The sequence below is a fragment of the Drosophila gunungcola genome, assembly GCF_025200985.1.
Source record: "Drosophila gunungcola strain Sukarami chromosome 3L unlocalized genomic scaffold, Dgunungcola_SK_2 000002F, whole genome shotgun sequence".
NCBI lineage: Eukaryota > Metazoa > Arthropoda > Insecta > Diptera > Drosophilidae > Drosophila > Drosophila gunungcola.
Genome location: NW_026453178.1, coordinates 6,344,941 through 6,468,688, shown reverse-complemented (window position 1 = coordinate 6,468,688; position 123,748 = coordinate 6,344,941). Strand labels below are relative to the sequence as shown.

General features: G+C 37.7%; 12 protein-coding genes across 23 annotated transcripts; 7 read left to right on the top strand and 5 right to left on the bottom strand.

Moving 5' to 3' along the window:
* Positions 1 to 10,781: 10,781 nt before the first annotated feature.
* Positions 10,782 to 24,084, top strand: LOC128257251 (adenosine deaminase 2-A). Of its 2 annotated transcripts, none has more exons than XM_052988196.1 (4): positions 10,782 to 10,925; positions 21,480 to 22,425; positions 22,859 to 23,041; positions 23,105 to 24,084. In XM_052988196.1, the coding sequence occupies exons 2-4, from the start codon at positions 21,583 to 21,585 to the stop codon at positions 23,729 to 23,731; spliced, it is 1,653 nt and encodes a 550-aa protein (XP_052844156.1). In that variant the 5' UTR covers positions 10,782 to 10,925; positions 21,480 to 21,582; the 3' UTR covers positions 23,732 to 24,084. The 2 variants fall into 2 exon arrangements, with proteins under 2 accessions (XP_052844156.1, XP_052844155.1); XM_052988195.1 differs by having other exon boundaries at positions 10,843 to 10,925; positions 21,476 to 22,425.
* LOC128257249 (uncharacterized) lies at positions 12,155 to 15,361 on the bottom strand. Of its 7 annotated transcripts, none has more exons than XM_052988190.1 (12): positions 15,063 to 15,356; positions 14,709 to 14,993; positions 14,626 to 14,646; positions 14,122 to 14,439; positions 13,924 to 14,061; positions 13,815 to 13,868; positions 13,718 to 13,753; positions 13,544 to 13,654; positions 13,180 to 13,386; positions 13,055 to 13,127; positions 12,567 to 12,997; positions 12,155 to 12,459 (listed from the first exon to the last, which is right to left on the bottom strand). In XM_052988190.1, exons 2-12 carry the CDS (start codon positions 14,961 to 14,963, stop codon positions 12,355 to 12,357), a joined length of 1,749 nt encoding a protein of 582 aa, XP_052844150.1. In that variant the 5' UTR covers positions 14,964 to 14,993; positions 15,063 to 15,356; the 3' UTR covers positions 12,155 to 12,354. The 7 variants fall into 7 exon arrangements, with proteins under 7 accessions (XP_052844150.1, XP_052844151.1, XP_052844147.1 ...); XM_052988191.1 differs by having other exon boundaries at positions 14,122 to 14,436; XM_052988187.1 differs by having other exon boundaries at positions 12,156 to 12,459; positions 14,122 to 14,571; positions 14,709 to 14,996.
* On the bottom strand, positions 15,464 to 17,123 carry LOC128257252 (uncharacterized). Its single transcript, XM_052988197.1, has one exon. The coding sequence runs from the start codon at positions 17,052 to 17,054 to the stop codon at positions 15,663 to 15,665; it is 1,392 nt and encodes a 463-aa protein (XP_052844157.1). The 5' UTR covers positions 17,055 to 17,123; the 3' UTR covers positions 15,464 to 15,662.
* On the top strand, positions 18,159 to 20,778 carry LOC128257250 (adenosine deaminase 2). Its single transcript, XM_052988194.1, has 3 exons — positions 18,159 to 19,227; positions 19,822 to 20,004; positions 20,068 to 20,778. Exons 1-3 carry the CDS (start codon positions 18,331 to 18,333, stop codon positions 20,662 to 20,664), a joined length of 1,677 nt encoding a protein of 558 aa, XP_052844154.1. The 5' UTR covers positions 18,159 to 18,330; the 3' UTR covers positions 20,665 to 20,778.
* Positions 24,085 to 25,287: 1,203 nt separating the features above from the next.
* Positions 25,288 to 27,639, top strand: LOC128257122 (adenosine deaminase 2). Its single transcript, XM_052987956.1, has 2 exons — positions 25,288 to 26,591; positions 27,008 to 27,639. Exons 1-2 carry the CDS (start codon positions 25,632 to 25,634, stop codon positions 27,605 to 27,607), a joined length of 1,560 nt encoding a protein of 519 aa, XP_052843916.1. The 5' UTR covers positions 25,288 to 25,631; the 3' UTR covers positions 27,608 to 27,639.
* A 25-nt stretch (positions 27,640 to 27,664) lies between these two features.
* Positions 27,665 to 86,927, bottom strand: LOC128257119 (CCN family member 2). Of its 2 annotated transcripts, XM_052987953.1 has the most exons (10): positions 86,480 to 86,927; positions 64,544 to 64,632; positions 59,062 to 59,157; positions 58,939 to 58,960; positions 51,804 to 51,883; positions 50,412 to 50,556; positions 43,215 to 43,504; positions 42,461 to 42,613; positions 41,008 to 41,283; positions 27,665 to 28,775 (listed from the first exon to the last, which is right to left on the bottom strand). In XM_052987953.1, the coding sequence occupies exons 3-10, from the start codon at positions 59,152 to 59,154 to the stop codon at positions 28,413 to 28,415; spliced, it is 1,422 nt and encodes a 473-aa protein (XP_052843913.1). In that variant the 5' UTR covers positions 59,155 to 59,157; positions 64,544 to 64,632; positions 86,480 to 86,927; the 3' UTR covers positions 27,665 to 28,412. The 2 variants fall into 2 exon arrangements, with proteins under 2 accessions (XP_052843913.1, XP_052843914.1); XM_052987954.1 differs by lacking the exon at positions 27,665 to 28,775 and having other exon boundaries at positions 41,101 to 41,277; positions 42,457 to 42,613.
* On the top strand, positions 32,646 to 34,395 carry LOC128257118 (spermine oxidase). The gene has a single exon (XM_052987952.1). It carries the CDS (start codon positions 32,779 to 32,781, stop codon positions 34,219 to 34,221), a length of 1,443 nt encoding a protein of 480 aa, XP_052843912.1. The 5' UTR covers positions 32,646 to 32,778; the 3' UTR covers positions 34,222 to 34,395.
* LOC128257117 (spermine oxidase) lies at positions 37,354 to 39,307 on the bottom strand. The gene has a single exon (XM_052987951.1). The coding sequence runs from the start codon at positions 39,038 to 39,040 to the stop codon at positions 37,580 to 37,582; it is 1,461 nt and encodes a 486-aa protein (XP_052843911.1). The 5' UTR covers positions 39,041 to 39,307; the 3' UTR covers positions 37,354 to 37,579.
* LOC128257116 (phospholipid-transporting ATPase ABCA3) lies at positions 43,773 to 49,128 on the top strand. The gene is given in 4 exon segments (XM_052987950.1): positions 43,773 to 44,511; positions 44,513 to 47,461; positions 47,463 to 48,977; positions 49,046 to 49,128. Coding segments are annotated over 3 exon segments (5,145 nt in total). The 5' UTR covers positions 43,773 to 43,827; the 3' UTR covers positions 48,975 to 48,977; positions 49,046 to 49,128.
* LOC128257120 (uncharacterized) lies at positions 54,245 to 55,039 on the top strand. The gene is made up of 3 exons (XM_052987955.1): positions 54,245 to 54,508; positions 54,559 to 54,732; positions 54,791 to 55,039. Exons 1-3 carry the CDS (start codon positions 54,251 to 54,253, stop codon positions 54,962 to 54,964), a joined length of 606 nt encoding a protein of 201 aa, XP_052843915.1. The 5' UTR covers positions 54,245 to 54,250; the 3' UTR covers positions 54,965 to 55,039.
* A 7,324-nt stretch (positions 86,928 to 94,251) lies between the features above and the next one.
* Positions 94,252 to 107,736, bottom strand: LOC128258002 (uncharacterized). Of its 4 annotated transcripts, none has more exons than XM_052989384.1 (4): positions 107,644 to 107,728; positions 104,913 to 105,094; positions 100,387 to 100,556; positions 94,253 to 94,801 (listed from the first exon to the last, which is right to left on the bottom strand). In XM_052989384.1, exons 2-4 carry the CDS (start codon positions 105,091 to 105,093, stop codon positions 94,595 to 94,597), a joined length of 558 nt encoding a protein of 185 aa, XP_052845344.1. In that variant the 5' UTR covers position 105,094; positions 107,644 to 107,728; the 3' UTR covers positions 94,253 to 94,594. The 4 variants fall into 4 exon arrangements, with proteins under 4 accessions (XP_052845345.1, XP_052845344.1, XP_052845342.1 ...); XM_052989382.1 differs by having other exon boundaries at positions 94,254 to 94,801; positions 104,913 to 105,099; positions 107,644 to 107,736; XM_052989386.1 differs by having other exon boundaries at positions 94,676 to 94,814; positions 104,913 to 105,099; positions 107,644 to 107,736.
* A 2,581-nt stretch (positions 107,737 to 110,317) lies between these two features.
* Positions 110,318 to 120,027, top strand: LOC128257990 (hormone receptor 4). The gene is made up of 2 exons (XM_052989366.1): positions 110,318 to 111,491; positions 115,198 to 120,027. The coding sequence occupies exon 2, from the start codon at positions 115,217 to 115,219 to the stop codon at positions 117,632 to 117,634; it is 2,418 nt and encodes an 805-aa protein (XP_052845326.1). The 5' UTR covers positions 110,318 to 111,491; positions 115,198 to 115,216; the 3' UTR covers positions 117,635 to 120,027.
* Positions 120,028 to 123,748: the final 3,721 nt, after the last annotated feature.

Below are 123,748 nucleotides of genomic sequence, written 5' to 3'. Positions count from 1 at the left end.
GCAAAACTTTCCCCTCTAACACACATGTGTCTTTGCTTACAGTCCAATGAATTTCCATGAGACGTTCAAAGTTCAAAAAGCTGATTATTTGCGCAACTTTCTTTGGGGCAAGCCACTATATAAAATGTTAAGTTGCGATTCTTATGAATAATAAATGTTAACATGTGTATTTTAGTCATTTTAATTTTGTTAGATAAAAGTGAGTTTATTTTTAAGAACAAATATAACTCTTACATTTATGAGACCACATGTCTAACAATGAACACATATTAAATGGTGTTTCTACAAAAGCTAAGCCACGTTTAAATGTATAAACACAAATATAAATAAACCTTTATTTATTCCCCATCGTTTCGCCGACTGTCTAATTAAAACGAGTCACGTACAGTGGAAATTAAAAGCGAACAACAATTTTGCTGACCACAAGAGTTCAGGGGTTGGCCTCTGTGTGTAGCCCATGGAAATGGGTGGTTTTTCAGCCCCATCCCCTTTTTAAGCTTGCTCTCATTCAATTTCATTTCACGCAGCTGTGGCTCGATCACCAATCAAAGTGGAATTGACTAGAAAATTGTAATTAAATGGCAAAAATTTGCATAATAATTATTGTCGCCAGTGAGATGACAACACTGATGTTACCACTTTAGTGACGAATCAAAGGAACAACTCAGTTCGTTTGTAACTTGACATGTGGCGGTTGCCCACAAGGATAATGAGGTGGATCTGCTGCCACTTGCGAAACTATCGGGCCAGACATGATGTAATTACCACTCAGTTTCGGATTTAAATTTCATTCTTGTCTAACCACCTGGCTTACAATCTTACACGGACAAAAATAATTATAAATAAAGTTATGTGCGATACAATGACTTTTAAATTGTTAATAAGTAAAACAAAACATTGCTGACCAGATTTAAATATTTTTAAGAATTTATAAATTTTTTTTATAAACAAGAGTTTACATAGCAGCAAACGTATTTATATTTATTTATTCTTTTCAAATTTATATTAAAATCCGTTCGCCAAAAAAAAGATAAATAATCATATTTTCATTAAATGATTACAGTAGCACCGAATTTTAAGCAAACATAATTGTCTTATATAATATAATAGAAGCATTAAAATATTTGACAAGTAATTTTCATTAAAATCCATTTCTATATAAATTAAAACTAACTTTATATTAATTTTTCCCCGTGCTAGCCATATAATGAGTTGTTCATTTTGGTCGTCGGCAAGGCAAAGTAACTGCCAAAAGTCACCACTTTCCAGGTTGCGTGTCTGTTTTGGCCTGCTCCGGTTGGCTTTTGACTGGTTTGGTTTGGCAACCACAGAGTGCCACAGTTTTGGCAGGAAACCGCACCAACACGTGCCCAAACAACGAAGGCAATGGCATGAGAAATGGCAGCAATCTGGCAAGTCCTTCGGCCTTATGCTTGTTGGCAAACCGAGCTCCTTTGTCTATTTCGATTTGGTTAATTATATATCAGTGGACAGTATTGCGTTTGGGTAACATATTTCGGTAATGATCTAAGGTTTGGGTGGTGTTGCTCTTGGTTGCTTGATTAAAGTTTGTTCACTTCACATTCACGTGAAGCAATAAAGGTTTTTGTTAAGGGGTTGGGGGGTTTTTAATTTAAGGACCTCAGCTAGTGTTAATTTGTCGCAAAGGTAGGCTTACCAATTCGATTCATGAAAAATTAATAAAACCCTTTAGATAAATAACTTAACAAAACAACACCAAACAAAATACTGAAAAAAAGTCTTAAAATGGATTTTCAAAATTAAATATCCATCCTTAAATAAAGCCATATAAACATGTCGTTTACTTACACAGCTTTGAAAGTATAAAATACTTATGTACAAACAAATATAAGTAGTCAGTTTTCTCAAAAGACGACTTATAATGCTTTCACCATTCCCCATCGCTTGGCTGTAAGTTTTCGAATAAAACGGTATAACACTGCAAAAACAGACAACAACACTGAGCAAGCCAGCTGCACGGTGAAAACTTTCACTTTGCCAAGCTGTCGATATAGATGTAGATTCTTTTTGTCCTGAAGTCAGCCCGAAAGTGGGCGAAACTTGTTAAATAAGACTTCTAAATTCATTTGCTCCATACGCAACTTAACACCGAGAAAAACCCAAAGCGGCATCAAAACTTTTTGGCCCGCAATAAAGTGCAGGACGATGAAAGAAAAACAAAAATGACAGCACCAAAGCTATATACCCAATAGAATTATCTGATAAAAAACAAAATGATATATATTTTTAATTAAAAGTATTCCTTAATTTTACACTTCAAAATTTAAATTAAAAATTATAGAAAAATAACAAAAAGATGGTAAGAAAGTCGTTCGACTTCCTCGTTAGGGTCTTAAAATGAGCGAAACACAATAAACAACTTCATCAAATGCTTGTGGCTGCAATTCCCCGCTGTTGTAGCTTGTGCAAATATTTTCGGCTATCCCGAAAGTGCAAAGAAAATAGAGGAGTCTGAAAAACTTTGCGCTGGTCGGCAGCTTAAATAAATAGAGTGGGTGGAAAAAGGGGACGGAAGGCCAAAGGCATCACAATGGTCGTCGCCGCCGCTTGGCCACCTAAAAAAATGCAACACTTTCTCAAGTTCCCCTCCCTTCCACCCTCACTTCATTCGTGATCCCTTACAAGTTTTGTTTCTTGTGCATTTTCATTAAACAGTGTTGTTCGCCATTGTTGCCGACGCTGTACTTTGCATATTTTAACTGCTTATGGCTCGTTCTGACACGCCTTCGTCATACAGTTCTGTGCAAATGGAAAGGGGCGGTGGGTTGGCGGTGATGTTACCCAGAACATTGTAATAAAAAACAAACTTTCTTTTCGCTGGCAAAAACTACTTTCTTCTGGCTTATTATCATGTTGCGGCTGCTTATCATTTGTTTATTGTTTTACTAAGGTAAACAGGGGGATATTCGGGGAAAGGTAGCAAAGTTTTTCGAGAAAATTGTCTTAGCCCCTAACTTTTATAAAATTTTTATCGAATAAGTATTTTTGACATAAATGTTTTGGACATCTAAAAACAAACCATATTTTAAATCATTAAATCCATTTATTTTATAAAGTAGTATTATGTTGACAACAAATTGTTCAAAAAGTTTATCTGCAATAAGTTAATCCTATCAGTTTCTCTAAATTTAGTTAGATGATAAGTATTTTTTAATGTTGTCTGTATTCAAAAATTTGTACTGCTTTTTGTCTTTAGAACAGCTATTAAACATTTGTTCAATGACGTATCGTTTTATTTTGTTTTGAGTAAGCGATATTTTATTATTTTAACCTAAACTAGTTTCCTCAGTGTAATTGCACTTAAATTGTGAATCACATTGAAGCTGTCATTGCGAATTCAGCAGCGAGCAGGAACACGAAATATTCCAAGATTTAGTTGCGCCAAGGACAATCTGGCGGAGCAAGTGCATTTGTTCGCGATGTAATTTGTTTCATTGCCAATTGTCTTGCCTTGTCGTGTCCCGTCTCCCGACTGGCTTTTTATGACCCTTGCCAACGGCGGGCTTTATGGCCCAGACGCGACCACGCCCCAAAAAGTCGGCTAGCACCAGCTGCAAATGCGGCCAAGTCCGACTGTCTGCCACTGGACTCTTGACGGCTGTCGAGGGGTTTCCTAACTTAATTTGCAACACTGCGATGGCAGGACTTTTAGGTGTGGCCGGCAGTGAGGTAAACACTTTGTTGCCGGCTTTCCACTGTTCTCATCTGGCTTAATTGGCTTATGATGTCAATGCCCCCCTTCCTTAGCTCGGTGTCTGGGCTCCCCGGCCATTGAAATAATTATTACAAATAACTATTCAGCGCGTTCAAGTGTTGCACAATTAAGTGTCATTAGCGAAAAATGCAGACACACTGTTAAGTACGTATATTTAGACTAATCCCAGTGCCCGAGGGACTTTCGGAGCTCGCTGTTTGCTGTTTGCTGTGGGCATTTAATTAGCATCAAATTACTTTCATTCACACTCCAATGCGTGCGGGCATATGTTGCACCTTTTATTCCCGCCCTCAGCTTTATTTCCCCATTCTCTGGCCTGGAGGGGAAATGAATTTGCGGAGCTCATTTATGGTTAATTAATCCATGCGATTACATGGGAGTGTAGTCGTTGAAAAGGAGCTGGCTTAATTGAAGATATTCCCGACATATCGGATTATTAACACTTCTTTGAGTCGCCAAATAAAAAATAACTTTATTTAACTTTATATTTAACATGTAAAAGGGTCAATGCTACAATGCTTTTATATACTTATAGATAAAATAAAGCTTTCAATATTGTTTGTTTTATTTCTTAAACTAATACAATATTTAACAAAATTATAAAATGTAAAAAAACATTATTAATTTTGAAAATTTACGCTGAATTATATATGAGTACTTCGACTTAGTGTAGCATGATTTTATTTAGAAATGAATTTATACATGAACAGCTAATTAGATGGATGCCAAAAACCACTTAGTTGCCTTTAATTTTAAAAAAGAAAAAAATACAGAAACATTGACGTGTTGCATTTGAAGTGAAATAATTTAGCATTTCAACGTTGCGAATGCGCAACATTTAAGCAGCGCAAAACAAATTAAATTAAAGGAAACTAACTGCAGCACATGTCAAACCACCAAACTTATGCCGAACGCGAAAAAGGGCTGACGATATAACACGAGGGGAGCCCTGCTTTTAATTAACGACGTACGAAACTAAATTGAAAAATTTGATTAAAAAGTTGCTCACGCTGCGGCAGCGACGGCAAGAAAGTGGATTTTCAAGTACGAATGCGGGTTGCATTTCCAAAAGGGTGTGCCAAATGGTGGGTTCGTTTGTAGGGCCAACGAAATTCTAGTTAGTTTGGCTCTACAAATGTTTTAACATCATTTTATTTGCAAAAAGCAAAAACTGCTCCACGCACTTCAGCGTGCTTCTGTGTGTGTGGCGGGATGTGTGTATGTGGGTGAGCGGAAATGGGGGCGGTTGGGCGTGGCTGGCATTAACACTTGTAGTGTCAGTGTCGCATGTCGCTGCCCGCGAAGCTGTTAAACTAAATAAACGCTGTCTGGGTCCTTGCCTCAGCTCACTCACGAGTGTGTGTGTGTGTGTTTGTGTGTGTGAGTGTTACGTACTTCCGGTTCGTTGCATCCACCAACACTCGGGCACACCTGCTTTGCATGCATTCTATTTCTGATACAACCATGTTTATGTGAGTGCAGTGGTAAATTGTGGCAAGGTGCAGTAAGCACGCAATTAGAAGTTGCTCAGTTCACATTTTTATATTCCTCCATGGTATTTTACATTTCTTGCACTCAGCCAAGAACCAAATGTTGCAATCAAGGCTTATCTATAAGTTTGCTTTGAAAAATAGGCTTAAACCTAAGTTCTCATTAACAAGAAGGAAAGCAAACTTCGGCAAGCCGAAGTTCATATACCCTTGCAGCTATTGCATTAATTAAATACTTTTGAAAACATTTAAATTATGATTTACTTGAGTATGTGCTAAAAAAAAACATTGAAACTATGATTATTTGCAGCTCAATTATTAGATAGTTATTTTATATATTTTTATTATTTCTATGGGAGCTATATGCTATAGACGTCCGATTTTGATAAAATTTATACCATAATTCTGAAATAATTAAACATTGCTATATGTCGAAGAACTAAACAAAAAATTAAAAAACAGAAAAGTTATAATTTTATTCATTTATTTTTCCTATTGTTCCTATGGGAGCTATATGCTATAGTCGTCCGATTTTGATGAAATTGAAACCGTAATTCTGAAATATTAAACCATTACTATATCTCGAAGAACTAAACAAAAAATTAAAAAACAGCAAAGTTATAATTTTTTTTCATTTATTTTTCCGATTGTTCCTATGGGAGCTATATGCTATAGTCGTCCGATTTTGATGAAATTTAAACCGTAAATCGGAAATATTTTACCATTACTATATGTCGAAGAACTAAACAAAAAATTAAAAAACAGCAAAGTTATAATTTTTTTTCATTTATTTTTCCGATTGTTCCTATGGGAGCTATATGCTATAGTCGTCCGATCCGGCTCGTTCCGACTTATATACTACCTGCAATAGAAAGACAACTTTTGGGAAAGTTTCATGCAGATAGCTTTAAAACTGAGAGACTAGTTTGCATATAAACGGACGGACAGACGGACAGACGGACAGACGGACATGGCTAGATCGACTCTCCTAGTGATGCTGATCAAGAATATATATACTTTATAGGGTCGGAAACGTCTCCTTCACTGCGTTGCAAACTTCTGACTGAAATTATAATACCCTCTGCAAGGGTATAAAAAGAAATGGAAATATTAATATTTATATAATAAAATATTTTTAGTTTTAATTTCATTTTAACTAGGGCTTAAAGCAAATCTTATTTATGATTTTATTGACCTACAATTCCAGGTTGGGCATCAATTCTTGTTAAATTTAAAGGTAAGCAAAACCATCAATACACATATGGTATTCTTTTGGTAAGTACAATCTTTACAATATTACTATGGTTTAATGACAAATACAGATTTATAGTTTTAAATAGACGGATACAGATTTAAACATTATATGGCCACTTTAAAGTAAACTCAGCTCTGTAAGACACAAATCAATCTGAAATTGATGGGTTTCGACTCGGCAGGAGTGGGGAAATTCGAGCCTTGCTTAGCATACTTATTGGGGCATTTTGCGGTGATGCATTTGCGTCAGTGGCACTCACTTCGTAGCATACACAGTTATATGCACACACACCCAACCGCGGCCATTTGCATCTGCGTGGATGTATTAAACATGAGGCAAATGAAAAGCGGAAGTGCCAACCAGGCGGCGAGCGATTTTCGCGGTCCCTTTGGGCGATGCCAGAAGTCAGTGCGGAAAATGAAGGAAAACTCCGCACGGCACCGCCATTTGTGGATGCATTTTACCACCCTTCCGCATTTATTACGCATGCAAAGAATGCACCAAGGAGCGTGTTTCCGGCGCCGAGGGGAAACGGGGGACTATTGCGGGCGGGATCTCCGGCGACTGTTTGAAATTCATGACTTGTTTAGTGCACATGCCGCATAATGTTGCATACATTTTGGGCAGTCGGCGGCGGTGCCGCGGGTATATTGCAGCTGCCACTATTTGCTATTTTTACCCCTGTTATTACCGCTTCTGGTGATGGTGTTGTTGGTATTGTTTCCAAATGAGGAGTACCAAACATACCAATTATATATGAAAGCTGCAGCGCATAACTATAAAGTGATTTTACAGTTGAGAATAGAGATTAAAAGAATGGAAAACCAAGAATATTTTAAAATTCAGTACCTACTTGGTTTATTTTTATATCTTTCGAAAATTTTTTAAAAATATTTTATTTTATCACAAGCGAGAATTTTAAAAAATCTAACTTATAAATTCGCAATGCTTTTATTAAACATGTTCGTTAAAATTTAAAATTGACAATGTTGTTATTTGTTTAAATTTTAACGAACATGTTTTTACATAAACTTTTTAACGCGTAATAATCCTTAATAACTTGAGGAGTTTGATATAAAAGGAACAAAATTTAAATGAATACAAAAATATTATGTTATTTTGTATTATTGAAAAAAATAATATTGAATGCAAGAGCATATGCAACTTTTTGTTGACCTTATTTTAAACTTATTTATTTAAGCTATGAATTTTGTTTTGTTTATCATTTTTTAAGTTAGAGCCAATAGGATATGTTTTAATGACTCGCACTGCTAGCAGTACATTTAAGCCAACATAAGTACCACTGTATTTGGGTAATATTTATGCATTCGCACATAAATGCCAGGCATGTGTGTGTGTAAGATGTGCATTCATGGCTTCTACTTGTTTTGCATGCTAATTGCCTTTGACGTTGAGTAAAAGAGATAGAATTGCAAACAGAAACAAAAAGGAAGCACATGCGCCTGCTTCCGTCGTAAATTGGTTGCCTACACTTGATTATGTGCGAAAATAGTTCACAGTGCTCCTTGATAAATCTGTTTAGGTTTTTTAATTTTTCAATAAGCTGCCAAAATTGATTTCAAAACCAAATACCTAGAGTAAATAGTTCAATTCTCCTTCTCTATTATATTTATATTTAAACAATTTCTTTGATTTCTGTTTGTTTGCAAATAAATCAAAAATATTGAACGTTCAAAGCCAGTGTCAAAATTGCTTTTAAAATGATTTTTCTGCTGCGCACGAAAGTATGCAACTTTGATCTGGTAATGTTTTCTGCGAAACGAAATATTTACTTCGGTGTTGAAGCAGTTGAGAGCATCTGGTTGAATAATTTACTGCAGACAGTGTGCGTTTTTCCATCATGTGACTCAAACTACCATGACCCACTACTTCCCAATCCCATCCTGGGCTAATGGCGCTCTGCATATTTCATCATATTAAGTGCCAAAACATCGCATAATCAACAGCCATGATCCCTGTGCCCTATTGTAGGTCTATTTGTGTATGGGAAGGAAGCACTCTCAGTTTAACTGAATTAAGCCCCCCCTTACAATACAGTCAAATCTACTACCGCAAAATGTTGCAAACTGAAATTTTACCATTGCTTTTCCATCGATATTCCCGCTTTTCCTCGCCTCATTTGCCACCCATCGAGTGCACTAATTATACAGCTAAACAATTTCGTATTTCGGGGGCTTTTGTTTATGCGACTAAGCGAACTTTGCATCTGCTCTGCATGGAGAACTGAATTCCTTTAATTGGATGCGTAAACATTTGCTAAACTGCCTAAGTCAAAAAGCAGAGGTTTTAGCGGGGATAAATTAAAGTTATTAATTATTAAAATCTTTTTATTTGTTTCAACATTATTTTATTTAACTAAATACTTATCACATTATAGTTAAGTTTCCAAGCTATCGCATAAAATCCTGAAAAAGAGAGTTGCTACCGAACACTTTTTTGTTCCTTAAATTTTTTTTTAAATATTTGTTCTGTACAAGCTAAGGCTAGTGAAAGTAAAAATTAAATGGGAAAAATATCCGCAGATTAATCCACAAAATGTTTGAGTAATTAATGATTTTAGTCATCAAATCGCAATCACCAACTCGTTCTATGACTTCATTGCAAAAATTATCAAAATGCTTAGTTACTGTTTTATACAAAAAATAATAACAGTATATTTCATTAGAAAACAAAGATAAACAATTGTTTACAATTTTTGAAAAATGCTTGCTTATTAAAGTGGTTTCAGCTGTGATGAACAATTTCCGTTTGATTTTTAAATTTTTCAAAACAAAAGTAATTAATCATAAAGTACAAGTAATCATAAGTCTACTATTGGTACAACGAGCGGGGGATGGTAAGCCCTCGAGATTAGCACATGCCATCAATTCATTTAAGTCCGTATAATCCATGCCTCACAAACACTCCCGGTCATAACCATAAAGGCATTCATACATTAGCTCAGACAGTGCCCAGCTATCCTCGAAAATACTGGCTTGCCCTTTGAAATTTGCATGGGATGCAGCTATGAATTTATTTATGACTCTCATTCTGCAGATGCTTGTGCTTGTGTGTGCCTCACCATTGTGTTTCTCAGTTTTGTAATCCTTTTGGAATTTTATTTACACACATTTAAACATTTGCTTAGCCATAACCAAAAATAGCTGATTTAAAAATATAATCTTCGCCCGGCTCGGCAATGTGCAACACTTTTATAGTGAAACCATTAATTTGAAAATCAGGCAAATCAAATTTTATTATAAACAAATTAATGTGATGCATTGCAATTTAAAGGGATTCATGAATGCATTATTAACCTTAAAAACAGATACCTTAGATCAGGAATTTGATTACGCTTTATCAATAAACAAATGTTAATATAATGTCTAAAAACCACAGCCTTGAAGAGGCACGGTCTTATTAACTTTTATACCCATGATATTGGACTTATTAGTTTGCACTCGTTGGAATTTTTTAAATTTATTCTCTCTCAACCATGGCAACAGATCTCTAAAATTTTATTGATTTTCGCAATATTTGTGTGCAGATTTGTGTTCTTCCCCCAGAAGCCATAATTTTTTGTGGATGCTGGCTGCTTTTTGTGTGGTCCAAATTTTTTATTTCTTTTTCGCTCATTTCTCAAACGAATGCGTTTTGTTTATAAAACAAAAATAAGTTGCATATATAAGTACATTACCATTTGTTTAAATTGTCTGATCAAAAACAGAATAAATAATAGGTACAAAAATCGCAAATTCAATTGCTCGAAATATTTTGAGAGCAGTGTGGAGTGGTAATTTCAGTTATTTTTGAATTGCAAAACAAAAACGTTTTTCATCATAAAAATAGTAATATTTTAATAAATTACAAAACTGATTAACAAGCTTCAGTTTTAGTTTTAAAAAATAGATGTAAAAAATAAATAAACACGTTTGATGCTCCGATTTAGAAAAGTGTAGGGCTATGACTTTTCCACTGCATATTTATTATTGTCTGATGGTGCTTACAAATATGTCAACAGTTAATGCGTTTGGAAAACATTAGAAGCGACTCTCGTTGGTCATTATCTGGCCGGTCTCTTGATTTTTAAGAGAGAACCGTAGAGTCAAGTGACCGGTTAGGGAGCAATATCTAAAGTTTTACGCTTTTTGCTTTCGCTGCCATTTCTTTTCTTTTCGTTTATTTTCTGTTCATACTGATAAAATGTAAGAAAGAAAACGGAGGGCTGTTTACGCAGCGTGCGATTGATTGAAATTCGACGTCGGCGTCGACGTTGCCGTCGCAATAGTGCTATAATGATCATCGGAGGGAGGGTTCTCCGGTTCGAGTTCGGGATCGTTGGGATCAGTCTTTGGGACGCGCGTTTGCAGTAAAGATCGCGGCAAGGAATTTTTCGAAAACGTTTTTCGTGCCTCTGTTTGTGGTAAAGTTTCTTTTAATCTGTTGAACAGTGATATTAATATTTTTCATTCCACTAAAAGTGTGCTATGAACTGGAAAATACAATATAAAACTGCCTATTAAGTACAGCCTAAAACAAATTGATAAAACGCATTAAATAAAATTTATTTGAATATAAAAAAAAGGTTAAAAACGAAAATATGAAAGTAAAAGTCCAATAACATTTATGCAAGCTCAGCGAAATTAATCTATGAATATTCCCCATGCTAAGCCGTTTTAAATCAACAAAACCTCCAAACGAGCTGGCCATTTATTATGCAGCTTATTAAATTTAAATCTCTTTGTTGTGTTTGCTTATTGGTGTAAAAATCAGCCTGCTGAATGGAAATCGGAGAGATATAGAAAAAGAGCGTGGAGGAAGTCTTTGTGTGGTTGTGACCAAACAGCTGACTTTTTATTTTCGACTCATTTTGTGTTTTTTTGACTTCTGCTCTCTTAAAGGCATTCATTTGGATCTCTTTAGAACTTTTTATGTGCGGGAGAGAGTCATATCAAGCGAATATAATGAATTCAGAATGTTATGCTCCGAGAACCCGCAGACTTTGGTCTTTATAGTTGTCTTGGTTGATTCAATCGTTTAATGTTTTTTGGCTGCATCTCCTGCTACAACTGTTTAATGTAAAAACAATAACATATTGTGTTTCGATTTATATGTCCAGATTATTTTATCATTTACAATTATTCTTTTATAATTATATTAATATATATAGCATTCCTTTCAAACTTTTATATACTGTAATCTTACCATTCTTTTTTATTTGTTAGTTATATATTATATGTTGTTCCCCAGTGTTTTTTGACTGAACTTCAAAATGTATAAGATTGTTTATAAATTTTTTTTTTAATGTCTTTTTCATTGCAAAGTATTTTTTTGTGTAAATATTTATGGTTATGATTGAAAAATTCATAAGACTTTACGTAATTTTTAACTTAGCATTCGATCCATTACTAGGTGTAATTAAAACATTTTAGTAGGGTCCGACGAAACGCTCAAGAGATCCATAAAGATTATGTGTATATATTAGTAGATTGCTCATTTCGAAGTCATTCATAAGTCTGGTTAATTGCTTAACAATTTTTTTCTTATCGGTCAGAAATATTAATCCCCTTACAAGTAGGTTGTACTAACTGGAAATACTTTGTTATATAACATTCACTTCCTCAGCCAAGTACATAGATTAATAGATTGGACTGGTACTTTTTTAATTTTATTGCAGTGATATTTGAGATTTGTTAACTGAAACTACTGAACAGAACTACAGAAACATATGAACAATGCTTGCACTTTTTTCCACAAATCAAAAGGCAATCATTTATTAATAATACATTTATTGGAAAATGTTATTCGAAATCTTTTTTTTACTATCAGAAGCCACAGTAAATTTGTGAAAATTAACGATAAGCTGGTGTTGTGGTCGCCGTGTAGGAATTGATTTTAATTTTTTCATCAAAGAGATTACTTTCAAAACTATTGATATGAGCATCAAAGGCAGAGTCCTGCAGAAAGGAAAAACATATTTGGAATTAAAAAAAATTAATGGAATGAAAAATTCTTAAACAAAGAAATGTGATAGTGGTTAGTAAAGAAATAGTAATTTACTTACTGCTCCCAAATTGGTACTGCGAAATTCGGTCTCGGCTTTTAAAAAGGCGGCCACACCCTCATTAACTTCGGATTTGTTTTTGTTACGAAAGTGTTGGTCAATGTCCTCGCTCATTATTGGGCGGGCACGCCATAACTTTCTATCTCTGGACTGTTGTTTTAATTCCCTTTCACGCTCCTCAACCTGAGCCCTTTCTTTCCGGATCTCCTTACGTTCGTAGTCGATTCGCAACTTAATGGCTTCTATCATAGTGATGGGATCCACCGGAAGTGGTTTGGACGGAATCGGTCCTGCAAAAGCGATCTCCCTAGCGTATTGGTTGAAATTCTCGCGCCCATTCAGACTATCTTGTATAATGCCCGGACAGAAGCGATCCTTTACCAAGGTCTCATGAAACTCATCCTGAATACGCTCGGCTAGACGGTCTTCAGCTTTTTTGGGAAGTTCACCTTACTGTTAATATTTAATCAAATAGAATATCAACTTACGTGTTCTAATGGGCACTCGCATAGATCGGCTTCCCAATGATGTATTTTGATTGGTTTTATCCAAAGAAGTTTGCTGCCAAAACAGATATTTGTTTAAACGAAGGATTCGCCACTTATAAACTTACATTCAAGCACGATCTCTCTGACATCATTCGAGACATGTCCATAAACGTATGATTCCTTGAGGCAGCAGTATTTTCTCGACATACGTCCATACTTCTTTCACAGAGCGTTGATCTTTGATTACAGCAGCTAGATATTTTGCTTTGACCCATAGTCTCTTGACAACGTGATGTCCGATTCATAGAGCCATCACGATAAGCTTCCTGAGACTAGTCAAAAAGAGGATTAAGTGATTTCAAACCAACCTTTATGTTTATAGAAAATGTTTATAAAAGAAAATTAGGTATAATTGGTATAGAAAAACGGAATAAAATTACAAATGTTAATTATTACAAAAACAATTTTTTTGGGAGACCTTTCACTTACTTTTTGACATTGATTTTGACTAAGATTCTGATTCGGTTGTCGACATAATCTAGCATTTTTTAGAGTCTCAGGCGGCAGCATATAACTTGTATTATTAATTTCGGTTTCGTACTGTTTATTTTAGAAAAAAGATTTTTAAAAAATTATATAAAATTTTGCACAATACTAACTAACCTGCATTTGTCGCCCCTGAATTGGCGGTGATTCACATTGTTGTAAATATTATTAAAGCAACGACTTAACTATTAAGTGGTTAAATATGACAGCTTACCTGCGTTTGTCTTCGGAGCGTTTCCGGAGTTTGATCGCACGTTGATCGTGACAACTTTTTTTAAATATATAAATAGATATATTAAATTATATAACAAAACATAACTTACTCTTTGGGGCTTGCAGCCTGAGCTGGAAACCTGACAATTAGAAATCCGTTGATGCCGCGGAGCTTGCATTTGGCAATTTGCTACCGATCGCTGGTGACAGTCACTATGGCTTATCATTGTGCTATTAAGATCTGGTTCCTTTTTAATTGTTGGGAATATCTTATGAAAGCTTAAGGTTATCGTATGAAAGCCACTTACAAATACAATCGCTTCCTCACTTTCCAAAAAAGATTTATTGGACTGCAAAACTTGCTGCTGCGCCTGCTGCTGCTGATGAATTTTTTGCAACAGCATTTGACGTCTTTGAAACTCGCCGTAGTTCATGCCAACTTCAGAGGTATCGTCATAATCGCAAGAAGTGTTATTTCTTGAACTGAAATCCATTACATATCTCTCTGGATAAGGATTTCCGCCTGTTACATTCAAGTCACACTTTGTGGTATCAGATTTATTCGATTTATTAATTGCAGTTGGTCTAGGTGCGCTTTGGGATCGAGTAATATTACGTTGGAACTGCTGGGATGGGGCGATTTGAGATTGAAATTGATATAATGAATCAAGTGGGTTTATCTGCTGTGGCAAAGTCTGATCGTTGGCACTCATTAGAGGTAGGGTATTATTGGGGCACTCCGGCAAATTGCAACATTGCTTAAATTTTGAGATGTACAAATTAAGTGATAAGCACTTAACAATCATACTTACATAGTCGTCGACTTTGTGAATCTATGAATTGATTTTGTAATTTATAAAGCATTAGGATAATATTCTTATATATATATATTTACCACTTTTTCTGTCACTGATGACCCATTCTGTCTGCTGCCACTAAGTATGGGTCGATATTGGGGCATTGAGAACCTATTGATTGTGGGGCAAGGATCGTAGCTGTCCTCGCTACTGGGACAAGTCCTCGGCAAGGCGGCTCTGCAGGGATCTACGGTTGTAGCTGCTGCGTTTAGATTCTGCTGATATCCCAAACAGCGACTGAAGGCCAAAAATAGCTCATCGGGCAGCAGAACAGAATTTCTAACGATGTCCATTCATGGACAGAAAAACATTTATCACAGGCACTTCTTAGATATATCAACCATTCTTGTTTCAAACATTGTCAGAAGAATCTCCAAGCGATTTATACTTACATTAAGAGTTCAGATTTTATGATGTCTGGTACCGTGGATGACAAAATGATTTTTACTTTTTAGAATGAATGTCGGTGTGTGTCAGTATAAAATAAAAATAGTATAATTATTTTGGAGTTGGTTCTGAACTTGTGCAAAATCCTAGTTGCATGAACCTTTTCAAACAGTAATTTACATGGTATTTAAAGTAGAGTTTTTCTGTGATTTTTGACCATTTTGTATTAGAATGTATGCTGCATACACTTATAGACTCAAAACTCGATGCCTGCTTATTGTTTATATTTCCAATATTTGTGAGTTATTTATTTTAAATAAACTATTGGATAGCCATACTTGCACTTATTAGAAATTTCATTTAAATTTATTGTGAACAAGTAAAATACAAATCTATAGAGACGGTTTTGACTTGAATTAAAATATATTTATTTCATTAATTTTCTTATCAAACTTTCTAGTTTCTTAGCCAAAATAAAACAATATTGCTATGCTAAATGTAAATCCCCATTTTCCAGCCCCTGTAGACAATATTCACTTAATTTGCTATTATACGCCCATTATAGTCAGCAATCGGATCGGATGCACCATCCATTATCCTGCGGACTAATTCCTCATCGCTGTCATCTCTCCGGTGTTCGCTTCCGTTTGTTCATTAGGCAAATGCAGCAATTTCAGCTCGACAAACGCCAAATCGTTTGTCTCAGCCGAATCCGCATCCGCATCCGCATCCGTATCCGCATTTGTATTCGTATTTGTCAGTGGGGCCACATCAGCACATCCGCCGGCCCACTTCAAGTGGGCGTCTAGCTGTGCGAGGAATGTGGGCGTGGCATGTGCGTTACGCGTGAAATCCAATTCCCGCAAACTGGACGCCTGGGCGGCAAGGAATCGGAGGAGGGAGCGTACCGCCTGCGGTCGCTGCGGCAACCACTTAACGCTCCCATCCGCCACATCAAAGTGCACCGTCAGCTGCGAGTGCCAGGCGAAGTATTGCAACCGGAATATATCCTCGGCGCCTCTGACGACTGGCATCCTGTCATCCAGTCGACACTGCAGCCGGAGTCCCACAATGCGACAGTTGCGTTGTCCGCGAATTTGCTGCAGGCACGCGGACAAGGTTCCTGTGGCACTACCATTTGCTTTGCCATAATCCAGGTGGCCGTGCCCCGAATTTTGGCACAGAAAAGCCGTCAATTGGCGAAGTCGAGGCAATTGGAAGATCTCAGTGACACTGGCGTTTACCATGCAGGCTGGTAGTTTCAGTGTTTCCAGGTTACTGGGATACTGGGACTTCAATTGTTTGCACTTGCAGTTGCAGCGTAGCTCAAATGTCCTGAGGTTTTGTAGGTTTTTGAACAGCACGTCCAGATCAAAGGGTGTTAAGTCCTCGACCTTTCCCAGGCTCAGGTCCACCAAGTTGGAGCTCAGGTTGGGCAGGTTTTGTATCACAAAACTATTGCTTTTGGTGAACGTTAGTTTTTCTAAGTGGTTGAGGCCTGATCGATGGCCTTTGAGCCACTTCCGGCAACCTTCGCCGGTGCCTGGCAGATTAATCAAGGCTCTTGTTCGCCGGCCCAAATGATCCAATAACTGAGCCTGCTCATCGGGTTCCAGTAGCTTTAATTGATACTCCCGGCGAAAATCAAACTGCTTAGCATATCGGCTGCTCCACAGTCGGTGTACCAGATTGCATAGTCGCTCCTGCTGCAGTTCCATTAATCTCAGTTGGTCCCCCAGCGCAAGATGTTCGCAAATCATCAGCAGACAGTCATCGTTCAGTTCCATTAGCCCCAAAACACGAGGTGGCACTATACGGCCTATGGCTATGGCCGTCCTGAATCGCATCCCAATCGATCTGCTGCCGCCGAGCAAGTTCGACGGACTGAACAGGAAGCGCGTGGCATGTGCCCGCCCGTTTTCTGAGCTATATATGTCTGAGCTATACTGTCTGAACCCCCGTTGCGGCTGAATCAGTGTCGCCTTCGGCGGTTGCATGCAATCGCAGCTGGCAGTGCGTGCAACGCATATGTCCCCGATTGTACAGATCTCGTGGCACAGTGGGTCGAGAGTAGCGAAAAGTGCTCAAAAATAAATATATTATTGAACAAATAAAATTTATAAATACCAATTTGTATATATCTTGTTCTTATATATCGTCATCCCTTAAAGATTTTTTTTTACATTTATCCCCAATACTTTTATTTAAATAAAGAACACAAATTTTAAATGTATATAAATTTTACTTAACAACATATTATTATTTTTTAGAAAAGTTTTTTTTTTTAGTATAAACAAATTGTTTCAGTTGTTTAATCTTCTTAAGTTAATAAAAATCTATAATAATGAATGAAATATTTATCGAAAATATTAGTTTTTGCATTTGTTTTTATATACTGCAGAAAAAATTTTTATGAAAAACAGGGCAAACATTTTGTAGACTATTTTTTGTTTTCGGTTTTTTCTTCAGTCTAATACAAAAATGTATTATAAATAAATAAGAGAAGTAGTCAAACATCCTGAGACCATTAGCCAACTGTACGCACCACCCCCTTTGCTAAGTACTGGTGGTGGTCGATAAGTGCAACCCCTGACAAACTGTCCGCTGGTAAAGAGAGTTCCCAAAGCGGTTCAGGGTGCGGGCGTTCTTGTTTTCCACACTCTCTCCGAGATTGTGCATTATCGCTGGATGAGCGAGTGGGATGGCAAAGAACATGAGATATATGTGAAGACTTCGGCAGCGGGAAAGAGAGTTGGGCTATTTTTGTACATCCCCCACTATAACTCGAACATATGGCCAAGGCCAAGGGGGCGATATGGTATAAAAGTTGGTGGGAGGTGGGGAGGCCAAGTTTCAAGTGGCACAGAATAATAGAAACCTGGATGGAAACAAATCACGATTGTTATTTAATTCGATAATACTTCTGTCGTAAACAAAGAGCTGTCGTGACTGGCCACTGATAGAACGATATTGTTACCCTTTGCACCTATAATAATATATTATTAAAGTTGAAGTGATTTAATCTTGAACGTCAATGTTTTTAAGCATACTGCAATGTAGAAAGATTTTATAGCTTTTTGAGAAATGGCACCTAGAATTATTATAGTGTTTTCCTTGACTCATGAGTCAGTTTTAAAAATAAACTGGATTTTAATTGGGTCTGGAATTCAAAAACAATGTTAGGCAATTTGGGGGACTCAAATTTAAACGAATAAATTGATTTGGACTACAAAATTCTTGGGTAATGTTAAGCGCTGTTTACTAAACCGAACCATGGAAAACTTGCGGTCGCAGGATGAGCAAACGACGAGGACCTCTCCTCCGCTTGCAATGAGGGTCATCCACCTGGACCTCAACGAGGAGGAGAGTCGCCGTCACATGGCTGCCAGTAAATATGGTGGCATCTGCTTCCACGTGGGCATAGCGGCCATGCTCTGTTTGCTGGTAGTTGTGCTGTTTTGTTCGGCGCCCATTGGTGAAAGTGATTCTTTTCGTTCGTCCGAGGAGCGGTATGCCCGGCAACGGCAGGCTTATTTAAATAAGGAGCGACGTCAGCGTATGGGCGGCGAAATCGTCTTAAGTCCGTTGGAGGAGGAAGCCAGTAGTCGGCTGATGGCCATCAAGCAAGTGGATGAAGAAGTGCATCACTTATGGCGGAACTTCCACTCCCAACCGCCACCGCTTCTCAGCCATCTCAACATCAGCGATACGAATCTCTATGCGGCGCTGAAGAGCATGCCAAAAGGTGGACTCCTCCACGTCCACGATTCGGGTATGCTGCGCACGGACATCCTGATCGATCTGACATACCGCGATAATCTGTGGGTCTGTGTAAACTTGGATCAGGACTTCGAGGACTTTCGCTTCTCCAGAAATTTTCCCCACATTCCGCCTACGCAGGATTACCAATGCAATTGGATGCTGATGAGCAACTTCTACGAGTTCGAGACGCTTGACGTTTTCAAGGACAGAATGCGGAAAAGTTTTACTGTCCGGCCGGAAGGTTACGAAAGTTCCGCTGAGATGGCAAGGCATTTGAGACGCCAACAGCGCCTCATCTACGGATTGATCGCATTTCGGCCAATCTGGAGCGATTTCATATTCAGCATGCTGCACGATTTCTACACCGATGGGGTGCAATATGTGGAGTTGCGTTCCTCATTGCCAATCGTGAGTGGGGATAGGGTTTTCAATTTTAATATTAACACTTTAGACTGAAGTGGCTGATTTTTCTTATTACCATTTTTACTTCTTTCTTTTCCTGCATTCTATTTATATTTAAAAGCTTACCTGTTGAGAATTCCAATAATAAATATCTGAATAACTCTAAACGTTTTTGTTTATAAGCCATTTCAGGTTTACTCTAAAAAAGGAGCAAACATTAAATAAAAATGTTGAATTCTTTAATGTTCTTGATAAATGTAGTGATTTTTGCTAATATCATTTCGTAGCTATGCAATTAAAAATTGTAATGGCACATATTTCATTCAAGAAAATGCTGTCAATGATTTTCTTAAATATATGGAAGGCCTTTCTAAAAAGCATTACATATATTCTTAAATGTACAGCACGTAACCAAGAAATTAAACAACAAATAATTTTTATGTTTAAAAAAGCTTTCTGAAAAAACTAAGGTGTTTTTGTTAATTTATAATTATTAATTCAAAATAATTCTGTGAAACATCTTCGATTTCTATACTGATTCTATAATATATATATAATATTCCCTTTTAAATATCCGCGTTAACCCTGCCCTTTAACTAGATGTACGATCTGGATGGCAAAAACTCCACAATTTTGGAGACGGCAGAGGCCATTGTTTCGGTTTCAAATATTTTCAAGGATTCTTACAAAGATTTCTACGGAGTGAAGCTGATCTATACTCCTTCCAGGGACCTTAATGACAGTCGCATGGACGATTATTTAGCCAATGCGCGTCTGCTAAAGGTAGCTGGGAATAAAATCATTTATTTCCTCAATGAAACCTGACCTAATCTTCTTCCCTGATAGTTGCATTATCCCAATTTCTTTGCTGGCTTTGATCTGAATACCTTTGGTGACGAGTGCAATTTACCGCTTTTGGGCCAGGTCACTCAACTTCTGAGGATCAACAAGGATATTGACTTCTATTTCCATGCGGGAGAGTCGCAATGTCCGAACAGCTTAAGACCGGATGCGAATCTTTTGGATGCCCTTTTGCTGGGCAGCAAACGGATAGGAAACTCCGTGAATCTGCCCTTCCATCCGGAGATTATGAAAGGAATGCAAAGCCTTAAAGTGGCCGTGGAGATCTGTCCGCTGTCCAATCATTATCTCCAGTACTTGAATGATTTCCGGCAACATCCGGTGGCTTATTTGATTGCCGCCGGCTTTCCCATTGTGATTGGCTCAGATTATCCGTACTTTTGGAATTCCGCCCCTCTGACCGACGACTTCTATATGGCCTTCGTGGGCTTGGTCAGTGGGTGGGGCAATCTGCGCCTCCTCAAGCAGTTCGCCATGAACTCGTTTTTGTATAGTTCCCTCAGCGAAACGGAGAGGAATGTGGCCGTAACCAAGTGGCGATGCAACTGGAACCGGTGGGTCAGCAAACTTCGTGAACATTAGTAGGGATTCAGATGCCAATAAGTAATGATTGTCTAGAAGAGTTTATAAATTTGTAGTTTTTTTGGGTATAGCAAAAAATAAATGGACCTTAACGGGGGTAAAAAGAGAAATGTTGTTAAGATAATGGTCAAACAAAACCTAAACAAAAAATGATTTTCCAATTTTAGTGGTTGTAAAATACAATGGAATAAAATATAATAAATTTGTGTTTACCTCTGTAAACATGTCTAATTATTTAAATATATTTAGGCGGTCGTAGTCCTAAGTGTTTGATTAAACTATTAAAACCAAAAGAGGCAAGCAATTTTGGGAGAATAAAATAAAAACAATTTTTTTTACTCTGCAGAAGCTTTTAACAGACTTTTGCGAGAAGCTTACAATATATTATTGTCAAAAGATTTAAGTAAAACTCTTGGTAATTAGAATTTGTGATTGATTTAACAATTTACACATTTTCTCTAAGAATTTTTCAACGCATTTCTAAATTTAATTTTTAGTTTTTATTTTGAAGTTTCTGTTTGTTTTTTGTTACCTTATTTAATTCTTTAACTGAACTAGAGACCGCTTTCCGGCTTATCGAGTGTTCCCATAAAATGGCCAACATCGCGGCACTCGAGGGTCGGGGATAAGGCCATGGCAAGGGTTAGGCAATCTAATCTCTGGCTACTCGTAAATCAAGATGCCAGATTGCCCGATGGGCGGCGATTAGCTGAATGGCGGGTTGCCACCCGCACGCGCAATTATCGCCTCGAGATCCGTTGGAACGCGTTTTAAATCAAAGATAATGGCGAACCCCACCAAATCGTTTCAGATAGGGTGCGCCATCGAAACCAAAATCGAAACTCCTCAATCGCCGCAGACGTCAGTCGCAGAGCGGACCTTCAAGCGATCGCACCCTAACGGAATCTACCGCTCATCATGCTGCCCGTCGTCATCCGCCGTAATCTAATCGCCGTGCTCGCAGTGGGCCTGTGCGTCTGTCTTTGTCCGGTGGAATCGCGTACTCGGCCAAAGAACCTGGTCGACAGAAAGCTGGTTACTCTGTACGGCAGTACGCCCCACGTGGAGGCCCTCCTGGGTCCCGGACGTCCCACCCCGGATACCTACAAGACCTTGAGGAGCGCCTTCTTCCGGTACGAGGAGTCCCGCTCCCTGGGCTATGATTTGGAGCTGACCGAACGGGAGACCAAGGCCAATGAGACCATCATGAAGGCCAAGTTGAACGAGTACGAAGAGGGTCTGGTCACCCCCCATCTGTTCAAGCCCGCTCAGCATATATTCGATGTGCTGGACGGCATCCGCAACACTGATCTCTTCAAGCTCCTGAGGAAAATGCCCAAGGGTGCCGTGCTCCATGCCCACGACACGGCTCTTTGCAGCACCCAGGCCATCATCAAGCTGACCTACTACGATAATCTGTGGTCCTGCCAGCAGGACAGTGATCTTGGTTCCACCGCCCTGAGGTTTGCGAAGGATAAGCCACAGGCCCTAGAAGATTGCGACTGGAGTCTGCTCTCCGAGGTGCGATCGAAGTACGGAGCCCAAAAGGTCGATGAGTATCTGGCCGAAAGACTCACCCTGTATCCCACCAAGAAGTTCGAGGACAACAACGCCGCCTGGTCCACTTTCATGACCATATTCAATCTCCTCGACGGTCTTTTGATGTACGCCCCAGTCTGGGCGGATTATTACTACAGTGCGCTGGAGGAGTTCTACGAGGATGGAGTACTGTACTTGGAGTTCCGTTCCGTGGTTCCAACGGTAAGTGCCTTTTAAATTGGTTTGGAAGTTTCAATATGAGAAGATTATTACAAACATGTTAAAAATTTGTATTTTAATATTTTCGGAATTGGTTTAAATATTTGAACATGGAATTAAAATGTAAAAAAATCTTTAATACAAAAAGTGTTAAAGTATTTTGGTGACACTGCTGAAAAACTTTTAAGCATAAGACTTTTTGAATAAAAATACACCGTACATTAAAGTTAAAACACTGATTGCTTAATAGAACAAATCATTGAAATTTGCTTTTCTACCAAATAAATCTAGTCAGTAAGTTTTATGCACATCATTATTATAACTGCTATATATTGAATATTTTTTTTTTTATTTTACTAAAATGAATCTTATATAAATTTTATAAATACCGTTTCTTTCTAAAACGACACGTAACTTATATTCCTGTTTATTCCAGCTTTACGACTTGGATGGTACCCAGTTCACTCCCATGGATACAGTGCGTATATATGTGGAAACTTTGGAAAAGTTCAAGGAGGCTCATCCCGATTTTATTGGTTCCCGAATGATCTACGCACCCATACGGAACACAAATTCGGAGGGAGTAACTGCCTATATCGAAACGCTGAAAGAGATCAAGGTGAACTTAATGTGCATTAACCTAAAATAGTTATCTTAAAATATTTTATTTTCCTTTTGACAGGACAAATACCCCGACTTTGTGGCTGGCTTTGATTTGGTGGGCCAAGAGGAGTTGGGACGCCCTTTGAGGGACTATATCGATGAGCTACTGTCCATACCCGAGGAAATTGACTTTTATTTCCACGCTGGAGAGACGAACTGGTTCGGGTCGACTGTGGATGAGAATCTGATCGATGCCATTTTGCTGGGCACGAAGCGTATTGGTCATGGGTTCGGACTGGTCAAACATCCGGTGGTTCTGGACATGCTGAAGAAATTGAACGTGGCCGTTGAGGTCAACCCGATTTCGAATCAGGTGCTCCAGCTGGTCACCGACTTCCGCAACCATCCGTGCTCGCACTTCTTTGCCGATGGCTATCCGGTAGTTATTTCCTCGGACGATCCGTCCTTCTGGAAGGCCACGCCCCTGACGCACGACTTCTACATTGCCTTTTTGGGAATTGCCTCGCAGCACTCGGATTTGCGACTGCTCAAGAAGTTGGCCCTGAACTCCATTCAGTACAGTTCGCTGACGGGAGATGCCCAGTTCGAGGCTCTGGAGAAGTGGCAGGTGAAGTGGGACCAGTTCATCGCCGACGTGAATGAGGAGGCCTCCAACCGGGGATCCCCCAGCCAGCATCTCGATTGACTAGCACGGGTGGTGGCAGCGCTTCTGGTCGCGTTCTCCCTGATGACCTCTGACCTGTGGCGCTAGTCGGACAAACCCCCTCCACTTGCTGCACCTGCTGCACCTCCACTACAACTCCATTTCCGGCATTGCATCCTCATCCGCATCCAGTCAGAGCCGTGTCCATGCCCACATCCTCGATATCTAACCCATTGTTTTAAGCTTCTTGTTATCGACTAGTCCTTAGTTAGACCTAGGCTAATACTTTCTGTTAACCCATGAGATTCTGTGCCGTGCCCCTGAAACGGTTAAAGGCTCAAAATCCGAAGAAAACGAAAGCAATAAAGAACCCGTTTTAGTCGTAGCCCAAATAAGAGTGCATGCAATTTATGTTCAAAGCTTAAAGCTCAAAGAAACCTGAACGTAATCGTAATGAGTTAGCCAGCCAAGCGGGTTCGAAACACTTAAGGATGCGTACGTGAAGTGAAAAATAATTATAGAAAAAGATCAAAAGATTAAATGGCATTTACCAGAAGTGTTAAGGGAAATATCACTTTAAAAGATGGTCTTGCGAAAATGGTGGTTATATATTATATAATTTGAAATAGAAAAATTATAATTATAGCTAAAGGTGACATAAAACCAGTTTTTATATCTTATAATAAAAAAATATATATATGTATATATCATATTATATATTATTATTATCAGAACTTGACCTTAGTCCACCACTCTAAGAATCTCCAGGAATCGAAACGGACTGCTCTTTCTCCTGCGTAACCCATATATACAGACACATATCAAACTCTTTTCCAACCCATAATCTTGAATTAGCAGTCACGTTGCCATCTCCATCGGAGGAGTGCACTCGAGGCTTTGCCCGCATAAATCTCTCATTGCCTTTGGCTGTGTCGAGTACGCAGAAAAGTGGATGCGAATTTTAATGAATATGCGCTATATGGTCGTTGGGGCCATGGCCATCCATAACCACCCATCACTCAGCCTCCTTTGAGCTGCGGATCGAGCCATCCGAGTGCTGCGAATGTTTCAATTTTACGTGCCACTGTTTAGTGCTGCGGCTGCCGGCACAGGATTCGATTTTGATTCGGCTAACGCCCGTAATGAGCTGGCGAAGTTTTATGGGCCGCTGGCGAATGCAGTTGGGTTGGTCCCACAAACATGTATGCCACCATAAAATTGATGGGCCTGTGTAATGCTGTGCGTATAAGGTACTCAGTGTTGCCCGCTCTTCCTAATCAACCAATTCTGTTTAGCTGGAAAAAAGCTAGATAAATGAAGAGAAAAACAAAACGTTTCAATATAACATAAGTTTTATAACACATTTCGTTTTGCAGATTTTAATGATTAATATTTTTATTTTTATAGTTCTCAATGGTATAAATATATATTGTTCACCCACAATCGCTTTTAGGCCTACTAAAATGTAACTTATTACTTGAAATTTGTGATTCCCTTAAAATTGAAGACCAAATAGGTAGTTTTGTCAATGAAATGGCTAAAATGACAGCACTATTGCTGTATCTACCGCCGCCCGTGGCAGCCTCATCAATTTGATGTCATGCACATTTAATGTGGTGTTGAGGGCGCGCGGATGCATAAAAAACCAAAGTCCGCGATCCAACGAGGCTCATAAATTACTAATAAAAGCCGCTTGTGTGTGTGCAGTTGACGGTGTGGCGGCTTTAGTGTGTTAAAGCGGAAATGCGTTGGCCGCCATTTTGTGCGTGCGATGTAGGGCTTGGGTGGATTGGCTATGACGATGACGATGGCGAAGCGCTAACAAATGTGCGGCCTATTGACACATTCGGCGTGACACATTTCGCAGGGTAAATAAATTGTGTAAATCCTAACCAAATTCTCCGTGAAACCCTTGGCCCAAAAGGAATGGTGAGCCAGGGGAATGCAGGGAAATACGATGGCTAACACCATTCGCAGAGCCTCGACCAAATGCGAAACGATTGGGTACTCCACGGCCTCGGTGATACGGTCTCTGAGGAAGCTCACTCCGACGGCCTTTAAGACACTGCGCCGGGCACTCGCCAAGTTGGAGCATCTGGGCACCATGGGACAGAAGCTTAGGCTCAGCGATCGGGAACAGGAGGCCAACAAGATCATAATGGCAGTCAAGAAGGAGGAGATCTCTAAGGGCATACTAGATCCCAGCCAGTTTACGCCTGGCCAGCACATTTTTAAGACCCTGACCGAGATCCGGAAGTCGCCGATCTTCAATCTGATCAAGCGGATGCCCAAGGGTGGGGTGCTCCATGCCCACGATACGGCGCTTTGCAGCACGGAGTATCTCATAGGTTTGACCTATCGCAAGAATCTTTGGATCTGCACGACGGAGGAGGGCTGCAAGGCCATTGCCTTTCGGTTCTCCAAAGAGAAACCCACCCAGAAGCCGATGGAGGAATGCAATTGGGAGCCCATGGCCGAGTTTCGGGATCGGCGGGGCGAAGAGAATGTGAACCGATACTTCAGACGCCGCTTTAGTATGTATCCTTTTTCTAAATTTATTTCGAATAATCAAGCCTGGGCACACTTCATGGGCATCTTCATTCTGCTGGACGGTTTGCTCTGCCACGCCCCCGTTTGGGCTGACTACTACTACAACGCCCTCAAGGAGTTCTCCGAGGACGGGGTGCAATATCTGGAGCTGCGATCGCTGCTTCCCCGACTCTACTGCATCGATGGCGACATGCTCACCATCCGGGATACGGTGGCCATTTATGAGTCCGAACTGGAACGCTTCAAGGCCGACCATCCAGATTTTATCGACTCCAAGCTGATCTATGCCCCGCTACGAGGTGTCGAGCCCAGTGTGGTCGAGCAATATGTTCAGACCGCTGTGGAACTTAATGTAAGACTGTTGATTATGAATTACAGATGAACTTTCAAAACTCAGATATTACTAATTTAAAGTATCCATAAAAATTGAAATATTATTTTAATGAATTTTTGGCCGCTGGTAGTGTTTGGCTCTATAACTGTTCCATATTTATAATCAACTATTTGATTAGTTTTAATGTTATAAGCGATTTTGCCATCTATACTTTAGCATATTTATATTCTTCTATTAATTTGAATGCAGTGTTAAAACAAAACCTTGAATGAAATATTTTTTGTGCCTTGCCATTCTTTGTAATAATTGGCACAAATATTAAATATACAAATTAAATTAAATAAAATAAATAAATTAAATAATAAAAACCTAGTTTTAATTATTGCGCAATATAATGAAAACTAAATTCCAAATTATTGTTTCCCCTTGTACAGAAAGAATTTCCAAACTTTATGGTGGGCTTCGATCTGGTGGGCCAGGAGGAGCTGGGACGACCGCTGAAAGATTTTGTGGAGCCGCTGCTCAAGATGCCCGAACACATAAACTTTTATTTTCACGCCGGTGAGACCAACTGGTTTGGATCGCCCATAGACGAGAATCTGGTGGACGCCATTCTGTTGGGCAGCAAGCGAATTGGCCATGGATTCGCTCTGACCAAGCATCCGATGGTAATGCGAATGGCCAAACTCCTGGACATCGCCATCGAGGTCTGCCCCGTGTCCAACCAGGTGCTCCAACTGGGCGTGGACTATCGTAACCATCCGGCGGCGCTCCTCCTGGCCGCCAATGTGCCTGTCGTCATATCCTCGGACGATCCATCCTTCTGGCGCTGTGCGCCGCTGTCGCACGACTTCTACTTCGCCTTCCTGGGCATTGCGCCGATGAAGGCGGACCTGCGGTTCCTCAAAAGCCTGGCCATCAACTCCATCCGGTACAGTGCCCTAGAAGGCGAGGAGAAGCGGTTGGGCTACGCCAAATGGGAGAAACTGTGGGATAAGTGGATCGACGACGTGGTGGAGAAGAAGGGTAGTTAGTATATGTGCCTGTACCTTCCAAATCAATAACACACAAGTACATATTATATTTTCGCATTTAATTTATTTGAATTTCGCCTGCACACTAATAACTCTGACGCTAGCTAAGAGTTGACTTACATCGATACAATTGATATGGGTGATGGCTAAGCTTCGCTCGTCACACGACCTAAATCAGAGAACTCGTTTCGGGATATTTTCGGGGGATATGTGTGGTTGGGGGTCTAACGAAACTATGGCCAGGATTACCCTGGCTTTGTCCATTTACATCCAGCTAAATTCTTCGTTCAAGCAGAGTTTTAGGCATACGTGTAGATCTGAATACATGTGAGTATATAGCACAGTTATAACTTGAATACACACGAATTTAGCATTTGCTTAAGCCTTTTACTTCTATGTCTTTAAAAATTACTATTACCATGTACGTTATTATTGGGCAGCATTCCATTCAAATGATTTTCTGAAAATTTCTCTTTCTCTTTTTCTTTTCCCTTTTCCCTTTTTTCTTGCGTTTTTGTGTATAGATGCTTGCAAAAATATTTGTAATATTCGGCCTGTGTTTGTGGTTTGCCCTTGGTTTAGTACTAACCCTATCGTGTTCACATAACTAAACTTACTGCCTCGATATGTTCAAATCCTAAGTATAACTTGCATCGCCTTTCCAATTTTCCTTTACAATCTTAACCATCCATGGGGCCTTAAGTATCGCTATGCTGTACAAATCTTAAACTCTACTCTTCTATACTTTTCTAAATCTCAGCTCTCGGCAGATCGAGTTTTACTTCAAGCGTGCGAATTGTGTACGCTATGTGAGTTGCTGCCAGTGCTGTTGATGTTGCTGCTGCTGCTGTTCATGTTGCTGGCGAAGTTTTTCGGCCTTCCAACTGGATTCGCCCACGCTCAGCGGATAGGGTATAATATCCGGCTGTTGTTCCGAGGACATGTTGTCCACATCGTTGTGGTCGATGTTGTTACTGTTGTCGGCCACATCCTCTTCGTTGTCCTTGTTGTTGCCGCCATTGTTGTTGGTCAGCTCATTTGGTTCGCCATTAATTTTGTGGTTCCGGCCTTGGTTATTGTTTTTGTTATTGTAATAACCATATTTATTTGTGTTAGACATATTGTCGTTGCTGTTGCTGCTCATGTTGCTGCTGACCGCGTTGCAATTCTGTGGGCGAGAAATTAAGGGAGAGTCAGAAAAAAACATGCAATTTTTGTATTAATTTGTGTAGTGAAAATACTTCGTTTTCATGAAAACCTAATTAAAATCTTGTCTCTTATTTTATTAAAAAACGTCGGTTGATTTGGGAATTATTTGACATGCAGCCAAAGCTGACACTATTAAAGTTTTTAAATACAACAAAAAGAAAGCAAACGTTTTTCAAAATTCGGTTTTTGTTTCAAAACTAAATTAATTGTTTTCGAACGATCAGGGATGGATGGTATAGGTTGCCAGCTGTCTCATTTTGGCAAAGTTACAACAAAAAGACTCTTCAGAAATAATTTTGTTTGAAAAATCGCCAGAAATCCCAAAAAACACATTAAAAACTTGGTTTTTGTGTTAAAACCCTGGGAAATAATGGTCAAAATGTGGAATGTCATACACCGTGGAATTCGTAATAAAATTTCCAATCGAATGGCATTCACAGCTAAATTTTTTTCAGAATTTCAAAAATCTGCAAAAAATTATGATGTACCCCCTTACAAAAATATCAGAAATTTGGACAAAAATACATTTATTAAAAAACGTTTTTCAAAATTCGGTTTTTGTGTCAAAACAAAATTAATTGTTTTCGAACGATCAGGGATGGATGGTATAGGTTGCCAGCTGTTCAAATAAGCAACTCCTTTGACTATGTGTCTTTTTTTGGCAAAGTTACAACAAAAAAACTCTTCAGAAATAATTTTGTTTGAAAAATCGCCAAAAATCACAAAAAAAACATTAAAAACTTTTTTTTTGTGCCAAAACCCTGGGAAATAATGGTCAAAATGTGGAATGTCATACACCTTTGAATTCGTAATAAAATTTCCAATCGAATGGCATTCACAGCTAAGTTTTTTTCAGATTTTCAAAGTTCTGCAAAAAATGATGATGTACCCCCTTACAAAAAAGTCAGAAATTTGGACATAAATAAATTTTTCAAAAAACGTTTTTTAAAATTCGGTTTTTGTGTCAAAACTAAATTAATTGTTTTCGAACGATCAGGGATGGATGGTATAGGTTGCCAGCTGTTCAAATAAGCAACTCCTTTGACTATGTGTCTTTTTTTGGCAAAGTTACAACAAAAAGACTCTTCAGAAATAATTTTGTTTGAAAAATCGCCAGAAATCCCAAAAAACACATTAAAACTTGGTTTTTGTGTTAAAACCCTGGGAAATAATGGTCAAAATGTGGAATGTCATACACCGTGGAATTCGTAATAAAATTTCCAATCGAATGGCATTCACAGCTAAATTTTTTTCAGAATTTCAAAAATCTGCAAAAAATTATGATGTACCCCCTTACAAAAATATCAGAAATTTGGACAAAAATACATTTATCAAAAACGTTTTTCAAAATTCGGTTTTGTGTCAAAACAAAATTAATTGTTTTCGAACGATCAGGGATGGATGGTGTAGGTTGCCAGCTGTTCAAATAAGCAACTCCTTTGACTATGTGTCTTTTTTTGGCAAAGTTACAACAAAAAAACTCTTCAGAAATAATTTTGTTTGAAAAATCGCCAAAAAATCCCAAAAAACACATTAAAACTTGGTTTTTGTGTTAAAACCCTGGGAAATAATGGTCAAAATGTGTAATGTCATACACCTTTGAATTCGTAATAAAATTTCCAATCGAATGGCATTCACAGCTAAGTTTTTTTCAGATTTTCAAAGTTCTGCAAAAAATGATGATGTACCCCCTTACAAAAAAGTCAGAAATTTGGACATAAATAAATTTTTCAAAAAACGTTTTTTAAAATTCGGTTTTTGTGTCAAAACTAAATTAATTGTTTTCGAACGATCAGGGATGGATGGTATAGGTTGCCAGCTGTTCAAATTAGCAACTCTTTTGACTATGTTTCTCATTTTGGCAAAGTTACAACAAAAAGACTCTTCAGAAATAATTTTGTTTGAAAAATCGCCAAAAATCCCAAAAAACACATTAAAAACTTGGTTTTTGTGTTAAAGCCCTGGGAAATAATGGTCAAAATGTGGAATGTCATACACCGTTGAATTCGTAATAAAATTTCCAATCAAATATCATTCACAGTTAAATTTTTTTCAGATTTTCAGATTTCTGCAAAAAATTATGATGTACCCCCTTACAAAAAAATCAGAAATTTGGACATAAATAAATTTTTCAAAAAACGTTTTTTAAAATTCGGTTTTTGTGTCAAAACTAAATTAATTGTTTTGGAACGATCAGGGATGGATGGTATAGGTTGCCAGCTGTTCAAATAAGCAACTCATTTGAATATGTGTCTTATTTTGGCAAAGTTACAACAAAAAGACTCTTCAGAAATAATTTTGTTTGAAAAATCGCCAAAAATCCCTAAAAACACATAAAATACTTGGTTTTTGTGCCAAAGCCGTGGGAAATAATGGTTAAAATGTGGAATGTCATACACCGTGGAATTCCTAATAAAATTTCCAATCAATGGCATTCACAGCTAAATTTTTTTCAGATTTTCAAATTTCTGAAAAATATGAGAAATTTGGACATAAAAAAGTTTTCAAAAAACGTTTTTTAAAATTCGGTTTTTGTGTCAAAACTAAATTAATTGTTTTGGAACGATCAGGGATGGATGGTGTAGGTTGCCAGCTGTTCAAATAAGCAACTCATTTGAATATGTGTCTTATTTTGGCAAAGTTACAACAAAAAGACTCTTCAGAAATTATTTTGTTTGAAAAATCCACAAAAATCCCAAAAAACACATAAAAACTTGGTTTTTGTGCCAAAACCGTGGGAAATAATGGTTAAAATGTGGAATGTCATACACCGTTGAATTCGTAATAAAATTCCAATCGAATGGCATTCACAGCTAAATTTTTTTTAGATTTTCAAATTTCTGCAAAAAATGATGATGTACCCCCTTACAACAAAGTCAGAAATTTGGACAAAATATTTTTGTTAAAAAACGTTTTTCAAAATTCGGTTTTTGTGTCAAAACTAAATTAATTGTTTTAAATCGATCGGGGACGGATGGTTTAGGTTGCTAGCTGTTCAAAAAAGCAACTCTTTTGACTTTGGGTCTTATTTTGGCAAAGTAAGAACAAAAAGAATCTACAGAAATTATTTTGTTTGAAAAATCGCCAAAAATCCCAAAAAACACATTACAACTAGGTTTTTGTGCCAAAACCATAGGAAATAATGGTCAAAATGTGGAATGTCATACACCGTTGAATTCGTAATAAAATTTCCAATCGCATTAATATAGCTTTAAAACTGGGAGACTAGCTTGCATAGAAACGGACATGGCTAGATCGACTCTCCTAGTGATGCTGATCAAGAATATATATACTTTATAGGGTCGGAGATGTCTCCTTCACTGCGTTGTAAACTTCTGACTGAAATTATAATACCCTCTGCAAGGGTATTATAAAAAGAGCAGGTACTTAAGTGTATGTTTTTGATTGCATTTTGTTTTATATTTAAAGATTTAAAATGTAGTTTTTAAATTTAAACTGTATTTTAAGAAATATTTCAGCCTACTTGTAAAATTTTTTTTACTGTATTGATAACATAATATCGCTATCATTTATAGAATATTTGTTTTGGTCGATTTATTCAAGTGGTCGCTGCATGTGGGACAGATAAGGTACCACAAGTACCGCAAAATGCACTTGAACTACTTGTAACTATTGCATTAAATACACAAGCAATCGTTTTCAAAGAAAATTTATAATAACTGCAACTACATTATATGTAAATATACACGCATAATATATGTTATAAATAAAGAATGATTAGCTGAAATTTGATAGCTTTTGGTAAATCTAAAAAGACAGGGAGCTCTGAAGGAAATATATAACAAAAAGTGTCAGTTTCAATAATGATAATAATAACCGCAAAAAGGCACGGACTAATTTGATAAGACATACAATGCAAAATTAACCTATATAAGGCTGAATTTAAAAGCACTGGGTCACAATTTGCATTTTTAAAAGCAAAGCAACCAAGTTCAAAGACCATGAGTGGCTGTACAGAAGAAATTACTTTTGCAAAAACCAAGGAGACCACGAGGATCGCGATCATCGGAGCTGGAGTCTCAGGAATTGCGACTGCCACTAGGTTGCTGGAGCAGGGATTTAAGAACATCACACTTTTCGAGTCGGAGGATCGCATCGGAGGACGCATTAACACGATCCCCTTTGCAAATAACGTTATCGATCTGGGAGCTCAATGGTGTCACGGGGAACAGGGAAACGTGGTCTTCGAGAAGGTTAAGGACCTGGATGTCCTTGATAGGTCAAATGACTATGGCTTTCACTTTGTGCGCTCCAACAAGGAAATCCTTTCCGATGATCAAGCCAAGGCTATTAAGAAATTTCTGCTGGAATATGAAATAACACCCGATTGTGAGGGATCCGTAGGCGATGACTTGAGCCAAAGCTATTGGAAGGAGGTGGACCAGCAGTTGGTTGCCAACGAAAAGACCATTGCCAAGGAGGCACTGGACTGCATGAAGAAGCACCTCTGCAGTGAGGAAGCCTGCGATCATCTGTACGAACTATCGCCTCGAAACTTCTCGAATTTTGACGCTAGCGACGGCGATCAGAATCTCAGTTGGCGACAAAAGGGCTACTGGAAGTTCTTGAGTCTTTTGCTGAACGCCAGCGAGGATCATCCCGGTGATCAGGGACTTTTAAAGGGACATGTGCACCTCAACAAGCGCATTACCGAGATTAATTGGGCAGGAGACGGTGAACTGACCCTACGCACATGGAACGGTCAGATAGTCTCGGTGGATCACGTCATCTGCACCGTCTCCCTGGGAGTTCTTAGGGCAAAGTACCAGAAGCTCTTCGTGCCAGCTCTTCCGGCTGCCAAAGTGAGGTCCATTGAGGGTCTCAGGCTGGGCACCGTCAACAAGTTCATCTTGGAGTTCGAGGAGCAGCCAATGCCGGAGCACATGAGAAGCTTCGCCTGCCTGTGGCTGGAGGCCGACCTCAAGGAGCTGCGAGGCGGCAAATACTTCTGGCTGGAGGGCATCGTTGGCTTCCATCGCGTGGCGAGTCAACCGCTTCTGATGGAGGGCTGGATCATCGGGGCCCATGCCCGGTATATGGAAACCCTGCGAGAGAAAAACGTTCTCGAAGGCCTGCAATGGTTCTTCAGAAAGTTCCTCACATTCAGCGTGCCCCATCCCAAACACTTTTTGCGCACTCAGTGGCACTCCAATCCGAACTTTCGGGGCAGCTATAGTTTCTACCCCACATATGCTGATGAACTGCGCACGGGACGTACGGATTTGGGTTCCCCATTGATGAATGTCTCTGGAAGACCCAGGATTCAGTTCGCCGGAGAGGCTACGAGCCGGAATCACTTCGCCACGGTACATGGAGCCACTGAGACCGGATGGCGCGAGGCCGATCGTCTCAATGAATTCTACAAGGGACGAGCCGAAAACTAAAATAATGACTATAAGGACTACACAATTCAAGCTCTACAAAAAATTCAGAGACAGAAAAAAAATCTCGAAACCTATTTTAAAATAGTTTGATTCTTTATAAGCCACAAATTTTTGGATGGCTAGACAATTTAGCCGCAATTTCCCAAAAGAAAAATAAGCTTGGTTCTTCGTTATTTTTTTTATGACTTACCAACTAATTTAAATAATTTAATAAATAAAGAACCAGCCAAAAATATTGGTTTTATTACTAATAATCGAATCGAATCTTAACATTTCAAATTTCTTTCATCTGAGGACAGTACAGAACTATAATTTTAAGGAATTTAATCTAGTCAATTGAAGTGTGTGTCATCATGCTTTCGCACGACGGAATCCCAACTAAACCCATTTAATCCCGACGCAAGTTAGTTAGTTGTACAATTAAGCCGAATGTACCACTCCCAGCTATGTCATGAGTGCCAGCTTCAACTGTCAGCCACTCACTATCCCCATCTCGATGAACGTTCGCAGTTCCCTCACCGTTGCCATTGCAATCAGCAAACACAGAGAAATACTTTGCCAGTCATAACAACCATTACCTGAGCTATAACACCAGTTCGACAAAGAACAGGAACAGGACGACTGCCCTGCCGGCTAGGCAAATGTGTGTCCTTTGGTCAAACAGAGACTTGTTTAACATTGCCACTCGAGGAGTCACGAGCACGTGGACGAACATGGATACACTTAACAAAAAAAACCACATATAATACAAGAAAATTGTCTTTAAAATCAACGAATAGATCCTTTAATTTATATTTAATTTTTGAATGGATTAACGACAGTTTATGTTCAGAAAACCCTTATTAGTATTCTGTCCTTAAATTCATTTTAATTATTAAAAACACAATAAGACTGTTTCACAAAGTAAACGTAATTTCGGTAATGCAATGGCAATTAAGTCTATATTTATTTCCATTTAATTTATTTTTTTAGTTCGACCATCTTAGCTCAAGGAATTCAGGTGCTTTATTATAAAAATAAACTTTATTTTCATCATAATATAATATAAATTCAAAACAATGTTAAAACTAAAAGATATTGTAGATTCGCAGAAGAAAATAAAGCCCATTCATAAAAAAATCCTTGCAAAAATTATTTTTTAGAGAGTATTCCTTTTTATTGTTCTCTTCATCTGTTAGAAAAACCACGTATCCGGCTGGCTAGACACCGAAGGCAACGGCACCAACGACTGAAGCTCCTGCAGCGCATTAACCGAGGGATCGGCACTGGGATTGGAACACGGAAGGGGGCAGGGCAGGTTCAGCGGAAAAGCTACAGCAGATGTGGCCAACTTGTTGTCGGGCTTGCCTTCTTTCGAAGTGGCATATGTAATTGGGAGGTGGCGAAAAAGGGGGACAGGGTGATAAACTAGGACCAGGATACGAGTACGACCACCAGGGCGACATGCAAACAAACAAACAAATGGAAACACACAAAGGCAGACAGAGTTTACACAGACAGAAAATCTATTGTCCTAAAATGCTTGGATTCTTAGATAATTACACTAAAAAGGCATTGAAAGGCTTCAAATGTTTTTAGCTAAAAGCAATCTGACAGGGGCGGACAAAGACAAACCGTTTTTGCACTACGAAAATAGAATTAGAAATAACTTTGTTCTGGCTTGTGCTACGGCTTGTTTATAAATGTATTAATGTAAAGCCCATATACATTATTTTAAAAATGGTGTCTTTTTTTAGAAAGCTATTTATTTTCCTACTGACCAATGTAAATATCCACTGTTAACAACCACTTTTAATATTTTTTAGGAAAGATTCTATAAAAATCTCTCAGAATTTGTTTTCATTAATCGTTTTTATCAACACTTTATTTTGGTACAAAGAACTCCGTTTGTCTTAGACTTCGTAAAAAATCAATCTTTCTGCTAAAAAATAAAGAATTATGTAAATCTCGCATTTAAAAACATTTTTCTTCCTGTTTAAAGAGATGTAATGGAAATGCGAGAAAGGATAAAGCAGAAGAGATACATGGAAGCAAGGATATTTTGAATGTTTTGGTCCCTGGCTTGGCATAAATTTGAATTTTCAACATGGGCAGCCAAAGTTCTTCTGCAGTTTCTGCCGGCCGGCAATTGCTGGGACATTTCGGCAGTGAAATCACATAGCCAGTGCCTGCTGCTCCTGATTTCGCTCCTGCTCCTGAATCCTGGCTCCTGTTGTCCTGTTGTGGTTTTTGTGGCCATCCATGGCTGGTTTTGTCTGGTTTCGATGGCCTTTGGGTTGTGTTCCTGCTGCACCAACTACTGGTATGTGCTAAACTGATTTCAGCTTTCCCTATTCCGCACGTAATCTGAACTTTTGCATGTGTGAGACCTCAGTGACCACGCCCTCTGGCCACCACCCCCACCCCCTCTTTTGAATCAAATGTTTGCAAATGTTCCGAAAAACAGGCGCAATTACAACGTTGTTTGCTGCTCGCTGCAAATGAGTTGGTCAACATGTTGGGCTTTTATTTAAGTTTTTTTTTACGAATGTGTTTGAGTTTTGTTTGCAACTGCAATACTTGAAATTTAAAGAACTGGCCTCAGATACCGAGTTTTTATGACTCGGTCAAGACACAGACAAACAAACGCATGGCGAAAAATTATTGGCTGTCTACGTTCAGACATTAAAATTGTCCATGAGCTGTGGAAAGGCAGTTAATAGATTTTCAAGCATGAAAAGAAGCTTACATCACATGCAATATTAGATTATTAGATTTGGCAGTCTACGTAGGTTTTGAGTTTTATGGCAAAGAACTGAATTGATAACTGAGTTTGGATATTGGCTTAAATAATTGTACTGCTAAAGAAATTTAGAAAATGTAGAATAAATGTTTGCAAATTCTGTTGTTAAGATAAAAATCTTATATCTAATCTGGCCAAGAACAGTAAATTGAATTCTAGCTAAAACATGGTTAACTATTGATTAGGCACTGGATTCCAAGAACACCTGCCAAAAGAAGTCAAAGTGCCGATAAGATATGTAAGTAAACTAAAAATAAACTTTAAAATCGGTTTGTTGTAATCCAAAAAAATTGCAGCAATAATAATAAAATAAATTTAGTTGTCTTGTATTGACCTGTATACATTTTATTAAATAAGTCTTGTACTTATTACTGTAAAATATTCTTTTGACACCAACAATAACATTTAAGAGATGCATACAAATATTTTCTTTTTCTATTTCTACCCATTTTAAAAGGCAAAAAACGGAGAACATAAATAAAGTAAATATATATTAAGTTTTCATGCCCCATTGGCTGTGGAAAATCTCGATTCCACGCTTTTGCAAACATTCCACCGGAGTCACGAGTGGTGAGCTCACAGCTGTGCAGTTCGCGACCGGTAATAGAGGTGCAATCGATCCGCCTCGCGCCAGCCCGTTTCCACGGCTCCATGGACCGTGGAGTAGAAGTGCTTGTGTGAGGACTCCCCGGCGAACTGGAGACGTGGCCTGCCGCCCACATCCTGGAGCGGCGCCTCCAAATCCCAGGCACCCGTCCGCAGGGCATCGGTGTAGGTGGATCGGAAGGTGTAGCTGCCCCGGAAGTTGGGATTGGCATGCCACTGGGTGCGCAGCATTCGCAGAGGCTGGGCCACCGCGAAGGGCAGGAATTTGCCGAAGAGCCACAGAAGACCCTCCAAGACCTTTTCCTCGGACAGTGTTTCCATGTGCCGGGCATGTGGGCCAATGATCCAGCCCTGCAGTATGCGTGGCTGCTTGGAGACTGGATAAAAGCCAAACACACTCTCCAGCCAAAAGAGTTCGGAGGCTCGCAGCTCCTCAAGATCCTTCTTCAGCCAGAGGCAACCAAAGCCAGGCCAATCATTGGGCAATGGTGGACTCTCGAATTCCAGGAAGAACTTGTCCACGGTGCCCAGTTTGAGACCCTCAATGGCTCTCACTTTGGCCGCTGGCAGGGCGGGCACAAAGAGTTTGGGATGCTGCTCCTTTAAAACTCCCAGCGAAACTGTACATATGACATGATCAGCGGTGATAATCTCACCATTCCAGCAGCGCAGTGTTAGCTCTTCCGTTCCTTCCCAATTAATTTCGGCAATCCGTTTGTTGAGCAGAACATGACCCTTAAGGATGCCCAGATCATCGGGTTGATCCTCCTGGGCTTTCATGAGAAGTCTCAAGAATCTCTTATAGCCCTTGTCCCGCCAATTGAGCAGCAGTTCACCCTCGCACAGCCAGTATTCCAGGTGACCCTTGCCGGAGACTTCGAACAGGTGATCGGCCGCCTCCACGGAGGCCTCGAACTTGTGGAACACCTCCAGGAACTCCTCGGCAATGGTGCGGTCGATGGGCGGCAGTTTGGCCAGCTCTTTCCAGTACTTCAAGTTGATGTAGTCACCCAGGGAGCCGTCGAAATTAAGCAGTTCTGTCTGCCTGTCTGGTATCGAGTTTTCAGCTATGGTTTTGAGTTGATCTGCTATGTCTTCGGGCAGAACTTCTCTGTTGGATCGCACGCACTTATAGGTTTCGTAGTGGGGTTCCGTAGCCTCTAGCAGATTCAGATCTTTGACCCGCTCGTAGACCACATTTCCCTTCTCACCGTGACACCACTGGGCACCCAGATCGACGACGTTGTCCGCAAAGGGAATCGTGTGCACACGCCCGCCGATACGATCTTCGGCCTCCAGGAGGAGAACATTTCGGAATCCCAGGTCCAGAAGACGAGTAGCTGCAGCTATTCCGGCGGATCCCGCTCCTACGATCACAATGCGAGCGGTTTGTTTGGTTTTACCCAGCAGACGCAAAGATGCGGCACTCATGGTGGGCAAATATGGGTATGTAGGTATACTTCTTACAACAACCGCACGTGTTTCAAGTTTGACGTTTGGCACGAAACTAAAACGCGTCTATTCACTTTCACTCACTCTCCCTGTATATTTTCTTTATTTTTGCCCGTTTCTTCCCTATCTCTGAGTATTTATGGTTCTCTGCGATAAGAGCCAACCCAGTGATAAGGCGGCTTTAATTGTTGCCCAGCCGAAATGGTGTTATGTCAATGCAATTAAACCGAGAATAAAGCAATTGACAGGCTTGCAATTCACAGTCAGCATTAAATATCAGTGGTTGAAGAGAGCGTAAGAGTAGAAAAAATACGCTTAGCTACTTATTAAGAGAGCCCTCTCTTTACTTTCGCTCTTTGCACACAGACCAAAATAGCATTTACTCTTAGCATTTCATGTTTTGAACATCACCATGAGACCATGATTTTGCATACTTGAATAAATTTTGTTTTAATAACTTACACAAAAAAAGGTGACTACTAAATTAAAATAAAACCAAACCAAACCTATAACTACAGGAGCTCCATATAAATAAAAAAAACAGTAGCTTTATTTACTTCAATTTATTAATTTATTTGCTTAATGTTGTGCCGGCTTGAGGGAAAAGGAACCAAGCCGAAAAAGTAAAAAAATGTTTAAAAATAAAAGGTCAAACAATAGATGTTATTAGTTTTAATATGTATTATTGACGTTATCTGTGTTAAAACTTTTAGTTTACAATTATTAAACTTAAATATAGCAATTTATTGGCTTGATCGCGAAAGACATTTTAGGACATCCAATTTCTATGGCTATAGTACCATTCTTCGGCAATTGACTATAGTCATCTACTGCAAAAAAAACCCATTCACCGCTTACAAAGGCAAAACAAAACAAAACAAAAGCCTCACTTTAGGCGCACAAACAATCGCACGCACACCCCCTCTCCCTTATGGCGTTTTAAACTTACCATCCAAAAGTATGCAACAAAATGTTTTCGTTCGGTTTGCCAGTGGCGCAGAGAGCGAGCTCCTTTGATGAATGTATTCATAAAAATCCAATCATTGCAATTGCGCAGCGCATACGGGCGGCGAAGGCAAAGGCATTCAAGATGAATTCGCCAAAATAATGGGAAAACACAACAGACAGCTGGGCGCAGCCACCCATCCACACCCACTACCATTTACAATTTACCCGCAGGGAATAGGGATTGTGAGCCCCCATCGTAACCAAGCAGTCAACAAAAAAATTGCAGCAATAATTTTTTTTCGGAAAACAAAAACACATTTGTGCATAGACTGGGAAAATAACCAGAGATGAATACAATTTATTGGCAGGCGAAGGCTATTTGATACCCATCCATGTTAAGTTTATTTAAGCGCAATAAAAACAAAAACACATTTTATTTTAATTCTTCAGCTTTTAAGGGTCTACTTCTTCTATTCTATTTCTATTTCTTCCTTCTTTTGGCTACTTCTATTTAATGATGTATTTGGTTTTTACAATTATCTTTTTACCAAGGTTAAAGCTCTCAATGAGCTGAGGTGCAATAATAAGCTAACTAATGATATTCTTAAGATAGAACTTGCAGACAATAATCCCCTGTTATAATTATTATTCAGGTCAATTGTTTTAACAAACTATTTTTATACCCAACTCAATAACCATCATGCCCACTCCAGAGTGTTTACGGGGTATTACCTAAAGTCAGGGCGTTTACAACAACAAAAGATGCGATTAAAATGACAAGTGAAAGCAATTTTCGTGCATCTGGTACGGCAAGTGTGGGGATACAAGATGGAAAAGGCAAAATGATTGTCGAGGTAAGGACACAACCCGAATGATTGCCTCAACTGGCATGCGAATACAGTTGGGCCAGTGTAATATGACGTCGTTTATGGGCCTGCTGCCGCAGGAACACCGAAACAAGACAAGAACAGCCCCAAACCCTGCCCCCAGGTACTCACATTCGTGCTGCATTCACATTTCAGTATCCATTCTACGGCAATGAATTTATTCTCGATTTGTATCTGATGTGATTGCAGGAATTCCTGATCAATTGGCTCCAAGGCGACCGTATCCCATAACTGTGCATTTTCCAGCAGTTCTTCCTCCTCATCGGCCCCATCATCATCATCATCATCATCATCCTGGGGCTCCTTCAGCTGCCTTTTTCTGCCCACTTTCCATCGCTGTACGTAGTTAATTGGATCGACAGCATTTAAAGGACACAACAGCTCAACCTGAAGCAAGAGAAAAAATGGCATAAAGGGAAAAAGAACCATTGTAAAAAGATAGAAGATGTAAGGAGTAAAAATCTCGGCTGAAAGGTTTTTACATTTCTTGGAATAATTTCAATTGGTTGGATGTGGATGGGAGAAGAGGCGTTAAATTGATTTTGACATCTGTGCAGGGTTTGACTTTTAATTTTGCTGCCATTTGGCATTGGCACTTGTTGTTGCAACTGGGCAAATTGACGTTTTAATGCAATTTGCTTTTTAATTAAAAGTAAAAGGCATCAGAAAGGCAAGAGCCAATAATCTAAATAAAAAGGCAACGTAGAACTGACTTCTGAGTATTACTGGCAGGGGTTATCCTGTCAATTAAATTTTCAGGTATCATCAAACAATTTTGTGAGATTGCTTTGGAATGCGCATAAATAAATATTAAAAAGCTAAATCGCGGCAAGCCGCATCAAAAATCCCAAAATAAATAAATAATGAAAAATACACATATAACAGAGGTATGCTAATGCCAACAAATTAAAATGATCAAAAATATTTCATGGCTTGAATGGATTTAAATGAGAGGAAACAAATTTTGAATTGTTACAAACAATCATTAGTTTCTTTTATGAACCAAATTTGTATTTGTAATAATTGTTGGACTTAAAAATGATTTCTTATTACTTCAATAATTTATTAAATGGATAGAATATTTATGAGGTTATTTTTGAATTGAGCTACATAGGTAAAACAAATTCACAAAATTGGGTTTTCATTTTAATTTTAAGAACCTTTTTTAAATTATTATTATTTTTTTATACAGGCTTATAACAAATTCAGAAAAGTTGACACTATCCAAAATTCCAGGGTATGGTTGGATTTAAGAACTATCACTATGACAAAAGGCAGTGAGTGTACTGTAATGATTGTTGATGGGATTGCTTTTAAATTGACGGCAATTTGATTGAAAAGAACAAATGGCGAAAAACAAGCTTGGATGCTGGGAATGCAAATTGCTGCAAACTGCAAAGGTGGAGCCAGACAGAAAAAGAAAGAAAAGTGAGAAACTCAATCCGCGTAAATTTGCATCTCCTCCTTACCCGCCAGGTGGTGGGACTTTAAGCTCAGCCCATCTTAGCCCAGTTGCCATTAGGCAGGTGCGGAATATATCCCGAGAATCGTCTTCCCCACTCACCTGTATCGTGGTGGACACCGCCGGGGCACAGCACTTGACCCCGCGATGGCATCTACCGCACAGTTTCGGTCGATACAGCTTCCGGGAAACGCACTCGCCAAGGCGAATCCTGGCAGGACCCAGGCGCTGGACGCTCCGGCACTCGTGGCCCTTCTACGGCGGAAAAACAGAAGTAAAAATATGCGAAAAGTAAAGTTATTAGTCAGGAGCCTTTAAATAGAAACAATGCAACAAAAAACCAGGGGGTATAGTATTTTCAAATTTTGTAATATATATTTTTTTCTTTAAATTGTTAGTTGGATTTTACTTTTAAATAAGAAAAACTTACAAACGTTTAAGGTACTTTAATAATTTTAAACTTTAATTCGGGGTGACACTAAATTTGTTTACCATTGAATAATCGAAGAATATGCCTAAAGGGTTTTAATATTATGGTTAAGCTTATTTAATTTTTTCATTTTTAATAACATTCAAATTTACTTAAGTTGTTTATGGAAAGGCAATTAAATCGATTTCTATTACCTTAACAAACTGGACTCATTATTGTTATACATTTGTTTCGATTCTAAATTAAATTGAACAGCTACAAAATGTATTACGCTTACGTTAACTTGTTTGGATCTGTAGGAAAACCGTTGCATGCTTGTTTAAAAATACTTAGACACGTTTTTCGTGCTCAAAACTCGGATTCACCAGTGTTGTTGGTAACATTCCCAAAATGGCAAAGGCATTTCGTCATTAAAAGGACACTCACTCGTATCCTGTGGGCAGGCTGCTCGTGCTCCTTGTGGTGATGATTGTGCTGATGGGAGTGGCTGTGGGCGTGATGCTGCTTCCGCTTGTGCGTCAACGGATGGCTCCTGCCCCGCTTATTGTCCTCGTGGTCGTCCTTGTCGCACCTGCGATTCTCGCAGAGCCGCAAATTGCTCAGTTGATGGCAGCCCGCGTGGGTGGTGGTGTGCCGCGAGGCGGTGCCAAGGCCGCAGCTTCGGCTGCAGGCGGTCCAATTGCCGCTTGTGGTGCTGTTGTGGCAGGTGGCGTAAACTGCAACGAGTGGAGGGGCAAAAGATTGCTAATTACTACGCTTATGATCGGTGGACTCATTAATCAATGCCCCAAAGGACAATAACGAAACATTCGTAGAGCCTTAGCACAAACATCGATCTTGGTTCGAGAACATGTTTAAGTAATGCATTTTGTTTTTTAAGGAAAAATTTTATTATAAATTTAATTTTATTTATCTCAAAAAGCTAAACTTCTTAAAACTTTTTAAAAACAACAAAACAATTAGAAACAACAAAAAAGTCCCACTCTCATTGAAATTCAAATCAAAGCGTTGCCAAACTTTTAAAAACAAAAATCTTAAAATGAAGCCAGAAAGAGAATCGTTTTCGAACACTGAAGTCTACTCCGTGGGAGATTGGCAAAAGTTCAAGCTACTGCTATGGAAGAATTGGACACTTCAGTGGAATCAGAAAATGCAAATTTTTTGTGTTATGCTTCTGCCAACGTTGTTTCTTTGTCTTATTGTCATTATGCGTTTAATAATAAGGCCCGAGGCTAAGCCGGAAATTCGATACCATCCTGAATCTACATCGGACTTATTGTTGTATATGAAGACGATTCCGCTCGGCAATAGGATAACGCACGAGAACGGAACGCTTAATATACCACGAAATTTCCTGTGCTTCACTCCGGATACACCGTTCAATACTGAGATTATGAATGCTACGGTGTTGCGCCTTAGACTTCTAGGGATTCGACCTTATGACACTGCATCGCACATGGAAAAGGATATGTTGATGCATAACTTTCTGGCCGGAGTGGAATTTGGAGAGCAGGCAGTGGCCATCAATGACAACGGATATCCGATTGAATTGAATTACACGATTCGTTTTCCCAGTGAACTGCGAACAATGGAAGGACCAGTTATTGAAACATGGACGACATCTAGATTATATCTACCCTATGACTCGACTGGACCGCGTAATAGAGAGATAAACGATGGCGGAGTTCCGGTTGGATATATTAGGGAGGGTTTTCTGCCAATTCCAACATGCCCTAACTATGTCCTGGTTGACCCTGGCATCGGGAATCACCGATGCAGATCTGCCGCATATAAATATTCAACGCTTTCCCTACAGAGCATTCAGCTATGATCAATTGTTGAGTGGCCTGCGTCAACTACTGCCCTTCGTGATCCTGCTGAGCTTCATCTATCCCTGCTCGACGGTGACCAAGTATGTGACGACCGAGAAGGAACTGCAACTTAAGGAAATAATGAAATTGATCGGCGTACACAACTGGCTCCATTGGATGGCCTGGTTCGTCAAGAGTTATGTAATGCTCATGGTGGTGGTGCTGCTCATCATGTTCCTGATGATGATCAAGTTCTACTTCTCCGTATCCGTACTTTCACATGCAAATGTGCTTCCTGTATTGGTATTTTTGCACACATATGTGATAGCTAGCATATGTTTTTGCTTTTTGCTGGCGGTAATGTTTTCAAAAGCCAGCACAGCATCTGCAGTGGCCTGCATTCTCTGGTTTATTACCTTTATACCCTATTCATTTGCCTACTACTATTACGACCGTCTTAACCTCTTCCACAAACTGCTCATCAGCATGGTGTTTACGAACTCGGCCTTGGGCTTTGGCCTCCATGTCATAATCATGTGGGAAGGAACTGGCGAGGGAGTCACTTGGCACAATATGTTTCAGCCCATCTCGGAGGACGATGATCTGACCCTGTTTTACGTGATCATGGCCATGACCTTCGGGGCAGGCGTATATTTCATTATTTGCCTCTATGTGGAACAGGTATTTCCTGGTGATTACGGTATACCTCGCAGGTGGGACTTCATCTTTCGCAGATCATTTTGGCTAGACCTTATGCCTTTTAGATTTGTTATAAAAAATGCAAAATTCGAAAGCACCGCTAGTGAATCGCCGAACAAAAAAAAAAGCTGTAGAACCAATAGGGTTGTGGGCGTTCAACTGTGCGACCTTCAGAAAACATATGGCAAACACCGAGCAGTCAAGGGTATAAACTTGAAAATGTATCGCAATGATATTACAGTCCTACTTGGCCACAATGGAGCTGGCAAGACCACAACCATCAACATGATAACGGGCATAATTAAGCCCACAAGCGGAACGGCCATAGTAAACGGCTATGATATTCGACATGATTTGGCAAAAGCGCGGCAATCATTGGGAATTTGCCCGCAAGTCAATATTCTGTTCAACAACATGAGTGTTCGCGATCATATTAAGTTCTTCAGTAAGCTGAAAGGAATACGTGGCTCCAAGGCGGTCGACAACGAGGTGGGTAAGTATGTGACCATGCTGGAGCTGCAGGACAAGTCTTTTGTGGCCGCTGAAAAGCTGTCTGGTGGCATGAAGCGCAAGTTGGCCCTTTGCTGTGCTCTGTGTGGAAATGCTCGGGTTGTACTGTGCGATGAGCCCAGTTCAGGCATCGATGCAGCCGGTCGCAGAAGTCTTTGGGATCTATTGCAAAGCGAAAAGAACGGACGGACTATTTTGCTAACCACTCACTACATGGATGAAGCTGATGTCTTGGGCGATCGCATAGCTGTCATAGCCAATGGCTTGCTGCAATGCCAAGGCACCTCCTTTTATTTGAAGAAAAAATTTGGCACTGGCTATCAATTGGTCTGCATGATGAAGAGTGGCTGCAATGTGGCCGCAGTCACCGAGTTGATAAATCGGCATGTGCCTAATTTAAAGTTGGAAAGGCAGTTGGGAACCGAACTAACATATCGCCTGTCTACCGATTACTCCAAGAACTTTGCGGCATTACTAAAGGATTTGGATGTGAATTGTGACAATTTGAAATTGGAGGGGTATGGCCTGAGTGGGGCCACGTTAGAAGATGTTTTCATTGAAGTCAACAGCGAAAGAAGAGTTCGTGGCGGAGAGGATGTGCCTCAGGCTGAGAAAAGTGTGGGCTTCAAGGACTTGGTGTTTGATACAAGAACGAGGGAAACACGAGCTTGGATCCGTTTTTGTATGTTTTGGCAGGCTCTGTTTTTGAAGAAATTTTATATCACCATAGGATATTACTGGCTCATGATAATTCAGATTTGTCTGCCCATAATTATTATGACCCTGACCATATTTAACTCGCGCGGTGGTAGGATCTACTACGAATTACCCTCCATGCCCGTATCCATTCTGCAGTACAAATACGTTTATGTAGTCTTGGATGATAATGCCACTGATCCAGCGTCGAGTTTAGCTGTGACTTACATGGATCACTTGAAGCAATTCGGTAATAGAGTAAAGCTGCTTAAAACAGGAGACTCAAGCTTTGAGGATTACATACTGAGTCGTGACATAAGTGAACACCGCCGAGTCGATTTCGATTATGTGGCCGGGCTAACCATCAGTAAGGATAACTTGACTGCGTGGTTGAATAACAAGCCCCTGCATACCGCACCATTGACGCTTAACTTACTGCATAATGCCTTGGCCATTAAATTGCTCGGCAAGGAAGCTTCTACATATGTAAGTAATTTTCCATTGCCGTATAGCGAGGATACCAGGACATTACGGCTGAATAAGGGTCAGCGTTTGGGTGCTGAAATAGCTATCAATTTAAGCTTGACCATGGCATTCGTAACATCCTTCTTTGCGATCCCCGTCATAAAAGAGCGAGAAACTCGAGCCAAACTCTTGCAATTCCTAAGTGGAGTGGATGTGTGTGCTTACTGGACGAGTCAAATGGTATGGGACTATTTCATATTTATCATATCCGTCTTTTCGTCTATATTTACGATTGCTGCGTTTCAAGAGCGTGGCTATTCAACACCTTTAGAACTTAGTCGGTTCTTTTATCTGCTGTTAATATTTGGATTAGCTGCCATTCCCCTGAGCTATGCTCTATCGGGGTTTTTCTCCAATGCTGCCACAGGTTTTACACGAATTTCCATTTTCAATACATTGGCAGGAAGTGGATTTTTTATGCTGGTCGTAGCAGCTTGATTTTGAGGCATTTCAGCTGCAGCATGTGGCATCGGCACTTGCCTGGTACTTTCGATTATTTCCACACTATAGTTTGGCCAGTGCCGCTCACCACATCCATATAGGATATAATATTCGAAGTGGCTGCAGTTTGAGAAGCATCACGAAATTGTCCGAAAAGGAACGTTGCCGCAATGTTCCCATATGCTGTAATATTCCAGGATATTTCGCATGGAAAAGCCCTGGTACTCTGCCAGATATCGTATATCTACTTGCTGTGGGATTAGCTTTATTTTTGCTACCAATTATGTATGATGCCAAGGTATTCGATGCAATAGGCGAAGCCTTAAGTAAGTTGTGCTCCGGAAGAAAGCGTTCGAGGGGAGGATCTTCAATCGAAAATGAGGACGTTGTTGCGGAACGATTGGTTGTTAGAGAAATGATAAATGCCCAACGAAAAGATATACCCCTTTTGGTTGATAATATTACCAAGCGCTATAAAGATAAGCTGGCTGTAAGGGGCATTTCGTTTCATGTCGCACATGCCGAATGTTTTGGCCTCCTGGGTGTGAATGGAGCTGGTAAAACTTCAACCTTTAAAATGCTAACTGGCGATCACAAGATTACCTCCGGAGAAGCCTACTTAGATGGCGACAACATATCCACTCATAAGATTCACGGAAAAATTGGTTATTGTCCGCAGTTTGATGCATTGTTCGATGATTTGACTGGCCGGCAAACGTTAAAAATGTATTGCCTATTAAAAGGTGTGCAACGTCGACATATTAATGCAATAACTTGGACGCTAGCAGTATCTTTTGGCTTCGAAAAGCACTTGGATAAGCGAACGAAACATTATAGTGGGGGTAACAAGCGAAAGTTGAGCACGGCCATTGCGGTGCTTGGAAATCCATCGGTTTTATATCTCGATGAGCCCACCAGTGGCATGGATCCCGGTGCTAGACGACAACTTTGGCAAGTAATAGGACTCATTCGTACTGCTGGAAAATCAATTGTCCTCACTTCACACAGTATGGATGAGTGCGAGGCGTTGTGCACCCGATTAGCCATAATGGTGGATGGCGAATTTAAATGCATAGGATCAGTGCAAAGTTTAAAAATCAAATACTCAAAGGGACTCATACTGAAAATAAAAATCAAGCATAAAAAGAAAAATTTTCAAAGAATATTGGAACGATCGTCTTCCTCAAGCCAAAATAATTCCTTCGCAGAAGCTGATCCTAAAAAACATTCTTTTTTAGGCACAGACAATTTATTACCAGATCGAGTTTTAAGGGTAAATAGATTTATATTGGAAGAGATTCCCCATTCCGAGTTCAAAGATGAATATAATGGCCTAGTAACATACTACATGCCACAATCGACAAATTTGGCTACAATTTTTCAGCTCCTTGAAAGTAACATGCAAAAATTGAATATTGAAGATTATTTAATTATGCAGACACGGTTGGAGGAAATATTCTTAGATTTTGCTTCAAAACGAGCTGGTTCTTGTAGTGATAACTAAAAAGTGAGTTTTTAACTTTTCATTTAGAAGTATTAATCATTAAAATGCGTTATTTTAAAATTTTTTTTCAGAAAATTTTTGTGTTGCTAGCTGAATAGTTTTGTTATTATTTCTGTATTCTGTTATTTTTTTCTTTAATTCTGTTATTTTAAATATATTAATATCCTTTCCATAAAATTTTTACAAGGCAATGTATGTCTGTATGTTTTGTGTATTATTTTTTGAAATTTTTGACTTTTTAGTTTCAGAAATTTGCTCATATTTTTATGGGTTTAATTATTGATTTCCGAAGACTCTTCAACATAAACACCCTGCACTAATTGCTGGCCAGGAATGTGTGCCTCACGTTTTATGTTCAAAGGGCTTTCCATTTAAGTCGCCAAAAGCTACACCCTGTAGCTGCTGGCAGAAACGCTTAATATCTTGTTTATTTATTGCATTCTGCGCGTTTAATTAACACTTAATCCTTGTGTAAGTAATTACGCTGCTGCTTCAGTATTTGCTTCTGCTCGTGGCCTCCAGTCTCGTGATGAAATAATTCATCTTCATAAATATGCGCTGCACTCTTTACTCGGTTTTGGGCGTAGGATGTGGGCATTCGGGGTGGGATGTGGGTTTTTGGGGGGCGCTTAAAAAGCATTAAGTTGCGCATCGGACACAGCACGGCACGCCCCTGAGCGCCATTAACTCAGAGCAGTGGGCGGGAGGTAGGGGAAGGAAGTGGTCACAAAGGGATGGCCACAGCCATAAACACACTTATAAAACAATAACAAGGCCATGGCAGTGGAAATGTGATTGCACTGAGAAAAAATTCATTTGGAAAATTTAAAATTGCTCTCATGTGAACTTATGTCGATTATTATTTTGAAAAAATCAAAACCTATAAAATAGGAATACAATGGCACTCTTTTTACCTAATTGAAAGACATTCAATTTTGGTACATTAAAACTGCATAAAATTTGACTATTAAAATCTTGAATTTCTTAAAATTTAAACAAAATTTTAACTCAGAACATTAGGCTTGCTAATTTTAAATCAGTTGGATTTAGAACTAAATACATTTTCTACTCTAAAAATTTATTAATGTTCTTAATCTCTAGAACCTCAATTTCTTTTCGTCAGATTCATACATTGACGTTAATAAATTCCGTTTATAAACGACACCCCGTAAATTATGTTTTCCCCAAAAATACAAACATGCATTTAACATGTCATTTAAAAACCGGCCCTTTGTAAAATAATCAAATCATCATTGTCAGGGCCCTGAAAGATCAATAGATTGGATTTCTGTATTTTTTTTTTTTTTTTGATATATCTGAATTATACTTTATTAAAAAATTCAAGCATTTACTGAGGTATTTTCACCTTCTTAAATTACATAAACAATTCTACGTTTTCTAAATACTTTTTTTTCTGAGTGCATATGGACGACTTACCATCAGCTGTTGGATTCTCACAGAGCCACATCTTGCAGCAGTGGCCAGGAACTTCGACAAGGCGCGGCGATCGGCAGGAAATCGTGTCGTCCGGCGCCGGGAGCTGTTCGTTGGGACACAGCGTCGAGCAGGCGTGACGGCCATTCTGCAATGCCACATTAAAATACATTAAATGTGGCCCATTGCTGATGCTGTTGGGTTGTTTATTTAGCTTTGGTCGGGCAGCCGAAAATAAAGTCATAATGTAAAGAAAATATTGGGCCAATCGCACGAGTATGGCCAAAACTTGGCAGGGTCCTCGACTCGGCCACGAACTTTTGCTTGGCATTCGTGTCTTTATGTTTGCCCTTGTATATGGAGAAATTAACATTTCGGTCGGGCCCTCACTGCTTTGTTTGTAATCCACTTTTCGCCTCTAAGCGGTCAGAGCCCAATGGGCTCCCATTCCCTGTCTTTGGCATCGTCACGAAATTGCATTGCATAAATTGCGAGTGCTTGTGTTTGTATTATGCCACATGATAAACTACCAGCGCAGCTGGAAAAAAGGCGCAAAAACCAAACTAGACATGGAAAAACTAGAAGCGATTGTATAGGTGGGGTCCAGCCATAAAGCAATGTCAAGGACTTAGTTTTTCTTTTGTTTGAACTTTAATCGTCGTAGTATTATCTGCAAGGATTCTGAGAAGCTGAAGAGCCGCTTAAAAATTCAACTCAAACTGGTACAAAAAACTAAAGATATTTTTAGAAACTATTTTTAGGTAATATGGAAAACAATATATAAAATAAAGTATTATCAGCTCAATATATATATGCATGTTATATTATTGATAATAATCATGAAAAAATATATAATTATATTTACTTATTTTTATTAAGATTGAAAAAGCTAAACTAATTTTTCATTTACATTTATAGCATCATTTAGATTGGATAATGTCTGTTAAACACTGTTTAAATCTCATTAGCGAAACAGAGTTGAAACCGTTATAACAGCTATTAAAAACTACTGTGAATTGTAATTCAAGCATTTGGCACTATATTTAAATTTTAATTAAAATCGCTACCCAGCAAAAGCAGTTCGCTTCTAAATGGTGCCAGTGCTGGCACTAATCCCACCCAAAACTCACAAGGCCAAAGCAAAGGCTGAAACAAAAAGCCAAAATAGCACAGGTTAAACAACAGCGTTGGCAACGAGAATCGTTTAACGAAACTGCAGTTGGCTTTTGGTCTGAATGCTTTTTGTGCCCCAATATCTGTATCTGTGTATATGCTATACTATATATATCTCTGGATGTCTGTGGCTTGTGGCCAACTCTTGTGCGAATGGCCCCCAGCAGTTGGCCACCGGCTGCGACCTGGGAACTGTGACTGTGACTGTGACTCGCGACTTACCTCGCAAACGCATTGAGTTTTACAATCCAATTTAAATGTGACTCCATGTGCGAATGTTGTGTTGCCAACGCTGCAATTGGCTGCAGGCGAATCCGAAGTGAAGACCATATCCCAATCCAGATGTTACGTTGGTTGCCATTGTTGTCACCACAAAAATAGTTGGAAAATAGAAAAAAAACGATTTAAATGAGCATAAGCATTAAGGGAATCGAATTGAATTGCACACATAAACTCTTTAAAGGTAATACGAACTTCAAATAATTCTTAGGCAATCAGTGCTTTGACTTGTTTATTCTACATTTCATTTCGCTTTGCTTTCATCTCACTGCTAATTTATGTCATCAAATGCGTAATACATGTCGTATGTGCAATTCCAATGAATGGGAGCCCAATTAATGTCAGTGCTGTTTGTTATAAATTTCGCTAGAATCGCATATTTACAGCGCAAACAATAGACCTGCTGCCAGGCCATCGGTTGCCTCCGTGTCTCATCAAAATTGATATTAGCAAACGCCGCTGCTTTATGGCATGCCATTAGCCCGCAAAAGTTTGTTTTTGCCCCATTCTTTGTTTAGCAGAGAGAAAAAATAATTCTTTGATAAATATGTAATTCAAAATTTAATTAAAACTTTAATCAGATCTTTTTAAGGATCTAATGTATTTGTGAGAAGTTTGTTTAAAAATTATTGTTGGCTCAACTAACAAATAAATCTTATTTTTAAAAAGTGCTATGAAATTCTTAAATGATATTATTGAATTTCAGAGTAAAAATGATTTATATTTTAAAAGTGTTTATTTGTTAAGATATATTTAAATAGCGTCAAATACAGAATATAAAATATAACTAGGAATTATTTTAGTAATTTTAATAAAATTTTTTTGATGGGGTTGTGACTGAAATTTTTTAAAATCTCTATTAAAAACAATTATTTAAAAGAATTTGCAAATATATTTTTCGGTGTCCTTTGGCTGTAACTGTTCAGACACGGCTGGCTCTTGTTTTGGCCTGGCCAAAAACTCGTATGTGTAACCGCCAATCACAATTACCAGGGCTTGTGGCGGGACATTTGCAATCGCACTGTGAAGGTGAACGGGGCGCATAGACAGTGCTCGTAGAGGCACCGACCGACAGAGGAGCTTAAGCCCACCCACCCCCTTGTGCTTTGTGTGCAAGGGGATCGGGTACGTGCCCTGTACTTTTCCACTTTGAATTGATTTCACTGGCGACGTGACTTTCACGGAAGGACGAGACGTGTGCGCGTGTGCCCTACCATCATTCATTTGGCATCAATGGTTAATGCGAAAATTGGCATTGCTAGCTGATTGTAATGAATATGGGCACGTTGTCGCATCTTTATGACATTAGCAATTTACGTATATTATTGAAAAGTTCCCAGCGAGCAACGGACAATACCGGAAGTATCTACGTGCATCGCACCCATTACTCCTGCTATATCGTGTCATTTTCCAAAGTGCAATCTGCTTAATGTGTTTCTCCGTTCCAACAAGAAGACGTCTACATTGAGCACCAACCCACACAAACACACACACACACACACTCGGTTGGGTTCAAAAACCTTGCACCCCTAGACGGTGATGTATTTGGAAATTCACCTGTGTGGGTGCTTCGTGTAAATGAGTTTGTCACAAGCAATCACTTTCCGACATTGTTGGCGATGTATACGAACAGCAAATACTCTGAGCTTCTTACTGAAAACCCTTGATGATCAAAGAGTCTCAGAAAATATAAAGGTTCATTTAAAAGCAATGGCAGCTGATTACAAAAACCTCAATATTTGTTTACTGGTTTGTTTTTAGTTGCTATCACATATTAATAAGTTCATAGGCTTGACTTTAATGGATGTTAAGTAGCTTAAAAATATTCCAATTTGCAAAATGTATTTATTTTTGTATTTATATTTTGATCGGAATCTCGAATTACCTTTTCAAATATATGTTAGATTTGGAACCTTTTTGCCTATAGATAAATGTATACCACCCAAAACCTTTTTTTTGCAGTAGCAAAAACGTTTATAACAGCCAATGTTCTTTTACACGATTACACTGGCTTACCAATTTTAACAGTCAAAATCAATTCTTGGCAATAGCAATTGCTAAAAAAAATTTATAAAGGCAGACTGATATTCTGATACTTATTCTGATATATTCTATTATAAACTTTATAAAATAGTAACATGCAAAAAATGTCCAACTGCACAGAGAAACCAAGGCATGGAAGATTTTGCCGATTTAAATTTGTAAGCATGTGTTATTTAATCAACATAGCCATCTTTGCTAACGTTTAACATCATTAAAAGTGATCAATATCTCTAACATTACAAAATCGCGATTAAACAAATTATACAGGAAATGTTGATTATATAAAAAAAAACGTATATAAATGAGCCATCAAAAAATTCTAGCACTCATTCGGAAAAAATTGTAAAATGGAACTCTACAAGTTCTTGCTATGGCAAACACTTATCCTGCTTAAAATTGTGCATCCATCATTTGAAATTAACTACGAGTATGTTTTCTTAGACGAAAATGTGTTTAATAGTTGTCCAGATCCACCGCCAGGATTTTCAGACGTGCATAAACTGTTCGATTTATCGGAACTGAACTCTGAAATAAAACCAGATGGGCTTCACATTAGCGGAAATATAAGCACTGTGTGGGATGTACAGCCAACGGATCGCATTGAGGTAACTTGGCATAACAAATGGAATAATGCATTTAATTAATTTACTTTAAGGGGCGACTTAGTGTCTTACACTTGGATCGTGGATCTTGGCAACCGACCATTCTAAATATTTGGTGCTACGATTTCTGCAAAATTTTTAACGATCAGAAACAAGTTTGGTATAATAGTTTTGTAAAATATATTTTAAATAAAAATGATACAGAAAAATGTTTCAACAATAAAGGGGTAAGGATCTTTTTTATACAAGCTTACTTTGTTAATAACTTATATCTTAACATTTCAGACAGTATATTATGTGGAGCCATATGTTATGAACGCTATATTCAGCGCGGGCATGAGGCCTCCTTCTGGACTAAACCGGATTGTGTTTACCTTGTCGGCGGTTGATGAGAATAATGTTAAACGACCAAATGGAATTTGCTTCGAGATAACGGGTGAATTCGTTAGGCAAACCTAATACGAAAAACTCGCATCCTGAAACTACTTACAATTACTTATTGATCAAAGTGTTCTTATACCAGAGCAATTATTTTTGGTTTGAACTATTAGTTTTATTTTAAGCTCTGCAGAGCATTTGGTTTGGTTTTTTTTTGGGTAGTAGCTTTAACTTTGTTTATGGTTTGTAATAAAATAATATATTTAATTAAAACATTACTTTTAAAAAGTAAATGTTCTTATACAAAGCCATTATTTTTGGTTTCCAGCTATTAATTTTATTTTAAGCACAGCTAAAAATTGCTAGATAATTATTGTAGTTTTGGTGATGGTTAATAATATAAATTGTTTTAGGTATTTTAATTAAATCATTATTATACCCGTTGTTCGTAGAGTAAAAGGTTATGTTATATTCGTTGAAAAGTATGTAACTGGTACAAGGAAGCGTTTATTGATCATATAAAGAATATTTATTTTTGATAAGCATAATAAATAAAGACTCTAAAGCTCAATACATACTCTTAAAAAATTATTACCTGGGAATAATTCGTTCAACATTTTTTCTGTAAGAAAAAAACACTTTTCCCAGTCTAAGCTCAAAGTCTTGCCTTTCGAAATGAACCCTGGGCCGCTGTCTACACTTTCTGTTGGTGTGGCACATTTTTGTGACCCCGTGTCCCTTTGTTGGGGTCATCGTCACCAGCCCCGCCCCCCGCCTTACGCCTTGTTTGGGGTCACGTGTGCCTAGTTTATTTGTTTTATGCGGCCTCAGTGAGACTCTGCCTTCGCACTCGGTCTCCTTTGGCTGGGTGTAGTGTTTGTTTTACTTAGAGTTTTAGATTTACTTAAGTCGTTGATGACCATGACCAAATAAAGTTTCATTTTGTGCAAAGATTTACAACATTTGAGCGTGTGCGACAAGTTTTGAGTACCCTCCGCCATTGGCCCTGCAGCGGATCATAGAAAAGGCTACGGAAAATGCCTGGCAACGGTCCACACAAAAGTTTCAAACAAAAATAATGTTCGGGAATGCGGCCCATGCTGCGTATGCGCAATTTTTGCCTCTCGAGTGTTTGCTTGGGACATCATTGAGGGCTGAAAACTGTGCCCAGTTCTACTTCACAAACCAAAATCTGCACTAAAGATTGCCAATGGCCCTAGGATATGTTTGAGCACACTTGGCAAGGATTGGTGAAATCCAAAGGTACGTTCTAGTAAAGCCAAGTTCAATGAGTCCGAAAGAGCTTGGCCAAAACACTATTAGCAAAATTAGGAACTTGGGTTCATACAGGAGAACTTAAATTAAAGTCTCACAGAGAAAAATGAAGTTAGGTTATTTCAGTGTCGTTTATTAAAAATTCACAAAGTAAATTAGTTCTTAGTTTTTTATGATTTAAACCCGAATTAATATGTTTTTAAGAATTACTTATTTAAGTGAACTATCTATTAGTTTGATTATCGTCTCAGGATGTCAAATGTCTTAAAATTCATTACTATATTTAATTGTATGATATAAAAGACGTTGTCAAGGCCTCAACACAAGTTACAAAGTTTTCATATCAAAATTTGTATTACCAACTGAATCACTATCAATACAGAAAGTGCACTGCTTTCCCCTGCAAGTCAACTTTGAAAACTTTTTCCTTATATGACTTGGCCCTTCTATGGCATCGTCTGCAAATGATATGTTCTAACTAATCTTCGCAGCTCATTCGGAGTGAACTTTCTCGTACTTCGCTTGTTTGTGGTAACTCTTCGTTGCTTCACGTATTTGCAAAATGTTTGGCCAAGTTCACGGCGTCTCAGCCGTTTTTGGTGTTCCGGTAACTTTTCGCTTTTGGGCTAAATAGAAATGGAAGTAAAAAGAAAGTTCTGCAGTTTAAATAAACTTGTTCCGCACCGCCAGGACAATGTGTTCTGGTTCTGAGCGATTTAGCTCTGCACCAAGAAAATTTTCATCATAAAATAGTAATCTTGGCACTAGGTTAATAAAGCTACAACAATGGATTTAAAAAAAAGTTATCATCAAATGCTTGGATAGATAATTAAGCCTTGGATGATTAGGCCATACAACAGACAACTATAATTAGTAAAATGTATAATTTTAACAAATTAATTTTTAACGTTTAGAGACTAATTTAAATTTAAAGAACAATATATGCGAATAGATATCGTGTGAAAACTTTGTATTTTTACAGAACTTAAAAATAATTGATATGTGTCTTCCCGTTTAAATTCCTACACTTAAATTGAAAAATTGTTTGACTCTTAATTAAGTCTTTTAAAAGTCCTGAATTTATTTACTATTGTCATATTATAAATAGGTATTCCCAATGATTTTTATAACAAATCTAAATAAGAATTTAAATATCTATGAATTATTAATAGTAATTTTTATAATATTTAGTTTCAACGAGCAGACTAATAGAACTGTAAACGTTTTAATACGATCATTATTAGATGATGAAAGGGTTTTAGCGTTTTTTTTTAATTTTTTGCCTGTGTGAGGACCAAGCAATCGTGTTGGTCATTGATATGGGCCCGGGGCACAACCAGTCGGTGGACTACGTGCCCGGCCAGGAGCTCAGCTCAGCTTGGCCAGCTAACTTTTATTTTGGTCCTGGCCATACACAAACTGTATTGGCATTTGACTCAAAACTTTTGACTCGAACGGGGTAGGGGAAATAATGGCCAATATTATATATACAAAGATATATGCAGCTATTCTGGCAGCACGATATGGGTTGGACTTGTTGTAACACCCTCGAATGGAAAAGTTTCTGGCCCAGTTCGGACTGCTGCTGTTTAATTTCGAACAGCTTTCTACGACATCGTGCGGGGGACTGGGACTGCATGGAAAGCATAGAAAACAGAAAAAGAGCATGGAAAATGGCACATGTCGAAGCGAATTGAATACATTCACATACCTCGAAAAGAGTGGGGAAAAATGGAAAATGAAGAAAACGAATCGAACATAAAACCATTAAAATCACTTTACTCGTTAGTTAGGCGGTTGAACCGGTGTGCGTGTGACTGCTTCCCAGGAGATGGGATCTGCTAAGCCGGGATCTGTTGGATATAGGTGCACAATAAATGTTAGGAAACTGGTTCACAACTTTTGCCAAAACGACGAACACATTGAGAACAAAAAATAACATTTCCTGTCTGCAAGTTTTAATGAAATTTTTTGGTTCTTCGATTGTGTCCGGCATTATTATGTTCCTTTTGTTTCTTGTTACGGAAAAAGAAGCTCTCCAATTGGTGTAATTAAAGTGAAGTCATTGGCAATGCACACAATTGACAAACAAAATACATTTTCTAGCTTAAGCCGATTTCTTTAAGTTGTACAGTATAGTAAAACTTATTTTTAAAGACTTTTCATTTATAAGAGCAATGTTTTTACATATTTGTCTGCTTAAAAATTCCTAATTCTATAAATTAAAAATATTTTCTAAGCTTCTGGATATTGAATCCTGGAAAATTTCTTAGCTTATGAAAATTATTATTTTGTTAGATGGATTAAATCTTTGTAAAATTATTGAGAGGTTGCAATAAATTTGGCTTAAGCTTATTGGTTCATTTATTTTAAAATACCAAACACTACAATTTAGTCAGCCATTTATTGGTTTAACCAATTTCAAAATTAAATTCCATAACTTTCTGTTTTTCTTTACCGCAAATCTGTGGAATTAATATTTATTTTCCGAAGTCCAACAATAAATCCCAGACTTAAATTGATGGCTTGGCAAGGTGAATTGGAAAAACGTATTTTCCCACCTTTTGTGGGGTTTAGCTAGGAGTTCCACTTTAAGGAAATCAATTTTGCGGGCCCACTTAATGGTGATGATGATGATGGCAGGACAGGCCTTTGATTAATGAAGCACACAGTTAAAGTAATTTAAAAGTCTGCTTTTCCCAACCAATTGCAAATATACGCATCGACTTTGTGCAATTCAATTCAAATCGTGGAGTCTGCCAAAATCCTAAAGTACTTACCCGGATTGGGATGCCTGGGCAACTGATCCGGGGAAGGCGGATGGGATTGCATAATTAAGGAAAGAGCATTAATGGCATTCATAAAGATTTTCATGGCTGCTTCGTTTTTGTTCAAAAACTCACTTTGATGGCCTTAAAGCCCAGACTCAGATTTGCCTCGACTTCAGCAACGAGACCATTACCAAAAATTCCAAGCAGTGGCAGCAGTATCAGCATTTTCTGTAAGCAGAGAGATTGGATTATTTGGTAAGGAAAAGTAAACGAAAATAAGGTAAAAAGGTCGAAGCAGTCGCAGTCGACTTTATTAAGGTCAATTCAATGTCTGGCTCGGTTTTTGGTTACGGCTAATGGTTACGACTACTGCCATGGTAACGGCTGCTCACGCCCTCTCTACAAGTTTGTGTTTTGCATTTCAGTTTGGTTTTTCTTCGCCTCTTTTTACATTTACAAAAGATTTTCACACCTGAACCAACCTTTAACATTTTCACGAAATATTTTTATACAGAGCAGACAAAGTTTTGTTATGCCATCTTTTTCCACCCCTCTTCTAGGGGTGATTAATCTGGTTTCTAGGATAAAAAGCTCAATGAACCCGCTCTTAAAAAGTTCTGTAATAGTTATTTTCACTGGATTCTATACAGCTGTTTTTAGGACAAGGTTACTTTTTATATCTTGATAATTTGCATTCGCTTTTGAAGGTCAAATCACAATAAAATAACAATGAATTTTAGCTGAGGAGAAATAGATGACCATGCCAGTGGCAGAAATGTGCAACAAAATTGAATATAAGCTGTTTGCAATTTAAAAAGAAATTTAGGGCATTTGTGTTTATAGCTTTTAGTTATAACTTAGAATCCATTATACAACAGAAAATTTTTTATCTTTTAAGATAAGGTTTGCTAAGCTTATTATAACAGCAATTATTGAAAACAAATTTTTATAATAAATGACATATATATTATATATATTATATGAAAATATCAGAAATCTAGTGCGGTACATTTAAAATAAGTAACTTATATCTTTAATAAACATATTTCTTCATTAGTCCTCAGTCAATAAAATAACCCATAATAATGAAATAACATCATCACTTCTGATTAAAACTATTAAGTTTCATAGAGACCAAAACGTACTCAATTGTAAACGTCAATAGTTTCCCTCTCAGAGCTTTTCCCCTTAAGCATATAATTGCAGTAAATTGTTTGATCAATATTCAGCTCAATAATCTTGCTAATCTTGCTTGAACAACGAAAGTTGCATTTTTCATAGGAAACTGCAATTGATGCGGATGAGCACATTTAATAATTTCCTCTTGTTCCCTATGGTTAAAGCCGCCCCAAAATCGCCCGCAATTTCACACTTTCGCGATAAATGAAAAAAAAAAATGTGAAAGCCTATATATTTATGGTGGGTCTTTTACGTCTGGGAAAGGTAATTATTTCGCATGATTGGTGTGAGTAAGTGTCTGTGTGCGCCTTTGTTTGCAATCAATTTACGCGCTAAGAACACGCATACGCCCTGTTGCCAGCGTCGCAGCGACGTGTATTTCATTTTGCGCACAAAAGGCGCAAAAGCTCATTAAAAAATATTTTCCACTCATGCGTGTGCATTTTTAAAATGGTATTTAATTAAACTTTAATAACAAAAACAATAAGCGGCCGGCTACAAAGTGGAAAAGCAAAAAGGCGGTACCGTGCGAATGGCGGGTGCTTTAATGCGAAAGATTTCAATTAACGACACGGACCGCGTGAGCTGCTATGTGGATAAACAGAACGAGGACATCGGCTGGGTGACGGATGAGTGGCCATCACTCATACTTATACTCAGGATGCAGGACGACTGCATCAATGGACTGCATGAATGCTGCTTCATTAAGGTGCCGCTCCAAGAAGCTATGCCCAGTGCTTCTCGTAATTATCGCAATTACAATGAACGATGACGGGGGAAATGTAAATGTAAATGGAATGGAAATGGAAATGGACTTGGATGCTGATGCCGGGCCAGAACAGTCAACAATAATAAAGGCCAACGAGCCGCATGAGAACAGTTAACAAAGGAGGGCCGGAATCACAGGTCCTAGAAGACCCCTTTAATGTATAGCTCTGAGACTGACTGCAACTCTCTGATCTGTTAATTGCGAGGCGAATGTGGGCCAACACATATTGCCACATGTTGCTCGCCTTTAATGGCAAAGTGCAAGGAAAAAGGAGCAAAACAAGAGCTGTGCTGAAGACCCAGTACAAAACCCATCCATTTACCCAGGCATCCATCCATCCTGTCGACTGTTTTGTGTTTATAATTATGATGAAAGAGACGAGGATGCTGTCTCCCAACCCCCATCCCCTAACCCTAGACCAACCCATTCAGCTTGAGGCGATTGGGGGCAAAATGTGTGTGTCACTTCGGAAATGAGCAGGTCCGTTTAAAAATGCTTGCCACAGAGTCCTGATGATTTCAAAACAGAACCGGATGGGACAACTCTGGGGAGCTATGTCATTAAATTTAATGAATAGATAACAACAAAGCCGGAACTGGCCCTGGAGGACCCAAAAAATTATGCAACAAAAAGTTTGACCCACTAAAAATACAAGTTGCAAAAATTGGACCCCAAGTTGAGGCTTCGCTGACAGGATTTAATGACCTCTTTAAATGGCCATTTACCCGAAAAGTGATTAATGATACGCCCGACCATGACAATCCCTCATAATTCGATGGTTTAAAGCGGTTTTAAGCCATGTTTGTCCGCCGGAATATGTTGACTTTGGTTTGGCCGAGCCAATGAAATTAATGATATTGTTAAGCCATTTTAAACGAGCCAACAAATTAATCTTGTTTAATTTTTGAAGTTGAGCATAATGAGCCCGGCATTAGCAGCTGATGCCCCATTTTTATGTCTCACTCCCGGGAAAATCAGTATAAGTCCCGATTCCTGGAGGGAACGGCCGATTGTTTGACTGCTCATCATTCATAAGCCGTGGTATCTGCGTGTGTAAGCGGGTGTGTTGCAACGTTAGCATCTTATTATTCAGAACACACACGATGCCAACGACCGCTGTCAGCGATGACAACACTGGCATTCGCGTCATAATGATGATGAACACAATCATCGCAATCATGTTGATGCTGCTTTTCGGAATGATAACAACGCGTGACAACAATGCTGACACATCGAAAGATTGTCATTACCATCAATTATTCAAGAACACGCAAATCATCAACAAAACGCTCAGCATTCAAGGAGTCATACGCCCAAAAACGCCCACACCCAATCACTAACCTCATGTCACTGCAAATGGATCAAAACCAAACAACGTTATCATGCAACATGGGTACACAAATAAAAATATGTTACATACCGCTTAAACTGGCATTATTAAATTTGTTTACCACACAATATAGTTCATATCAAAGGGATGCGAGTTTGGAATAAAGGAAAATATTAAATGAACAATAGATTCATGTTAACAAGACATTGTATATGATAGAAAATATAATTTTATTTTTTAGACATCACTGAATGCATTTTTTTTAATATTTGGTTTATATATTTTTAGATCAACATATTGTCTTTTAAATAACAGGGATGAAAACAATGTTTTATGTCGCTATCATCCATTTGCTATATAAATGGAAACATAATTGAATTTGTAGGATTAAAGATGGTATTGAAAAATTTGTTGAGATAATTATTTTATTTATATTTATATATCCTTAGATTTTACTTGTGTATATCTATTTTTGCCCTGTGTAAGTATTAAGTGATACAATTTTTATTTGGTAAGAGGATTTTTGCCGCAGGCTCTACTCAATGAAAAACAAAAGTCGGGGGACGAGCTCAGCACAAAAAAAAATAGAAGGAATCATTGGCATGAATATCTGAGTGTTTTTATTTATGACTGCGCGTCAATATACTGTCAGACTAGTGTTTTGGGGCGGATGTGCGAGGCGAGGGCTGCTCAGACTGCTCTTTGACCCGACTAGAACAGAAATCAATCAACTCGGGCCGAAAAGGGAAAACTAACAACTGGTAGAGTGCTGAGTAACAAGCAGGCGGTTGGGGGGAAAGTATCTGAAGGATGTGAAGTGCCCATGGAGCTATAAATCCCAGCCTGACACGGTTAAGTGTTGGCGCTTAACAAAGGCTTATGGCAGGAACCAGATCTGTGGGTGGGGAAATGTTCTGAGATACAAATCATAATCAATCTGAGTCCAAAGAAGAAAAGGAAATTTTCCTACAATTTAATTCCTCATCCGTTTGAGCTAGTTACTACAAAAACCCTTTTATCTCCTTGCGAATCACTTAACGTAGCGTAAATTTCATTTGCAGCTAATTGAAATTCATTCGGGTGAAATCAAATTAAGTCAAAAGTATATCCTGTCGCCAGAGGTACGTGTCCCTTCAAGAAACAAAGTCTGTCGCAAAGTGATTCATTCACAGCGATAAATTAAGACGACTAAGGATGCTGAGTACTTCCTTCCAACCTCCCAGGGGACATATTTTTGTTCACATTCACGTCCTGGTATAAATATCCTGCCTGTAAACGTGTCGTGTCCAATGAATATCAACAGTTTGCTTTGGCTTCCCTATTTTTTTTGACATCCTTTGCTTAAACCCTTATCAGCATAAAAAGAGGAAAAACTCAATTACAAAATATCAGAAAATCGCAAACAAATAAATTAAGGATACAAATCTGGCTAGGGACTGTGGCAAACTCGGCTTAAATCGAAATGAAATAGTGACACAGGCGCTGCCATAAAACCAAAGGCAAATACAAAGCCGCACAAAAGGAAAAAGGTTAAGCCAAATATTTGTCCAGCCGCCCAAGGAGTTGGAGAAGGAGTAGTCCTTCCCCGTAGTCTGTATGTAATTACCAGGCAAGGACTGCAAGTACAGCTGTGCCTAAGTACATAGATCCCAACGCACACACTAAAGAACAGTAGGAGTACACACAACACAAATTCGGAATACAAATGTTGGGTTTATGTTTTATGGTCAATATACGTCATTGAATAATATTTAAAACTATTGATGTGTATTGTATGGGTATGGGTATTAAATAAATACTTTGATAAATTAAAAAAAAATAAAAAAAGAGAAATATTAATTTCATTTAATATAAATATTCCTTTTTTAACTGCAAAATTTTGTTTTTTTTATTAAATAGCAAGGAATCTTTTTAGTACAATAGAAAATAAACAAATATTTAAAATTTTCTTGAACTTAAGTTCATAGCTACATACAAAACAAAATAAGCGAAACAACAAACAAACTTGACCTATAAATGAGACCATTTACACAAAAACTAGAGGATGTTTTGTAAAATTCTATTGTACGCCAATTTCGTCAGTGTACGAATTGGCATGTGTGTGTTAGGTCGTACGTGGCTTTATGCTTAAATAAACATTCGTCCTGGCCCCTCGACCTGCTCCTTGGGCCCATCTTCTTTGCTCCGTTTACATAGCACCCAACGGCCGGCAGTCAGTTTGCCCGGTCAAAGCCAAATCGTTGATTGCATAAGTTGATGGCCGACACATGTCCGAGATATATAGTGTCGATATAGTCTGTGTTCGTCTGCGGGTGCAAAGGCCCCGAGTTACTCACGTGTGGTTGCTATTCACGTCTAATGATGTCTGTGTAGGTTGCATTGGCTGCTCCTCCCTCTCCAAGGATCTGCCTCCTCCCTGAGTGACCTGCAATGGAAAATGAAATTTATATTGCGAGTTGGTACACACTGATTGCTTTATTGAGATGCTGGGCCAGAGATCTCCTGGATTCATCAAGGATTTGAGAGAGGCACTCTAGGGTGTGTCGGTAAATAGACCGGGAGCACTATACTGTTGCAGTTGCTGTGAAGATTTTAATTGACTTTTTGCGGCTCAATCGATTGTCTAATTTAATAGACAATCAAGTTAAGATTTCAAAACGTTGTCAAGCAGAAATTTTAAATTAAACGCTTTGGCCAAAAAGAAAAGAATGTCCTCCCAAGAATTGATATTGATTTAAACACAAATAAGGAGCATTTAAAAAGTATTCTCCCTTGAATATTTGTCCTATATTTATGAAGTCATATAAAAAGTAGTGTGCTTTATTTATTTGGGAAGCGTTTCAACGCCCGTGTCAATTGATTCACACACAATGACACTTTTAAAATTTGCCAAATAAAACTATCAAAGGTAATTAAAATTCAATCTCTATTACTACTGTAAGGTTTCAATTGTTGGTTGTGTCGTCTTGGTCAATTTCAGTATGCGCATTGCTAAGTTTTTAAATTAAATTCAACAAGGTAAAATAAAATAAAAGCAATTCAGAGATATAAATAAATTATTTTTCAAGCAAAAGTTTTTGCATCAAAATGAATGATTTTTAAACATGTCAAGACTAGTACATAATTAAATTATAAGAACTATTGAATAAGAATTTCTGCAATGAGTTAAATCGAATTTTTTATCCATCTTCTGATTTGACATTTAAACAACAATTATAAAACTAAGTAAGGGAACGTCGATAAATTAAATTCGCAGGCAGAATGCGAATCAGTTTATATTAGCCACCCAAGGAAATGAGATATCGAGCTATCATTAACATTTGCCATAAACAAATGCCAGGCCATAAAGCAGATTCTACCGAATCGAAGTCGTTGAAACATTTTTATTAAATTTTTTTGTCTTCCTTCCACCTTTTTTCATATTTGCTCATTGTCGTTACCTTTATGCTCTGTGTGTGTGTGTGCGTGTGTGTTTGTGGCAAGGTGTTTGTTATCGTTTGTTATATTGCTTGTTATGTAATGTAATTTATACACAGCCATACAGACGGAGATTCGAATACAATGTCATAAACGGCAAGGACACAAAGGCAATTCCGCATGGCATTACGGGCAGACAAAACAAATGGCAAAGGAAGGAGCCAAGGAGCGAGCTGCGACTAAAAGCCAAAATGTACGCGTTCGGCATAAATGATAAGCTGGTAACGCAGCAGGACATTCCCCTTCGGAGGTGCTGGGTCCTGGCCATGGCCCAGACCAGTTCCGCGTCCTTGTCTCTGTGGCTGTGCCTGCTTGCTTGACTTTTGAATACTTAACAGGATAATGAAATGTCAAAAGTGCGCAGGCGGCCAGAAAAGCGTATCCTGCTGGCCTGCCCGTCGCCCCTGCCCTTCCTGTCCTGTCCCATATTGATATTCCTCTGGCTGTTTTGGAGTTTTATTGTGTTGTCCATGCCTAAGTGAACGTCACGGCGTGCCGCGCGCATTAAATCATAAAGAGGAAAAAGAAGGAGCAGCGTTTGAGGAAAACCAAGAAGGCAGAATTTTTCTCTTTTTTGGTTTAAAGTTTTTGGGTACTCTTCTTTATTCGATTGTTTTTTATTAATATTTGAGTGGAAAAAGAATAAGTACAGTTTTTTTAACTCATCATCAACATAAACAAAGTAAAAACTAAAAAAAATCGTTGTAACATTGATTGCAATTTTTAAAAAATTACAATAGTAAACTTGTAGCTTGTATGATTAATAAAAAAAAATTTCGCCAAAATGTGTTCTACTGTGGTTAAATAACAAATATAAATCATTTCTCATATTATGACATTTATTTCTCTACCGAAATACCCCATTTACAAAAAAGAGTAACGAAAGCGAATGAAAAATGTGATATCCCAGTAAAAAGGACCACATCTCTCACACGGGATGTTTATTTATAAATATATTTCTTTTTTTTTTTGGTTGGCCATTTTATGTTTACATAAATTTAAATTGACACAAATGCGTTTTGGGTGCCCCGACAAATAAAAAAAACGAACCAGGAACCAAATGATAAACTTTATAAGTTATGACAATTTTATTCTCCTCTTGGTGCTCAGCTTACGCTTTGTTTATTTGAGTGATTGCAAGCGAATTGAAAATGTATTTATGCAATTCCATGCGATTACAGTATAAAAAAAAACAAAAGCCAAAACAGGTTGGTTTTCCACCCTGCAAACCGACCTTTATTCATGAAATAAAGCAGCTTTAATCAAGGCTACTTTAGTGGCTACTTTGCCAGCGGGGAAGCCATTTGTACTACTCCTCTGCGGTCTTGTTTGGGAAAATATCCTGCCAGTTATTGTGGATATATCCACGGCGGCTACCACGCTTAACTCAAATTGCTGTTGCTTTTTTTGCGTGGTATTTGTTGCGAAAACAAGAGAAAGTTGTAATCAATAAAGTAAATGACCCAGGCACTTCAGGACGGCCAGAGAACATATCCGCCCAAATGAAGGGCAGTGGTGGTGAATGAGCCAAGTGTTACTATGATTGATTTCTTTGAGTGGAAAAAGCGATTCTGAGTGTACAGACAAGATATGGTACTTATGGTTACATAAGAAATTTGGACAGATATTTAGTAAATTAACTTGGATTGTATTTCGATATAACTTCAGTAAGACATACAAAAGACACCAACGATGGGAAAAAAATATTTTTTTTATGGCGTCACTATAGAACATGTGAATAAGAAGCACTTAAACTTATTTTCTTAAAGAGGATTAAGAATTTTCAGGATTCATATAACATAATTATCAGAAGCCTTTAAATTTTATTAAACAAAATTAGATTTAGTTCATTTCTTTAAGCTTTGCCTAAGCAAAAAAAATATATAACCTTTAAAGAGAGCTAATTCATTGTTAAAATTTTTATTAATTAACAAAATGGGCCCAAGGTACGAATGCCCTCACAAAGCCAACACAGACACACATACGCATAATTGATTAATTTTGCCATCCTGTTAGTAGGCAACATTTATATTGCCCTTCGTTTGAGGCCTTCCTCATTTTGTTAATGAACTTGAAAAAGTCTCTTGAGGGTAAGAGCTTATTTTCGGTTCGAGTATAATTGAAGCGAAATCAAATTAAGCTAAATTTAACGCAGCCGCAATGCAAACACCCCAACAATGAGTTGTAAAGTATTCAACGGGAAATTTATGTGCAACTTGTATTTTAAACGTACCGCATATTGACTCTTCAGGCCAGCATGCCAATTAAGGGCTGCTCGAGGGCAAAGAAAAACTACGAACAATGATGAGAAGGGCGAAGCAAACTTTGGCCACAATCTTAACAAGAAAATCTGTAAATTACACGCCACAATTACGGCATGAAGAGTGGGGGTGGCAGGAAACTGCCAAATATTTATACACCTAAATAGATTTGATGGCATAATTGAAATTTGTTGTTATTGGTCGGGGCCATTCCACTCAATATTTGTGTGCTGGCAATTTGCATAAATGCCAAATGGCAAATGCCAAGTAAAAGTTTATTAAAAGCATAGCCAAAAGTTTTCCTGTTTTCCGCCATCAGCTGATATTAATGATGAAGGACCCGTCCCGGAAAATTGTGACACATAGCTTCGGGGCTCCTTCTGGAATAAACTTAACTACGGGATGGGTTGGTCTATCCCGGCATTATTCTCGGAGAAGTCCCAACTTTTCGCCAAGCTAAAATTTATTTTCTTCTTCTGATCATTTAACTTTTTTCTGTGCAGCTGAAAATTGGATTTGTTGCGACCGACTTTCAGACTTTCAACGCTTGTAACGAATGTTGAACAGCAGAAAAAGTTGTTTTTCTAATTGCAGACATAGTCTTTGGGGAAAGGGAAAATATTCGTGGTTGGGCAGAGGGCTCATGCCAGGGGCAATAATTTGGAACAACTTTATCAGGTTATTTAATATTCATTTGTAGAAAATTTTGAGTTGCTCTTGTGCGAAGATACCAAAGAAATTAACACAGAAAACATGCCTCTTAAATAATCTTAAAAAAAGGCCTTAACAATTGGAATTGTGTGACTTCAAATGGCATTTCAGCTAATAGCCCAGATAAGCGGAGAAAACTTTTCTAAGCGAATAAACTTTTGGACAGATATAAGCCGGGAATCGCCATCTGATTTGAGAATAATTCAAAGTGAATTTTTTCTAGGAAGGCCCATTCAATTTCAGATTAACGGAATCAATTCAATAAGTTAATTGATTTGATTCTTTTTAATGAATGAATAAAAAGCCTTTAATGAAATTGCAAAATATGATAAGCATAGTCTTAATACTTATCTACCTTTTCTTAATTGTTAAGATAATTATTTAGTTATATATTTAAAATTAATAAAACCAAAACTTACTATATAAGTTGCATTCGATTTTCTTTAGGAACTTTATCAGTATGTCATAATTAATAAATATGTTGCTTGTGCTTTTTTTTTTTAAATTATTATTATCCAATCACTTATTTACGAAATGGACTTTAATATTTAAAAAATTAAAAATACATTAATGCTGGACTTAACACATTTTGTAAAGCCTAACCCCCCTCTTTGCCCCGAGGGCTCTGAGTTAGGCAAAATGATAAGAGCAACTTGTCTTGTTCTTAACCGCCCTACAAATCGCTCTCCAATTAAATCCTTTCTTGTTTTCTCCGCAATCTAACTTTGCATTTGAAACTTTTTATTCGCCCTGGAAGACAAACAAGCCACCCAGCGCGTGAAATCTCTTCTAGTCCTTGACTATGAACCTTTAATAAAAGTTCCAAGTCCAAGCCATTTATTGTGCTTACATTCATTTCGTTTTAAATCTGTGATAAAGTGGGGGTCGCTTTAAGCTTGGTTCCTCGTCCTTCGTCCTGAGTGCCATGCCCCTTCCATCCTGCGTAGCAAAAGTTTTCACCGTGTCGCGACAAACGCAATTCTTTACACGACGACGAGTTTTGTGCGCTTTTTGTTTCCTTTTCTCCCGCTTCGTTTTTAGGTTTTCCGTTCGCCTCCCTTTTGACTCGGATTTTTGCCGTGCTTCCCGCGCCTTTTCGTGCTTCCGGTTGTGTACGCGCTTTCTAGATTACTTTTATAAGTGAATTTGTTGCGGTTTTCCGCAAAATTTACAAGTACGTGAGAAAATTAGAGCTTAGCCTCTTGGAGCCTCAGCCGCTTGTTGCTCGCCACGTCCCTGCGCCCTTAGATTTCTGGCCTTATTATGTGCCCACTTGGGCAGCGCGTTGAAGAGGCTTTAATGCGCGTTGAAGAGGCTTTAATGCGCTTAAGATGTGCAACGCGGCGTATGCGTAATTTATGCACTAACATCGCTCATTCGCCGCGTTGCTGCAGGCTCCTAGTGAGCCACGCCGCCAAGCCAAATTAGCAAGTTCATTATTTGCTTAGCCATCGCCTTTTGCCAATTTAACGCCATTTCTAAATGCGACTAGCTTAAAAGGAAGTGGGAGGAGTGCTTTTCTCCTCTGACATCAAAATAAATTCGATGGCTGTAGCTCTCTGCCAAGCTGAAATAAAGTTTCATCTTGGGCCCGCGAATGAGCAAGACAAACTTTTCCCCAACCGCCCCCAAAGTGGGCGTGTCACCGCCCCCCAATCGTCTGTCTCGCTCTTTGTGCGCGGGTGTGCGGTTTTGTCTGTATTTGCAGAATTGTTAGTTTCACGCTTTGTTTGTTGAGATTAGCAGGCAGCACCCTCCCAGTTCCATCAACCTTCGCCCAGTGGCTCCTTCGAGCCAGCTCCCCAAATCCCCCTGCTGACAGCCCCCAACTGAGCTTCCGCAACGCACGAAATAAAATTGTGCAGCTTACTTTACTCTATTTGCGCCAACTTATGCCACGCCGCAGCGCTACACTTGTTTTATGGATGCCCTGCAATTAAGTCTGTGGGGGAGTCCCATAAGTTTGTCATTCAAGCACACAGAACCCTTATTGTGATTTATTCGCGACAATATAGTCTCCGGAATTTCTGATCTAATGCAACACACTTTTCTGGTAAAAATATTTAATTAACTATGTAACGAATTATTTAAAGCTAAAAAATCAATAAAACATGCCTTATTCTGTCTTTTTTTATATATAATATTTATTTTCTTATTTAACAAATTAAAACTCATTAAAAATTGCAAGTAAGATTATTGGAACGAAAAGTCATATTACCAACATACTTTTTAAATGATAAAAGGCATCTGTTAAAATTTAAATTCTTTTTACAAAAGTTAATGTTTAAATATCATTAGGTAAGTTATTATAAAGTTGATATATTTAGTTATTTTTAAGTGATATTTAAAGAAGTGTACTTTTAAATAAATTTTATTATTAAATACCATATTTCTTATCGTTATCTTTCTTGCCTTTTAGTTCACAATGCCGGGCTATTTAACTCATTATGCAACAAATATATACAAACAATTTCGTACTTCAATTAAACTTTCGATTAAGTTCAAATTAATGCCTAAGAGATTCAAAATGTTCTCCATAAATCAAGACGCAAATCACCTATATCCTGCCCACAACTATCGCCTATTTTTCTCCCAGGAGAGTGTATCCTTACTTCGTATAAATCAATTGCCACATACACATTTCAGTTGGTTTATTTGCTTCGTTTGTTTGTTGCCTTTTGGAAGAGCAAAGTTTGCACGTGAAAATTGCGTTCACATGTCTTCCGCAATTGTGTCTGTGTGCGAGTGTGTTTTTGCCGGATTGGTGGCGAAAAATTCGCTGGCGTGTGGAAAATTGATGCTGTTGCTGAAGTTTTTGGCTTTTTGAACTGACAGCTGCGATTTTTATGCGTCTCAGCCGCCGATGTGGGGCAGTTGGGGGGCTTGGAAACTAGCAAAAACCATTGTAAATGTGAATGGTGGGACGAGCCACTTTTGCCACCCAAACGCCCCATGTTATCCTCAATAAGCATAGTTATTCAGTTTTGGAATTGTGGCGTGTCTGATATTATTTTCGGTTTGCCACCTTGGCCTGAGCGATGCCTTTACATCCACCACTTCCACCTCCTGGCCCTTTATTTATGGAAGTACTTTGCCTGTTGGCTAACGAGAATTTATGGCTAATTGATGCTGTTATGCCTCTCTGCTGTTCCGGCCGAATTGGAAAGCAAATGATGGCCGAAGCAAATAAAGTTGGCCGGCCAATTAACTGCAATTCTGCGGTTCTGATAATGCACTAACATAAATTAAGCCCAGCAAATGCAGCAAAATATCTGCATTTTCATTGGCGAATGTGTGAATTTAATTAAGTTGAATTACAATTTACAATTCATAACTTACCAGCAACTGGCGCCACGTAGCAGCAACTAGGAAACAGCTGGCACCCAGCCGCTGGTCATGGTTAATTCACAGGATAAGCTTTCCCCTTCCACCATCCCGTTTACTGGTTATACTCATACACCGGAAAATAATTTATAGTTTATATAAGGTCCTCTCTATTACAGTCTTTGTTTAATTAAATATATATGTTTGTCAAAGAAATCAGCCCTTTAATTTTTAGAAACATGGTTTATGAAAGAAATCCATAAGACAGTTTCAAAAAGTAAATCAACGACACATTAAATTTATAACATTTATTTTTTATTTTAACTTAACATAATTTAATCATAATCTGGTTTCATTAATTCCCCTAGACTTAAAGTTTTTAAATAGTTTCATGGGCTATTAAAAGTATAACAAAAACACGTTAAGTGATGAAAAATTGAGTGAAGATATGGTGTGCTGGCTTTAGGGGATTGCATATATTTTGAAAACAAACTATTCCAGTTTTCCTCCGTGTATCGATTTCCATTTCAGTTGAATGAGCCCAGCAATGAGGCAATGTTCTCACAGGACACGACTCGCACACACACACACACCAACCCCCAATCACACACTCTGGGACACGTGTGCTATGTAAATTACAAAAGTATAATGCAAGTGGTGCGAGGGGAGCGAGGGGAGCGAGGGGAGTAAGGGGAGCGGAAAGCTAAAAGGGGGGGGGGGAGCAGTCCCTCCTCACTTAATTAGCCAGCGGGCCCATTTATTATTCACTGGCAATGCCTGACTGCCGACCTGGCCTGCCTGCCTGCTCCAGCCTAATGAATCACAGTTTTTGTAGTGGAAATTTTAATTTTTCATTAGCATGCAAAGCAACAAAGCGACACGAAAATATATGACCTTGTGCGAGTAGTTTGTGTGAATGCCTTTGTTACCCCAACCCCAACACCAACACCAACACCAAAGCCAACCCAATCCCATACCATTTGGCCCACCTGCCCGGAACATTTGTCACAGGTGCCGAGGACCTGAGTGATGGAGCTCACAGCTCACAAGCGGACGAAAAGAGCAACAAGAAAGAAAAATGTGAAAAGCATGTTGAAAGGATTAATGCACACATCATTTAACCAAAGGGAAGAGCCCGGCAAATAGGTGAAAGTCCTTGCCAGCCCCTTTCATCAACCCTTTATTTCCCTGCACGGCCCATTGAGAACTCGAGTCCCGAAATGACAGTTTTCCCATCCGCTAGACACATTCCATCTCTGGCCTCTGGTCAAGGTTATGAAGTTGAGGGGTCCGTTATGGGGATTTGCGGCTAACCAGAACATGTTTTTTGCGGTTTTCTCCGAGTGTTAACGGTTCGAGTTGGTTGCGTCTAGTTATTTTTATGCACGATTTAATTTTTGTTCAGTTATTTACATTTCGGTTAAGGTATTAGTGGTCGACTTAAAAGGGTCGCCAAGCTCTTTAATATTTATGCCAACGAGATGAATTGTAAAAGGGCTAACACACTAGGGAATGGGGGAAAATGTTTGAGATCAAGTTGAAATTTTATGCAAAATATTTAAAGATAGAAAAAGTTTTGTATGCGAACTAAGTATTGGAATGGCCTTAATATTTCCTTAAATATATAAAGTTTAATAATAATCTGCATGCTTTGACACCTTATTTATCCATTTAATTACATCTTCTTAGGAAAAATATTTTTTTTTTAAATCGTTTTAAAAGATTATTTGATTAATAACTAAAATGTATTTAATATTTTTTATTTGTGAGGCATTTGACATGTAAGCCCCACGTAACTGATTGCAACTTAAACATCTCTTTTCCGCCACCCACCTCTCAATTTGATTAATACGATTGCTGTCAAAGCTGTAACCAAAAGCAAACCAAAACGAAACCAAATCCCATCCAAAAACCGCAGAAATTTCATTGAGTGACCAAATAACCGCCCGTCGGATCACGTTTGCTTTTTCGAGCTCAGCGTTTCAGGACTCGCGGTCTGGACGGCATTTGCGGCTCATAATTCAGTGCCTGGTTGGTTCGGTAAATTGCATTACCAAAATAATAAATCAATAACCATTTGATGCAGCTAAATGGGATTATTGGCAGTCGGCGAGGCCCCTGAACGCGTCTTCCTGTCTGCGCGGATTTATGCCATGATTCAATTCATTTCTTTAAATTCATTTTCAACGAAACTCAGAAAATAAGCAGATAAATACATAAATAAAGTTTTACTCTGTCCAAAATTGATTTTTATGGCACACAGCCTGCATAAAAAATTCAACTGATTTTTATCTTGAATGCTAACAATGAAAATACGAGAATATTCGTGCCAGCGGAAGAAGGTGCCAAAGGAAAATTAAAAGGAAAAGTGGTTGGGGTGGAAAAGTGCCGGCAGTAACGGAAAATATTTCAGCATTTGCCACATCAAGGCAGCCACATATTGGAGCAATCGTACACACATGTCGCAATCCACTCCCAACCCCGATTTCACTTAAATTCAAACAAATTTTCACGAAGAATAAGTTTAAATGAAACTTGATCCTTAAGAAAAATAAAACCCATTGTTCACAATAGAGATTTGATTTCAATGATTTTCAATTGACTTCCTCTTTATCATATTTAAAAAAAATATCTCCGTCTAAAGGTTTTCCCCACGTTTCTAAAAACTTTTGTTCACTTCACTCTAAGTGCGAAAACAATACGAACAACTTGAATTTTCGATATATTTCGTTAACTTTTGCTCAAAGAGATTTCCAGAACACCTTTCCAAAAGTTTGTACAACTTGTCGAAGGCAAAAACGAATAAAATGAAATGAACGAAGGGAAAAGATTGGCGGCTGCAGGAATTGCTGCTCGTATTTCGTTTTTGTTAATTTTATTTGCATGCTTTTATGCCTTATTTTTATTCATTTCTTTAGATGTTCAAGTGCCCTTTATGTCTCTCGATCTGGTTTTCCCTCATCGTATTTTCTTTTTTTTATTTCGTCCGCAGCTTGGCATAAATTTTTGACAACATTGAATGACGGTGTAGCATGCAGCACGTGATAGAATAGTACACTTAAAAAAAATTAAGTACATAAGCCTAGCTTAATTTGATTTTGAAATTATAAATCCAATTTGAAAAATATTATAGCTGCATTTAAAATTATAGAAAATTACATTTCAATGTATGTACATTTTTTAAATTATTTTTGAAAACTATGTTTGGCTGTCAAATATAAAAAAAACGACCAACGACCAACCAAAAATGTTGGCTTGAGAACAAAAAATGTTAGTGACATTGAAAAGCACATACAATTTATTGTGAAAGAAGGCAAACATAAATTGTTTATTAAAATTGGAAACTTAAGTTGTGTACAAACAATATTTTTTCGTTTACAATAAACAATATTCATGTTAAAACATTTTAGCTACTAAATAAAATTAAATTTCACATAATTTTATTTTTTTCTCTGTGTAATATCAACACACAAGCTGATACAAATATTTAAACGTATATGTGATATTTGCAGGTTATCAGTCGACCAAAGGAGAAACGATTCAGACACAGACATCCAGGACCCACACGTGTGCGAAACTCTAAATAAATTTGCCACCATACTCGTACCGTCTGAGTGTTGCTTTGAAAAATAGGCAATGTGCGGAAATTTTGATTTTTCGCCCGAGTTGGCAAAGGCGTCGAGGGTCCCAGCGAATTTAGTTTTGTCTGTCTGACTTACAGCGAAATCAAATTAACTTGTGCACACTTTTAGGCGCGCAAAGGGAAAGCAAAGAAAAAGACCGAGCCAAAATGGTGCGACGTGACTTTCCATCCGCCCAATGCAAATGGCAACCGGAAGTCCTGTGTCGCTGGTATGTATGTGTGTGTGTGGCTGTGCATGTGTAAATTTATTCACTGATGACTTTTATAAGGGGCAATTTCAAACATTTTGTCATTAAGTCGACAAATTTTTAGAACGTTGCCGCATTTCGAGCCAAGGTAATTACAAAATGAAGTGCACGTGAGACTCGGAAAGAAAGCCAAATAAAAGAGAGTCGTAAAAATGGAATGGAAGGCATTAGAAGGCGGTATGGGGCGTGGCAGATGGAAACAGACGTCAAATGAATTTGTCTTTTACCGTTGTCGCATTTACCCGCCAAAAGCGGTACTCAAATATGGTTTAAATTGCTTGATATCTTTTAATGACCTGCAATGGTACATAACCTGCTTGATGAGCTGTTGGCTTTATAATTAAGTTGGTACAAAAAATATATATACATAACAACTGAAACAAGTAACAAAGCAATAACTAATTCCCTTTTTTAAGGGGATATTATTTACATTCTCCTAAAAAGTTAAATTAGTTTTATAAATAATTTTAGAATGGAAAGGTATATATGTGTGTTTAAAAAGCATTCTAATAGAATTTACAATTATTTGTTTTAAAGGCACGCAATTAAAAAGCTGTTAGCGCTGGTTTTCCTTAACTTTTTTGTTTATTTATTTTTAATTACAGACCACAGCCAGAAAAGTTATTTACATTGAAAATGAGCGGGTGTAGCTGAAACATTACCCAAATAACACACAACTATTAGCACCTTAACGCCCGCCACATGAAAGCATAAATCAAAACTGGCTTCATAAAATATTTCTGCCCGCACTCACACCCAACGAATGCCACAACAACAACATTTAACCAACAATCCAACAATGCGAAATAAAAATGAGCCCCCATTTGTGGGAAACGGAAAGCGGAAATGTTTAGCAATTGAGATACGAAGGCAGGGGTGAAAAACTAGGCAACTGGTTGTCAATTTTACAAAAAAAAAAAATTGAAAAAGGTTTAACAAATGCGAGCATTGACAAGCTGCGATAAAAGAAAGCGGTTATGCCTCCCCCAAAACGTGTGTAAACAAATTAAAAATTAGCTATAAAAAAATAATCATATTACGGCCTGAGCCAACACAAACAAGCGACATTAAATTGATAAAAGTCAGTGCCAAAAGGGGCAAGGTCGCCAATAAAGAACGCAGCATGTGAGGCCCGGATCGGCTATAAAGACGCTTTCAGTGGCTCAAGATCCAAAAAGAACACTTGAGTGGCTGGAATGACAATGGTGAACATTTTTTGTTCGTATTAAAAGCAACTTCCAAGTCATTAACCCGTTTATGACGCTTAACTTGGCCGAAACGCCCGCCACTGGCCCACAATAAAGCGGCAATAAAATGGCTAGCACATACCATACACACTCATGTGTGTTTTTGTTTGTGGGCCGGGCCAACTTAAAGCGTTTAACGGCTCATTTATTGCAGGACATAGCCCCAATTGGAGCTTCAGCCTGGCATAAAATGTTATTAAAAACGCGGCCATAGAATCGCCGGAGCACGCGCCCATTATGTGTTTAATCTTTGACCGACCAGGCCTGAATGGTATATGGTGTATCCTTCGTATCCTTCACAACAACACCAAAATTGGCAATAACATGGACCTAGAAAGGACGATATGGTGGGCAGCGGTATGGAACAAATGGTGAGCGGAAACGGATGCAGCAAACTCGTTTCGCAATTTGACGCCAGATCGGTGGGCATAAAAAAAGGACTCAAAGTGCATATGTGTCTACATGGGAAATGGCAAAAAGCAAGATGTCCCAGAGTTTACGCACTAATGAGACAAAAAATGTCATAGAGAGAGTTTCATTCAGCATAATGGGCAGAATATGGCGAACGCGTGGTGGCGAATTCATCATCAGGAAGCTAAATAGCAAACAGAATACAAAGACTTTGCTAGAACCCTTAAAAGAAATAAATAAAAGTTTTCAAAAAAATATATTCAATAAATAACATAATGTAGGTATATAATAAATGATGTTTTTTTTTTTTAATTTTCAAAATAATAACTGGGATTGAAATCTTCTAAGCGTCTTAAAAATAACTTTCAATTTAATATACTATTTCTTTTACCCCCGAAAGTATTTTAACCCCTCAACCTTTTTCCCCAATTAGTCATCTAGGCTCGAAGGCAAAGAGTATACAAAGGAATTTACGGTTGATGTGGCTTGTCTGTTTATGGCAACAGCGGCGATGTTTTTGGCAACTGTGGGACCAAAGAGGTTTTGGGTTTGTTATCCGCCGCAGACACACACACACATACCCACACACACACAAATCCAGTCAAAGAGGATCACGCACATTATGCTAATTCAGCCCCCACTAGTACTAGTGGGTTAAGGACATTTTTTTGTGTGTATGCCCACGCACATCGACCATCGCCACTCGTCTGCACACACATGTGATGTGTGTGTTGGCCATCTGCGTTTGGCTGTGTTCGTGCATGTTAAATGAGCGTAATGCCACTATTATTGGACACATTACAAACAAAATGAAAGTGGTACCGCACGAACAGAGAGCGTTGTTTGGCCTTATAGTTCTTGGCCAAAGAGATTACGGAATATTGCAGATGTCACATTAAACTTGCATCAGCGTTCAGTTCCCCAGTTCGGCAAAAATTGAGCAACTCGATTAAGTTGCTCACCACCCACAGGAAAAACAGGTGTCCTCGAGCTGACGGAATCGATGGCAAATATCCAATTCCATTATCCCAGCTTGGCTTTTCAATAATGCAGCCTGGCATTCTCTACTGGACATAGCTTGCTTGAAAGTACACTACCCGATTGACCCATTTCATTTTCTTAACTACAGACGAGCAAATTATTGATTTATTTTTTTAAAGCTATTCAATAATTACAGATATTAAACAAACTAAAAAAAAATATTTGAGGTTCGTTTTTTTCATTTTATTTGTAATGCTTAACTTAATTATGGGTTATAAATTTACATTTTCAAGCTGAATAACCACAAAAAGTCCCAAACTCAAAGAACCGCAGAAAATAAATGAATTAATAACCAGTTAACTATATTTCCTGGTTATTTCTTACTGTGTAGCCATCGTTACCTGTTCGCTACCATCATAGTTATCGAAAGTTGGTTTTTATGCCACAAATTCTTGGGAAATACACTCAGCAAGGCCAAATCCATTGACAACCTCTTAACATCATCGCAATAGCCATCATCATCAAATAAAAATTTGGCTGTGACAAAAAGTTAAAACTTTCACGCAAGAAAAACCGATTTGAGTGCTGGAATAGTTAGCCGAAAAAATATGCAGTGTTTCGTTTTGCAATAAAAAAATTGATTACACATATTTTGCAGGCGTCCGCAATAAAGTTGGAGTTTGAGTATTATCGATTTGCAATGTTCGTGTATACGGATCGAACCTTTTTGCCTGACAGCCAAGGAGAATGGATGTGCTCCGTGGGACAGGAAACACCTCTGGTTCCACTTTGCGTCACATTATGGCGAAATCAAGCACACAAACGGGACTCGTATATAGAGAAATAGCAACGGCGATTAAACGGAAGAAATACTGCCTTGGGGGCCACGACAAAGCACGAAATTTCAACTTAAATCTGAAATTCAGTATCGGTAACTACAAGTAACAAGGAAGCGAAGAAAATAGAGGGGGGACGAGACAACGAAAGAGAAAGAAAATTATAATGTTGGTATAAATCATAATTTTAAGGCAGAAATCTCTAGAGATGAGCTTTCAGCGTCTACTTGACTGCGGGATGGGGATTCTGCCCCCCCCCAGTTTTCCGGCAGGTATAATCCCTCAAAGCAGAAACACAACTCAAGCATTTTGGACGCCTCTTTCAAACTTCGTTCGCCTATGTATATATATGTATGGCCGCTGGTGTATCTCTGTGTGTGTTGGCTCAATTTATGCGCTTCGTCGCTTTCCGTCTACTCCAAATGATTTGCCTTTGCCCAAGTCCCGACCCGAGTCCTTCCCATCCATCTACTTCGCCTCAAGTTCAATTTATTTTGCGCATAAAAAATATCTAAGCATTTTTGCCCGGCTGTCTTGATGCATATGTGTTGGTGCTTGACTGACGAGTATAAGTATGCTGTGTGTGTGTGTCTGCAAAAGTCTAGAAATTTGCCAATTCAACTAAACCCAACGCTAGAGATGAGCATGATTTGACAATTATATTTGTTATATATATTTTAATATTTGTCAAAATCTAATCAAAAAAAAAGGTTTAACAATTTTCACAACAATTAAAGTAAATTTTTATATTAAACAAATTAAGTAAATTATAAATACATTAATATCAATCACAAAAAAAACAGTTTGCTTAATTTTTTGTACTTATTCTTTATAAACTCTCTCTCTAAAAAAGCAAAAGCTTCAAAATATTTCTTGATTACATTTTTTTATTGACCAAACAAATGGTATTTCAGTCTCAGAAATATTTTCAGTCCGAATTTTTGTTGCGATCTATAAATTAAGCTACAAAATACTTTTTAATTAAGTTTGCTTTATTGAAAACTAACAATACAATTATCAGAAAAATAGGATTTAAACAATGAAATAGAATTCCATAAATTATGCACTAAAAAATCACGTCATTGTAGTCAAAATAAAATCCCATTTCCCTCCAGCTTAAGCCTCAGTCCATCACTGATTCTTCCCAAAACCAGCTTGCAGCACACACAATTTCATGCAACATGAGAAATTGCTTATAAATCATAAGAAACTCCGTCCTCCTTCTTTTGCCTCAACACTCATACGCAATGCATGTATTTTGATTTACCGCTTCGGTTTTTTGCACTCGAAGTCTACATATTATACACATATACACATGCTCAAATAAAAACATAAATATAACTATGTCCCCCCATACTTGCAGTTCGTAGAATGGTTTATTAAGTAAAATGCTACCTGCTGCGTTGGGGTAAAGAGGAAAGCAGCACGATAACTATTCGGTCATAGGAAATTTGTTAACGCGTCATCAACATCAATTGACATGCCAAGTAATTTGCTGCAAAGCAACACACCGAAATACAAAAGGCGAAAAACCTCAACGACCGCCAAACGCTAATCCACCCACTCACCCACTCATTGAGTCAGGATTTTCACAGAAATCGCATAGCGAAAAAGTGCTCTTGGCTGTTGTTTCACTTTTTTTTAACTCTTCAATGGGTGTGCCAATTCTAGTTTGAAGTACTGCACTTTTCTCTCTCAATAAATATATTTGAAACACGTATTGATCAATATCCAAATCAAACAGCAGAAATTGTTGTTATTGAAACCATTTGCTTAAAGAATATTAGTCTCTAAATAAAATCGCAATTTAACTATTACATGTATAAATATATATTTTATTTCTTCTAAAATTATGATAATAACGTTTAACAAAATCAAAACATATATCTGACCAAATTAATGTTTTGATTAAGATTAATATTTACTTAACTTGCTAAATTTGTCAACTAAAAACTGTTTAATTAGTTATTTAAGAAATAACTTAACTAATAGCTAAACGTTATTTGTTTGTTTATTAAGTTTTGATGTTTTAAATTAACATAAATGCAGGGCTTCTTTTTTCGAAAGCTGAATTTGCCAAACACATTGACAACATACTTATACAAACCACAAAACGAACATGTTAATACTATCTTTAAAATCAAACATTTGTTTTTGTTAAACTAAGCTGCCCTATAATCTGCAAGAGTATTTGAAGTTTTACTTTACCTTTGCTTCTTGATTTTTTTATAAGCTTTAGCTTTTTTCGGTGAACACATGTCAAGGCATTTAAGATTTATATTTTTTCTCGATTTTTTGCCGGACCTTGTCCGCAGGCGAAATTGTTGAGCTGCTCCTGCTCCACGCTGCCTGCTGTGCGCTGTTTTACATGCATATTTGATGGGGCAGTAGGTTTTTGGGGGCTACAAAACGTCCATGTGCATGCAATGCTTTTTTAACGCGCTTTCATGGTTAGCTGCATTCAAGTGGCGTTCTCGCTCTAACCACTCATATTGCCCCTTTTTCGGGGCGTTTTAATTGTCAGGCAGTTCTCGGGGATTCGCTGGCAATTGAAAAGGATTTGGACTTTGTCCAAAAAGAAGATTTAAGAACTTTCAGCCGGATTTGTTGGTCAAACCGCGGTGTGTCCTTAAATACAAGTACTTTATTGAAATATTTTCACAAAAAATATTTTTATTATTTTTAATTATAAGGTTCGACAATAAAATCAAAAACTTTGTGCGAAAAATTTCTATAATTTCTGACTCGGCTTAGAAAACCTACAAAAAAAAAGAGTTTTAGCCAAACAATGACTTTCTAAAAGTGGAAAACCAAAAGCTAACAAAGAGGCAGGCAAACTCCGACTACGGCAAAAATGCGACCTTTTCATTGTTACCTTGGCCGCCTGGCACGGTATATCCCGGCCACAAGGAGTGTGCAACGCTGCGTATGAGTGATGCGGGCACTTTTAAATTATGCACGAGCTTTTTTTTCCTGCCCACCCACCGCGTCTCATGTAAGCAAGCAAATTTTCCACACAATAAAATTGTTCACACTTTTTATTCACAAAGAGGCGACAGGTGAAAAGCCGAAGGGAATGACATATTAAATATATTAGAATGTCAGAAAATGGAAAATTCAAGCCTTTAATTAAGGCTGGGCTAGGCTACAGGCCAATTGCCCTAATAAATAATGAAAATGCAGCTAACGAAGCATGTGGAACCTTGACATTTTGCGGAGACCGAAACCAACATTCTGTTCGGTCTCCTGTCTGTCAGTGACACTTTGATAAGCAAAATATGCCAGCACACATCATCAACAGCAACGACACAAAGGAACGCCCTCGAATGCATATTGAAAATATATGCAAACGTGTTATATTATGAACAGAGGCGTATCGGTAGACAAAATCTTGTAGAAAATAAATTAATGAAGAAGTTTTCGTTAAAACTATAGGAAGTTGTAGTAATGTTAGGCTCCTCATCTAACTAATATACATTTATTTTCATATTAATAAATATATTTCGATGCACAAAATATGAAAACTTTAAAAATATTACAACAAAAACTCAGTAAGCCCATTGATAAAATATTAAAATTAATTATTATTATAAATAGAGAAAGTGTCTAAGAATTTGTAAGCTAAACGATAGAATAACTAATAACTCTTATATACCCTTTTTAAAATTCCGAATATAAAACAAGTTGTTCTATTTCCCTTTGTAGTAAGAATATAAAAATTAAGGAAATATTTATTAGCACACTAAATAAGATTTTGTTTCGAAATTAGCGTACGAAGTCAATTAATTCTTAAATCCCTTTTATATTTAATTTAGCACACACCACTGTAATTATTAATCTGTTTGAGGGTAAAATGCCACCAAGACAAAAGACTTTTGGAAAATCAAGTCAAGCCAAAGTTAGCTTTAAGTTAAAACTTCTAGACTTTGAAATCTGACTGTGTGCGCTTTAAACTTTCGTTGTTCTCTGTCCTTTGAAAATTGGCAACAAAGATGTCGGATAGTAATGCAACGATAAATGACAAAGCTAATGCGCTTTCAACGCCCTTGCAAACGCGCCACGGAAATGCTATGGAAATGCCATCGCAATGCCACTCAGGAATGGCAAGGCATTTGCCTGCTGCCGGCGGCATCTGGTGCCATAAATGTCTGCACGATGTTGCAGGTGCAGGTGAAAGCACCTGGTGCCTGGTGCCTGGGAAAATCTGCGGAAAATGCGGGAAAGGGGCCGAAATGAGACGTGAGACAAGCTAAATGTCGCCTGCAGCTTGAGCTTGACATTCGCCTGACAATCGGACGGGCGACACATTCAGCCACACCACCACCCCACTGCTTCGCGGATTTTTCCGCTGCTTTGATTTTGAATAGCTCACTTACTTAATAAATGCTCGAGCTACATTTTTTTTTTTTGTTTGTAATGCTGTACAAATTCAAGTTCGCGTTCTTGAGGATTCTGTTTTACGACTGTCGCTTAGATTTGATCATAATACATAGCTTGGCATAACTTACTGGTTAAAGTGGCTCATAAAAAATAAGTGAAAGGTCTGGAAATTAAATAAAAGCTTACTTTTGACAAGCGAAATAAAAATAGCCGTAAAAACGATTCTAAAACTATATTTATCGTTTTAATTAAATATTTAATTGGTTAGAAACCAAACATTGTAGTGAGGAAAATCATATTTGAATACTTAAGTCTGCTTTTAACATTAAAGTGTACAATTATTTATCTTCATTCAAACCTGAACTTCATTAAGAGCTTTTAAAGCTATTTTTTTGTTATTTAAAGTTTTTAAAACATAAAGGCTTTCAGAAAAATGTTAAGTATTCTACTCTCTAAGTGATTACTTAAGCTGATGTAGTCTATATATTTCGGAAAAAAAAGGATTACACATTTTCTGTTATATAAAAGACTAAGACGGCTAAAAAAATGTTTTAGCTTACTCTCATTTATATAGTTAAATTCTTGAAATTTATTCCACTTGCCCCAGTAAAGCACACTTAACTTTATGCCCCTGCCCTCGATCAAGTGTTGTTTATTACGGCCAAAGTATTTCTCAGATCTTTCGACGCAGAGAGCTTGCCAAAAGAAATCTACCTTGAGAAGGCAACAATCAGTCCCCCAAGGCCACAACAACAAGGCAAAAAGTTGGCAAGTAAATTTATTTATTGAGTCACTTACTTGGCAAGGAATCTCTCTCGCCTTCCCACCAGCGAACGTGTGTATGGCTTGAATTTATGTGTGTTTTGGCTGCCGACTTTTACTTGGCTTTCCACACATTCGCCTGGTAATTGTATTAAATTTCAATTAACGATATATGTGGCTTATAAGTGGGGGGAAATTTAAAAAGAACGTGGTTTATGGTTTCCATTTCTTACTTTGGAGTTGAATTAGATGGTGAAATGATATGATATATCGCTTTGATATACAACGCGACATAAAATTTTTACAAAGTTAGAATAATAGAGTTTGTTAACCAGCAACTTTTTATCAATCCCTCTTTATAATCTATGCACATCCTCAATATTATAGAAGAATAAATTATTGTATTTTCTCAGGTATTAAGCTTGATAAAAAATCTTTAAAATATCACTGATGTTTAAGGAAAGTATAGTGGTAGTACATTATAAAACATTTTTACTTAGTTAAATTTATAAATTCACTGATGTCGGATAACAAGATTTCACCGAAAGCGTTGGTAGTAAAAGACGCAAAGAATTTTTTTTATGGCAATCGAATTGAACTTTTGGCTTTATTGTTGCTGCTGTTGTCTTGGGGCATATTCCAATTTTGTTGGTCATAAATTTTAGCGAGACGGACAAATGAGAAGCACAGCGTAAAAGAAAATATTTAAATTTCCTCGGTCTCCCATTTTGTATTTTTTTTTTTTTTGGCAGCCCTTTTTTCCAGTTGGGTTGAAGGGAGCGGGAGTCCTGTGAAAAAAATCTGCTTAAATGTACTTCCGTCATAAAATAACGGTAATGCAGAGCAATGTGCGTCCTTTGTGTATGTGTGTGTGTGGCTCACGTAGAAGGACGAGCAAGGAAAACCTTTTTATAAATGTTGGTTCGCAGCTTCCGCAAAATAATAAAACAAAGAGGCAGCTGCCAGGACATCGCCAGTCCAAAAGGCAACTGGCAAGAACGCTTTTAAATTTGACACACAGCGCACACACACATTTGGTTGAAAAAAATTAATATATTTGTGCAACAAAGTTGCCTTAAAGGCACAGAAACGCAAGCGACCCATGAAGCACCGCCCCACGTTCTTCACTTTGTTTATTTTAATTTTTTTTACTGGTTTTAGCCTTTTTTGTGCTTGTTTTGATGGCCAAAACTCTAAGCGTCAACATTTGTTTGAAGTTTATTTTGCATATGTTTTATTTCTGGTTATGCAATGGGATTCCCCTTTGTATTATGTTGTTCATTTTTATTTGGTGTTTGCTGCAGAGACTATGCGACAATATATACAAACATTTTATTTGGTTTGAAAGGAAATTTATACTGTTCTTTAATTAACTTTGAAATTGGAATAAAAGCATTGTACCATTTTTATTTTATTTGGCTTATAGTGGAGTTTATGAAAGATTTGTCATGAACTCATATAAGTAATTAGAATAACTGGAATTTAATTAAATAGCCAATCAAAATTATAAATTATAAATAAATAGAAAACAGTGAAAAATGTAATGGTGTACTACAAATCATATTAAATTATAATGACAAATTTATGGTTTTTTTAAGTAGTTTTCTAAAGAGATATTAATTTACTTTTAATATAATTTCCACAGTCACTTTTCATGCCGATTTTAAAACCATACATCCTGTTAATCGTTTGAACTATCTGACAGTTCATTGACTCAAATGTAGCATTTTGCTCGCCTATATCAGAAACTAATTAAAATTAGCCAACAGAAAACAAATTATCAGCACACAAATTCGTTCAACTAAAAACAATAGATATTTGCAAATGCATTGAAACCTATTTTATTGGCATATTATGGAAATTTATTTCAAGCCTATGCAAAAAGCATTAAATTGAGTTGCTTAAAAGGCCATTATCATGTTTATTTGGCTAACATTTTTTGGATTCATTTAAAATAAAATATTCAATACAAAGAATTAAATTTCACATACCTTAAATTATCTCACACTTTTATTTTATCGAGAGTTCAGAGGCCCCTGGCTGTAACAATTGACCACTTACTTGCTGCTCTTGTATTTGTTTCTTGTACTTGTGTATTTTTATTATTTTCCCTGTAGATATACGCCCACAACACACGTCAATTAACCTACTTTCGCTGCTGGCAGGGGGGCTGGACAAAAACCAAACATATTAACCACTAGAACAATACTCGCAATATAACGAATGGGCCAAGTTAATTTGCCTAGGCTTTTGTTTCAGTTTCCTTCTTTTTTTTTGCCTTTCGATTGCTCAAAGTATTTCCGGTAACGCACGTACACACACCCACGAGGGACACTTTAGCCGGCTTTTTTGCCTTCTTGCGCCAAAATCCAATAAAACAGTCTTGGGACACCAAGTGATAGTAATCATACGCCGCGTGTGCCCATCTAGCACGCACGAGTGACAAAAACGAACTGAAACTGAGGACAGAGGACTGAAATTATATCGGAGTCTAAGTTGGTTTAACCCATGCGTGCGCATGCGTCGCTTTTAGTCAATGAAAAGCTTCGTGCCACAAAACATTTGCCGCCATCTGAAGTCCGAAAATGACTTCGTTTTCGGAGAAGTCTGTTGCTGTTGCTGATGTTGCTGGTGTTGCTGTTGCTCGCGTCACTGTTGCTGCTGTTGCTTTTGCTGTTCCTGTGGTTGTTGTCGTTTTCAGCGGCAACATAATCATCGGCGCGTGTTGCTCACTTTGTAGGCAGACGACTGGCAAAACCAAAAACACAGCATACTGAAGGCACAACAATCCTGGCGCACAATTCGCGCAACGTCATGTCAACAAGACAGTCGAGACAAATGCCGCAGATCCCCAGCCAAGGGACCGCCCCCTCCTTTTTAACCATTTCCAGCCCCAAAAAAGCCCAGCCATTGTCAATTGTCTTGCAGGCTTAACTTTCCTTTATTTCTGCCTCTCCTCTTTATTTTACGCTGTGTGTTTAATTTCTTTTATCAACAAGCTGAGGTCTGCAAGCCTCAGTCCTGCTTGTCCTTCTTGTCCTTCTTGTCCTTCTTGTTATCCTTTCAATTGTCATTTGCTTGTTGCGTCGCCTACACTCGATTGGTTATCTTATATCGGAGTATATGTGTCGCTTGTACACGCGTCGAAAGCCGTTTGTAATCGCCAGTTTAATGCATTGGTCTCGCTTCTGGATACCGAAATCTTGTTAAATTAATTGGGCTTTAAGGTCTTTACTTCACCAGAGAACATAAGTAGTTGATTAAGAATGTTAGTCGGAAATGATTTAACTTCTATCAATTGATTGGGACAATTTATGGTAATAAAATCATTTATAATAGGTAGGTATTGTAGGTATTAAAATAAAAAGTTGTTTTTATTACAAAAAATGAAGCAAAATGTATTTGCTTCCGAAGATAAATTATTAAAATTATTAATATAAAATAAAATAAACTAGGAAAGTCCTGGACTTGAAAAAATGTATAATATATACGAAGAAAATGTTTATATATTTATTTTTAATCTCTTTTAAAAATATAAAATTAAAAAATATACATATTTTATCTTTTAAGTTACATAATTACATTTAATTTTATTAAAATGGTTTAAGTTAAATATAATTATCTTTCCCATCTTAAGTTTATTTACATTTATATACTTGTTAAGTAAGTGAGAAATAATTTTCCTTATCAGATCTCATTTAATAAAATAAGATCAAGATTTTTTAGTTTTATATTATTTTGAAATGTAAGGCTTGGTTATTACTATAAACATCCCATTAAACCCTCGTGACCTTTTGCAATGGTTTTCTCTAACATATCTGGTCAGGTAAAGCCCTTGTAATCGCCTGTTAACTTGACATGACGATGCTTAACTGATTTATCTGTCTCATGGCTAAGACCCAGGCATTGATAGACATGATGGATGACCGAATCGATGAATGGACGAAGACAAGGCGTAGCAGGAAACGTTCCTTGGACGATGAAAGATTGGCCAAATTTTGTGCCACTTTCCAAATTAAATCGCTTAGTCGAGCGTTTAAATTTAATGTATTCGAGCTGCCTAGCCTCGTTTGCAGTTAACGTTTTCAGTCTATTTGCACACCATCAGACTGCACTCTATCTTCATCTTTACTTAGTCAAATTGCATCCTTGGCTGGTCCAAAGACGTCAATACTACTGGCGCATTAAATGTGGTCTTTTGTGTACAACATTTTTGATTTAGCAAGCAAACAAGATAAATTATGCAAAAATACACACCGAGTCGGCTGAGAGATTGCCACTTGCTGAGAATTTCGACCTGGCTTAAATCCATACAATATACAACCTACATATATTTAACATTACACAATGGCATTATGCCTGATTATGGCCGTGTAAGACCCGTTATTTATTATGAAAATCTGCTAGCTCAGAAATTCATTTAAAAGTTTTGGCTCCATGGCTTGGGCTCTCCACGGCTCAGGCAAATACAATTTGCAATTTCACAAATTTCACAAGGGAACAAATCTTAAATACGCCGCAAATTGTGCCGCATTTTGACCATGGTCGTCAGGAGTGGCACCACTAGAGGCTTAAGCCTCGGGTCGGGTCATTTTAATCCCTTTTAAATTGATATTGTAATTGGTTTCTGTATGTAGTTATGAATTTCAATATGTCGGCCGGGCTTTTCCCTCTACTTTCTCCATGTTTTCTGTTTGTCTTTCACGTGTGTTCAAGTGTGTCCATGTGTGCTTTGTATGAATTATGTGATTTTGGTGGCCTTTTGCTGGTGCCGTTGTGCTGGCGTATATTATGTAAGGCAATACGTATTTGCTTTGTGGTGAGTTGTAGTTGATATTTGACTAGTTGAATTGGATACTTGATTTTGTGGGGTCTTAAATCTTTTTAGGCATAAAAATAACAATTGTTGTATATTTTCTTATTATTTTGTATATTCTATGTATTTTTGTGTCAAGAGTGGTTTTTTAATTAAAGTTTGATAGATATACCAGAAATTTTTTTGTAACTGATAAATAAATGATTTTTTCTGTAAAAAAATATTTATGTTGCTTACAGATTTATACTTAAGACGCCACTAAAACCCAAACACTACAACTAAAACTAATTACATTTTAAGTTATTAAAAACTTTCATTTAATTTCAAAAGTTCAGCACACAAGCTAATCGCCTTTGAAATCCCCACTTTCACATAGCCCAAACTATCAAAAACTTTAGACTTAACTTTGTTAAGAATTCGAAATCTAAGGCAGCGCAATAACATCAGATTTATGGGAAAAGTACTTCACAACTCCACTCCAATCCGGGCACTTAATAAATATTTCACGACCCACTAAAGATGTCGGCAAACTTGACATCGCAACGACGCTTAAGTAATTATGAATATGGAAACAATATCAACGCGACAAGCCCCCATCTTCACCTCAAAAACAAAACCAATGTGAGGACAAGGATATTTTGATTGCGCTTAGGGGACACATTTGAAAGGTGAAAATTTTACAGCCTACTAACGTCTTTCGCCTTCATCATCTAGTTTTTCTCGATGGGGCTTCAGCCACGCACAGGTTGCCCATTACGTGGTATTTGTCCTTATTTACCGTTAGAGGCCGCCCACCTGGATGCTTGGTTTATAAAGCACCTGCTTAACCCTAAAAGCGGAAACCACAAAAAAACAGAGGAGAATGAGAAGACACTAACAAAAATTCAGGAAAAAAATGATGCTCTTTATCCTGGAAAAACCACAAATAATATATAAATATTTATTATACCCTTTGTATAGACATTGTAGTATCAAATACAAAGATAATAAAATAGAACACATGATTGAAAAAGTATACATAATAATTTTAATATAGATTAAAATTAATTATCATTAAAAAAAAAGTTAAATAATTGAAAAAGTTAAATTTTATTAATAGCTTAAGGTAAAATACCTATACATTACATAAGCTCATAAGTTTTTTGCAGTGCACAAAAGTGGGCAACAGGAAGCTGTGGCAATAAAACTAAATCCGTATTCAAGGTGCACAAGCCGGCTGAAATCTTTTGGGAACAAGAAAGCTGCAACGTCGACGGGTTCACTTTGGGCCAGCCAGCAGATTATGTATTTACAGTCAGATAACTCCCGTTATGGCCAAGTTACCCGGCCACTACATTTCCCCTTCACTGTTGTTGTAATAAGGTAACTGCCTAGATGATTGCCGGCAATTGTTGACCATGACCCAAAGGCTCTCGGCAATGTCCATGTGTGTGAGGGCAAAACTAAACGCTGAGTCAACAAAACTCTGATGGCGCCCATTTTGTTTATCTGCATAATAAACTCACCTCAAATTATTGAAGCCCGCATTTTGGACACGTTCAAGTCGTCAGCAGGTAAAACTTCCCCTAAAGGGACAAAGCATTTGTTTGCCCAACATGGAATGGAGAAAGAAGGTCAGGCAAACTTCTCAAATTTCATATCTAAGAGTTTGTTTTTCGCAATGCATTTCTTGTAAGTCAACTATCAAATTGCTGATGAATATTTAGACTAATGGAACGATATAAGTTACCTTACTCTCAGAGAAATGAAAATTTCTTTAATAAATAAAATAACTTTAACTGCTTTAAAAATTACAATATTAGTTATGAAAAAGAGTTATTCTCAATTTTTGTACACCATCAAAATCGCAATGAATTAAGTAATAATTTAAAAATAATTAATAATTTTTGGGGAAATTAAATTATTTCACATTCTAAAGAAAAGATAAAAAGACTGTTAAAAAAAATTGTCTTGTATTATGACATAGAATTGCATGCTTTAAATTTAAAATAATGTGAAAGAACTTTATTGAATCCCTTCTTTCCTACTGTCTAAAACTGTGTCAATGTCAAGAAAATTATTATGCAGAGATCTCAATCCCAATAGACCACAAAGCTAAAACTGGGTCTAGGCTACCAGATGTAATCAAACCTTATAAAAACTTGCAGTCGATGCGCCACAAAGTATGCAACTATTTATGCACATGCTTAATGCTCAATGTGGAGGAGGTTGCCAAGAGCTGGCAGAGAATTTTAGTTTGCTTAAAATATTAAATACCGCTTGTGTTGCATAATTCTGCACATGACATCTATGTCTGCTTGTCTATCGGTCTGCCATTCTGTGAAGTTTTCATGGTGCGGCTTTTTTGGGATTCCCAGGCAGCCTGCAGTCAGAAATGTCACAGGCCATGATGTTGACGCCCACCGCCTCTCCAGAGTAAAATATTATTTAATACCCTCTGACAGTTGAGTGAAGGAATATCGTTTACATGCATTACCTATATGCATAACGCTGTGTGTGGATGGGGCACTCAGACAGATGGCTTTAATAGCGGGGAACGAGGACTAAAATCGCTTTTACGCCAACATTTTCCTGCTGGAGCCCGTTGCTAAGTTTTAAAACCGAAGGAAATCGGGACGGGAAGGCTGCGAATGAATGCCAGAAAATGGCTGGCATTTATGCTCGCGAATATTTTCGGGAATGTCTGCATGTTCACTTATTTATATGTTTTATTGGGATCAGTGTGGGGTTCTTAATTAAATTGCAACAGAGTTTAAATAAAGATACGCGAAATCATTTGAGTTGGTATTTTTACTCGTTTGACCTATAGTCCAACAAGCTTTATGCCTTTGCCATAAGGAATGCTTAAATAACTTTAAATAATAAAATATATTTTTACAATTTTTGAACTTTTGTAAAGGCTTTACCAATAAGCTTATATTTAAGAGAAAACATATTTAAAATACCATATTTCAGAAAATTTATTTCAATATCTGAATAAATAACAAAAAATAATTACACACCCTAAAAAGGTGAACATATATAATTTTTTCAAATATATAATACATAAGTTTATATTTTCTGTTTATTATTTGTTCATCGACTATGTTTTTTATTTGTTTTCTGTTATGCATCAACTCATAACTTTTTTAAAAATTACAGCAGTTATTTTCAAGTTAATCGCTTTATTTTTTGCATTCAATTTTGCTTTATCAAAATATATGTTTTCAAATTGCATTTGTTTATTTTGTAGTTTTTGCATTATTATTTTTGCAGTATTATTTTTGTTCTTGTATTTATGCTTTTATTGGAAAATGTTGCATGAACCACTTGGCAATATGGACATTCTAAAATAAGCAAATCTTTATATGATAACAATGAATCTTTAAAGATTGAATATATGAAAATGTTTCGGGCAAAAATGTGAATTGAATATTATTGTGAATCTTTATATGATAACAATATTTTAATAAACGCTTCATTCTCATCTCTTTTTAATAAACGAATTTTAATCAATATAGATATTGAAAAGTCAAATTTCAACAATTAGGCGATTGTCAATTTAAAATAAATAATAAAGTGGGATGTTTATGCTGCAATAAACAAGGTTTTTTATGTATTACTTATGTCAATCGCATAAGTAACTAAATAAAAATGGTACAACTTTAATTGAAATTATAAAAAAGACAAAAACAGCAACCCAAACAAGAAAAACTCTAAAAAACAAATAAATAAAATAAATAAAATGCATATATGAATGCCGTATATTTAAACAATTTGATCAATTAAAAGCAATTTCGTCCAGAAAAAAAGCAGCAAATCCCCGAACAGCGCGTAAAAAACATTTAACTGTGCTAAAAAAAATATGCAATGAAAAGGATATTAAAACAAAACACCCCTCGACATATTTTTTTGGGTCGCACACACAGTTTCGCACACACAAATTGCCCACCAGTGGCCGTCGAATAAGTTGGTAAGTGAGGTGTGGCTAACAGGGGGCCATAGCAGTGGCCTCTACCCGAGCCGATTGAATGAAATTTCACGCTGAAAATCACATTGTTTACCAGCGAAACAATTGCGAAAAAAGAACTCGCGCCCGGAAAATGCAAAAAAGTAAAGTAGGAAAATGGAAAAATGGGAAAAAGGGGTGGCGATAGCAAAAGCAACAAGAAAATAACTGACATTTGTTGCTGCTGCTCGTTTTCGCTGTTGCATGTTGATTTTCCCCCCTGATGCAGCCATAGTTGTTCTTGTTGTCGCCGCTTTTCCGGCTTTTGTTGTTGCGTTTTTCACTTCCTTTTGTTTTGGCACGCGTTCTGTACATGGAAACATTCGTTGTCGCTGATTGCAGACACGCATAAAGAGCTCAAAGCCCCCAGGGAGTGGTTCGGTTTTTGGGTATAGTCCTCTTGAAAATACCCTAGTTTTATGCTGATTATATTTTTGGCGGATTGAGAAATTTAGGGTTTCCTGAAAGGTGGGGCCAATTTTCCTCTAAATTCGTCTCTAGTGATTTTATATTCCTACACTTTTAAAATATTTGATTTTACTTAGCATAAGCGCGTCTTTAATTTTATTAGTCTGTATTTAACTGATTTAAAAATTGTTTAAAAATAAAAACATTTTTTGGCAGTATTTGGGATTAATTAAAATAATTGACCTTTATGTAAAAAAACTTATATTTTCAACCATTAAAAAGTCCATTTGATTTATGTTTACACAACCGTTAATTTAAATTGACACACAGTTAATATTCAAATATTTTATAAGAATACTTCAAATTACTTTGACTTATTAATGAAGCATTCTTTTCATTTTTGAACTATTTACACTATAAGGTAAAGTTTTGTTTTTACTAAACTTTTAAGTTTAGACAGCAAAGATACATTTACTACAAAAAAACTATTTTTAATGACTTCTTTCCTATAAAAACATTATAACTCCCTGTATGCATAAAAATTATTTCTTTATAGTAACTCACGGATAACAGATATTCTTAAACCTTAATAATGAACCCGCTCGCATGACGAAAAATCTCTGTTAGTTAACTGAACTACTCGTCTCACAAAAAAGCCTTCAGTGCAGTTGGCAGCTTCCGTTTTCGATTACGGACCCCATTCCCCCAATCTGGCCAACAGATGCACCGACCAACGACCATTGACCACGTGGTCGGCCACAAGAGCGTCGGTATTTAATGGTCTCATTGCGGACAATGCCGGAACTCTCTGTCAATCGATTGGATTGTGTCCACTGAGTGTGTGCGCCAAATTTATGATTTCCTTCGATTGTTTTTAATGCATTTATTGGGTGCTCAAAATGGACAGCATGCGGTGACGATTTTGTTGACCTCGTAGCAATGTCCATCGGCGGTGCAGATAAGTTGAGGGGTGCGGGAACTGCTCCTTCCGCCGAATTGGGCTCTGCTCCAGCTATGGAAGACATCCGTGGCACTGATTCCATAGCCATCCGTCAGCCAATTCTGCAAATCGGCAGGAAAAGTCTCATACACCGGCACACTCTGCAATCGAAAACTTCAATATTATTATTAGTGCAAGTAGCGGAAAAAATTGGATAATGCTATAAACAAGTACTAACTATACATTTTTAAAATAAAAAAAATCGGCAAATCTATTCCCCAATTACCAATAACCTTTTTTACAGACTGACAAAGATAAAAAAACAAGTTTAAAATCAACACCTTTTCAATACCTCAAATCCCCCAAAAAATATCAAATCAATTTAAATCGATGATCATATTTCCCTATATTATCCTATCTCCAACATTATGACCCTGTTGGTCATGACTTTGTTAAGGAATCAGCCCGACAGTCATTTTTCTTGTTCTTTCGCTTCCTGCGAAAGCGCACGGAAATTAATTTCCGGTGCAACGCTGCATATGAGCGATGCGATGCGATGCGATATATACTGACAATTACAAGTGCAAAATGAAATTAATAAGAGAGTCACGGCCGAAAGAAGGGGATGTGCAAACAGGGACGAGTTAGCAAAGGTACAACGAACAAGCGGCGATAAAAATGTGCAAGTTTGTCAACTAATTAAAAAGGGAAGCAGCAACCTGGGTGAGTTGCAGTTCGAGGAACAGGCAGAGGGACATTGGCAACTTAATTGAAAACTGCAGTAAACAGCGCCAAAGCAGTTTAGCCATGTTATATATTTTACGGCGAAAGAGGGCCGTTGGTAATGTTTGTCTTTTTAGAGAAACCAAAAAAAATTGTTTGTTTGAATGAAAAAAAATATGTTTTGATAACATAACATTTAAAATATATATAACTAACATTTTCTGATAATACATTTTTAATAAGAAAATAAGAAAAAAAAAACACTACGGATAGTCACACAGTAACATATATTTTTGTTATTTTTTTTTTTTATATGACTTAATATTAAAAACTTTTGTGCATATAATTATTTTGTGTGGCCAAAGTAAGATTTATTTAATACTTTGTTCTCACTTTTTATGATTCCAATTTCAAACCCTTACACTGAAAACATGAACTTTACTACCTAACCCCTTGAATAAGGCCCCAGTTGACTGGCACGGCCGAGAGTGTTGCATTTCCGTTAACGTCAGAGTTAAAGCGAAAGGTAAACTAAAGTTCCGTTTGCGAAGGAAGGACCGAGTCTATAAATTTTATCCAGCTAGCCGAAATCTGGGAAGCGTGCTTATTAAATTTGAAGCGAAAATGGAATTTCACACTGCAGCGGAGAAAGCCAAACACAAACATTGTGACCTGGTGGCTGGCTAATTAAATTTACCAATTAGGCAGACAAACACTTGAGACACAAAAGACACGAAACTGGCCAGAAACACAGACTACAAACGGAGAGTCCTTCTCCAGGCTGCTCCAGACAAAGTTGAGTGTTGCTTTTGATTTGGTTAATTTGGCTGGCTGCAAGGCCCAGTGAGCATTTGCCGAATCAACATCAAAGTTAATTAAAAATACTTAAAACCCATAAACATAAGTGCCGAGTTATCATGCGAGGGGCCGTGGCAGCGTCATTAAGTCACCATGTCGACTTAATTACGAAAACTGTCACCGAATTCATGCTGAGAGTCGTTGAAAAATGTCGCTGTGAAAAATGTGCGATAATTATTGCCACAATTTATCTCTACTCAACGCGAGGAGACCAAAAAAAAAACAATCTAAAATAACATAATTATTTATGACGAGGGAGAAGGAGGCGACATGCGAAAGAGGAAGCAATAATAAGTAGGAAAAGTGATAAATATGCCCCAGTTTTCTCCACCCCATGCGTAATCACAGAAGCCATGAAGGATCTTGGGGAGAAAAAGGCGGAAGTCCTTTGTTGCTTTTTTTGGCCGGCTTTAAAGCTATCGCATAAATAAGCAGCAGATTATTGATCGTAAAAGTTGCCAAATCAGCAGTTGGGGCAAAGGTTCTAAAAGCTAAGAAACATTTGACAAAATACACATTTCTTTTTTAAGTTAAATGTATAATTGAACTTAGGAGATATGTATTTAAAAATCTAAAAGGCTAATATAGTTTAACAGACTTTAAGGCCATTGCTTTATTAATTCAACAACCAAGGAAATAAACATTTTTTGAACAAATTAAGAATATATTGCACTTTTGATGTTCTCAGTGCAAAAGTGAGCCTTGGGCATGCCAAACAAAACACTTTTCAATTAAGCAACTTGTCAGGCTGAGCGGCCACTGCCAAGGCGTCTGCTCTGTTGGCTCACGCCCACCGCCCCCGGCTTTCCGAAAGGCGAAAAGGTTTAACGCCGGCAAGCACACACACCAGGAAGGTCACACAAACACACACACCCTATAGACACAGATGCGAAAGGGAAGTCGGAAGGAATATGGAAAACAAATTGATGAAGGTAGCTTCTACGAATTTCAAGCAAAATAATACCCTTTAGGGGTAAACAAATATGCGCTACAATTATTAAAAGGTTGAACCATAATGTTAGAAGTAATATTAAATTTTGTTATGAATAAGCCCACTCATGTTAATATTGTTGTTTGCAAAAAAAAAGATTGAAGTTTTATTTTAGACCAGGCCTTGAGTAAACCAACAACCAAAATAAATATGTTACTAATACTATTACAATTTTTTTTTGTGATTCAATGTTTCTGGCAAAAACCACCTTATGTATTATTAAATAATTGGGCATTTATTAACTATAAACTAAAATATTTACTGATAAACTTTGTTAAATGTCAATAACAATATTTTAAATTAAAATAATATAATAAAAAAATGTTATTTAAAGTTCACTCAAGGAGATCCAAGAAAGCAATAAATTAAATAAATTAATTATTTTTTTAAAATACATATATATATATATATAAATATATAGAACATAAATATAACGTATAAAATTGACAATGTCTAACAAAAGCTTAACATTAGATATTTAAAGTAAAAAATAATATCGTATGCCTGTATAGACATCAGATGCTTAATCCTTTCATTCCTATGCACCTCCTCAAAACCCCTTTAAAAATCAAATAATGTGACCCGCTGCCTGTCTCAAGCCAGTAGTACAAATATACTATTCTAGCGCAACCGAACTGGATGTCTGCAGGGTATTGCCCCTTAAAAACGTAGAAAGGACGAAAAGAAATGCCTGGCATACTTTTCGGCGCAAGCATATTTACGTTGCATGTATTGCTAACGAGCTGAAGAATTATGACTCCATTAGGTGAGCAAGGGGGGATTTCGAGGGCTTGGGCGGTTCCTCGGATGCTTAGAGAGTCCCCGGCATAGTTAGCCTTAAAGTTCCCGGCCATTTGCTTGTTGTTTTTTTCTTAGTGCGCCACGGCTAAGGAAGTGACGCCATTTTGTGCAGATTACGCTTTGATGAACTCAATGGCAATGGTAAGGCTAGGTTGGAGCGGTTGGAGAGGTTTAAGAGGTCGGGGAGGTGCCAAGTGGAAGCCCAGGGCCTCCGACAAACAGCTGAGCCAGACAGCGGCTTAATGACAACGTCAACAAGACACCAAGAGATTGAATTTACAGAACAAACAATTTTCATTTGCAGTTGAATTAGGCAAAGTAATCCCCAGTGGACATTTTCCATTTTTTGTTGCTCGTCTTGAGGAGAAAGCACAGGGTCGGTGGTTGCAGTCGTATTGGATTGCCTTCCAAATGCCTAATGAACAACGGTTTTAGCTACAGAAAAGTATCCAAGTGAAACCTAGTTTGGACAGAAACAACGAAATCTTGTATTAAATTTAAGGCCTTGCGTGTTCAAGAATTCCAATTACAAATAAGGGGATAATGAGGTTTAGAATTACATTTGGGGTTACTAAAAAATTATTTAAGATATATAAAATAAAGTTTAATTAAATAATTAACAATCAAACCCATTTAAATTAATTCATTTTGCAAAATCACAATACAAAATAATATCATTTTTCAAAATACAATGAAATATAAGTTTATTTCTTAACTTTGAAGTGTTAACAATAAGGATAGTTAAGGTTCTACTTAAAACACAGTTGTTGACAAATAATCCAAGATCTTTTCATTGTTGCTTTAGTTTTTTAGGAGGTTACAACTTTTTTAGCAAAATAAACACAAAAAACTGAATAATTCCTTAACAATGTGAAATATTTTAATATGCAAACGCAAAGGCTCTTATCACTAACAACTAAAAAAAGCAAAACATACTTTCCTACTCTTGAGCACCATACCATATATCTCCTTCTATCAGTGTCGTTTGTTTTGCATAAAATTTGCATTTATTTATGCGGGACAATCTGCGAAATTCAATGCAGATGTCTCAAAGCGAGCCAGCCAGCCACAACACAAGCCACAGCAGCAGCAACATTGCAAAATGCAATACACAAAAATTCGAAGATGGGGTAACCAAAATCGACTCACAAGACCAAGTTCCCTGGGGTCTTAAAGGAAGTTACTTCAATTTTTTGGACAAACTCTCGAAAAACAAGCAGTGATGGCCATAGTCCATAGCTAGCCAGTACATAGATTGTGGCCATCCTTTGCAAAAGATACCATCTCTTTATGCAAGTGCTAATGAGAAAGTTTCGGTGCATGCCATAACCCAGGCTTTTTTCTGCCTTAGCTGCAAACTCGGCCAGTGAAATTGGTTTTGCTTGATGATGTGATTATAACGGGATATATAATTTTCAATCAAATTGCTGCAATAGAAGTCCAGCTGGATATCCTTTTAGCTACGAAATCTTTTCGAAGAATAAACACGGAAAGTATTTCCAAAAGTTCTTAATGAAAAATGGCTTCCGCAGTTTTAAAATAAGTTTTAATAAAAAAAAACATTTTCTACAAAGTCATAGTAGATAATAATTTAGAACACAATTTTTGAACTATTCAATTTCAAACGAAATGTTAAGTAAAAGAATGAAGCATTTAATATTAGCAAAAAAGATTCGAACTTATTATTTTAAGACCAATATCAATGATTTAATATTATTAAAAAAAAAAACAGAATACGAAACTTCAGTGCTTAAGAGTTTTATTTCCATGAATTTAAATTTTTTACTTAAAGAGGTTTTAAGATGCGTTTATTAAGTATTAGCCCTCATGACACACGTTCCTTACCATCTTATCATGATATTATAAACCAAAAAGCGTGGGTAACCATAAAGTCGTTTACCAAATTGAAACTTGAGTGCCTGTGAAGATGTATAATCTCCAGCAATTATGTGGTGTGGGTGTAATCCTAAACCAAATGATAAACTCGGTTCGGGGCTTAATCGGTTATTGCCCTTCGGTTCGATGGAAGTTGACGGCACTGATAAATCTTTAGCTGCTGCCTGATTGTTTTCAATCCAGGGAAGCGACGTGGCGTGCCTGCTGGCTGTAAATGAAATCCGGCGGCACTGGAGCGTGACCACCATGCGGTCACGTGCCCAAAGATGCTACTCCAAATTCTCCACATCTAACCCCAAAAAAAAAGAACAGCATTTCACCAAAATGCACGACAGGCACTGACAGATATCCGGGACCAAGTTAAAAAAAAAAAAAAAAACAAAATCCAAAAAGTTAAGCAGCAACAACAGCTTGATTTATGTTGGCAGGAGTTATCTGGCTTCCCGATTTCGGGACCCAGGCTAAGAGGCTGCTCACCTGAAACTCATTGGCCATGGCGGCCAGCCAGTTGGGATCCGGGTTCAGCAGGAACTGCTCCTGGTTCTCCACCACATCGACCACCTCCACTTCCTGCAACGTCGGCGGTTCCAGGCCGGCGGCTGAATTTATGGCCAAGGCTAATTGGTACAACAAAAAACTTGTGTGTGCTGTAATCACATGAGAAAGGGGGCTTTGAACTTAAACTGAAAAAAAGGACACTAAACATTCGTAACTTAAAATATTCTATAATTTTAAAATTAAGGGGTATCAAAATTATTAAACCCCTAAGGATGCTTAAAATGTAGTTAATATTTTGTTCTAGATAGTACACATATAGTATAGTAAAAATTCAAATTATTTTGACTAAAGAAAATCCAAAAATATTTTTTTTTTTTAAATCTGTCGCAATATTTCACATTATTTAATGCAAAAAACTTTTTTATATTTAAATATCCAAAAATGGTTTCTTTATAAATATATATATGGCTTAAGTATATACAGATAAAGGTTTTTAATTTAATCGACTTATGTTTTTCAAAACAACACATTAATACAATTTTATTATTACATAAGTTTAATGCTAGAAACTCGTTTATAATCCATAGCTATCTGCTAAATTTGTAAGGCATTAATATTCTTTTTGGGATTTAGATTTGTAAATCTTATTTTCTCTGTATTACACTTGCTGTTTCTGAAGAGTCTGGCTAAGCAAGAAATTTAATTTTAAAACACTCCAAAGCGCCCAGCCTCCACCAGAAAACCCCAAAGTACTCGAGTATCTGAAGCCTCCTCGAGCACTGTTTTGTTCTCAGACTGTGCGCTAAGCATTTTGTTTGAGTTCAACTAGCTACTTACTGTCAGTTAAGTGCAATCGCCAAAGAATACCAGAAAACAGCAAAGGAAATGGGGATAAGTGGCGGGGGAAATGTGATCCACTCTGCAGGTGATTGGCAAATGCGCACATGAAACTTTGATAAGCGCCTCGAATTGCAGTCATTAGACAATTTCTGGGACTCGAATGGCATTATGTTGGCAATCAATTGAACATTTGTCCAATCATCAAGCCAAACGAACAAAATCAAATTGTTTGGCAACCACTTGGGAAATTCGGAAAAAAGGGCCTTTGATTGATAAAACGCTTGAAAGGGTTCCTTTTTTTTATTAAGGTGATCCCATTTAACGTCGAATGACTCTCTAATTTCCGTTTCAATGGGTTAATACAAATAATGTAGCCTCAGAAAATATTTCAAGACGGTTTCACGATAAGATTTATGGCTTATCTTAGCAAGTGCCTTGCAATGGTTTATTTATTTAATTTTAGTGTAAATCTTGAGCCATTCGTAAAATGAGTTTCTGAATTCCAAGTTAAGGCGGTGATAAAAATGTAATTTTGTTTATATATTGCTAGTATTATCTTACTCTACTGTTATTTAATTATTTTATAATAAGCAAAATCCAATCAACAACAAATTAAATCTAATAAATAAACTTTAGTCCGAAAAAACCAGCAATTATTTTAAGAGATTCGCTCCTCCATAAAGTTATTATCCCCTTTTTTTCTATTGAGATTTTATTTTCAAATTGTTTTCTACCTTCGTTCACTTTGAGATTGCAAACTTATTTAATTAAGTTGTGTACGAATTATGCGCTTGTCACTCGAAACTAATTTCCAACTACAGTTCAGAAACGCTTTGCCGAGGAACTTTTCGTTTCGTTTCGTATCGTTTTTTCTGCAGCTTTGAGCTGTCGCTAAGTGCTGCTTCCATTTCCCACAGAATTTCGCGTTACGCATACGCCGCGTTGACGTTAATCATACGCCATGTTAAACGCACCGCAAAAAAGTTCGCCCCTGCATCTTGGCAATAAATCACACATTTTTAAGTTGAAAGTTGGCCGAAAAGCTGAGGGAAAAAATACAACAGCGGACGGAAAACAAATGCGACAACTGACCCAAAATGTCAGCTGGCCAAATGGAAAGCGCCAAAATGGGAAAGCGAAAGAGGAAAGGCCAAAACAAAGTGAAGGCAACGCTTTTTTTTACAAAAGCGAAAGTCGCCGATGATGCAGTGGGTTGCTGTTGAGTTAGTGTCATTGGGTTGCTCTCGGTTGTTCGCAACCTGTTTGTTTTCACTGTGTGTTTATGTGGGCCAAGTTGAAATGCAGCATCACCACGTGACCACTAGAAATTTGCATTTTAATGGCTTCCCCGGCATTTGGCACTACTTATCCTCAATTGTGTGGAGTGGCAGCGGAAAAAGGAAGAGGTCGAGCAGACGGTGTCAAGGAGGAGCACGGCCATTGGATGGCAACAATATGTGTTAAGTGTTGTCGTCGGCGCTTAATGATGCCAAGAATAAACTTGGTACACAGTCATAAAAAATAATAAAGACATAAAATCAAAGAATATATATATAGTTGATTCAAAACCAAATTTAAAAAAAATTTATCTATTTTAAAATTTTTATTTTTCAAGGTAGAAGAAGTACAAAAATTTAAATTTTTTGGGTGAAAATAGACGTAAGTGTGTGTAATCATCCAAAATATATTATTTGTATTATCTTTCTATTTTATAAACTACGATTAAAACAAAAAAATCTACTATTTCGCTTTCGTGTTTTCATTTTGGCTGCAAGTTTTTTTAATTTGTTAATTTGCAAAAATAATTGTAATTCAATTAACAATAATTAAAAAAAAATATAAGTCAATTTCAATTAGTTAGTTATGCATCTTATCTTTATCTTATCTTTAGAAACAAAGTCGCATTGGGAGTTAGTTCCAAATTAGGAACAAACTTATTCATTGAGTAAAAAACATACGTTAGTTATGTATTCTAATATCTTTAAAGCCATGTTAATTCGCTAGCATAAAACGCAATAAAAATTATGAGTAATTTGAGTAATATTTCCCAAGGTGTACGTCTGTGTATCTGTGCTGACAACATGAGAAGCAACAACAAGGAGCATCGCATCGGTAAACAAACAAACGACGGCAGCGACAACGCGTGACAAATGACACCAGCGACATCAAATTCCGCTTGCAACGCCCGCTGCAACGGAAACGTTGCAGGCGGTAAGGATTCGCTGAGGGCGAAATGGGTGGTGTGGTATGGAATATGGGATGCGACTAAGCAATAGTGGCTGTGGGAGGTCTAAGGGGAACTGGAACAAGCAACAAGCGGATATAGCGATTGTCGACAAGCAGCAGCGGAAAAAACAAGAGAAAATAGAAGAATGACGAGAAAATGTTGAAGAAGAAGTCGGATAATAGTGTCACACAAAACGCTCGGCAAGTGATAACAGGAAAGTAGTAACATGCTACCAGTGACAATGAAGGATTAAGTTCAATTAAAAGAAAACATAAACACTTAAGAAGAGTGTCTTAGCTTAACAGTTAGAAATATTACATTTTTAAAATGGTCTTCCCAAATACCCTGAACTCTGTGATCGAAACACAGTCAAGCTATAACTATATAATTTATTTAAAAAAATATATATAATTTTATTTTAACGATATCCTATAGTTGTCCCAGCAACAATGGCAAATTTTAGCTTTATTTTTAGCTTTTTTTATCCAGCCAGGTATATAAGCTCAAAAACAAAATGCTATAAAACTTTTTTCAAAGTTTTTTTTTATCAACAAATATCTGTATTCATATCAAGGTCGATGTCAATATTTCTTTCCTTTCTATGTGTGAGTTCTGATAATTTTAATTGGTACTTCGATTTCAATAAGAATCTTAGGAGAACTGATTTCGTATAAATATTAAATTTCCCGCTTAGCTAGGGTCCACATTTCAGTGGCATTCATGCTCGGTTGAGTGCCTGCGTTTCGCTGCAGCTGCTCTTGACTGTTTTGACGCCCCCAAACGCCTTCCTAACCCCCTGTTGCCCGTTTTAAGGTCCCCGTCGCTCAGTTCTCAGCTTCTTGAAGCGCCACGGTAAGCTTAGATCCAGTGACACTTGAGTTATTTTCGGGTTCTCGGTGGAATAGGAATGGGAAAGGGAAAATAACGCAGATTGCAAACTGGCGCAACTAAGTGTAGGTGGAAAACGAAATAGCAATTAAGAATACGTTGACATTTCCACTCGGCATACTCCTCGCCACCCTTGAATTCCCACTCCACCTGGTACTCCAACAAAGACCACAGTGCGTATGCGTGATAAACAAAGCTAATTGGAAAACAAGAGAGGAATAGAGTCACAAACGGCAAGACAGTGTTGCTAAGTCTTAAAGTTAATCAGAGTTAAAAACAGACTTTGAAATTGTTTTCAGAGGTGATAAAATGTCATTTAAGGAGAAGATTAAACAAAAACTAGGGCTTTTTTTTTATTTAAAACAATTTTTTTAAACTATGTACCCATTATAAACAAAAAATGGCTTATGAATTTATAAATAAAGATTGTCTTAAGCCAGTAATATATATATTTTGTACCCAATGTGGCATTTATCTCTTAGCCAAATTTGTATAAAATCTTAACACTTAAGTAGGCAAGTTTGCATCACTGATGACTAACGACTCTTACCTGATGCGGGCACTGCAGCCAGGACTTTTTGGCCCGGTGTGAGTCCTAGAGCATCCATTCTTGATTCACCTTCCGCTGTTCCTGTTTGTCCTCCTGGAAATGAAGCAAACACCGTTGCCAGCAGGCCCAGGAATATATATAGTTGCAGCCGCGGCCGAGAACTCCTCCTGATTTGCGCCATCCTGTGCTGCAACGAAGGATTAGAAAATTGGCTTTCAATTCAGGCGGCATCAGACGGTTATTAATACAATGAAGGGCTTCGTAGGGCGACCATTGTGTGAGGAAGCACGATCTCGGCTGGAGTGAAATGCGATTGTCTGGCGCAAAAAATACAAAACAAAAGGATCGAGTGCACGTTTCTGGAGAAGCTTTAAACTTTCTTTGGTTACTCTAAAATTATTTTTAAAATTTTTAAATTTTCTTGATAAAAAAAAATTTGATTACATAATAAAACATTTTATTTTGAATTATTTGTCTACATACAGAAAAATTTTTTTTTATGTTATATCATGTGCACTTGTAGATTAATAAATTTACGCACTAGATATTAACTACGGCTTTATAATTTAATGCTCTCCACTAAGCACTTTTGAATATGCGTCATTAAACTCAATTAGCTAAAAATCTCCACAAATTTACATCCTGTGTCGGAATTAATATTTATGACTTGTTAAATGAATATATTTTCCCGCAACTTTTATTATTTGTATAAATCAACAAATAAACCAATAAATATGTATAAGAGCATTTTTGTTTTTTCCTTAATAAGATTCGTTACCTAAATAATTATAAGATTTGCCTTTATTTGGGTAATATTTGTTTTTTTGTTGTAAACATTAGCCTGTCCGAACCCAAGGGCTATAGCAACTTTTACATAACAAATTGGTAAAGTCACTCCAATCTGGCGTCTCTGACCCCCGACTTGGCACTTTTTCTGAGACGAGACTGACAACCAGCATAGATTGCATACCATGGGTGTGCGTCGTCGAGCTTATTAACGCTCCAGCGGTCCCAACTCTTCGCCTACAAATCCCGCTTCAATGCCCCCGCTAAACAGACAGTCGTGCACAATGGAAAAATGGGGAAAATCCTTTGGCCTCGGCCATCAGTGGCGGCATCGCATCGACAGCCATTGTTGTGCGCCATCAATTGAGCAATTTGAATGGCGGCGGCTAAAGATTTATGAGCCGCACAATCTTAAAGATGCCTCAAGTTTTTGAATCAAGAGTTAAAGACTCCACTGTCTGCATATAGAATAGCAAGCTTCAAAGGACTTGTACTTTCATTGAGATAAATAGGTATAAAGTTTAAGTAAACATTAGAATGAATAACAAGCATTAGGAAATTAAAACTAAGAATTAAAGTTTTGCAGAAAGTTTAAAAATTTGGTTCAAATAAAAACAAACAAAAAATAACTGGTGTGTTGATAGATATGATCTAATAAATATATACCGCCCGACAACATTTCTCTACCATGACTTTTCAGAATTTCACGGTTTGTGAGCGTGGATTTTATAAAATAAATCACCTTTTAAAATTACAATTTATATAAATTTTATAAGTTAGGAACAAGGCGCTCTTAAACGTTGAATTTCTTGAACTCATTCAATGCTCTTTTCCTTTGATTGCAGCAAGTATTTGGCAACAATTAAGCAGCTTAAAGAGTGCATTACCACCATTCACTTTTGCTCTTTTCTCGCTTAACGCGCCATTTAATGAGTGGCGGAAAACGGAATGAAAAGGAGCGACTGTTGAAAGGATGTGTGGCAGGGAAAACGAGCGTATATGCACAGAAAACACGAGGAAAACATTGCAAAAGGAAATGCTTGGTCGTTCCACTAGTGCACTTCCCATTTTTGAACCCGCACTCGATTGTCTATCAGGAACTGCTATTTTCTCTTTGTGGCCCGCAAAACAAACAGAAAGCAAAAATGAAAAAAAGAAAGCAACTTTCGAGAGGAAAACAGGAACATTAGGACGTGATAATAAGCTCTAATGGTTAGACATGGCTTTGTAGGAACTGAGTGCAACGCAACATCCTGAATTTAATTTTGAATTAGGATTATCAAAAGAAATTTGCATTTTTAATTGAAAAAATAAAAGTTTAAATATTATTTTTAATACGTTTTTATAGTGTTCTTTTTTCTTAAAGTACACCTTATATTGCCTTATATTTTTTAATTGGTTGGTTGGTTTTAATAAAAACGCAATTTGTCTACTCGTTATTTGTTATAAAAAATTAACAGGAATTACTAACAATTTCTGGTAGGCAATACAATTTATTTGGTTTAATGATCACCAAAAAAACGTGAGTATATTAAACAGATTATTATTATTGTAGGTTCCGAATCAGAAAATTTCTTAAATTGATCCATTAAATTTATCAATCAGAACAAAATAGTAAAGTAAATAAGCATAAATCTACAAAAAATGTACTAAACCTTGCATTATTTAAAGCAATTAAATAAAAAGTTAACGTAAATAGCACCAATAAATTCTTGCCTATACAAATTGAATGGCAAATATTTTCAACAATTAAATTGCCATTCGACAGAAACAATTCTATTTGACTCTCTTGTCAGTTGCAGATATTCCTGTTTCCAATTCCGTTCATTAGTTTTCGTTTGCCTTCTATCTTTGTTTCAGCGAACGTTTGAAATAAAATTTAATTTCACAGCTGGCTATCTTTTTATTACACGTTCAGCTCAGGATCTGGTTTATATATATGTACCGTTAAACGCCGCTCCAATCGGTCGTTGGTTTTAATTGTTACTGCTGCCGAAAATTATAAACGCTCGACTGAACCACACAAAATTCAAAACGCAGAAGGTACTCGAAAAAAAAACTAAAGACAAACAAAAAACACTGATTGAAATCTGAGAAATCAATGCTCGAATATTGCCATATAAAGTCAAGTACCCCAATGCGGGGGCGATGAAATGATATCAGATGATAACAAGCCAAGCAAAACGCTGATAATTTTGATTCGCCGCAGGGTTCAAAGGTCGGGAAAGTGAGCGGGCGTAGTTGAAAATTAATATGCGTTAAAAGTGGAGAGCTGATTGTCTAATTAAACAGCTCCACTCCTCGAGATAGCAACTGTTCAGAAAACGAAAATAAAACTGATAATAGCTGCAGGTGAGCATGGCCGAAAATTGGTAATAGAGCTTGATTGAGTACAAAAAACCATTAACAAATTGGTTACGCGAAATTGGATCCTAAAGTAAGGGGAATTTACAAAAGTAATAGCAATTCAGTTAATTGGAGGACTATATAAGAGAAGCTTGTGTTTATTATTCTTAATTTTAAAAATCAATGATTTGAAAAACAATATTCCAAATTGTTTTCCAAAAAATTGTATATAATATTTTAAAAACAATAATGATTTAAATGCTTACTTTCGGGCCGTGAAACCAATTAAAACCCTTAAAAAAAGAATTGGATTGAAATTAAGTATATTTAATTCCCTTAATTTGTTTAGACAGCTTACCGACTTATTGATTGTCATGCAACTTATTAATGGGAAAATATTTTCACAAAAAGCACAAACTGAGTAGAGGAAAAAGAACGCTTAAGCCCACCCACTTGCGCCTACTAATTCATTTCAATAATTGAGCACCTTTTCGACTGCCTTTCGTGGCCCTTTTTCACGGTGGGTAGGGAAAGGGGCTCTATTAGTTTTGACATTCATTTGACAGTTTGATGAATGAATTAAGCACACAAAGGGCGCAAATATTTATGAAAGAAAGTGGAATAAATGCAGGAAAAGCTGCGAAGAAAGAGTTGTAATAGAGAGGTTAAAGGGACAAGGAAACAGCAAAAGAAAAGGGGCCAATATTCTGAATGGCAATCGGAGAAAAAAGGAGAAATATTCAAAAAGATTTCTATCGCTTGCACACAATTTACCTAGCTTTTTTTCCAACTTCTTGGCCTTCTTCTCGGCCCTCTCTTTTATTTCCCTATTTTCTTGCTAGCCCTTAAGTATCTTCGTAACCCCGAGGCCGCCAATTTGCTTCCAATTCCTGCTTCAAGTGTCTGCGAAAAACGAAAATTTTCGCCAGAAAGCATTAGGCAGATTCGTATCGTGGAAAACAATTTTAAATGGCGCACACAAAATGCCGGAAACCAGACACAAAATGTTAACGGAAAGGGAAACAGACGTTTGCACACACATACACACACAGCCAGACACCCACAAACACGAAGGCCCTTGGAATGTGTTAGTTGACGCAATTTAAATGGTGAAAAGGGAATCCAAATCATATTTGATGATTTATTTCAGCTTCTGATGGGCATATGAAATTGCATTGCTGTTTTATTTGATTGTCGCTTAATACTAGTAAATTATATAAATTTTAAAGTAAACGCTTTTTTAATCTCATAATCTTTATTTGAGCTTTATTTTGGACTAGTAATATTACAATCCAATATATGTACCGCTTATACAATTATATCAATATCAATATATCTTTTTAAAACTTAATAAAGGTGCAGTATATTTAAAACAAAATGGCATGTAGTTTTGTATACTAATATAATTACGAAAATATGTACAAAACCGTACAATTATATAACTCAGATACAAATTTTTCAAAGGGTAATCGGTTATATATATTTATTTTTTAAGTACGCACAAATTGGCATATTAAGTGTGTTCGTTTTATCTATTTTGTTTAGTCCTCTCCATGGCAATTTACATTTTACATTTTTAATTTATAAAATTTTTTTCTTAGCGGGGACACCATCCGAGGCAGAGAACCAAAAGCCCAGACACCATCCATTACCGAGTACTTGAGCAAAGACAAACACCGATAGTTGTCCGAACTTATCGGAAAATTATCTATAAATTGGATATAATCTTTAATTTTAGTACATTTTTTGTTTAAAGTTTGGCGGCTAAATTTCGGAAACTGTTTTCCGCATTGAAAACAAGAGAAAGCCTTCAACAATCGTAAGGGATTTAGGAAATCTTAAGTCAATCGAGGTAAAATCATCTTCTTAGCTAACTTCACATCTCCTTTTAGTATTGCAAAGTTTCTAGACATTTACAAAGCGGTTTGTCACAAACATTCAAATATTTTGGTGACCTATGCATCTATGCTTACTATTATTCATTCCACATGTTTAGTTTAAATGTAATGTATGATATGATATGATATGATATGATATGATATACTTATTTATAAGTATATGTTAAGAACATCATATCTTTAAAACAAAAATTTTTTATATAAGGTTTCTTGTTAGTCTTGTTATTAATAAATAAGCCAGCTTTGATTTAGTTTAACATTGTTTTTGCATTTTGATTTTAAATTTGTATTTTTAGAAAATTTTATATAATTATTTTTCAGGTCCTAAAATATTGTCATCACATTTTCCACTCCTATCGATATACCCAGAGAACCGGGTGACAGCCCTAGCGGGCGAATAATTGGTATGAAGGACCACACTCGACCTGGTCACACTGCTCTGCAATGTTCTCAGCAGCAGATTTGAGAAAAAGTGGAAAAATAACAAAACAAACGTGCAAAAAACGGTGAAAAACGCGACGCGCAATTGCAGAACGAGTGCACGACCAGCGGGCGATTAAAACGGCGTGCGCGAAAAAGCGGAAAAAGCTCGGAACAAAACGAAAAAAGTGAAGAGCCATCATCACAGCGACGAAGATGAGCGAAGAAGAAGAAGCGAGGCAGCAGCAGCAGCAATAATAAGTTGTTCTCTGTGCGAGTGAGAGAGTGCAGCAGAGCAAAATAGGGGCATAAAAAACGCAAAATAAACGAAAATAAGAATCCGAGATTGCTGCGAAGTGAGTGTGCACAACGGTAAAATCCCGTTGCCCGCACAAATCTACCGCCCCGCGTGCCTGTGTGTGTGTCGGTGTATCGGTGTCGCTGTCCGTGCTGTGTGTTGGTGAGATTTCCCATTAGTGTGCGAAAAACAAAAGCCAAAAAATCGGAGGAAAGAATATATAGAAATCAAGGAAATGCAATATAGAATCAGCCGCCGCCGCCGTTGCTGCGTGCTGTAATCCCAATTGGACTCCCAATTGGAGGCACACTCTTCCGCCTGTATGTGTGCGTGCGTGTGTCTATGTGAAAAGAGGTCAAAGGCGCAACAAAAGTTTTTCACTTTTCATGCGGTAACCAAAAAAAAAGCGCAAATAAAAAAAGTGCCAACCAGCTGAGAGCGCAAAATACAAAAAAAAACAACGTCGCAGTTTTGCGTTAAAACAATAAACCAAGTATCCAAGTGTGCGTGCGCGTGCGGTTGTGTGTGTGTGTAAGAGCGAGGCGAAATAACGCAAAAAAAAACAATCAGTTGTTAAAATAATCCCTCAACAAACCGATTTTCGGATTTAACAGCTCTCGGCTCGCAAACAACTCAAAATCAAATCTGGTTTTATCAGGCGACGCAAAACAAAAAAAACGCAAAAGGCCATAACAATAACAACAAAAAAAGCGCCAAAAATTAAATTCTTCTATATGAGATTTTAATCAAGCAAGAATCCAATTTGCATAGCACAAGAGCGACAGAGAGAGCACGAGATCCAATTGGAGTTAGCGGCGAACGAGAGAGAATGTAAGTAACGCCTCTGTCCGTTCGTTTTGTTTTTGCCGCCTCTTTGCTTTGCACACTTTTCTGCAAATGTTTTTCCCCTTTTTACCCCTATTATTTTCCTTCAACTGTTGCGGTTGCGCCGCGCGATAAATAAACAAACATAGAAAATTATTCAAAAATTCCAAGCAACGCGCGCGCCAGTAAAAAAAACTGGCTGATAAGTAAATCTCAGGAAAAGATAAAAACGGGGAGGAGATGGAAAGTGAAAAAGCGAGGAAGAGGCCCAGTTGGGCCATTCACATAAACACAAAATAAAAATGTACGATTTTTCCTTTCATTTTGCTCCTTATTCATAAAATCAATACTTTTTTATTGATTAACATAAAATAATAGCTATTTTTACATTAATTAGTTAAATGATTTTTTGAACAATTTTGGACAAGATTATGGTATTTAAATTTTATATAAATAATTTTCAATATGCATTTTCAATCAACGTTGAAATTACAACTTTTACTTTTAAACTTTTGTTACATACAAATTTAAGCATCTATATTACCAACTATTTTAATTTTGATTTGATAACAATGTTTTATTTTCTGTGCAGAGAGTACTCAATAACCCATTTTTATCGGTCGCAGTTTATTAAATAATTATTGAATGTCATTATCGATTCGTGGGAATATTTCCGCTCTGCCCAACAAAAGCCTCCCCTTAAATACCAACCCCCCAAACAAAATCCCCACTCCCTTCCAAAAAGTAACTCATACCTTTGTTTAGTTTGAGGCGTGCTCGGCCTTTTTATGGCCACAATTGCCGCCTCGGCCAAAAATGTGAGTCGCATTCGAAATCTCTTCGCTCCTGCATCGCGGTTAAGCCATAATGGGCCTTACACTTCCTTTATCAGCTGGGATTAGTCATAGAATAGGGTAATACAAAGAAATAAAGATAGTCACGAAGTGGAAATTTAAATCAGAATAATAACACCCATTTGGGTTTTTGAAAAGCAAAACAATTGGTGAACATTCGGTGTGGATCCATTACAGTTTTTTAGACCATCGGAGCACTTTTACTTAAAATTTATCTTGTAATTATACTTTAAAATAAGTTCAAATCAATAAAAAAAATATGTAGAATTGTTTTTTGTTTAATCCAAGATCAAGCAACTTAATTTTCTGAGTATATCACTAAGCCATGTTTACCATGTCTAAAATGAGCCAGAATTTAGCTAGAATTAACACGTCCAAAACAACCTAGCAACATTTTAAGTCTAATGGCACAGTTCCAAGAAAATCCCATTCATAAAAACTCAAAATGATAAATTAAAACTTAACATGAATGAAAGGCGGGTGAAAAGTACGCTTAGAAATTGGACTCCCTCAAAAGAAATAACCTCAATCGATTTAATTGAGCTGTTCTTTTCGTCACCTGAACAAGAAATCGATAAGGTTAAATTATCTAATGGTTGAAATTAATAAGCTTGAATTAGGGGTTGGGTTCAATAAGTGTGCGGGAACTTGAGAGGTTCATTCAGTTAGCGATTGGTAATTTCTTAGGGAAAACACGATATAATTCCAATGAATTTTCCAGCTTTAATAATTCGCAAAGATTTCAAATTCGTCACCGTTTTATTATCTTTATTCGACTTCCGTTGCACTCCTAAGATCTGTTTAAATAAGTTTTTCCTACTATATCAAATAGTGACACTACAATGAAAAGCATAGAAATGCTCAGAATATAATCGGCTTGTTATAAAATGAGTAATATTTGAATTATATACCGTAGAATTGTGTACAACATTATTTAAAAATGTTTAGAATAGAAGAATAATAGTTTTCATTTCTATTTGATGATTTTTATTTAAACATCAGTTAGTATAATTATTAAATGTAAGAATTTGACAACTATTTAATTATTTAGTATAAGAATCTTTGACTCTACCGTCTAGTCAATTTAACTAAGGCTGTAAAGGTAAATAAACCTTTGGTTGGTTTAAATAACTTTGACCAATATTTACATAATTCACTATCATGCGCGGAAACTACTATTGTTTGCCGTACCATATGTGTAGGTACATAAGTTTACCAAATTGATAAGAACTGTACCCATATTTTTATGTCTTGCTGAAGATAAAGAGCCATTTTTGATTTTAGTTCGCCTAGGTTTTTTTTTTTTTTTTTTTGAGCGGTTATTTCTTACCGCTTTCAGGCTTTTGTCAACGCATCAGACGAGTATTATCATCATCATCGATCGAATCTCATCGAAAAGTTGTCAAAAGCTGTGGAACTGGTTTATGGTTTTAGTCTAGAGGAAGCTACAAATATATGGAGCATAATCTGAGCTTCATATTTTTGGGAAAACGTGGCTAAAAGTTGCTAACGAGCAGAATGCTTCTCAATTTTGCACTGTCGCGGAACCGAAATAAATTAATACAAAGACAAAAAGATTATTTCGTTTGCTACGCAATTCGCGTCATTTGCATAATGCAGCTGCAGGTGGCGACGAAAGGCAGCACACCGCACCGACCTGATCAAACCCCTCTTAAGACAAGAGCCCCAAACCCCAACCAGTCACTTTCAAAGACCTATAAAAACTTGTTGTTTGCCCTGCTCGTCGCTTTTTCCCGCCCTTTTTGAACACTCGGCAGATATAAATCGCATATGTACACATGTTCGTACATATGACACTCGTTATGCAATGGCATTGAAAACGAGTGAAGAGTGTGGGGCAAACCAAGACCGGGACAACCGGGCAAACATTACTACGCATGGCGTGGACCTGAATCCGAATCCGAACCAGAATCGGCATCGGAATCCGAGTCCGAATCCGAAAGCGATTGCGAATGCGAGTTCTGACTGGGACTCGGACAAACGTCGACTGTTTTGTATCTGTATCTGGCTTATCAGCAAGCCGCCCGCTCGACTGACAAATTGATAAAAACCTGAATGGGGGAGGGGGTTTCACGGGTGGATGCCGCCCCACTGTCAAAACATTTCCATGCCCTTCGCCGACAGATATAAAAAGGGGGATAAAGGTGCGCGCCTCAGGGAGCGGAAATGCCTTGAGATGGAAGAGCTAGCTTATGGCAACAGCTTGGAGGCTCCACCTTTTCACGTATCCAGAGTTGACGATTTTAAGGCTTTGCTACACTTAAAAATCATTATTTTTCGACAATTTTAATCTATTATTTGCATTTAATGCATTATTAAGATTTTTGTATTCGGATATTCGGTTATTTGCGTATATCGGCAAATAAATAAATATTTTTAATTCAACTATTAAACCGAGAAGAATTTTTTTATGAAATAAATTGAAAATAATTGTTTGTTAAAAATTCGTTTAAATTATATCATAGCCATTTTTACATGTTTATTTTGTAGCAGAACAAGTAACATTATTATATTTTTTATTCCTTAATCAAGCAATTTTATTAGTAAACGTTGTTTTGAGTATATTTTTTCTTAATATTTGGACAAAAGATATAAATCCAGGGAATTTATAACAAACCTGTAATCCACCCAACCAGAAAATATATACCTACAAAGTAACTAATAATGGAAAGTACAAACAAATTGTTGAAATCACTTGCTAATAAATTAAAATACTCTAGACATTAATTTACCAATCGCAAATATTTTCCTTTAGCCCCTCTTAGAAAAAGCAAAACGAACGATACCTCTAGAAAAGTTATTAAATATATAATTATCACATAGATTCTTTATTCCAGACTATTCCAATCCGCCACAATGGCCAATCCGCGGAAGTTCAGCGAGAAGATTGCGCTGCAGAAGCAAAAGCAGGCGGAGGGAACGGCGGAGTTTGAGCGGATTATGAAGGAGGTGTATGCCACGAAGAGGGACGATCCGCCGGCCAATCAAAAGATTCTGGAGTGCCTGGGCGGTGGTCAGGAGGTGAGCCAATCCTCGCCAGGATCTGGCAATGGGACTGGAGGCGGTGGCGGCAGTGGTTCGGGCAGTGGAGCCAGCGGCGGTGGAGCCTCGCCAGATGGCTTGGCAGGCGGTGGTGGAGGTTCCCCGACGGCGTATCGCGAGTCGCGGGGACGTAGCGTGGGCGTCGGACCCATGCGGAGACCCTCGGAGCGCAAGCAGGATCGCTCGCCCTACGGCAGCAGCAGCAGCACGCAACAAACCCTTGACAATGGCCAACTGAATCCGCACCTTCTAGGTCCACCCACTTCGGACAATTTGTGGCGGCGCTCCAGCTCTGATTCCGCGCTACACCAGACCGCGTTAGGAGCGGGCTTCGATACCAACGTTAATTCTATGTACCAGCAGCAGCAGCATCATCAGCAGCAGCAGCAACAACAACAGCCAGGCCAGACCAGATCTCACTCGCCGCACCATGGGATTAACAGGACCATGAGTCCGCAGGCGCAGCGCAGAAAGTCACCGGCTCTGCAACACCCACAGTTGCAACTGCAGCAGCTTCAGCAGCAACAGATGCAACAGCAGCACCAACTGCACCAGCAACTTCAAATGCAGCAGCTGCAACAGCAGCAACACCAGCAACAGCAGCAACAGCAGCAGCAGCAACAGAACACGCCATACAACAACGCCAAATTCACGAACCCTGTGTTCCGGCCGCTTCAGGAACAGGCCAATTTTGCCAACACCGGCTCCCTGCCCGATCTCACGGCTCTGCAGAACTATGCCCCCCAGCAGCAACAGCAAATCCAGCAGCAGCAGCAGTTGCAGCAAGCCCTGTCGCCCGTCATGTCACCGCACAATCACCGACGCGAGCGGGATCAGTCGCCCAGTCCGTTTAGTCCGGCGAGTGGAGGGGGAGGAGCGGGCCCCGGTTCACCTTATCAGCAGCAGCAGCACTCGCCCACCGGCAACACGCAACAACAGCAGCAACAACAACAACAACAACCAAGCAGCTCGCCGCACCTGTCTTTTACCAATCTGGCCACGACGCAGGCAACTGTCGCCACGTTTAACCCGCTGCCAACGCTGGGACCGCACAATGCCACCGACTATCGCCAGCCACCGAATCCGCCTAGTCCACGCTCTTCTCCGGGTCTGCTGAGCAGTGTTTCGGCCACGGATCTGCACTCGAGCGCTCCGGCCAGTCCAATACGCCAACAGCAACAGGCCCAACAGCAGCAACAACAACAGCAGCAGCAGCAGCAGGCACACCAGCAACAGCAACAGTTTGATAACTCCTACAACAGTCTGAATACCTCGTTTCATAATCAGTTTGAGATCTTCTCGCTGGGCGACAGTAATTCCTCACCGGAGCAGCAAGGTTTCGCCAATAACTTTGTGGCCCTGGACTTTGACGATCTGAGCGGGGGTGGAGGAGGTGGTTCGGGCGGTGGCGGCGGCGGGGGCGTTGGAAGCAATGGAGGAGGCCTGACCAACGGCTACAACAAGCAGGAGATGTTGGACTTTAGTGAGCTGAGCGGCAGTCCGGAGGCGAGTGGGAACAACAACCATATGCGACGGGGAGTGAGCAACCTGAACAACAACGGGTTAAGCAACGGTGTGGGACCCACGCACAATGGCAGCACAAATCTAAATGGAGCGGGGAACAACAATAGCAGTAGTGGAGGTGGTTCGACGCAGGATCCTTTGGGCATAACCGCTTCCCCTGTACCATCGCCCCTAGGCTGTCCCAGTTCACCACTACCGATACCCATGTCGGCGCAGACTTCGCCACAGCAGCAACACAACCACCACCACCACCACCAACATCAACAGCAGCAACAGCATCATCAGCAGCAACACCATCAGCAGCAGCAACTATCGCTATCTTTGCACCATTCGCCACATCATTCGCCCATGCATTCGCCACACCATGGGAATTCACCGCTGTCGAGCAGCTCACCAGTGAGTCACAATGCCTGCTCCAACTCCAATGTGGTGATGAACCACCACCAGCAGCAGCAGCAACATCACCACCAGCAGCAACACCACCTTCAGGGATCCTCGCAAAGTCACACGCCGACCACAGCGAATATTCCCTCGATCATCTTCAGTGATTACTCCTCCAATGCGGATTTCTCGAGAGAGATATTCGACACACTCGATCTGGATCTGGGCCAGATGGACGTGGCCGGGCTGCAGATGCTCTCCGACCAGAATCCCATCATGATCGCCGATCCCAATATCGAGGACAGTTTTCGGCGCGACCTCAACTGATACTATGAGGAGGCTGTTGCGGCCATCGAGAGCGGAGTGCTGCTGGAGGAAGACTACCAGGCGCTGCTGGGATCGGAGGCGCTGGCAGATGACCAGGTGGCCACAATGGAGGCTGCCGCAGCAGCAGCAGCAGTAGAGACAGTTGAAGAGGCAGCCACAGTTAGCGACAAGGACAAAAAGGAGCTGGAAGTGGTAGAGCTTTTGGTGTCTGGAGTGATGGATGACCTGGTGGACTCCAGTGACTTGGACGAAGAGGTGCGCAACTTCTTCTTCTAGACTGCAAGCCTTCCATCGATTTTGTCATCATCATAACGGTTGGGACTTTCAGTTTCAACAGATATAATAGGAAGTGAATTAAGTTTTTTAAACACATCTACTAAAAAATTCGAGATTAAATGCCATATTACTTAAGCTTATGATTCACAAGCTTAATGTGAAGTAAATTAAATTCGGAAACGCTGTCACGGGTTATTGTTATGTTTATAAAAGTCACTTCCGCATATTCATTCTGAAACTGAAAGTTTTTTAACTGGCCTCAATATTGTTATCTCGTCATCGTCCGTGCTTTCGTAGCTAGCTCTTTAAAAAAAATTAAAAAAAAATGAATTGACTCGTTAACCCATAAGTGTACTTGAGTGTCTTTTTACACCCTATTTCCTGAAAAATACCTAGCACCCCTGAAAAAGCGAAACATATTTACAGCGAGTCTCAGATTTTACTTAATTACGCACATAAGTCACTATACAATTTACACACTTAAGCTCTTATTTCTGTATATAATACAAAACCTGAAGGGAAGAAAGCGAAAAGGATTAAAACCAAAAAGTGTCTTAGACCAACGACCAAAATTATATTCTTTATACGAAAATGAAGAAAACTGGGAAGAGGACGGATTTAGAAGAGCCCCTCTAAGCAAATTAATTCCGGATATGCCATCCACCCCGTTTCCATTCGTTTGTTTGATCCAGAAAAACAGCTAGCTAAATACGCATCTACGTGCATCTGTAAAGCCCTTCCTAAATTACAATCCAAATGTGCCGTCGAAGCAATTATTAGATTTTAAGATGCCGATATCGAAACCGATCCCCTCAATGCTGTAAAGTCTTCAGAGTGTCCCCCCGCGAACCCTTTTCGAATACAAAACGATAGATAGGTGTATATTCGAGAACCTTCTTCATAAACTCAGTATCACAAACTAAACGAGTATATAACCATACAGACAAACGCATATAGGTATATAGCTGAATATATCTACTGATATATAGTTGATAGTCCAGGCACAAGTGTAGTTCACAATTGGAATCCAGTTCCAGTGTCCTGCTCCGACAAATTTTACGAAACCAACAAGAATCAAAAGCGAACTCAAAACCACTAAAGAAAACTTAAAGGAATTTTTTACGAGTCTTTAACAAATAGTAGATAGGATTTTCCATTAAACGTTTTCCGTTTTCCGAACACTAATTATCGAGCATGGAACTACGACTACTACCATAAATACCCAAACCTACTTAAATCCGTTGTTTTTTCAAGTCATTTTTATTACGAAAGTAAACAAATATTTAAGAATCAAATCAAAGAAAGCTTTATGGCCAGTAACCAACAATAAGAAGAATGGAATAGCTAGAATAAGGCGATTCTAAACCCTGCATAATATATACTGTTTATAAATAATAAGACCCCCTTAAAACACACACATAAATCATTGAGTCTAAATTACTTAATAAATGTAACAAAAACTTAAAAACGGGAGAAAAAAAAACAAACAAAATAAATAGCGTCAAAAGTGCAAAAGAAAATGTTTTATTTAATTCGAGTACCAGAACTTCTTATAAAATTACATAATAATGGTTAATATTAGTAACATGCTAATATATCCCCAACAAAACGATTTCCTTTTTCTAATTATTGATGTTAAATTCTAGTTATAAACTAAAATTAAATGAGACGAGATACGTGAAAAACTTTACAAGCGACACACAAAAAGCGAAGCAAAATAAAAAATACATATATAAATGTAATTTAATAATGTAATTTATGTGGGAAACGCGCAAATATATATATATACTTATATATATATAAATAGATTGATAACATTTGTCTCTGCTGTTTTGTGCTAAAATATACACGTAAATAAAAATAAAATCTTGAAGAATTATAATAATACTAGATAAGTGAGAGAGGAATGCTAATTATAAATTATACTATTATTATTATACGATATGTACTAAGTAATTGTGTATGTAATATATAATTACATTTATAAAATTAACGGTACATCAACAACAGCAACCCGCAAAACCGAGGAGAATAAGCCATAAGATTATATTCAATGTAATAACACAGTTATTTGTTTCAAATAAATCTTAAATTTGATTTTAAAGTCCAGTAAACAATTATTGAGTTTTGTTTTGATAACATGCGAGGGATTATAAATAAATATTAATTGGTTTTTGCTTATAAAACCAATGTTATCAAAGCTAACATACACAAAAACGATCAACAAATTTGTTTTAATGGTTAAATATTTCAAGACGAGTAAATATTATCTTTATCGTTACTTCCATTACTTCCATGTTTTTCTGTGCATTGAACGGCCAACCACCTGTTGTTCCAAAATTCCGTTTACGTGGGCGACTGCATTTCTAGGTGTTGGAATGATCGCACGTAAAATTATGTAAATTTATAAAAAAAAAATAGTAATCAAGCACATTCATTAATTGCACACCCGCTCTCTCAAAGGTGCAAATGTGTGAGTGAGTAGTTTGTGTCTTTGTTAATAAGCGCGACGCAGTTGTGCTTTGTGTGTGCTAAATTTAGTAGTCAAAGTTCAATGCGGAATATTGAATAACTGGAGGAGGCACTATGGCTTAAATACTACTCTTTCAAATTCTACTACTTTTCCAGACAACTTGGTACAAATTTGCACATGTGCCCCAATAGAGAGCAACGGATCTCAAAAGTCGGAGAGCAAACAACAAATAAAATATTCACAAGTGCGTAAGACGTCAGCTTGGTTTAACAAATAAAGCAAGCAGAAAAATTAAACAAGCTGTTCGTAATTCCAAAATCAAGTTTTCGATCTTTACGGCCAGAAACTTATAAACAAGAAGAGAGAGAGAGAGCGCCCAAGCTAGAAACTAATAAGGCACACTGAAAGAAATTTTAATCTCAATAAGTAAAAGTGTGTAAATTCAAATTTGAAGTTAAGTTCAATCTCAATATATATAATTTATTTAAAAAGTATATCAATACACTTTTAAGATCATCATTGGCAGCCAGTGATGTTGTAGAATCAATTCTTAAAACATAAACAATTTCCGACTTGTGCAATACAGCTTTTCCATAAAAATTCTTTAATTCGATCCCTTACTACTCTTATAATTATGATAAGATAAGGTATTTATTTATAATTAATAAATTTGTAAACAACCAAGAAAACTCATTTTACTAGCCAATTATGTAAGAACAATTATATATAGATAGATTTTAAAATACAGAAAAATAAGATGATTTTTTTCTCTGTTAAGAGAGAGTGTAGATTGACTAAAACAGTCAGAGCTTGCGTGGGAGAGCTGATATCAGCGGCATAACGGTAAAGGGCAAGCCCTACATGTACTAAACCAAAAACATACCGCCAATACAGTCAAGCCTCTTTGCCCAAAATCAACATTATAGCTAAAAATCGAAGCATTTTAATTGAAATGTTTTCGGCTGGTTTTTATTGCTTACTTTGTTTACTTTTCACACTCGTCTGTTTAATTATAATGTTAACAGAGGTTGGAGCGGCCCCAAACATCTTCTGGGGGTACGACTGTAGTCACTAAAAGCGCGAAAATCGAACGGAAAACGTTAAGGCGAGATAGCCAGTTGTTTATTGTTATTTTGTGTTCATGTTAGACCTTAATTAAGTGTTAAAATGGCATGAAATTAAATCTGCAAGTGTGAGTTAGCTGGAATCGATGACGCTGTGACGATAACGTCATTATCGTTATCACCCCCAAGCCACTCGAAAGGCGCAAATGTTATCAGCGTTCGCACTCGCACGAGAGCAACAACAACAGATTCCAGTCGCAGTCTCCAATCCATACCCAGAATCGGCCGACATTATTCAGCCCCGTCCATGCTTCAATCTCTTTCAACTCCTCAGGGCCTTTCGGGACATTGCCATTGCTGTTGCGATATTGCTAATGCTATTGCTACAGCCAGCTGGCTCTATTCGACATTCCTACAAACAGCAGCGGTCAAATAAATAGTAATTAAATAGCATAGGGAGCATTAGCCCGTTAAGTACCCCAAGCAACAGAAAAAATCACACTAAATTTAAGAACCTATAACATCACTCCATAGAATAACTTATACCCACATAAGTGGGCCTACACTCTCGTTTTCTCATATTCATAGTAAGCCAAAAGTAAAGCTTAAGGTGCCAAAAATCTTTTAATTAAGAACATAACTTGCGCACTTTGATACTTCTCGTTATAAAAAAGTTCACGAAAGTTAAAAAATTAAAGTGGATGAAATCAAGTGAGTAAGACCATTATTTTCTTAAAATAGACTTAGACCTTTAGTTTTTAACTTGCTGAAACGTCCACATTTTGTTAAAACGTTTACTGTAAAAGTTGTTTTAAAGTTATTTCAATTTTGTGCTGTTTTTTATGCCCTTAACTTTACTTTTTCTAATTTCTTGGAAAGCCACTGTATTGGCTATATATTTATCGTAGTTTTTGCAACACAGGCCAGTTGAATGCACCCAGTTGCTTATATGGCACACAATTGATAAGAACGCAAGAGATTCTCGGATTTCAATTGTAATGCATACCTCGGTATGTGTGCGTGCGCAAGAGTAATCATAATAGCAAATAATTAGTATTGATTACAGCGCCTCGCCATTGATTGATAACACTATGCAATATGCAAAGCAGTTTAGTTGGTTTTTAATATTACTGTTTTGGGGGACTATGTCCAAATGATATAAATCAATAAAAGACGTTTTACTGGTTTATATTACTCAAGTGAAATTATAAACTAATCTTTAAAAAAGTAAAACAAATCAGTATTAGGTTACAAAATGCAAAATTGTAGTATACAAATTATACCTTTGGAACTTCTTATATTTATTAATATCTTTTTGGGAGATTACTTACAAATTAACTAAAAAATTTTACAGATTTTACTTTTGTTAACAAATTTTAGAATCTGTAAACTTTTACCACCTCCAATCTCAAAATTTCCTGTTAGTGGATCCTAACAAATTATCCCCGAACCCTTTGAATGGCTTACTTGTTGTTTATTCAAATTGAGTGAGGCACGTGCCTTAAGTGCGTACATTTAGTACATTGTCCCAGTATATGTATTGTATATATTTATATTTTACATACATCCGTACGATGGGGTCTGCGTGTGATAGCAGCGGCTAAAAATAATTCATACGCATCAGAAGGACCCAGCACTGACGTTAGAGATTGTTTTGGATTGTTTTGGCACATGTATTCAATGGTTGGTTGCACTTATGGGCAATGTCGATGAAGGGTTCATCACAGTAGTTCAAAAGCTCCGAAATAGCAAAACAATATTTTCGGCCCCTTTGTACCACGGTAAAACGGCAACTTTTATTATACCAGTAAACAGCAAGGACAGCAAATAAGACATACTTATATAAATATGCATTGTAATGAAACGTAAACAGGCGATAGTGCAACGAGTTTATAAACAAATTCATTTGCTCTTCTTTCAGAGCCCACTGCTTCACTTTTCGATTGTGTAATCAGTTGTAGAAAAATCATATAGTTTAAATTTATTACTTGCACAAATATCGTTGGAATTTCTTTTAATAATTATATTATTATAAAAGATTTAGTACGCCTTCAATAAACTGTGTATTTAACAATTGTGATATGCAGGTCAGTTACGAAACAATACACTCTTGTATACTTTTGTCTTAAACAGATATTTTTTTAACTATTATTTTTTAATGGCTTTTGATAGTTTTTATCGGGAACAATACAGATAAATATAAATTCAAAGTTTTTTAAGCATTACAAACATTTATTTTTAAAATGCATCTGACCTGGATGTGATTTGCCACCATTGTGAATTTAATTAACTCAAAAAGGC

Excerpts from the sequence above, each read along its gene's own strand:
- LOC128257249 (XM_052988187.1), bottom strand. The coding sequence starts at position 14,963 with ATGGACATCGTTAGAAATTCTGTTCTGCTGCCCGATGAGCTATTTTTG. Across the intron at positions 14,647-14,708 it reads CATCAGTGACAGAAAAAGTG|ATTCACAAAGTCGACGACTA; the intron begins GTAAATATATAT and ends ATCAATTCATAG. Across the intron at positions 12,998-13,054 it reads GCGAGTGCCCATTAGAACAC|CTGAAGACCGTCTAGCCGAG; the intron begins GTAAGTTGATAT and ends TTCCCAAAAAAG.
- LOC128257252 (XM_052988197.1), bottom strand. The coding sequence starts at position 17,054 with ATGCAACCGCCGAAGGCGACACTGATTCAGCCGCAACGGGGGTTCAGA.
- LOC128257250 (XM_052988194.1), top strand. The coding sequence starts at position 18,331 with ATGGAAAACTTGCGGTCGCAGGATGAGCAAACGACGAGGACCTCTCCT. Across the intron at positions 19,228-19,821 it reads TGCGTTCCTCATTGCCAATC|ATGTACGATCTGGATGGCAA; the intron begins GTGAGTGGGGAT and ends CCCTTTAACTAG. Across the intron at positions 20,005-20,067 it reads CCAATGCGCGTCTGCTAAAG|TTGCATTATCCCAATTTCTT; the intron begins GTAGCTGGGAAT and ends CTTCCCTGATAG.
- LOC128257251 (XM_052988196.1), top strand. The coding sequence starts at position 21,583 with ATGCTGCCCGTCGTCATCCGCCGTAATCTAATCGCCGTGCTCGCAGTG. Across the intron at positions 22,426-22,858 it reads TCCGTTCCGTGGTTCCAACG|CTTTACGACTTGGATGGTAC; the intron begins GTAAGTGCCTTT and ends TGTTTATTCCAG. Across the intron at positions 23,042-23,104 it reads AAACGCTGAAAGAGATCAAG|GACAAATACCCCGACTTTGT; the intron begins GTGAACTTAATG and ends TCCTTTTGACAG.
- LOC128257122 (XM_052987956.1), top strand. The coding sequence starts at position 25,632 with ATGCAGGGAAATACGATGGCTAACACCATTCGCAGAGCCTCGACCAAA. Across the intron at positions 26,592-27,007 it reads AGACCGCTGTGGAACTTAAT|AAAGAATTTCCAAACTTTAT; the intron begins GTAAGACTGTTG and ends CCCCTTGTACAG.
- LOC128257118 (XM_052987952.1), top strand. The coding sequence starts at position 32,779 with ATGAGTGGCTGTACAGAAGAAATTACTTTTGCAAAAACCAAGGAGACC.
- LOC128257117 (XM_052987951.1), bottom strand. The coding sequence starts at position 39,040 with ATGAGTGCCGCATCTTTGCGTCTGCTGGGTAAAACCAAACAAACCGCT.
- LOC128257120 (XM_052987955.1), top strand. The coding sequence starts at position 54,251 with ATGGAACTCTACAAGTTCTTGCTATGGCAAACACTTATCCTGCTTAAA. Across the intron at positions 54,509-54,558 it reads AGCCAACGGATCGCATTGAG|GGGCGACTTAGTGTCTTACA; the intron begins GTAACTTGGCAT and ends ATTTACTTTAAG. Across the intron at positions 54,733-54,790 it reads AATGTTTCAACAATAAAGGG|ACAGTATATTATGTGGAGCC; the intron begins GTAAGGATCTTT and ends TTAACATTTCAG.
- LOC128257119 (XM_052987953.1), bottom strand. The coding sequence starts at position 59,154 with ATGCTGATACTGCTGCCACTGCTTGGAATTTTTGGTAATGGTCTCGTT. Across the intron at positions 41,284-42,460 it reads CGGTGTCCACCACGATACAG|GTTGAGCTGTTGTGTCCTTT; the intron begins GTGAGTGGGGAA and ends CTCTTGCTTCAG. Across the intron at positions 28,776-41,007 it reads AATGTGAATGCAGCACGAAT|AATTGCAACGCGGTCAGCAG; the intron begins GTGAGTACCTGG and ends TCTCGCCCACAG.
- LOC128258002 (XM_052989382.1), bottom strand. The coding sequence starts at position 105,093 with ATGGCGCAAATCAGGAGGAGTTCTCGGCCGCGGCTGCAACTATATATA. Across the intron at positions 100,557-104,912 it reads GGCTGCAGTGCCCGCATCAG|CACACACAAGTTTTTTGTTG; the intron begins GTAAGAGTCGTT and ends ATGTGATTACAG. Across the intron at positions 94,802-100,386 it reads CCATGGCCAATGAGTTTCAG|AGTGTGCCGGTGTATGAGAC; the intron begins GTGAGCAGCCTC and ends TTTCGATTGCAG.
- LOC128257990 (XM_052989366.1), top strand. The coding sequence starts at position 115,217 with ATGGCCAATCCGCGGAAGTTCAGCGAGAAGATTGCGCTGCAGAAGCAA.